This window comes from Pongo abelii, chromosome 16 (assembly GCF_028885655.2).
Source record: "Pongo abelii isolate AG06213 chromosome 16, NHGRI_mPonAbe1-v2.0_pri, whole genome shotgun sequence".
In the NCBI taxonomy this organism is placed as follows: Eukaryota; Metazoa; Chordata; class Mammalia; order Primates; family Hominidae; genus Pongo; species Pongo abelii.
In genome coordinates, this window is record NC_072001.2 from 92,896,811 (window position 1) to 93,012,424 (window position 115,614).

Sequence of the window (115,614 nt, forward strand, 5' to 3'; positions counted from 1 at the left end):
TTGGGAGGCTGAGGCACGAGAATCGCTTGAACCTGGGAGGCGGAGGCTGCAGTGAGCTGAGATCACATGACTGCACTCCAGCCTCGACGACAGAGCGAGACTGTCTCAAAAAAAATAAATAAATTTAGCCTAAGGAAATAGAATATTTATGTGCAAGGCTTTTCACTGCAGTATTACTTATAATACTGGAAAATCAGAAATAGCCTAAATGGGCCAGGCGTGGTGGCTCATGCTTGTAATCCCAGCACTTTGGGAGGCCGAGGCAGGCAGATCACGAGGTCAGGAGTTCGAGACCAGCCTGACCAACACAGTGAAACCCTGTCTCTACTAAAAATACAAAAATTAGCTGGGTGTGGTAGTGGGTGCCTGCAATCCCAGCTACTGGGGAGGTTGAGGCAGGAGAATCGCTTGAACCCGGGAGGCGGAGGTTGCAGTGAGCCGAGATTGTGCCACTACACTCCAGCCTGGGTAACAGGGAGAGAGTTTGTCCCCCCTCCAAAAAAAAAAAAAAAAAAAAAAAATGAAGAGACAGTGCTTGCTCCTGCAAAAAGAAAATTCGTGGGCTCATAAACATGTAAAAAGATGTTCAATAACTCACTTATTAAGATAATGAAAATTATAACTACAAAAGATAGTATTCTTCACTTACCAGATCAGCAAAGATAAAAAAAAGTTTGGTAGGTCAGGCACAGTGGCCCATGTCTGTAATTCCAGCACTTTGGGAGGCTGAGGCAGGAGAATCACTTAAAGCCAGGAGTTCGAGACCAGCCTGGGCCACATGGCAAAACCCTGTCTCTACCAAAAAAAAAAAAAAAATTAGCCGCACGTGGTGGCACATGCCTATAGTCCCAGCTACTTGGAGGGCTGAGGTGGGAGGATTGCTTGAGCCTGAGAAGTCAAGGCTGCAGTGAGCCGTGATCGTGCCACTGCACCCCAGCCGGAGCGATAGAGTGAGTCCCTGTCTCAAAAAAAAAAAAAAAAAAAAAAAGTTTTGTAACACACTATTTGCAAGGGGGGGAGGAAAACTGGCATCCCCCTGCATTGCTGGTTGGTGTGTAGACTGACTCCACCTCAAAAGAGAATATTTGGGCAGTATTTATCAAACATATAAACACATGTCCTGTTTGACTTGGCACTTCTAGAAATTTATCCTACAGATATGCTCACACATAAGTGAAAGGAATACACAAGGCTTTTCACTGCATCACTGCAACATTATAGCCAAAGCCGCAAAGACTTTTGCACCAATCTAATAGCTGGAAACAACCTAAATGTCCACCAATAGAGATGGGATAAATGATTATTGTATGCCCTGCAATGGAATGCATATGGTTGTCAAAAATAACTAGGATTCTCCTTACAGAACGCTCCCCAAGACAGGTTGTTATGTAATAAAACCTAGATGCAGAGCAGTGTTCAAGTTGTTTATCAATTATACTTAAACGGAAAAAGTGCAGAGACACACAATTTGCTTTTATATGCGCATGCGCTGATAACACGAGTTGTTTCCCAGGAAGGAAACGAGCTGAAGAACAGGGTGGGAAATGCATTTTTCAGCATATCCTTTTGTTCTCTTGAATCTTGAACCATGTGAATACTGTGTCTATTCAAAATATAAATAAAATTAAAAGTGAAGACGAAAGACCAGAAGATTAACAGGCTTTATAATATAATTTTTTTTTTGAGATGGAATTTTGCTCTTGTTGCCCAGGCTGGAGTGCAATGGCGCAATCTTGGCTCACCGCAACCTCTGCCTCCTGGGTTCAAGCGATTCTCTTCCCTCAGCCTTCTGAGTAGCTGGAATTACAGGCATGTGCTACCACGCCCACCTAACTTTGTATTTTTAGTAGAGACAGGGTTTCTCCATGTTGGTCAGGCTGGTCTTGAACTCCCAACCTCAAGTGATCCACTTGCCTCGGACTCCCAAAATGTTGGGATTACAGGTGTGAGCCACTGCGCCCGGCTATAATATAAAAATTTGAATGCCAGGTGAGGTGGCTCACAACTGTAATCCCAGCACTTTGGGAGGCCGAGGCAGGGGCATCGATTGAGGCCAGGGCAACATAGCAAGACCCCGCCTTTATTTTAAAAACTTTTTTAAACTTGGCTGGGCGCAGTGGCTCATGCCTGCAATCCCAGCACTTTGGGAGGCCGAGTCAGGTGGATCACCTGAGGTCAGGAGGCCTGGCCAACATGGTGAAAATCTGTCTCTACTAAAAATACAAAAATTAGCCGGGCGTGGTGGCAGGCACCGGTTATCCCAGCTACTCAGGAGGCTGAGGCAGGAGAATCACTTGAACCTAGGAGACAGAGGTTACAGTGAGCTGAGATCACACCACTGCACTCTAGCCTGGGAGACAAGAGCAAAACTCTGTCTCAAAAAAAATAATAATAAAAATTATAAACTTATATTTTTGGATGAAATGATTTGATGTCTCAGGTTTGCTTTGACCTAATCCAGAAGGGGTGGAGAAGTCAGGAGTGCTCAATACAGCATGATTTAAAATAGGGGAAAATCAGAAATAATTAGATGGTCAGTAATGGAGGATTGGTTAAATAAATTATGGGCTTCTATATGAAAAAAGTACTATGCTACCATTTTAAAAATAATAAATCACAGCCAGGTGCGGTGGCTTACGTCTGTAATCCCAGCACTTTGGGAGGCCGAGGCAGGCGGATCACCTCAGGTCGGGAGTTCGAGACCAGCCTGACCAACATGGAAAAACCCCATCTCTACTAAAAATACAAAAATAGCCGGGCATGGTGGCACATGCCTGCAATCCCAGCTACTCAGGAGGCTGAGGCAGGAGAATCGCTAGAACCCAGGAGGCGGAGGCTGCAGTGAGCCGAGATCGTGCCACTGTGCTACAGCCTGGGCAAAAAGAGCGAAACTCTGTCTCAAAATAATAATAATAATAATAATAAATCATATTTTAGAAGTATTGAAAGAGTGTTTTCTGTTTTGTTTTGCTACTAATTGTGGAGGGGGAAGACCTTTTTAGGTATATGAAATCCGTACTCCACGAATGAAAAGACTGCTACAGTTGACTACATAAAAGTAAAAATCTCTGCATTGCACAACCACCACAAGCAAAGTCAAAAAGAACACTCCATACCAGGGGAAAATTAGCTATATGTTGCTAATTGTTGAGTCTCAGAGATGGGTATATTGAGGGTTCATTATTACTGTTATGTTTTAGTGTGTTCAAATTTCCATAACAAAAGGAAAACTTAAATATATACAAACTTCTGTATGGCAAAAGCTAAATATTACTCTGGACAATAATATTTGCAACACATATAAACAACAACAGATTAATATCAATAATGTCCTAAAAAGGTCCTATAAGATGTTTGTAAAAAAAATAAAAACAGGCCAGGCGCAGAGGCTCACGCCTATAATCCCAGCTCTTTGGGAGGTTGAGGCGGGAGGATCACGAGGTCCGGAGATCAACACCATCCTGGCTAACATGGTGAAACCCCGTCTCTACTAAAAAAAAAATAATAATAATAACACAAAAAATTAGCCAGGCGTGGTGGTGGAAGCCTGTTACTCCCAGCTACTTGGGAGGCTGAGACAGGAGAATGGCATGAACCCAGGAGGCGGAGCTTACAGTGAGCCGAGATCACACCACTGCACTCCAGTCTGGGCAACAGAGTGAGACTCCATGTCAAAATAAACAAACAAACAAACAAACAAACATTAGGGCAGAATAGGACTTGGGAAAATAAAATAAAATAAAAACAACACAACTGAAAACTGGGCAAAGGATTAGATCCGAAACTTCACAGAGGAGGAAATTTTAAAAGCCAACTAACAGGTGAAAAGATGTTTAACCTTAGTCGTACTCAGGAAACATAATTTTAAAACAATGAGATGTCAGTTTTCACTCATGATATTGGCCAAGGTCTAGACCAACGGATAACATCTAGAGTTGGCCAGGGTGTGGAGAACTGGGATCCCCCCCACAGTCCTGGGGCACTTGGGAATCTCTATGAATAAAATGGCAAGCCCTATTCACAATTTAACCACAGCTACCCTTTCATCCAGTGATCCTGTTTTGGGGAATTTATCCTAAACCCAGGGAGTAACGAAACTACTGCTTAAACCATTGATGCAGGAGGAGGCTTATTAGAGCATTCCCTGTTCCAGAAGAAAAATAAGCCAAAATGTCTGTAGAGCACCCTTTAAACAAGTGAATAAAGGTCCACAGGAAACACTGTACACAGTCAGAGTGTGTGTGCTAATTCTGTATGTATCAACTTGGAATGATGTCCATTAGTACATTTTTAAGTTCAAAAGCAAGTTCCAAGTAATGCATTTCATCTCACCCTCTATTACAACAGACCCAGGGATTGTCCCCATTTTATAGAGGAAGCCGATGGCTCAGGCATGAGTAACCACCCCAGGCCAGTGCCCAGCTTGTGTCAGACCTTCTGAGGAAGCCACATCTGTCTGACCCAGCAAAGCTGCAGGGTCCTCTCTCTGGGTGCGTCATTCGGGTGTATTGTCATGAGTGCTGGGATGGAATGGAAATGAACTTGCCAAATTATTAATCCACTCTGCCTCAGTGAGGTTGACTTGAGCCAGGGGTGGGATGAGGGAGGGAGACAGGAGAGAGACTATCCATATTTTCCTTATATGCTTGTTTATTCTTTGAATTGTTAGAACAAACGTGAGATTTTCATAGCAACCACCCACCACTACAAAACCATTAAAATGCTGCTTAAAGGGTGAGGTGCAGTGGCTCATACCTATAATTCCAGCACTTTAGGAGGCAGAGGAGGTTGGATTGCTTGAGGCCAGGAGTTCAAGACCAGCCTGGCCAACATGGCAAAACCCTGTTTCTACTAAAAATACAAAAATCAGCCGGGCGTGGTGATATGCACCTGTAATTCCTGCTTTTTGGGAGGCTGAGGCACAAGAGTTGCTTGAACACAACAGGCAGAAGTTGTAGTGAGCTGAGATCGTGCCATTGCACTCCAGCCCGGGCGATAGAGTAATACTCTGTCTCAAAAAAAAAAAAAAAGAAAGAAAAGAAAAGGTGGAAGTGGGAGGGGCAGGCAGGACTCGGAATGATGCCTCCCTGCTCATCCTGCATGGCATCCCTTGCTGCCACCTCCATCTCAGTAACTCAGCCCCACGTGGTGCTCGGAAGAGCCCTCAGGAGAGGGTGCGTGATCTCAGGGTGTGGCAGCTTAGTGGGGGACTTTCCCCAAAGACCCCTTCTCTAGGCTGGAGTCCCTTGGTGAGGACGGGAGTAGCTGCTTCTAAACCTCCCTCTCCCTACAAGCTTAAGCAGCACAGGCTGCCTGCAGGCACTTTGGTCAGCTGTGTGTGTGTGTGGCTCCTACGCACCGAGGATTACTGGTCTACCTGGGCAACAACAGCAGGGATAATAAGCTCCATGGGCGCAGGGTTCCTGCCTGCGCTGTTTTCCACTGTATGCCAGCACTTAGCACAGGACTTGGCACATATAGGGTGAACTAAAGAACCAAAGCAGGGCATGGTGGTGTGCACCTGTCATTCCAGTTTCTCAGGAGGCTGGGGTGGGAGGATCGCTGGAGCCCAGGCCTTTGAAGCCAGCCTGAATAGAATGGTGAGATGACAGAAGCCCCCCACACTGTGACGAGGGAGGGCAGGAAAAGGTGAGTGTCCAAGGGGCACTGTTGAGGAATGAGGTGCATTGCCAGATGGACAGGTGGAGGGAGGGTGTCCGTAGCAGAGGGACCAACATCTGCAAAAGCAGGGGGTCCGGTGCATAGCGAGGGGGAGGCTGGAGTGCTCAGGGAAAGTGGAGCCCTGAATGCCGAGCTAGGGAATTGAGCTCTATTCCTGGGAATCTTGAATCCCTGATGAAGTTGGAGAAAAGACACTGATGGAATTAGATATGCCTTTTAGAGAGAGCCCCTGGGGACAGTTTGGGGACCAGATTGGAAGGGTGCCAGGTAGGAGGCAGGAAGAGCAGTTGGTGGTGGGTGAGGGGGTGGGGTGTCCTCCAGAGACAGAAGGAGAGCAGTTCAGGGATATTCCGGAGGTGGCTTCAGGAGGCCTGGTGACCAGCAGCGGGGGAGGGAGTCAGGGGAAGTGGGCACCAGGGCCACTGCTGGGGCTGGGGAGGGCAGTGCTAGAGTCAGTACTTCCTGGCACTGAGATTTTTTTTCAATTTCTTATTGCTGTTGTTTTCAAGAACTCAGTTTGGATTTTATTATAAAATTGATTAAAAACATATTTTTTGGAAAAAAAAAAAAAGACAAAGAGTAGCTTTTACAATGAACTTTCTTGGGAACTTTCTCAGGAAGTGGGAAAGGGCCTGTTGTTGTCCAGGCTATGGAAGGGATGGAAAGGACCTAGAGCCCACAGAGGTCCCTGAGGTGGCAGCAGGGCAGGGCAGAGTGGGGTTGGGGGAGGAATGGACCAGGCAGGTGGGGACGCAAAGTCCTGCATGGCACCCCTCGGCGGGCTCCCTCCCCAGTGCCCCCTGGGTGCCACAACCAAGCACGGATGTGGCTCCCCCAGGAGTCCCCCAGGGCAGGGCAGGGCAGGGACCTTGCAGAGGAATGCTGGGTAGGAGGCAGCTTTGCGGTCAGACAGACTTGGCTTCCTCAGAGGGTCTGACACAAGCTGGGCACTGGCCTGGGGTGGTTACTCAAGCCTGAGCCATCAGCTTCCTCTATAAAATGGGGACAATCCCTGGGGCTGTTGTAAGAATTAAACGAGAAAAATCCTGTACAGCATTTAGCAACGCCCCGCCCTTAAGAAGCCCTTGGAGAGGAGCCCCCCATGAATTGTCTTAGTGAGTCTTTGACCAGGTGGCATGGCTTCCACCTCCAAGCTGTCCCCTCTACGGAGGGGGTTGGGTGGGGGTGGGAGAGGAGACCTCATGCCTTCCGATCTGTCCTGGGCATGAGGTCTCCTCCATCACGGATGTCCCACCCACTCCCACGGGTTCACCACCTCCCTGGACACCATCCCCCATTTTCATCCACGGCCTAAGACGTCCTGCCCAGCCCAGCCCCCTCCACAGAACCAGCTCCTTGTAGTCATCTGAACCGGGCATCCTGGGGGCTCTCAAATATACCTCCAAACCTGACCCTGCCATCCTGCCCCTACACCTTGGCCAAGGGTGCCACCCCCACCAGGCTCTTTGCCTCCCTGTCCCCTATCCAGTCGGCCTCAATTCTGCTCAATTCTGCAGCCACTGCCCTGTGTCCTGCCTTAGGGGAGGACACGGCAGCGCCTCACTGGCCACTCCAGCCTCCTGGGTGGTCCCCCTGCCCTCACCACAACCTCTGCTCCACTGGCAGCTGGACTGACCTTTTGGAGATGTCACTGTCTCCCTCTCTCTCCCCTAAATTGTTGAAAATCCTTCAGGACTCCACCAATGCCAAGGTCAAACTCCATGCAAAGCATCACACTGCCTACTCTCCCACCATCAATGCATCAGCCTTTCCCTGGACCTGCAGCGGCCCCCTTGCCTCTCTCCCCTGGGAGGGGGACTGGCAGCAGGCTCCCCCACATGGAGTCTGCTCCCTTCTGAGTGTGCCCGGCACCGGCATAAGGCAGACTGCCAGTAAAAGAGGGCTGAGGACGGGCTGGTGGGGCTCAGGGGTTCTGTCACCTGAGCGGTCCCTCAGGTGGCTGCATTCTTGGAATTTCTCTTCTTCCGAGCCCTCAGGAGGCCTTAGCGGTTCCACCCACCCAACTTGGCCCGTATTGCCCCAGGGCACCTGGAGAAAGGACCCGGACTGTCTTGGGAAGAGGCCCACCTGCATTTGGCCTCCCTAGCCCTCAGATCTGCATGAAACGTGGCTCCCAGGACTGGCTGCCTACAGGGGAAGCGGGGCCACAGGCTGAGTGCTCACTGAAACTCACTCCAGGCTTCTGGGGGCTGAGGCCTGCACACAGCTGGAGGTTTCAGGGAAGGGTTAGGCCAGACCCGTTAGGCCAGACCCCCAGACCAACGCTGGTACCTTTGAAGGGGGCAGAGCGTGGCAGTTAAGGATCAGGCTTCATATCTTGGCTGTGACACTTACTAGCTGAGTGGCCCTGGGTAAGTCACTTCTCTGTGCCTCAGTTTCCCCACCAGCAGATGGTAACGATGCTTTGCCTCTCAGGGTGGTAGTGAGGAGTGAGCGAATGCATGAGAAACGTGCCAGGCAGCAGGGCTCCGTGCATCCTGGCCATCTTATACCATCATTCCAGGCAGTCCCGGGCCTCATAGCCTCTGGCTCCATGTGCCCTCCTTCAGCTGCAGTCCCAGGCCTCCTGCTCCCCATGGGGGTGGCCCAAGACCCTAGGGCTCAATGATGTAATGACAAAAGTGTTTAGCAACCGGCAGAGAGTGGGCGCAGGGTACAGGGCGTTGGCCCTGACTTTAGCATTTACCAATTTCCATGGTGTAAATAAATAACCCTGCCCTGTCCAATTTCAAGCTGCTGTGGATGTGGAGCTGGGAACAGATGCCCAGTGGCATACGAGGGTGTGATGTCTCCACCGCACAGATACAAGAGGTGTGGATATCCTCAAAAGCAGAAATGATAGTCAAACGTGTTAACATAATCAGGAAGTGGTAAGTGTGGCATATTACCTTTGCTCTTTTGACATACTTTGTGAGCATATGTAATTTAATTTTTAATGATGGCTATGCTTGACAACTGACCCGTGACATTACTGAAATGTGGACAGCTGGCTCTCCCAAGCAAGTCCAAGCTGGCCCCAGCCCCCTGCGGTGCTGTTCTGTGCCATCTCGCCCAGGGCACCAGGACCTGCTCTGAAACCTCTGTGGGGCCTGGCATCAGCCCGCCTTGTCCTCATCCCAGGTGTCACTCTTTGGAACACCACGTTTAAGCAGGGGCCGTCTCTGGGTTTCTCTGTGTAGCCCGTGTTCAATCCTAGGGACCCTCACTCCTGGCCTCTTGTCTGCTAGTCACCTTCCACCCAAGGTTAAAAAGCACAGGGTTTCTAGCCAGGTGTGGTGGCGTGTGCCTATAGTCCCAGCTACTCAGGAAGCTGAGGCAGGAGAATTGCTTGAACCCAGGAGGCAGAGGTTGCAGTGAGCCAAGATCATGCCACTGCACCCCAGCCTGGGCGACAGAGCGAGACTCTGTCTAAAAAAAAAAAAGCACAGTGTTTGGATTTAGGCACACCTGGCTCCCATTCTGGACCTGACCTTTAACAGCTGTGTGACCATCAGCAAGTAAGTTAATCCCAAAGAGCCTCATTTGTCTCATCTGTATAATAGGGATAATTCACTGACAGGTCATCTCAAAAAAGTTTCCTTGAGTCCCTTGGTCGTCCCTCCCTCCCACCGGTCTCCCCAACTCCATTCCCAGGCAGCCACTCTTCTGCTTTCTGTCACTATAGATTGGTTTGCATTTTGCAGAATTTTTTTTTTTTGAGACAGAGTCTTGCTCTGTTGCCCAGGCTGGAGTGCAGTGGCACGATCTCAGCTCACTGCAACCTCCACCTCCCAGGTTCAAGCGATTCTCTTGCCTCAGCCTCCCAAGTAGCCGGGGTTACAGGCATGCGCCATCACACCTGGCTAATTTTTTTTGTATTTTTAGTAGAGATGGGGTTTCACCATGTTGGTCAGGCTGGTCTTGAACTCCTGACCTCGTGATCTGCCCATGTTGGCCTCCCAAAGTGCTAGGATTACAGGTGTGAGCCACCATGCCAGGTGGAGTTTTGGTTTTGTCTGCAGCCTGGCTAGCTTGAGTCTAGGCTTTCTGCCTTCCCTTTGAGCCTGTGAGAGCTTCCCCACAGCCCTTCAGCGAGTGCCTTTCTGGGTCGGTTCTCTTTGCACTGGGAATGCTGACTGGTGCAAGGGAGCCACTGTGTTCCCATTTCCCAGATGAGGAAACACAACAGAGAGAGGTTAGGTGTATTGCCCAAGGTCACACAGTTGGAAGTGGCGGAGCCAGGATTCAAACCAAGTTCACGTCTCCTTCAGGGCTTTAGGACTATGTATCATAGTAAAGTGCCCTCTCACGCACCATTCCAACCACCTGGAAGTGGGCAGATAAGGGACTGGCTCAGGGTCACACAGTGAGACAGGAAGTCGGTCCTGTGCCCCCACCACACAGTGCTTCCTGCCCTCAAGGCTGAGTACGGCGTGGAGCTTCACGCATGTTGAGAGGGAAATGGAAGGAGTTGAATGCATTCATTGATTCGTTGAGCAATCTCGTACTTACTGACAGCTGAATATGGGTTAGGCACTGTCCCAGGAACCAGCAAGGCAGCAGCAAAACAACAGTGAAAAAGACAGAGTCGACATGGCACACACTGTCATATCGGGTGACAAGCGTCATGGAGGACAAAGTGGGGTGAGGGAATGGGGAGTGAGGGGAGAAGTGGCTGCTTCAGCCAGGTGGGACCGGGAAGTCCTCTGCAGGTGAAGGCTGAGAGAAGCGAGGAGCGAGGGGGACCTGAAGACAGAGGCAGAGGGGATGGCAAGGCAAAGGCCCCGCATGGGAATGAGCCCGGCAGGTTTGAGAAGCATAAAGGCCAGTGTGGCTGGAAGGAGGGAGCCAGGCAGGGGTGCAAGATGAGGACGTGGGGTGGGTGGGGGCAGCTAAGCACAGCCTTGGGTTTCTTTGAGGCTGGTGGGAAGCTTTTGGGAGGCTTTAAAGGCTGCAGGGCAGTGGGGATCTGATGAATGCATGAGGTGGTTCACTCTGGCGGAGCGATGACACGAACCACAAGGAGACAGAGGGGGAGGCAGAGACACTGCTGAGGGGCCTGAGGGGTTGTGGTGGTGTCCGGGCAGGGGCACTGGGGTGGAGGATACAGTGGTGACAAGTGGGCTCCAGGATCACTGACCATCGTGCAGGACCTGGCGCTGGTGGGCAGCGAGTTCCCAGGGAGGGGAGCTCGTGTCAGGGATGAGAAGACAGGGGCTGGGGATGCCGGGGACTGTGGGCCCAGAGCAAAGGGGAGCTGTGACACCCAGAGAAAGGGCCCAGCCTGTGGCCTCTCCAGGGCAGGGGAGCCCAGGGCAGCTGGGCAGGGCTGGGCTGGGGCTGAGCCAGTTGGGCTGACAAGAAGGCTTGGGCGGGACCTGAAAAGGAGGACTTGCTTCAGGGTGTCAACCTGTACCAGGCTCAGGCTGCAAGGCCAGGTAGTGTCACCGTAACCCTCACCTGGTTGACACAGGGTTTGGACCCAGGGATTTCCTTCCAACCCTGTAATATCATCATGTACTTTAAACAGCTACTGGGCTGTTTGACAGTTTCTAGGGCTGAGGCAGGGCCCAAATGGTGGAGACTTCTCCGGCAGCTAGAGGCCGGGAACTCAGAAGACTCTTCCCAGCAGCTAGAGGCCGGGAACTCAGAAGGGGAATCTCAGCAGAAAACACCCCCAAGGAGCTGAGTCCTGCGGGAGCTCCCTCTGCGTGAACTGACGGTGTTGTGGGAGCAGGTCCAGCCACACAAAGGAAGTTCTGGTAGAGCTGGCTTGGCAGTTGACAGTTCAAATCCTGGCTTGCCTCGGTGCTGCTGGCTTCGGTCCACAGCTCCCTCTAGCCAGCACACCCAGCTGGGAGTGGCTGGACAGGGGTCAGGGAAAGGGCGTTCATGTCAAGTGCCCCGGACCAAGAGGCTGGAGAAAACCTTCAGTTCCAGGCTGCCTAGGGCGAAGGTGGTGATCTTTGGCAGCCCAAAGTGTCGTGGGTTTGGGGCTATCCTTTGGCCGCCAGTTTCAGTGCCAGCCTAGGAGTGTCCAGAGAGATGAAGTATGAGATGACTTGTCCCTCCCACCACAGTGCCCAAGTGGGAGGAGGCACGCTGACCCACGCAGCCACACACACAACCCACAGGCCTCATCTCTGCCTCTCCCAGGTAAGCAAAGCAGACTGTAGCAGCCCTCAGATGTGGCTGTTGCCTCAGAAGGAATGTTGCCTCGGAAGGAAGAGGAAGGGATCCTGGTGGAAGGAAGAGGAAGGGATCCTGGCAGCAGAGCCCACATTTGACACCAGTAACCCCCAACCCCTAAATCAGCTACCTCCATCCTGATTGGTCAATGCCTGAGCCATGCTGGTTGGTAAATATTTTGAGCATCACCTCATTCTGCGGGACCAGTGGACTCATTTGTGAAAACTACCTGGAACTCTATCAATTTTAGCTTTGCCTTTCTTTCACGGTGTGCAAGGGGCATTCATTTGCAGCAATGCAGAAGGCAACCTCCAGCTTGTCTCTCCTGAAATTGCAGCCTGGTCCTTGGAGGCTGGGGGAGGGGACACCCCTGTTTCCAAGTGCTCCCTGGAGGCCAGGCTGTCAGAGCTGTACTAAAATGTACGGTTTGCTCTTGAGAAGGCTCAAAGATCCCACTTCTCATGGGAAGCGTGGAGTCCCTGCAGGGGCCCCAACTCTCATCCAGGCCTGCGAGGTCAGAGGCCCTCTCACTGGTCCCCCAGATTCGAGCTTCTGCTGTGCTTGCTGGGACTGCCAGATGTCCCTCCTGACTCCAGGGAAAGGAAGTTCCGGGCTCCTCTCCCCTCTGCCCCCCATACCGTGGGTCCTGCCAGTTGCTAGTTGTTCTTCTATGTCTTCAGACCCTCCCCATCTTAAGATTCACTTTCTGCAGACCTCACCAGCTCCTCAACCATTTTATCTAGCTGTGCCTCTGGATACGGGTGTGGGACCCCACTGACAGGCCAGGCCAGGACCACTGTGCGTCACCATCCCCATGCAGCGCCCTCCTTTAAGGCCCACTTTGGTTTCTGCTGCCCTCATTTCCTCTTCCCCTTCTGCCAGGACCTGAGCTCTTTCTCCTTCCCAGCATCCTTGAACTTATTCCATCTACCTCAACTCCCATTCCCTCTGCAAGTCTCAGTGATAAGAGTAGCCAATGTTGACTGAGTCCTTCATTATCTGCATCAATGATCTCAGTGAATCCACACAGTAACCTACAAGGCAGGAATCATTACCCTCTTTTTCAGATGAGGAAACTGATCTTCTGAAGGTCCAGACTGCACATTGTAGAGCTGGACTGTGACCCACGCTAAGTTTGGACCTGCCCCACCACGAGGCTAGAGCCATCTCTTCACAGTTCTCACTCGGGGGGCTGGGCTGGGGCCAATGGAAGCCTGAGAGAGGCCATCTCTTCCTGGTCCCCCTCCCCACTGAAAGTGCTTCCTTGACTTGAAGTCGCCCACGGTCCAGAGGCTCCTCTCTCCCCTGCCCACAGGCTCAGTCCTCAACCCTCTTGTCCCCCAGTCACAGCGCTCGCCCCCACACCTCCAATCATCATCTCTGGGTGGACACTCATTTCCTCTTCTGCCCACTCAGTTTCCCAGCTGGCTGGTGGACATCTGCCCCCAGAGATGCTTGGACAACCCCAACTGAATGCGTTCCACATCCAAACTCCTGATTGCCACCCTCCCAAACCCCCTCCCTCTCTCGAGAGCCCCATCCTTGTGCCTCCTCGTTACATGGGCTCCACCTGCCAACACCAGCTCTGCCATTCTCCTCTCCCTCAGCCTCCACGAGCCATCATCGGGTCCTTCCTACTTCCTGCTTCCAATACCACTACCCTGGTTCTCCTTCCCAAGTGCTGAGCACAGGGCCCTGGAGAGCACATGCTGAGACTGTTAGAATGAACCGCCATTTGCCTCAACCGTTCACTCATCCAACAGTCATTTATTGAACGCCATGGACCAGGCACCGTGCCCAGCAGCTGGGATGCAGCACTGAACACGAGACAAGCCCCTGCCCTGGAGGGGCTTACACCCCGGCAGGGTAAACAGCCAGTAACTTCAGAAACCAAATATCCAGTACGTCAGAGTGCCATGGGAAAGGTACGCCGAGCAAAGGCAGGCAGTGCCAGGGTTGGGGTGCCACTGTACAGGGCGATGGGGAGGCCCTCCTCCCTGGAGAGGGCGGCATGATCCTAGTGGGCCGAGGTCAACCGCCAGGGTCAAATGGAACACAACTCACTCTCAGGAAGACATCCCTAATACAAATCCAGGGACTTTGTTTCTTAACCTTAAAATTGGAAACACTTCTTGTTACCAGGGATGGGGAGTGGGGCTCAGCGTTTGGGGAAATAGTGCGAGTCTTTTGCTGAACAGACTTTTGTTTTCTTAAGTTTTGAACTACATGAATGTATTTCATTTTTGAAAGGAAAATTGAAATGGGAAAAAATTTTAAGTCTTTTGGAAAGAATTAATCATTTTCATGGAACTACTTCCCTACAGGGGGCCTGTTTTCATATCTGCCAACTTCCACTGAAACACTGCAGATGGAGAACCCTCCAGTGCTCCCGAGAAGGGAGACAGTCTTAACCCAGAGGACAGCATCCACCAGCCTGCAAGCACCGACCCCGTGCTGGTGTGTGGGTGCAGCGCACACTGGGCTAACCATCACCACAGTGAGACTGGCACACTCTGGGGTAGGGTAGACTCAGGAAGGTGAAAATCAGGATGTCTGCCAGGAGCTGACAAATCCCTCTGGGACTCATACTTCAGAGGCTCTCCAGTTTGGCTATTGCTAAACTTGGACTAGCCCCTACTACCAGTCTTAATACCCATGTACCAATCATTGCTGCATCCTATTTAGAAAGCAATGGATAGACAGCCACGCTGAAAGCCCTTACTAAAGACTGGTCCACAAGATCAGATTTAGCTGCCCCTGCTTTGAGCCTTGCTCCCCTGGTGTCTTTTCTGGTGAAGCTGGGCCCAGAGAGGGTTTTACTAAGTGGGCTCCATGGTAGTGGAAGTGGTGGGGACAGAAGCCTGGCTCTATATGTGGCAGAGGCCTGAATAAACAGGGATTTGAGAGGGCTCAAGATATCCTGACTTAATCCTCAATGTGGCAGGCACAGGGCCATGGCCAGGCCTAGAGGAAGGTGGGCTGTTTGGGGTATGGCCCAGCAGGGCATGATGTGATCAGGTGGGGGTAGGGAAATGGGTTACTGTCCTCTAAATATTCCATATATCACAAAGTTACTGACTGCGGTCTCCACAAATTCAGGCTGCCAGTCCGATGCACTACATCCCAACAATCTGAGCACTCTGTCAAAGATGCTCACAGAGGCAACAGGAGCAGACAGAGCCTTGTTTCTCTCTTAATCTTCAGAGCCTAGAACTGAGCTTGGCCCTCACCAGGCACTTAGAAATTGCATAATGAAAGAATTTCAGATTTTTATTAGTGGCAGTGAGCACTGAAAACTCAGTATTTGGCCAGGTCCAGTGGCTCACACCTGTAATCCCAACATGTTTGGGAGGCCAAGTGGGAGGATGGCTTGAGGTAAGGAGTTAGAGACCAGCCTGTGCAACATAGTGAGACCTTATTCTACTAAAAAAATAAAATTAGCCAGGAGTGGTGGTTGCGTGCCTGTGGTTCCAGCTACTTAGGAGGCTGAGGTGAGAGGATCACTTGACCCCGGGGCTTCGAGGCTGCAGTGGGCCATGATCACACCACTGCACTCCAGCCTGAGCCACAGGGTGAGACCCCCAACTCACAAAAAAAAGGAAAGCCTAGTATTCTATACGACCTTAACCTATTTTTTTTTTTTTTTTTTTTTTTTGAGACGGAGTCTTGTTCTGTCGCCCAGGCTGGAGTGTAGTGGTGTGATCTTGGCTCACTGCAAGCTCCGCCTCCCGGGTTCACGCCATTCTCCTGCCTCAGCCTCCCGAGTAGCTGGGACTACAGGTGTCCACCACCACGGCTGGCTAATTTTTTGTATTTTTAGTAGCGATGGGGTTTACTATGTTAGCCAGGATGGTCTCGATCTCCTGACCTCGTGATCCGCCTGCCTTGGCCTCCCAAAGTGCTGGGATTACAGGCATGAGCCACCGCACCTGGCCAACCTTAACCTATTTTTTAAAAAAGATGTCTATGGCTTTGCTGATAGCAGGCTGGAAAGCTAGCTGAATTTGCAGGCAACCTCAAGTAGTTAATGAAAAATTATTGTGGCTTGTCCAAAGGGATTGAGTTTTCCAAATAAAAAAGTGGGCTTCAGTTTTATGCCATTGTAAGAGGCCATGTGAGGGATGTTTGGATGCCCACTTTGAATCTGTAGGACCACTCAATGATTTTTTAAAACCATTGGTTTCTGGCAAGCAAAACATTCAAAATCTAGGCTATCCCAGGAAATCTAGCACAAGGGCTGTCCTGCGGTAATGCATTAAACCACGTAACAAACAAACTCAAGAAGAGGGATGTGGCTCTGGATTTGTGACCCTCAACATAACATGTACCACCTTGGGCTTCGGCTTCAACATCAGTTAAATGGAGGGACACAGACGACTCTCTGGCTCTTATACTCTATGACATGATCACTGGCCACCTTAGAAAATCAAGCCTATTTAGACAATGGTTTGTGAGAAGTCAGACTCTCTGAGGCTCAGTTTCCTTATCTATATAAAAAAAGATGATAACATTGGGAGAAGCCATCTTCAGCAGTGAGGAAAGAAAAGGACAGTGAAGTTAAGTGAGCAGTCTCAGATCTCAGCCCTGTGTAATCTAAGGGAAGGTTACTGGAGCTGGCTCTGCTTTCCTAATCTGCAAAACAGGGATAAGAATGCTGCTGTAAGGACTGTAGAATGATCTTGCTCACGCCGACTTACAGAAGGTACAAAATAAACACTGATCTCCTTTATTCTGATCTCATATTCAGCAAATATGAGAGAAATGTGAACGTACTGAAATGTCTGCCAGAAAAAAGAAAATCCAACCCTTCAAAAGAATGACTTCAGGGGTTTTGACATCTATTCACTTACACTTCCCTCTTCCACAGTAAGCGGCCCACCTTCTGACCCACACTGCCCATCTCTGTGCTTATCATGGAGCTTTCAAGAGTGAGGATTAGAGGCTGTACGGAGCAGTGGGCACAAACCACAGGGAGCGCTGTTCAAAAATGGAAAACGAGCTGGCCCCAACACCGGGTACTGCTGGGCACCCTCTCAGACCTGCCCTGCAACAGCATCAGGAGGCTGAGGGTCCCCAGCCAGAAGGCCCGAGAGGGGCCCAGGCTGGAAACTTTACCGCGAAGCAGCCCTCATCTTAAGGTGGCTCAACACCATGCCTGAGATCTAGCCCATGCGACAGTATGGAAGCAGGAGGCCCTACTCCACCACAGAAAGAACATTTATGGGTGCCTAAGCTCTGGGAGAATGGCACCTGAGGGAACAGGGCGTGCCCACAAGCAGAGCTCGGAGAGGGAGAAGAGGCAGCCCTGCTCCTGGTCGCAGCCAGTGTGCGTCATGTCCAGGCCCCACAAGGGTGACCCTGGCTCAGGTTCTCATGCTCCAGAAGCTGGCCCAGGTGGCAGTGGGTTCCCTATGGAGGCAGCTCATCATTCACAACACAGCAACAAACCTTCTGCTCTCATGAGGAGAATGTATTTTAAACTTGGGAAGAGTCATAATTCTGGGATGTTTCACATGTTGTCAGCTTTAACCTTCTACAGACACAGGGCCTCTCCTCTGTAAGGAGGGACCTCTGGCATGTGTGGGTGTGTGGTGGGTCCCTCTCTCTATTAGCAGAAATGTGTTGGGCATGAGCCAGGTTTATGATTTGGATTGTGTCCTGCACATAACACCTGTGAGAATACAACTGAGACTAGGACAGTGCGGGAACCATATTCTTCATGAGGCGGTAACCAAAAGGCTTGGCTATACAAAAGGATCCTGGTGGCCGGGCACGGTGGCTCACACCTGTAATGCCAGCACTTTGGGAGGCCAAGGCAGGTGGATCACTTGAGGTCCAGGAGTTCGAGACCAGCCTGGCCAACATGGTGAAACCCTGTCTCTACTAAACATACAACAATTAGCTGGGCATGGTGGTGGGCGCCTGTAATCCCAGCTACTGGGGAGGCTGAGACAGGAGAATTGCTTGAACCCGGGAAGCAGAGGTTGCAGTGAGCCGAGACTGCACCACTGCACTCCAGCCTGAGCGACAGAGCAAGACGCCATCTCAAAAAAAAAAAAAAAACACACAAAAACACAAAAGGATTCTGGGTGTAACAATCTCAGTAGAGCCAGCGGGTGATTCTGGTTCTCCTAAAATTCTGCCCTTACTTGCCACCCACCACACCCCCAAATCTGAAGGGCCAGCTCTTTTCTACCTATGACATCTCACCAGCAAGTAAAGGGCACAGGACCTCAGAAGTCTGTGGTGCTAAGGATGAAGACTCTAGTCAGAGAAGGTGCTCAGCCCTAGTGAGGAGGTTCTGGGAAGCAGGTGGGCCTGCTCAATGCAGTCCCTAACCCTTGGGAGCATCCATGTGAGAGGTAAGGGTGCGAGTGACTTGGGCATGCTGACTCCCTGCTGAGGAAGGCAGGGCCCCTCACATCCGCAGTGGCCGTGTGCATCAGGGAACGGCATGGCTGCACGTGTGAGAAATGGGTGCACCCGAGCAGTGTCAATAGGAATCCCTTCCCTATTCCATGCCAAACAGTCTTCCCCAGACACAAAGGTTCCGGGTCCTGAGGCTTGACTCTTCTAAGGCTCAAAATGGGTTCTGTTTCCAGACGTGCTTGTTCTTTGCTTGTCTTAAGGACTCTATTTCAGCCCAATCCTTGACCCTCAGACAAACTGGGACAGGTTGGGAACTTTGATGTTGAGATCGCCAATGTTGATGTTCCGAGGAATCTCTGGCAGGTTGATGTTTTTCACAGCAGACACAGCCCGCGCGGGGGCTGCTGAAAGGCCACCCTGAGAAGAAATGAGAGGCGAGTATGAGACAAATTCTCAGTGTTATCTGCTTAATGCTAAAAAAAAAAAAAAAAGCAAAAACAAAAACAAACAAGCAGGATGGGCACGGTGGCTCACGCCTGTAATCCCAGCACTTTGGGAGGCCAAGGTGGGTGGATCACCTGAGGTCAGGAGTTCGAGACCCGACTGGCCAACATGGTGAAACCCCGTCTCTACCAAAAATACAAAAATTGGCCAGGTGTGGTGGCGGGCCCCTGTAGTCCCAGCTACTAGGGAGGCTGAGGCAGGAAAATTGCTTGAACCCGGGAGGCGGAGGTTGCAGTGAGCTGAGATTGCGCCACTGCACTCCAACCTGGGCAACAGAGTGAGACTCTGTCTCAAACAAACAAACAAACAAAATAACAGGTGAGGGATGCCTAGAAAAATTCCAAACTGAGCACACACAATTGAAGTTTTAACTTTCCCCCCTTATTCCTCAAAAGTAGCCAACAAAACAATCTTGAGGTTAGATGGGGTTTGGCACAGGGATCCAAAGCCTGCAGTCCTACTAGACTACCAGCTCCTCAGAGGCGGGGTGTGGCCTATACAGTTTCACAGCCCCAGCATCTCACAGTGCCTGGCACATGGTGGGTACCCAATAAATGCTGAAATAATCTAAGGTGATTTGTCAGGGGCACTTTTCTGGTTACAAAACAAAACAAAACCCTTTCCTCAAGAGACTAAAGACTCTTACTGAAACGTGCAACGTCACAGGGAAGTTCTTAAAAGGAAAAGGACAGTCACAGCTCTAGGGCAACTGCTTGCCAACTAATAATGTGAGATGAAAAGAGCTGGCTTTGGAAGTGTCATGTGGCAACAAGCTGGGAGAGGGTGGGGGTATCACAGATAAAGAAGGGCTGGTGACAAAACGCAAAGAGTATGCACATCTACAGTGAACCCCCACCTGGCAGGCTCACCCCCATGTGGAGAGAACAGCAAAAGTGGATGAAAACTCCCTCACAATCATTTTTCCCCTATTGCCTTCTTTCCGGATACCAACTCCGATTCTGCCCTCACCCAGCAAGTCTCCATTTCTTCTCATTTCCAACCCTCTTGCCTCTGACTCACTTACTATTCCTGGAATCTTCCCAGCCTACATTTCTAAAAGAACTATAGCTGCCACAATAGCTGTGGTCTGGAAAAGCTTCTTCCGCAGGACTGCCAGTCCTCACAGAAAGAAGAATTCCTGGTTTCGCAAGATCAAGTTCCATTATACAAGGCAAAGAAGCTCTTTAAGACACTCAGATAATTAAAGAGGTAATTTGTTCTGCTATTTCTGCATGTGAAAGTATACGTCTGTAACCTCTGTGCTCTGGTAAGGCTGAGGAAGGGGACGGAGAGACCTCAGATGGATAGGACAGAATTTATGTGAACATTTGTATCAAGCCCAGCACCATGTGGGGGTGGACTGGGGTGTGTTATTTTCAAGCCTAGCCCAAACTCTACTGTAGTTTTTTATAAGGCTAACTGGAAATAAGGAAATTGGCAACTCTGAGGTCTGAAAGACACCACAAGAAATGGCTGCTGGGAGATCAGACTCTTAGAGCACACAAACTAGGAAACCACACTGGACTAGGGAAGAGGGTTCTGGGTCCCTCCAGGGAATGAGTGGCTTTCAAAGGAGGAATTACAAACCACAAACATGGGCCATAACCCCCAAGCCAGAAGCTGTCTGCCTTCCTCTGCCATCTGGCTTTTCTATTTGCTCTTCTACCCTGAAAATCTGAGATTTCAAACCTTGTTACCTGTTTAATTTTCAGGGCTGGTTGACCTTCAAATCCATGAGTTTCAATGGACTCAAGGAAGAAAGAAGATGAGTATCATTTCCTGAGGTTTCACAGCAACACAAACCAACACATGTACACACTCCTGCCTCTGCCCAGGTTTTCTCTACCCAGCCAGGGCTAGAGCACAGCTGCTTACTCACCTCGGATTTCTCCAGCCTGTTTTGAGCTTCAATCTGAGCCACGATTTCATTCATGTTTGTTTCCAACACCATCCCACCCATCACCACCTCCTGGAGGATGTAGTGCACCTAAAGGGGAAGCAAAAATCAGAAGAGTCAGAATACTCTGTGGTGGTCAGAGTGTAACCCACGAGGTTTCCTTTTCCTGCAGTAGCAGTGGTCAGATATGACATGTCCTGACTCACAACTCAGACACTCAAGCCCCCCTGCCCAGTGACACAACGAGGGGTCTCTCCCAGGTCTTGGCACTTAGCAACACGAGTCTCTCCCCTCAGCAGCGAGGTGGTAGCTATGAGCACAGGCTTCAAAGTCTGACAGCTCTTGTTTAAACTCTGGCTCTGCTACTTGCTAGCTGGGTGGCCCTGGGCAAATTACCTTTAAAGTGCTTCAGCTTCCTTCCAGGATTGCAGTGAGGGCTGGATGAGATAAATGTGTGTAAAGCACCAAGCCTGGTGCCCAGGACACACTGGGTTCTAAGTAAGTAATGGTGGCTTTCATTATTAATATTACTATCATCAACACTGACTGTCATTAAGTAGGTCCAGCTATGACAGAATAATCCCTATCCAAGCAACTGAAATGAATGTCTTCCACCTTCTATAAGGCAGATCCTCCAACCTGTGCTCCACTGAAGGGACGTGATCAGAGCAAGACAGAGCCCAATTCCTTTGCACCTCTCCTCACCTCATTTCTTACTGCTTAGATTAGAAAGCAGATTCAGCATAAACACCTTTCTAAGCATAAGGCTCACATTCGGGCTTAGGTTCCATCTAGCCAGCAGTCATCTAAACAAAGCTGAATCTCAGTGTACCTAACTGCTGTGATGGGACGGAGGTGACTCAACTACTGTACCCCTTCGTGGTAGGAAAGCTGTCACAGAAAGCCCTGGGTGGGTCAAAGCAGAGATGCCCACTGTGGTTCATAAGGAATGGTACTCCATATTTCAAACCAAATCCCATCAAATGGCCCTCAAGGTGCTTTCGGTCAAGTTGGGAAGATAGCAAGTACAACCTTCTACTGTTAACTAAGTGCCAAATGATTCGGTTAGTCCTGGGGAAGTCAGAGAAGAAAGGGAACAGTGGCTAGAGAGATCAGAGAGCTTCACAGAGACAGTGGGAGGATGGAAGTTGGGCTCTGACATTAGAGAGGCAGGGGAAAGAATTTCAGGTAGATGTTGGAAGGAGCAATTCAGCTGGTGTATGGGCAGGTATGGGGAGCTCCTGGGTCTGGCTGGGATGGCAACTTTATTTATGCAGGAGAGAGGCTAAGACAAGGCTGAGAAGGTAATTTGGGTCTGGAGCAGGGCTTCTCAGCCTGGGTACTAGTGACATCTGGGGCCAGATAATCCTCTGCTGTGGGGCTGTCCTGTCACTGTGGCCTGTTCTCTAGCATCCCTGGTCTCTACTCCTCCAGCTTGACAATCAGAAATGTCTCCAGAATTGTCATATGTGTTCCAGGGGGCACACTCACCCCAGCTGAGAACCACTGGTCCAGAGCCTAGAGTCAACCACCAGTTTACTCTGTCAGCAATGCAGAGTCAAGAAGAAAGATGTGTCTGCATATCTGGGCACTGTGCACTTCTGACATCTGAAGTTCTCTGGCATTGGCTCCCTGTATTTTGCCCTCAGTAAGTGCAGGGAACTTCTGATCTTGAGGACAGAGTATAATAAATCAAATGTATTCCCTTGCATGTGTGCCCACATTGAGCCTTATTAACCACTGTTCTGTCTACACACACACACTCACGAGGTGTTCTTACATTTTATACAATATGAATTATTCATTAGCTATATGCAAATGAAGATTTAATGGTAAAAGTCTCATATTTAGATAATTTACAAAATGTTAAACAAGACTGGTTTTAAAATTATTCCCTGGGGGAATTCCACTGTTTATACTTCCCCATCAAGAAATAGGCCTCTGCAAACAGTATGGTGGTTCCTCAAAAAGATTAAAAACAGAATTACCATATGGCCCAGCAATTCCACTTTTGGGTATACACTCAAAAGAATTGAAAGTAAAGACTTGAAGAGAATGTGTACACCCATGTTCATAGCAGTATTATTCACAACAGCCAAAAGGTGGAAGCAGCCCAAGTGTCCATGAACAGACGACTGGATCAACAAAATGTGCCACAGAAATACAACAGAATATTATTCAGCCTTAAAAAGGAAAGGAATTCTTCTTTTTTTCATCTGAATTGAGATGCTGTAAAAGGGAAGGGAATTCTGAGACACAGTGTAACACGGATGAAACTTGAAGATACTATAAGTGAAACAACCCACACACAAAAGGATGAGGACTGTGTGATTCCACTCCTGTGAGGTATCCAGAGTAGTCAAATTCAGAGACAGAAACTGGAATGGGGGCTGCCATGAGGCAGAAGGAAGAGGGCAGTGGTGGCTGTTGTTTAATGTGTACAGAGGTGCTGTTTTGCAAGATGAAGAGCTCTGGAGATGGATGGTGGTGGCGACTGCACAACAGTGTGGATATACTTAATGCCACAGAACTGTAAGCTTAAAAATGGTGAAGACAGGAAACTTTATGTTACATATTTTACCACAATTTAATAAAAAAGGAAAGAAATAGTCCTCTATACCTGCACTGTCAGTATTTATTCCTTTTGTTTAGCCAATCCCTGTGTGGGTAGAAAGTAGTAGTTGTTGAGTATCTATTATGAACCAAGTACTTTATGTAACTTACCTTAATTTTACAACACTCATCTAAAGTAGGTAATATAACCTTCACTTTATTATTATTATTACTATTATTATTTGAGGCCGAGTCTCGCTCTGTCACCCAGGCTGGAGTACAGTGGTGTGAACTTGGCTCATTGCAACCTCCGCCTCCTGGGTTCAAGCGATTCTCCCAACTCAGCCTCCTGAGTAGCTGGGATTATAGGCACCCGCCACCATGCCCAGCTAATTTTTATATTTTTAGTAGAGTCGGGGTTTCCTCATGTTGGCCAGGCTGGTCTGGAACTCCTGACCTCAGATGATCCCCCTGCCTTGGCCTCCCAAAGTGCTGAGATTACAGGCATGAGCCACCATGCCTGGCCTGCCTTCACTTTATATATGAAGAAATTGATACATTTGATATATGAGGAAAAGGCAATAAAATGATCCCAATGTCATGTATATTAGTAGCAGAATGGTGTTGATTCCAGAGCTCATGTTCTACCCTTTATATCATACTTCCTCAGAATCCCAAACTGTGTCTTCCACTCTATTCATCCCTGACCCCTAGTCCACATGAAATCATTTAAGACTTGTCTTTGGTGTGTCAAGATCTTGTATTAATTCTTCCATGCTTTATCTCCAAGGCCTAGAACAATGCTCAGAGTAGGCATGCTAAATGAATGAAAGGCTTTCCATATATCTGAGTAGCATATTCCTTGGGCTTTAGGGACTTTGAAGATAGACAAGAGTGTGGTGGGGGGGCTTTCTGGAGAAGGTATAGTAAAAGGCCTAACACATGATGTCGTGGAGACTAGTGGCTGGTTAACAGAAAAAGTCAGTTAAAACTTCTTATTTAACACTGCATCATAAAGTCAGCATTTTCAAATGCTGTTCAAAATATGTTCCAAATGCAAAAAGAAGAAATAAAAATGCAAACTCCATTTTTGTTATAACTACAGGATATCCAAAATTCCAAACCCCCAAACAGGTGAAAAAGCTGTCAAAAGCAGGGAGCTCAGGCAGGGACTCCTTTGCTTCACAGAAGGAAAAGAAGAAAGGATGCTACAGGGAGAGGACAGAGGAGCTGGCAATCTCAGAAAGATCTGCAAAAATATGTACTTCCTGCGGGTAAAGGACACACTCCAGTACCAAATTAATTCCTTGTTTTTGGAAGGCAGGAACTTCCTTGGACCTGAAGTTGAGGCTAAATGAGAAATCACACAAGCTACATTTGCCTCACAGAGGTGGTCTCTGTGGTAGTGGAGAAGACATCCTTTGCATTGTGGAGATGCTAAGAGACGTCTTGCCTATCTCGACTGGCTGGCTAGAGACTAAGGGTAAACAGACTCACCCAGAACTCTAAATCAAGGGAACAACTGTAGCCAGCCCAGAACACAGTTTTGGTAGCTCCCCGAACAAACATCCTGCAAAACAGCTCGTCCCTGAAAAACTTGCCTATTTAAAGATAAGTATACAAAAAATCTAAACAGGATCTATATAAATATACAACAAGAAAAAATTAGGAAAGAAATAGGAAAACCAAATGGCAGACTAAGACCACAGACTGGAAAAGGGCCTCCATGGACTAGATACAATGGTAATAAAATATTTTACACAACGAAAAAAAGAAAACTTGATAAAATAGTTGTCTCTATGAAACGAGAGCTCAAAGCAGAAATACAAGAACTTTAGCAGAGGTAGGGAGACGAGAAGAGAAGACAAGCTGTATATTAGCAGAACTGAGGAAAGAAGTGAAAGGAAAAATACTGTTATAGAAATGAAGGTGAAACTGGAAGAAGCAAAGGGAGAAGAAACTGCTAAAAACACACTAGGAACAAAAGGAGAGAAATGGAAAAAAAAAAAAAGAAACCAAAAAGGGCTAAAAGAAATAGAGAAGAAACAGTTACAAAAGACAGCAAAGGAGATGTAACATTTGCATAAAAGAAAAGTTTAACATGAATGGGAAAAATATGTAAAGATATGTTCATAAAGATAGAATCTAAGATGTTTCTGAACTATAAGAGGATTGGGGTCTACATACTGAAAGGTCACACTGTATCCCAGGGAAAACAAATTCAGAATAGGCAGTACCAAGATACACCTTTAGGTAAGGTTTCTGGATTCCTGCAATCAGGCAAAAAGATCAAATCACTTAAAAGAGAAATAAAATAATGAAAATTTCCACATTAATATTTAATGCTAACAGAAAATGGAACAACACCTACAAAATTCTCAAGGACAGAAGGTGTGACTCAAGGACTTTATTTATTTTTATTTTTGAGACGGAGTCTCGCTCTGTTGCCAGGCTGGAGTGCAGTGGCGCGATCTCGGCTCAGTGCAACCTCCACCTCCTGGGTTCAAGCGATTCTCCTGCCTCAGCCTCCCGAGTAGCTGGGACTACAGGCATGCGCCACCATGCCCAGCTAATTTTTGTATTTTTAGTAGAGACAGGGTTTTACCGTGTTGGCCAGGATGATCTGGATCTCTTGACCTTGTGATCCGCCCACCTTGGCCTCCCAAAGTGCTGGGATTACAGGCATGAGCCACTGTACCCAGAAGACTCAAGGACTTTATACCCAGTCAACTGTCCAGCAAGGGTAACAGAATGGGGACCATTGTTCCCAGGTATTTCTTTTTTTCTTTTTTTTTGAGACAGTTTCACTCTTGTTGTCCAGACTAGAGTGCAATGGCACGATCTCCGCTCACCGCAACCTCTGCCTCCCCAGTTCAAGCGATTCTCTTGCTTCAGCCTCCTGAGTAGCTGGGATTACAGGCATGTGCCACCACGCCTGACTAATTTTGTATTTTTCATAGAGATGGGGTTTCTCCATGTTGGTCAGGCTGGTCTCAAACTCCCAACCTCAGGTGATCCATCCGTCTTGGCCTCCCAAAGTGTTGGGATTACAAGCATGAGCCACCACACCCAGCCAAGTATTTCTTAAGGAATCTACAAAAGGAAGCACGTGTGCCAACTAACAGGTGACTGGAAAAACTATGGCAGGGCCAGGCCTGGTGGCTCATGCCTGTAATCCCAGCACTTTGGGAGGCCAAGGTGGGTGGATCATTTGAGGTCAGGAGTTCAAGACCAGCCTGGCCAACATGGTGAAACCCCATCTCTACTAAAAATACAAAAATTAGCCAGGTGTGGTGGCATGCACCTGTAATCCCAGCTACTCAGGAGGCTGAGGCAGAATCGCTTGAACCCGGGAGGTGGAGGCTGCAGTGAGCTGAGATCGCGCCATTGTACTCCAGCCTGGATGATGGAGCGAGACTCTGTCTCAGAAAAAAACAAACAAACAAATAAAAAAACAAAAGTTAGCTGGGCAGAAGTGGCATGTGCCTGTAATTCCAGCTACTTGGGAGGCTGGGGCAGGAGAATCGCCTGAACCCAGGAGGAGGAGGTTACAGTGAGCCAAGATCGTGCCACTGCACTCCAGCCTGGGCAACAAGAGTGAAACTCCATCTCAAAAACAAAAACAAAACCAAAAACTACGGCAAAAACTTGCGGTGAGCACTGAAAACTACTTAACTGTAGGTCTAAGGCTAAAATAGGATTAGGGTAACAACAGAGCGTCAATACTATATGCTTTGATGATGTATAAAACTCCAGCTAGCAAAAACTAGGAAGAGAAGAGGGGAAAAAGGAGGGAGGTAGAATACGAACACTGATTTCCTCACCCTCAGTAACTGAGAGTCCATGGATAGCATTTAAAACTAAAGTAATAAAGATATGGTTAATCTGACTTTTACTGTGACTTTTCCCGTGAATGTCCAAGCCTACCATCATTGTTATAAATAACAAAATTTTGAAAGCCACTGAACTTTTGGCTAGGGCCAAAAAACCCTTTTTCTTTCTTTCCTTCTTTCTTTTTCTTTCTTTCTTTCTCTCTCTCTTTCTCTCTGTCTTTCTCTTTCTTTCTTCTTTCCTCTCTCTCTCTCTTTCTCTCTTTCTCTTTCTTTCTTTCTTTCTTGACAGGGTCTTGCTCTGTCACCCAGGCTGGAGTGCAGTGCCATGACAATAGTTCACTGCAGCTTTGAACTCCTGGGCTCCTGCAATCCTCCTGCCTCAGTCTCCTGAGTAGCTGGGCCTATAGGCACGTGTCACCATGCCCAGCTTTTTTTTTTTTTTTTTTTTAATTTTTAAGTAGAGATGAGGTCTTGCTATATTGCTCAGGCTGGTCTTGAACTCCTGAGCTCAAGGGATCCTCCTGCCTCAGCCTTCCAAAGTATTGGGATTACAGGTGTGAGCCAATGTGCCCAACCTAGAAGGATCTCTTCTGCTGATTAGAGTGTTTTGCCATTATTGCAAAAAACTCACCCAGAATGCATCATCTACAATTTCCAGTTTCTCTAAAGTTAGAACTCAGACTGCTGTGAAACAGTAAGTACAGAATCCTAGATTTTTAGGATCCTTCCACCTCTACTCTTCCATAGTTATCTTGCCCAAACCTAATTCAGCTTCATTTCCTTTTTAAAGTAACTTGTCCTTCCAAATCATTCCTCTTAGTTTTCACAGAGTAATTTTCTTTTCTTTTTTTTTTGGAAACAGTCTCACTCTGTTGCCCAGCTGGAGTGCAGTGGCACGATCTCGGCTCACTGCAGCCTCTGTCTCCCAGGTTCAAGCGACTCTCTTGCCTCAGCCTCCTGAGTAGCTGGGACTACAGGCGCCCGCCACCACGCCCAGCTTATTTTTTGTATTTTTAGTAGAGACGAGGTTTTACCATGTTGCCCAGGCTGGTCTCGAACTCCTGAGCTCAGGCAATCTGCCTACCTGGGCCTCCCAAAGCGCTAGGATTATAGGCGTGAGCCACCATGCACAGCCAGAATAATTTTCTTTTCTCCCTCTTAATTTAATCTGTATATTATTTAATCAAATTACATAATTACAGTACCAGTTTACTGGCATAAAGAGATCTGGAAACATCACAACTGACCTTTGGTAAGCAAAATGACTCAAGTGTAAGTAAGCAATGGATGAGCGAACAGCTGCCCGTTAGTCCTGCTAGTCAGTTCAGACCTTGTCCACTGAATATGAAGTGACCATGAAAGATGGCTAACATTTCTCTGATTGGAGATAGATGGGACTTGAGAAAGTTGGAGGCTGCCAAGCATGGGTGTGGGAGCAAGCAGTCAAGAATCAATACTGAACTCATGTACCTAAAGAACTGGAGATACAGTCAGGGCACAAAGAAGGGTTCTGTTAAACAACAGAAGTTGGCTGATGGGCTGATCTTGAGGATGCCTGCAGAAATCTAGGTAAATACCTGAGAGAACACTGACAGATAAAGTCACAAACCAACACAGGGAGGCTGGTAGGGAAAGAAAATCTGAGACGTGAGTCATGTAAATGGCATTCGAAACCACAGGAACAGAAAGAAAGAGGCTAAGTCTTCGAGAGGCCTAAACCCAGCTTCACACAGTGTGCACTGAACAAATATGAATTATCAAGTAATAATAATTCAACTTTCTACTCAGCAAGCATGGGAAATAATGACACTAGCAAAATTCATTCAGAAGTGTTTATTAACAGAGTTTAAACAAAAGTGCTACTGATTTTTCAGTACTTGGCAAATCCAATGGTAATTTAACTTAAAAATAATTACAACCAGGATGAGTTTCATCTGACATAAAGATTAGGATAACTCCAATAAACCAACAGGATATCTTGATATAAGGGGAAGGCAATAGAGAAAATGCTTCGGGTGATAAATCTGAAATCTTAAAAGGTAAAATGAGGTATAGATACTGATGCTTTCCAAGATCAAGATACATAAATTTACGACCACATTTTAGTGAGTGAAAGTCGGTGTTTTTAGCTCTGTCCTATTTAAATTTTTCTCTTGGAACCCCTGAAAATAGTCAAGAGTAGGAATGAGTACTGTAGTCAAAATGTCAATTCCTCTAAAGACAATTTAACTTGTTATCGAGTCTCTCCACTCTCCCCCAACACCTCTGGACATCTGTGTCTCTTTATTTTTTTTTTTCTTGAGACATGGTCTCACTCTGTCGCCCAGGATGGAATACAGTGGCACGATCTTGGCTCATTGCAACCTCCACCTCCCAGATTCAAACGATCCTACAGCCTCAACCTCCCCAGTAGCTGGGACTACAGGCCACATGCCACCACACCCAGCTAATTTTTTTTTCTTTTTTTTATGAGACAGAGTCTCGCTCTGTGGCCCAGGCTGGAGTGCAATGGTGCGATCTCAGCTCACTGCAACATCCGCCTCCCAGGTTCAAGCGATTTTCCTGCCTCAGCCTCCCGAGTAGCTGGGACTACAGGCACGTGCCACCATACCTGGCTAATTTTTTGTATTTTTAGTAGAGACAGGGTTTCACCATGTTAGTCAGGATGGTCTTCATCTCCTGACCTCGTGATCCGCCCGCCTCGGCCTCCCAAAGTGCTGGGATTACAGGTGTGAGCGACCACGCCCGGCACACCTGGCTAATTTTTGTATTTTTTGGTAGAAATGGTGTTTCACCATGTTGGCCAGGCTGGTCTCAAACTCCTGACCTCAGGTGATCCACCCACCTCAGCCTCCCAAAGTGCTGGGATTACAGGTGTGAGCCACCTCGCCTGGCCTCATTTTTTCTTTTCTAGGATGCTATCACCTCATCTTCCATCCCTTGAAGGTACTTGCTTCTATAACTGGACCTACTTACTGTCTGCAACACAAAGTTAACCTCTGCAGACAAAAGTACATTAAGACCAGGGATAGCAGCTCATGCCTGTAATCCCAGCATTTTTGGGAGGCCTAGGAAGGAGGATTGCTTGAGCCCAGGAGTTCAAGACCAGCCTGGGCAACATAGTGAGACCTCTGTCTCTCCAAAAAAAAAAAAGTTTAAAAACTAGCTGGGCATAGTGGCACAAGCCTGTAGTTCCAGCTACTCGGTAGGCTGAGGTAAGAGGATCACTTGAGCCTGGAAGTCAAGACTGCAGTGATTGCACCATTGCACTCCAGCCTGGGAGACACAGCGAGACCCTATTACAAAAAAAAAAAAAAAAAAAAAAAGTAGATTAAAATGAGTCTGCTAGTTTCATATCAGAATTGAATCTAAGAAGAAAAATAAAAGTGTTTCTTCAAGGATACAGATGTGCCTCAGAACTACTAGGGGTGGGGACAAGTCAGTTGCAACAACCCTCCGGAAGGACAGAGGATTCCATGCTCTTCAAGGGTTCCATCCCTGGTTGTTTCTCACTGAAATCAAAGAAAGTTCTGAATCTAATCCCATGTCAACAGAGATCACTTAAAAACAGACTGATCTGGTACCTGAAGATAATAAACAAGAAGGCATAAGCAAGGTATTTAAATTACCTTTTACTCTAGTAAAAACAGTCTCCAAACCTTAAATTGGTCATGTTCCAAAAGTTTAAGTATTTAAATTTACAATACATTTTTCTATAAAGGTAATAAGTAAGATTTTCAAGGCTAGCAGCTCATGAAAGCAGACTTAAATCCATAAAGCTACCCAAAATGTGGTACAAGAGAGCACCCCTGACGCTACACCTAATATGAACAATACTGTTTCTATAATAAAATGCAGTTCTGTATTGGGATGGCAGGATCCCATCTAACAGAAAATTTCACAAGCAGAGAGGATAAGTAAAATCTTTTGAGACACTAGCAGCACGTTAATGCACGCCACATCCCAAGCTTAATCGAATCCATAGAAACCTCTAATCTAGATCAATCCCTCTCCAGGTCCGTTGCATTGGAGGGCAAATGCCTGTTGTGCCACAAAAGACAGAGGCTCACGCTCCCACTGTGGAGTCTTTCTCAAAATAACTGTGTTATACACAGAAGACAAAAACACTAATCAAATATAAAAGAGCATGGTCACAGTGCTTATATTAAAACATGAGGATGCCAACGCTGCAACACTCAAGTTTTGAAAAAGAATTGTTAATCACTGACAAGACAACTAGTCTACTATATAAAAAGCTGAGTGCTGATAGCTTTTTCTTTTTTTTTGATACGGAGTCTCACTCTGTTGCCCAGGCTGGAGTGCAGTGGCGTGATCTTGGCTCACTGCAGGCTCCGTCTCCCAGGTTCATGCCACTCTCCTGCCTCAGCCTCCCGAGTAGCTGGGACTACAGGTGCCCGCCACCACGCCCGGCTAATTTTTTGTATTTTTAGTAGAGACAGGGTTTCACCGTGTTAGCCAGGATGGTCTCGATCTCCTGACCTCGTGATCCGCCTGCCTTGGCCTCCAAGGCTGATAGCTTTTTCTACTCCTTCGTGGCACAGCTGGTTTCATTAATTCCTAGGAAAGGGCTTCAGAAAATAAGTAGGGAAGAGATTGTTGAGAGATGGGAAATGCATCATTTTCTTGTCTATACTTGAGGGCATGGTGGCTATTAATGAGCCAAAGGGTAACTCAGCTCTGAGATGACTCAGCACTGACAGGAAGAGAAAATCATCTGAGAGTCATCTTGGCCCAGAGTCAGACTCTAGTTCCCATATTATACATTTTAGAAAGAAATGAAAAGAGGAAGAAGGTATCTTTATGAGTAGTATTGAGGGCCTGGTACATATGCCTTTTTCTCTCTTACTCATACTTTCATTCCAAAGCCCAATGTTTTATCGGTGTTTTAAGACAAGCAAAGGACTGACTATCCTCATTCCCTTGCATCTCTTTTACCTAAAAATGAACATATGGTAATTAGAATCAATGACTGTTGGCTGGATGTCTATGTAGGTGTAACTACAGTGAACAACACGGAGCACATTAACAAGTACCAGGCATACTTGACTTCACTGAAAAATTGACTTCTAGCTAGGGAGACAAAACAATATGCGTGAAAGAGACATTAAATCACCATTAAATCATTTTAACAGAAACCTTCAAAAGTGTATTACACACTCTCATGACTTCTAAAAAAGAATATTCTAAATGTAATTGGGCTTTTTTTGGGGGGAGTGCTTTTTTTGTAGCTCATTGTTAATATCTAAGTAATGAATTGTATTTTTTTTTTTCTTTAGATGGAGTCTCACTCTGTCGCTCAGGCTGGAGTGCAGTGGCACAATCTAGGCTTACTGCAACCTCCGCCTCCCAGGTTCAAGCGATTCTCTTGCCTCAGATTCCTGGGTAGCTGGAACTACAGGCGCCCACCACCATGCCCGGCTAATTTTTTGTATTTTTAGTAGAGACGGGGGTTTCACTGTGTTAGCCAGGATGGTCTCAATCTCCTGACCTAGTGATCTGCCAGCCTTGGCCTCCCAAAGTGCTGGGATTACAGGCATGAGCCACTGCGCCCAGCCTATGAATTGTACTTTTTAAAAAAAATTATTATACTTTAAGTTCTGGGGTACATGTGCAGAACACGCAGGTTTTTACATAGCTATACACGTGCCATGGTGATTTGTTGCACCCATCAGCTGGTCATCTACATTAGGTGTTTCTCCTTACGCTACCCTTCTCCTGGCCCCCTACCCCCCGACAGGTGCTGGTGTGTGATGGTCCCTCCCTGTGCCCATGTGTTCTCATTGTTCAACTGCCATTTATGAGTGAAAACATGTCGTGTTTGGTTTTCTGTTCTTGTGTTAGTTTGCTGAGAATGGTGGTTTCCAGCTTCATCCATGTCCCTGCAAAGGACATGAACTCATCCTTTTTTTATGGCTGCATAGTATTTCATGGTAAATTGTATTTCAATGCTAAGATTCCTTCAGGAACTCTCAGGCACATAGAGCTGTCTGGTCCTAAGCAGCTCTGAAGAAAGCAAGCCAAGAAAGCAACTTTGCTTTGTAAAGTTCTGTTTTTCCCTCTCACCTGCTCTTAGTGTCTTCTGAATCACTTTTATGAACTGTTTGATCTTCAGACTGGACATTTCCATGGTTTTCCCTAGATGTCTTCTTGTCATAAAATTCCACAAGACATTCAATCTCTAACCATTGATTTCTTTCTCTCTTTCACTCACAGGATCATACATTGTTTCAATGGGCAATGAATGAATCCAGTGGAGCCTTGTCTTACACATCAGATGAAGTGGCTGGCTGGTTTAGGGGCCACAGAGATTGAAAATTTGTTTTAAGCATTAGAATCACTCTAAGCACTCTAAGATACACATGAGCACAGGCACATGAGAGCAGAGGCAAAGAAGAGCAGATTCAAATCTTCCATGTCACACTCATTCCAGACATATACTAATTAAGTAGAATTGAGGGCAGATTCGTCCTGTGTTTAGAATTTTTCGTTTCCTTTTTGTTTTTGGACAAATGGATAGAGTTGAACAAGTTAAATGTTTCAGTGAGCCCACTGTACCTACCACATAAAAGGCAGTGTGTTAGGTTCAAGGCATTCACTGATTTTTTTCTTTTTTCTTTTTTTTTGAGACAGGGTCTTGCTCTGTCACTATCATTCAAGCTGCAGAGCAGAGGCGTGATCATGGCTCACTGCAGCCATGGCCTCCCAGGCTCAAGTGATCCCACCTCAGCCTCCAGAGTAGCTGGGACCACAGACCAGCTAATTTTTGTATTTTTTGTAGAGACAGGGTTTCACCATGTTGCCCAGGCTGATCTCAAACTCCTGAGCTCAAGCAATCCTCCTGTTTCAACCTCCCAGAGTGCTGGGATTACAGCACCTGGCCGATTTTTCACTAAAAGAACATAATCTCTAACAATGTCTATTTTCAAATATGCTTAACATCACAGAATGTTAAGAGCTGAAAGAAGGAAATGAAGATAAGATGTGGACCCTGTCCTTAAAGAATTTAGAATCAAGTAAGAAAGATTAAACATGTACAGAATTAACTATAATAAAAGGAAGTCTGTGATAAATACCATGACCCAAGTACAAAGTGCTATGTTATTTCAGAGAAGGGTGGCCTTAAAACTAACTGGCAACTGGAGGAAAAGGCATCCAGGCAGAGGGAATGGCAAAATACCTAGCAACTCATTCATTATTCTTCATGCTCTACTAATTCATCTTCTTTTTTTTTTTTGAGACAGAATCTCGCTCTGTCGTCCAGGCTGGAGTGCAATGGTGCGATCTCAGCTCACTGCAACCTCCGCCTCCTGGGTTCAAGCAATTCTCCTGCCTCAGCCTCCTGAGTAACTAGGATTACAGGCATGCGCCACCACACCTGGCTAATTTTTCTATTTTTAGTAGAGATGGGGTTTCACTATGTTGGCCAGGCTGATCTTGAACTCCTGACCTTGCGATCTGCCCAACTCGGCCTCCCAAAGTGCTGGGATTACAGGCATGAGCCACCGCGCCCAACTCATCTTTTTTAATTAATAAAAGGATCACTCACTCACTGGCTTCATATTTTACGCTCTTTGAATATATATAGTTGACTGCAGTAAAGTATACTCACTACATGTTATTACTTCCTTTTTAAAAAAACCAATTCCTATTATGAGTCAGGGTTCTCTGTGAAATCATTTTTTTTTTTTTTAATGTTCTAGCAGGACTTTTTCTTTCTAACCCAGTGTTTCATCCTCCTTTGGCTACTACCTGTTTGCACTGCTGATCACAAATGCCAAGCACAGTGCTAAGTACAGAAAAAGATCCAGACCTTGTCCTTTTGAATTTCATCCTTCCTTGGTTGCTTACCTGCTAAGAAAACATGACACAAACACATTTCCCCACATTTAGGATGTCACAGCAGGCAGGAATACTACAGGCAGCACCGCAGAGTGTGCAGGAATACTACAGGCAGCACTGCAGAGTGCAGAGGGAGCGGGTCCAGAATCAGAGTCTAGGATCTGAATCTGGCTCTATCACTTACCAGCTGTGTGACCTTGGAGAAACTGAGGTTTCTTACCAATAAACCTCAGTTTCTTCATCTGTAAAATGGGGAGAACCAGAGTTCTTAGCTGCCAGGCTTATTCTAAAGATTAAAAAAGATGATGTAGGAAATAAATGAGACACTGTATATAAAGCACTTAGCTATCTATTATGTGCCTGGTTCTTAGTAAGTACTCGGATGTTGGTTAATTTGGTAGTTACAATCAAAGTCATCTTGACCAACCTCTTTCCCAGTGCAGGATTCTGTTCTTTGGCTCCTTTAACAGTATAGATCCTTCACTCTGGTGACAGATCCTTCGCCTCCATGAAGAGAGCTCACTACAGTTTCCAAGCTGCTCAGTGGGCTGTTGAGCAGCAACAACTGTCAAAGAGTTTTTAACTGTACTGAGCTACAACAAGCATCAAATAATTTCCACCCGCGATCCTACCTGTGTCTTCTGGAGCAACACAGAATAAGTTCCCGCCCTCTACCCTGGGATTCTATCACTCTGCCTAAGGCAACCACATAGGCAGGCAGATAAGTGAAGCACAATTTGGCCATAAAACAAAAAAAGAAAAAAAGTCCAAATGCCACGCCTAGATCCCATTAAACTGTTTCTAAGGAGACCATCTCCATCCCCACAGTTCCTGCTCCTTCTAAATCACTGCCCATGGAACAGCCCTGCGCCCCACTCCACCTGCTCGCCCTTTACATGCTGGATCAAAGACATCCAAAGCTGTAACATCCCTAAACACAAGTTACAAAAATAGTTCAGTATCACTGGAGCGTAAAGTTCAAAGCAAGAGGTGAGGCTAGAGAGGCAGGCTGGGCATGCTCATGGAGGTCTTTGTACATAAGAAAGGGCTGCATCTTCACCCTTTTGGCAGTGGTCCCCAACTTAAAAAAAAAAATTCATGAAAATTCATTTAAATAACACACTTCCCTCAATCACTCAGTGTCACTGAACTATCATAAGGTTTTGAGGAAGGTGGTGGAGGGGAGTGAGGCATGTCCTTCTCCTCAAGAATCACTGCAGCTGGGGGTATACATCAGCAAGGGAGTTAGTAAAAAATACATTTTTAAATATATCATTAGGAAGGTATGTAAAGGATAGTCTTAAGGCACAATATAGGAGGCAGAGAGACTAGTAGGAAAAAAGTAAAAATAAAGACAAATTCACCATTTATTGAACTAAGCAATTATTCACTAATTCCGATCCTCAAATAATTGAATGGTGGATATTACTGTATTATATCAAATCTAGGACTTCACTGATTGTAAAACATACTATTTTATATGCTACTAAAAAAGAAAAATGACATACCATTGATTATAAGAAAAATCTTGATTTGAGATGTTAAAATTATAAATGGTACCCAAAAAGTGAGTCTAAGAATCAATGAAATGTGATATCATCCCTGTTTCACAACTGAAGAAAACTGAGGCACAAAGAGGTCTTTAAGAGGGTTGCATAAATTACACAGTTAGAATCTGGTAGAATCAGAAGCCCACAAAGGCACTTCATGCAGAATCCGACTCGAGGAACACAGGGTTCCTAGTTCCTCCTGAGTGCACCCAGAGGTTATCTCCCAAGGGAGCAAAGGCAAAGTGAAAAGTGAGCCCATCCTGAAACTAGCCAGTATGCATAAGTCATAACCTTCAAAGGCAAGGTCTAATTAGAATCTGGTTTTAAAAAATGGGCCTTGGCTGGGTGCAGTGGCTCACGCCTGTAATCCCAGCACTTTGGGAGGCTGAGGTGGATGGATCACTTGAGGTCAGGAATTCGAGACCAGGTTGGCCAACATGGCGAAACCCTGTCTCTACTAAAAAATACAAAAATTAGGGCCGGGCGCGGTGGCTCATGCCTGTAATCCCAGCACTTTGGGAGGCCGAGGTGGACAGATCATGAGGTCGGAAGTTCAAGACTAGCCTGGCCAAGATGGTGCAACCCCGTCTCTACTAAAAAAATACAAAAAATTAGCCAGACATGGTGGCGCGCACCTGTAATCCCAGCTACTCGGAAGGCTGAGGCAGGAGAATTGCTTGAATCCAGGAGGCAGAGATTGCAGTGAGCCGAGATCGCGCCACTGCACTCCAGCGTGGATGACAGAGTGAGACTCCATCACAAAAAAAAAAAAAAAAAAAATTAGCCAGGCGTGGTGGTGCGCACCTGTAGTCCCAGCTACTCAGGAGGCTGAGGCATGAGAATTGCTTAAACCCGGGAGGCAGAGGTTACAGTGAGCCAAGATTGAGCCACTGCACTCCAGCCTGGGCAACAGAGGAAGACTTCTGTCTCAAAATTTAAAAAAAAAAAAAAAAAAAAAAAAAAAAAAAAAAGGACCTCTAGCAGTGCTAATCAGATAATACACCTGAAAAGTATGCCTTGAAAATAAAAAAACAGGCTGGGTAAGATGGCTCATGCCTGTAATTCCAACACTTTGGGAAGCCGAGATGGGCAGATCACTTGAGCCCAGGAGTCCAAGACCAGCCTGAGCAACACGGAAAAACCTCATTTCTACAAAAAATAAAAAAATTACCCAGGCATGGTGGTGCATGCCTGTAGTCCCAGCTATTTGGAAGGCTGAAGTGGAAGGGGCTCGGAAGCAGAGGTTGCATTGAGCTGAGATCATGCCATTGCACTATAGCCTGGGCAACAGACCAAGACTCTGTCTCAAAAAAAAGAAAAGAAGGCCAGGCACGGTGGCTCATGTCTGTAATCCTTGCACTTTGGGAGGCCAAGGCGGGTGGATCACTTGAGGTCAGGAGTTTGAGACCAGCCTGGACAACATGGTGAAACCCTGTCTCTACTAAAAATAGAAAAATTAGCTGGAAATCACTTGAACCAGGAGGCGGAGGTTGCAGTGAGCCAAGATCATGCCACTGCACTCCAGCCTGGGCAACAGAGTAAGACTTTGTCTAAAAAAAAAAAAAAAAGAAAAGAAAAGAAAAAGAAACCCAAGAAATTGGGACACATATCTATTTCACATCAACTAATCAACTCTGACTGTCCTGTATTGTTTGGATAACCAACAAAGTATTACATACTGACACTATTCCAAAGGCGTTTACAATCTACTAGAAACAATTATAATTAAAAACATGAGAGCATGAGCAAGAAGACAAACAGTTTGGAGAACTACAATACCGAAGTTTAGAGAAAGCTTCATCAAAAGTAAAAACTGGGCTGGGGCTGGGCACAGTGGAGTAGAGACAGGGTTTCACCATGTTGGTCAGGCTGGTCTTGAACTCCTGACCTCAAGTGATCCATCCACCTCGGCCTCCCAAAGTGCTGGGATTACAGGTGTGAGCCACCGTGCCTAGCTTATGAGCTTCTTACAGGTAGAAAATTTGAGTTTTATATCTTTGTATCTCTATATTTAGCGCAGTGTCTTTTTCCTAGTGAATGCTTAATAAATGGTTGTTGTTTGGTAATCAGAGAAAAGACAAAAACACTCTCAACAGACATCAGTACTTCATCAAGGTCAGAGAGCCAAGGTAAAGACAAATGATTTGCAGAAAGCCTCTAAGGAGGGAGGCACTTGCCTCCCACATATAAAAACCATTTATTCTGTTAAGAAATTTTATTTTAAGTCATCTTAAATTCATTTGGGAAGTATAGAAGATATAAATACCCAATAATCAGAGAAACTGAAAAGCTGCTATGTGGGATACCTTTCCTAAGATTCAACCATGTTTCCTTCTTATTAGAGCACTCCTCTATTTTTCTGTTACTAAAATTTCTAGCTTCCCTTCTACAAAGTGATAATAAATCAAACATCAACTTTTCCTCTAAGAAAATCCATCAAAAAACCATGGTCATCATTGGTAATATTCAACTAGTTCAGGTTCTCCTCCCTCTTGGGCACATAATAGGATAATTTCCCCATCCCTTGGGTGGGAGCATGTGACTTATTTTGATCACTGAAATGTGAGTGTGCGGGGATGTGTCACTTCAAGAGCTGGCACACACACATGCCCAGGTAGAAGCATATGTTGAGGAGATTTCCATCAGCTTGGACCTCAGAGGAACTACAGTGAGCAGAGACACCACAATGGCCACATAGCACGAGTGAAAAAATAAACCTTGCTGTCATAAGCCATTGGGATTTTAGAGTAATGTATTACCTAGCCTACCTTGATTGACACAAAAACCAAGCCTGGAAAAGGGTTCTTAGTTAGGAATCAAGAAATTCTGCTTTGCCGGGTGTGGTGGCTCACACCTGTAATCCCAGCACTTTGGGAGGCTGAGACAGGTGGATCACCTGAGGTTGGGAGTTTGAGACCAGCCTGACCAACATAGAGAAACTCCGTCTCTACTAAAAAAAAATACAAAACTAGCCGGGTGTGGTGGCGCATGCCTATAATCCCAGCTACGCAGGAGGCTGATGCAGGAGAATTGCTTGAACCCAGGAAGTGGAGGTTGCAGTGAGCCAAATTCACGTCATTGCACTCCAACCTGGGCAACAAGAGCGAAACTGCATCTCAAAAAAAAAAAAAAAAAAAAAAAAAAGAAAGAAACTCTGCTTCTTATCTTAGATTAGGCCAATCCTCTTCTGCAATATAAGGAATAATAGCAAAGAACAGTAAAATTGAATCTCAATTCCAGCCTTTCAGGGTGCCTATAAATCAGCAACCAAAGCAAAATACAATTTGTTTTATCTGCAACATATCCAAGTAATACCATGGGTAATAAGCTTTGTTTACTGACTACAACCTTGACAAACACTAGGTTTTACTGAAAACAGCTGCATATCAAATGAATATCTCTAAAGGTCAAATTGTGCTGTTTCGTGTACACTGTTATTCTACTAACCAGTAATAAGGAATGACTAACACACCAAACTTGAAGCAGCAGGTAATCAATGAGATTGTGCACTGAGGCAATCCAAAGTTCAAGTAAGGAAAGTGAGTGTGTATATGGCAGCAGATATTAAGTATAGTCTGGAACGATCTTTGCTTTTGTTTTTTTCTTTTTTACTTAAAGAGATGGGGTCTCACTTATTGCTCAGGCTGTTCTCAAACTCCTGGGCTCAAGCGATCCTCTCGCCTCAGCCTCCCAAAGTGCTGGGGATTACAGTCATGAGCCTCCACAACCAGCCCAAGTGTGCATACTTCCTTCCTTCCTTCCTTCCTTCCTTCCTTTCTTCCCTCCCTCCTTCCTTCTTTCTTTCTTTCCCTCCTTCCTTCCCTTTTTTCTTTTCTTTCTTTCCTTTTCTTCCTTCCTTCCTTCCTTTCCTTCCTTCCTTTCCTTCCTTCCTTTCCTTCCTTCCTTTCCTTTCTTTCTTTCTTTTTCTTTTTTTTTGAGATGGAGTCCTGCTCTGTCACCCAGGCTGGTGTGCAGTGGCGCGACCTCGGCTCACTGCAACCTTCACTTCCCAGGTTCAAGCAATTCTCCTGCCTCACGCCTCCCGTGTGGCTGGGATTAAAGGTGCATGCCACCACACCTGGGTAATTTTTGTGTTTTTAGTAGAGGCGGAGTTTCACCATGTTGGCCAGGCTGGTCTCGAACTCCTGACCTCAGGTGATCCACCCGCCTTGACCTCCCAAAGTGCTAGGATTACAGGCTCAAGCCACCGTGCCCAGCCTTTCTTTCTTTTTTTTCTAAACAAATTACAGGGATTTTAGAAATCATTATTGCTGATCTCTTTTTTTTTTTTTTCTTTCTGAGATGGAGTCTCGCTCTGTCGCCCAGGCTGGAGTGCAGTGGCGCGATCTCGGCTCACTGCAAGCTCCACCTCCCGGGTTCATGCCATTCCCCTGCCTCAGCCTCCAGAGTAGCTGGGACTACAGGCACCTGCCACCACGCCCAGTTAATTTTTTGTATTTTTTAGTAGAGACGGGGTTTCACCGTGTTAGCCAGGTTGGTCTCGATATCCTTACCTCGTGATCTGTCCGCCTTGGCCCTCCCAAAGTGCTGGGATTACAGGCATGAGCCATCATGACCAGCCGATCTCTGTCTTTATGTTACCCTGAGGGAATAAGATTTTGGCCTCTGAAAAAAATATCCTACAGCCAACACTAAGAATTGAAGATAACATACGGAAAGTACAGTAGTCCCCCCTTACCTGCCTAGGATATGTCCTAAGACCCCCAGTGGATGCGATATTTCTTCCTATACACACATACCTAAGCTAAAGTCTAATTTGTAAATTAGGCACAGTAAGAGATTAACAATGATAACTAATAATAAAAACAATTATGGCAATATGCCAGCATCATTACTCTTGCACTTTGGGGCCATTATGAAGTAAAATAAAGGTTACGTGAACACAAGCACCATGACACTGTGACAGTCAAGATGGCTGCTAAGTAAGCAATGGGCAGCTAGTGTACGTAGCATGGATACAATGGATGATGGGATGATTCCCATCCTGGAGCAGGACAGAGCAACATTTCATCATGCTGCTCAGAATGGCATGCAATTTAAAACATATTGTTTATTTCTAGAATTTTCTATTTAATATTTTTGGACCATGGTTGACTGTGCATAACTGGAACTACAGAAAGTGAAACTGCAGATAAAACTGCCTGTCTTAACCACGCTTTAACTCTGCCCTACAACTGGCCTTTCTGTATGTAAGATAATAAATTTCCTTATTACTTAAGCCAAAAAAAAAAATTCTGCCACAAAATTCTTACCTATCAAGCATCAGTAAAGAAGGGCTTTATAGATGCAGTGGAACACAAGGCTGGTCTCAGCTCTCTTCTTCTCTCTTAGGCACATCCAGATAGAGAAATAGAGGCAGCCAGGGATAGTCAGGTATGTTAACTCGCACCTTTTACAAGAACTAAAACTCAAACAGAATATCTTATTCTTCTAGACCAAATAGCTCCTCTTTCATCATCAAAAACACAAACTGTTTGTCCCTCACTTGTCCCACCATTCCTGGAGACCTGCAGTCAGGACACCTGCTTCAACGTCACAGGGTGTGGCAGGTAATGAGCTTTGTTATCACAAGCTCTGTTCATAGAAGGGACATCTGGCAAACAAAACCCAATATTACTGTTTATGATCCTTTCATCTTAGTGCTCACGAGTTAATTTTGAACCCGCAGCATTTTTCCATTTTAGCAGCCTATGCTTAGCAGAGATTTAAAATTCCATACTATGAGGTTTTCTTGGGTTCAGCACCATTCAGAAGCATATGTTTCAGTTCTCTTGAGAGGGCCCACTGCAAATTGAAATCTATTTTAAAAAAAATAAAGCGCTGGATAAATTCCCTTGACATAGCCCTTGAATTGTGACTCTGATGACCAAATCTTGAAAGCCCAGTTGAATTCTAAATCTAGCTTTGCTATTAGATACTGGTAGATCAGAATGTTAGGTCACCCACACAGTTTTCTTTGAACAAAATTCAATTCATCATAATTAACACCAACACCCAGCTCAGTCATGATGTTGAGCTATGTTTAGGAATTTCTGAAAGTAAAAGGGAACCAAGTGCCCTAGGCTCTAAATGGCACAGCCAGGAGAGCTGATGGCTACCCCAGAGACTATGAAATTAGACCTTACTCCAGCCTCCAACAGTTTAAATCACGAACAACCTTATGAGACTAGAGTCCTGGGAACTCTTTAGTGACACTCACCTGAAGAACTACCCCAGTCAGTAAAAGGTACCACACTAGATTCAGTGGGGAATACAAAGATAAGGCAGTCTAATCAAGCAGGGAAAACATAGAAAGGTATATAAATTAAGGTCACAGAAGGATAAAAATAATACTATACCTGGTTCAAAGAGATCACAATAGGGTAGACCATGAGGGCAAGCTTTAGGGTGGTAGGATTTAAGCTGCACTCGAATGACAGGCAGTATTTAGTACATGAACAGACAATTCAGGCAGAGAGTTGAGGCAGGAATTACAAAATAAGTAAGAGAGGTCCACTGTGGCTGGAGCAGAAAGCGTCTGGCGAGTAGTTACAAAGTAAAGCCAGGATAGGATGGGGACAAATTGTGGAGAGCCTTGAATGTGTCTGGCCAAGGAGTCAAGGCTAGTCTAAGAAGTACATTAGAAAAACTAATTTCAGTATGTGAGATCAACAAGAAGGAAGAGAGAATAAGGTTAGAAAACCTGCCAGAAACAATCAAGAGACATGATAACTAAAGACAACGTTTGACTCATAACTAAAACTGGGATTTAAAAAAAGATCTAAAGGACATTTCTGGGACAATTGGGAAACGTAAATATGAACTATATATTGGAAAATAATATTTATTAATGTTAAATTTCTCAACTATGTTAATTGTGTTGTATATCATTAGAGAATTACACACAATGTATTATATAAGAATATCCTTGTTCTTAGGAGATATTTATTGACATATTTAGGGATGAAAAGTTATGATGTCTACAACCAATTCTCAAAATCGTTCAGAAAAAAAGTATATATGTATATAGAGATAAGAGCAAGTATGCCAAATGTTAACAGTTGGTGAATCTAAGAACAAGATACAAAGAAGGACATTACAGAAAAAAGCAACAGGTTTAGTGATTGACTGGATCTTGGGAGCAAGGAAGAGGGAGAAAAGGTTTTGAATGTAGATGACAGAGGATGGTAGTAACACTCCTGGAAAAGGGAAGCTGCAGAGAGAAATGGTTTTCAGAAGACATATGCTGAAGCTGGCTCTGGATAAGTGGCAAGAAGAAATTTAGATGTGAGAATGACATTAGGGAGAAATGCCTTCAGGCTGTTGGAAATACAGGAATAGGACTCAAGCCATACATCAAGACTAGAATTACCAATTTGGGAATTACCTACACAGATAATAGTTTGAGCATGAAAATTTTTTTTTAATACCCAAGTTTTGCTTCAAGACCTAGAACATGAGAAATGGATGAGATTTATGCTAGAAATATGAGAGGGAGAAGAGAGAGGTGAGAGATGACTGACAACATAACTTCCTGATAGAGTGGGAAAAGAATAGGAAAAAAATCAGCAGGCTTCTATATGACAGAAAGAAAGGTGGAAAAAGATTAAGAGAGTGCTCCACTGAAGGGTTAACAGTATCAGATACCACAGAAACAATAAAGAAACTGATGACTAGGAAACGGCCACAGGATTTGAAAATTGGGAAATCATCAGTGAATTTTGGGTAGGAGTGAAAACCAGGCTATGGGACTCTAGAAAGAGAACAGAGAAAGTAGAATTAAAGACTGGGTGTAAATCACCCACGAATTCAAGTTCACCTTGCATGAGAACGATGGAAATGGAACTACAGTTAGTGGGGCAGTAGAGCCACGGGAAGGGCTGTACTCGCTCCGAGACCAGGGCATTCTGTGTAGACACAGAAGAACAACACTAATGACACCTTAGAGACCAGTGCAAGAAGCGACATTATGGTGTGTGTCGGGGAGAGACAGAAAGAGAACTTGGCTCTAGAAATGGAATGAAATAAACCCTCCTTTAACACAGGAAGAAAAGGAGAGAGAGGAGGTGAAAAAGAGAGAAGCAGTGATAAAAAGAGTATACAAAAACAACTTAGGAGGTTAAACAAGAAATCACAAGATTAGGAATAAACAACTTGTCAGAGCCGAGGAATTCAGTCATATCTGGTCTTTACACAGGCCTACTACTCCGGCCACATCTGCTGAAGGTGATGGGGCATCTATCCATGACTATCTAATGAAGATCTTAAAGACCTAGGAATTGATGAGAGTTTCTGACCTCAAGGTGAAGAGATTCTTTAGTTAAAAAGAACAGAGTTCAAGGTGATGTTCCTATTGTCTTAGGACAAGGCTTTTGCCTATCTTAGTAAAAAGATCATTTTTCATTATCAACAGAAGAAGCTATACTTGAATTAGCAACTGCTCTCTATGAGGGCAAAGATAAGCTTGAAATCCTATGAAAAGGAAGCTACCTATTGGAAGCCTCAGACATTCTAAAGCTGAATAGGGTAGGATTCTGATTCCTTGCATCACTCATTTTCAAAAATCTCAGGAGATATGAACAGTTATTTCCTAATACCGCATGAACAACAAAAATACATAGTTTCATAAACTGTAAAAGAAATTTGCAGTGGCAGCAAAATACTTTATGGAACTTATCTGAAGATAAGACATATGAGGAAGAACAACATTTTTATGGCCTTTTATTTCCTTCTAAAAGCCACATCCAATAAAATGGCTGGAACTGGAATTACTTTACTGCTTTAGCAGTCATCCTTACAGATGTTTACAAAGCAGTGTTAGAATGATGATGCAAAAAAATCATGATTACCTCAGGAACTGGAAAAAAAACTTTTGATAAATTTTAATATCCTTTTATGATTAAAAATCCTTAGTAGGAAGAGAAAGGAAGAAACATCCTTAACCTGGCAATCTTTACCAAAAAAACCTATAGCAAATGCTCTACTTCATGGTGACAGGATGAAAGCTTCCCTTTGAAACCAGGAATCAGAGCAGATGCCCACTGTCACTACTTCTATTCAATACAACTTCTACCAACACATTTTTTTTTTTGAGACGGAGTCTCGCTCTGTCACCCAGGTTGGAGTGCAGTGGTGTGATCTCAGCTGCCGGGTTCAAGTGATTCTCCTGCCTCAGCCTCTCAAGTAGCTGGGCACACCACCACGCGCAGCTAATTTTTGTATTTTTGGTAGAGACAAGGTTTCACCATGTTGTCCAGGCTGTTCTCAAACTCCTGACCTAAGTTGACCCATTCGCCTCAGCCTCCCAAAGTGCTGGGATTATAGGCATCAGCCACTGTGCCCGGTCCTTACAAATACATTTTTAAATCACAGGCAGACAACCTCGCAGAAGAAAGAACAAAGGCCCTGAATAAACATTTCACTAGAGAGGACCTCCTAATAGCCAATAAACAAGAAAAGATGCTCATCTTCATGAGAAATGCAATTAGAATGACAATGAAATGCCAGTACATACCTACTAGCTCAATAAAAATTAAGTTCTACATCCGTCAGTCAGGACGGGCTTGGTTAAGCCACAGGAACAATTTTAACATTTCATGGCTTAAAGTGACAAGTTTATTTCTCTCACACTATGCACACATCCACTGTGCATCCACCTGGGGGCACTGCTCCACCTCATCCTCAGTTAGGGACCCAGGCCCTGGGAGGCTGTGTCCATGCTTCCACAAATGGAATATATATATATATATTCCATTATTATATATATTAGCACTGGCTCCTAAGTTTCGCCTAGAAGTGACACATGGCACTTCCACTCACACTTCATTGGCTAAAGCAAGTCACATGGCTACACCTAACTTCAGGAAGGCATATTAGTATAATTTTACCATGTGTCCCGAAGGGGAAAGAACTGTAAATATTTAGTTAACAGTTCTAATGATTACCACACTGAGAATATAAACCTTTGGTGAGCATACAGAGCACTGGGAACACTCACCCCCCATTGGTAGAAGTATAAATGGATACAATCACTCTGGAAAGTTTGGCATTATCTAACGAAGTGGCAGATACTATGGCCTACAGTCCAGAGGCCTTGAGCCTCAGACTTCTTTTGCCAGTGCTGCAGCCCTGCTGGTGCTTTTGTGCTTCCCCTGTTTCTTCCTTCTAGAGGCCTCACCTATGACCCAGGAATTGCACTGTTAAGAGAAATAGATGTTTCAAGAAAATGTACAAAAATGTACAATAGCATCCATTTTCAAGAATATTCATGACAACATATTTCATAAAAGCTCCAAACTCAAAACAATCTAATTCCATCAGTCATAGAATGGATAAATTCATATAATGAAATCCTATGCAGCAATGAAATTAAACTACCTAAGGCTACCTGTAACAAAATGGGTGATTCTTACAAATAACACAGAGCAAAGAAGGTAAAACACAAAACAACAAATGTTGACTTTCAAAGTCACCTTGGAGGCTGGGCGCGGTGGCTCACTCACACCTGTAATTCCAGCACTTTGGGAGACTGAGGTGGGTGGATCACCTGAGGTCAGGAGTTGGAGACCAGCCTGACAGATATGGTGAAACCCTGTCTCTACTAAAAATACAAAAATTAGCTGGGCATGGTGGCAGGCACCTCTAGTCCCAGCTACTTGGGAGGCTGAGACAGGAGAATCACTAGAACACGGGAGGCAGAGGTTGCAGCGAGCCGAGATCACACAACTGCACTCCAGCCTGGGCAACAGAGCAAGACTCCGTCTCAAAAAAAAAAAAAAAAAAAAAAGTCACCATGGAGGTATACTCCAGGTTGCCTAGACAATGAACTAGCTTAGACTAGGGGGTTGGGAGGCTACCCCTTCTCCCAGTGAGAGGGGCTGCACCCAAGCACAACTTCCCACAGGACCTACAGCTGTCTTCTCCAGGTGTGTATTATCCCACAGGTCCCTAAGTTTCCAGGTGTTGGGCAGCTGGCATTCCCAGACAACTTCCTCTTTTTTTTTTTTTTTGAGATGGAGTTTTGCTCTTGTTGCCCAGGCTGAAGTGCAATGGCATGATCTCGGCTCCCTGCAACCTCTGCCTCCCGGGTTCAAGTGATTCTCCTGTCTCAGCCTCCTGAGTAGCTGGAATTATAGGCATGCACCACCAAGCCCGGCTAATTTTGCATTTTTTGTAGAGACGGGGTTTCTCCATGTTGGTCAGGCTGGTCTCGAACTCCCGACCTCAGGCCTCCCAAAGTGCTGGGATTACAGGCGTGAGCCACCGCACCCGGCCCCCAGACAACATCTATAAGCAGCTGGCACACAAATACAGATTTCGTGGTGTCTAAGCATTCTGCCTATCTCTCCACTAGTAAAGCTGCTCTCATGGGTGCTTGATAAAAAAGACAGCATTGGAGGAGGGGGGTGATGGGAGCCATTCCAGCAGAGACACCTCAATACACCTCTCCATGGGCTCTTCTCTTGCTTTGAAAACTCCCCCTTTCCTAGTAAAATCTATCCCTGAATCCCTGAATCTACACCTGAGATGTTAAGAAATTCATTTGCAGCCTGGTGAGCAACAGGTGGCATCTTCAAAGAACCCACTTTGCACACCAGGTGGTAACTTTGAAAGTAACACCTTGTATTTAACAATTTGGTTGCTTTTTTTTTTTTTTTTTTGAGACACAGTCTCGCTCTGTCGCCCAGGCTGGAGTGCAGTGGCGCGACCTTGGCTCACTGCAACCTCCGCCTCCCGGGTTCAAGCGATTCTCCTGAATAGCTGGGATTACAGGTGTGCACCATCACACCTGGCTAATTTTTGTACTTTTAGTAGAGACAAGGTTTTGCCATGTTGGCCAGGCTGGTCTTAAACTCCTGACCTGAAGTGATCTGCCTGCCTCGGCCTCCCGAAGTGCTGGGATTACAGGTGTGAGCCACGACGCCTGGCCTGTATTTAACAATATTATTTTAAAATCATAACAATAAGGCCTATAGAAGGCACCTCTCCATTCCCCCTATATTTTCAAGTCTCTTTAATACTTGAAAGGGACTCTAGTCCCTATAGTACAAAAGGGAACTAGATTTGAGCTATGGCTCTCCTTGACAGAAGTTGCAAAACAGCAGATCTTTAACATATGAAAAGTACAAAACAACTCTAAGTGCTTGCAAAGAAAGGGTGCTAACAGATCGCTGAAGTTTCCAAAAAGTATACAACCCTTTCATATGAAAGGGAGGGTGACTCAAAAGCATCAGTAAATACTGGAAGCCCCGTGAGGTTGTCAGGGAGTCCAAAGTTAAGTATCTAAAGAAGGAAAAGGGTTCCATCATGTTTCTGCACTAGGATGCTGATAGAGTCACAGAGCCATGTCAGATGGTGAGAGACAAAACTTTACTCCATTCTAATGTCATCCAAACTCAAGAATGCATTCACTACATTACCCTGGAAAGTGGGGATCTGCCAACCTCAACAGAGTCAACTAAGACTGAAGACCCTACTGAAAAACAACAAGAAAGTCCTTTAGACAGCAATGCTAGCAATGATGGATCTAAAAACTCCTACTTCATCATGATGAAAAGGTTAATAAAGGATCATGGCTTAGCAATGAGCAGCAGTCTCCTAAAAAATCATCTCTCTCCAAGGGCCAGGGCTCATAATGACAACAATCAGTTGAAGAAAAACCAGGACCAAGCAAACCAAAGACGCACCAGTAAACTGCACAGGGGACAGCATGTAATAAGTTGAATAAAATAAACATGGCAATTCGTATCCCCTTGCTGGCTATCGCCCAAGTTTAATTTGGCATATGAGGACATAGGCCATGTCACAGTTATGCTAGCAAAACAAATCTGAGAACACCTACTTGGGGCCATTTTAATTCTGCCTCTGATAGTCTGCCTTCCTACAGAATATCACCTGACCTTGAATTACATTACAGATATCTTAGTCACTATATTACTCTTTAGGAAAGATATAAATTTTACTATCTAAGTCAAAGCCCCTGTGTCATGATTATTCCAAAGTTTCATTGTCACTGGCCTATGAGTAGGAAACTAATTTTATAATCAACATAAAACTATTTATCTCACCTTTGGCCAAGTAGCCAGTGACATCATTCTCCTATATCAAGAAGTCAGTCTGTGAACAGATGAACCACGATATAGGCCTAGTAATAATCTTATGCACATTAAAACTGTTAGTAGATCTTAGCAAAATCAAAACAAAACCCAAACTATTAAATCTATTAAATAAAACAGGTTCTAGGACTATCTTAAGAGTAAAAAAAACAAGAAACAATATGAAGATGTAGAGGTGGCTAGAGATGCCCAAGGCTCTTGGTTTTCTAGTAACCCTAGTTTGGAAGAGAACTGCAAGAGAATGTACCTTATCCATATGGAAGATCAAATCCAATTCACACACATTTTCGAAACACTTATCCAGAGTTTCCACAAAAACCTAGAAAACAAGGAGAAATAGATAAAGAAGAGAAATAGGAACATATTCGCAGCTTTATCAATGTCACATCTGAAAGTAAAACAGGCTGTCACAATACTATTTACTTTATGATAAATCTCAAAAAAAAAAAAACAAAACAAAACACCTACCTTTTGTCTCCAGCATTAGCTGATCACCCTACTTATCTCGATTTAGAGGGAATAATCTGGGACAGGAAAACCTTGTTTTCAGCACAGCAACACAACCAGCAGACACATGTGGCTCTTTCCCCCTTTATAAGATGCCAATTTATGGTGGGGCATGGTGGCTCATACTTACAATCTCAGCACTTTGAGAGGCCAAGGCAGGCGGATCACTTGAGGCCAAGAGTTCAAGACCAGCCTGGCTAACAAGAGGAAAACCCATCTCTACTAAAAATACAAAAATTATCTGGGTGTGGTGGCATGAGCCTGTTACAGTCTTGGGAGGCTGAGGCACAAGAATAGCTTGAACGAGAATCGCTTGAGGTGGAGGTTGCAGTAAGCAGAGATCGCACCACTGCAATACAGCCTGAGTGACAGTGAGAGTCTCTCAAAAAAAAAAAAAAAGAAAAAGAAAAAAGAAAAAAATGACATAAAAGAATAACAAATTAAAAAAACCAACTACTTACAATACTATGTCCTCAATGAATACATGTACAAAAAATTTTTCATTATTACAGGGTTAACATAGTTGTGTTTTAATTTCAGCTAACATTAACTTCAAAACATCTTCCCTTTTTAATTTTTTTGGTCAGTTATTTAGCCTACAAAACACCTTCCCATGAATAAATTTAATTGACGTGTTTACAACTTAAAATTTTTTTTAAAAGCCTTGAGCTTACTTCTCTATAGAACCTTTAACTTTTAATAAAACATAACAGAAAAGTGTACAAATGACAAGGGCACAGTTTAATGAATTTTCAGAAAGAACACACCATGTAACTACAACCTAGGTATCTGTCTATAACTGTTTAATTTCTCTGACAATGACCTCATTTAAACAATCTCATTGTCAGCAGTGTCATGAATTGTTTGGCACTGCATGAAAATGGGTCTTACTTGAGGCCAGCAAGTGACGGAGACCAGGCACACTGTTCCCACTGTAGCACAAGATGAGTGCTCGTAGGCAAACCACCCTGCAGCAGCTGCTGGGGAGACAGACCCACTTGCCATGAGGAACCAATGCACACTATTGGAGCTGATCCTGCTGTCTCTTCTCTATGTAAGTAAAGCTTTATCCAGTGTTTGCACTTTTTCCTTGCCGACTCTGATACCAAGATGCAATGGGCAAAAGTATTTAGATTCCTTTCTTGAGACTGGTAACCAGTGCACTGTATTCTGCCACATACCAACCACTTTGGAAAACTATTTGACATTATGTATGCATGCTCTATGACCTAGTAATTCTCCTCCCAGATAACATATCTAACAGATATATACATGTATGCCAAAAACCACATACAATAATTTCATATTAATGCTATTCATAAATCTTTACTTTTTTAACAGTGCCAGAATATTTCACTATAAGGACACATAGTTAAATGGGTCTATTTCTCAATCACTATGCTGGGTACTTGGTAAGCCCTTATAATCCTGCAGTTCAAGTCCTTCAGTTCTGGGAAATTTTATCAAATTATTTTGCTGAGAATTCCCTCCTTTCCACATTCCTAATCAATCTTTTTGGAGCTGCTTATATTCAAGTATTGGACCTCTGTCTGTCTTCTTTTTTTTTTTTTTTTTTTTTTGAGACAGACTGTCGCTCTGTCGTCTACGCTGGAGTGCAGTGCCATGATCTTGGCTCACTGCAGCCTCTGCCTCCTGGGTTCAAGCAATTCTCCTGCCTCAGCCTCCTGAGTAGCTGGGATTACAGGCATGCACCACCACGCCTGGCTAATTTTTGTATTTTTAGTAGAGACAAGGTTTCACCATGTTGGCCAGGCTGATCTCGAACTCCTGACCTCACGTGATCCCCGTCTCGGCCTACCAGAGTGCTGGGGTTACAGACGTGAGCCACTGTGCCCGGCCTCTGTCTTATTTTCTTATCTTTTCTCTCCCATTTTCCATCTCTGCCCATTCTGAGACAACTGCTTAACTTGATTTTCTAATACTTCAATTGAAGTGGGTTTTTGTTTGTTTCCATTTCCTCTCATTTTTTATTTCTAAGAGACTATTTTGTTCATTTTGTGTGAACAAGGCTGTGAGTGTTTTTGTTTAGCATCCATTTATGTTTGTCTTATTTTATTTCTCTGTGGCTTTTTTTTGAGACAAAGTCTTACTCTGTCACCCAGGCTGAAGTGCTGCGGTTTGATCTCAGAACACTGCAGCCTCAGCCTCCCGGGTTCAGGTGATTCTCCTGCCTCAGCCTCCTGAGTAGCTGGGACTGCAGGTATGTGCCACCATGCCTGGCTAATTTTTGTATTTTTAGTAGAGATAGGGTTTCATCATGTTGGCCAGGCTTTCTCTGTAGCTTAAGAATAGGGTTTTGGGTTTTGTTTTTTTTTTTAACTGTTTTCCTTTCTTTATATGGTGTCCATTTTTAAGTTGCTTTTTATTGTTTGTTCATTTTATCTCCTTCTTCTATGTTAGAGGTTTTCCTCAGATGTCTGATAATCCTTGGTTTTTCATTTGTTACAAGAATAAAAGGCCGATTGAAAGCTCTACAATCATGGATAGTTCTTGCCCACCCCCATGGCTATTTGCTTCCCCAGTGAAATCTGTCTCACGTGTCCATATGAAGAGACCACCAAACAGGCTTTGTGTGAGCAGCAAGGCTGTTTATTTCACCTGGGTGCAGTCTTTCTAGGTATCAAAATTCATTGTAAAGCTCTGTTAACTAAAATAGTATAATACTAAGGCTGGGTGAGGCGGCTCACGCCTATAATCCCAACACTTTGGGCAGCCAAGACAGGAAGATCCCTTGAGCCCAGGAGTTTGAGACCAGCCTGGGCAACATAGCAAAACATCGTCTCTACAAAAAATAAAAAATAAAAAAATTTGCCAGGCATAGTGGCACACCCCTGTAGTCCCAGCTGCTTGGAAGGTTGAGGTGGGAGGATTGCTGGAGTCCAGGAACTCAAGGTTGCAGTGAATTATCATGGCACCACTGCATTCCAGCCTGAGTGACATAGCAAGACCTTGTCTCTAAATACATTTTAAAAATAAAATAAAAGTATAATTCTAAGATGGGAATATAGATCAGTGGGGCAGAATATAAATTACTGAAACATACATGTTTGTAAAATGCAATTTTTAAAATAAGAGTCGTATTTTAAGTTGGTGGGGAAAAGACAAGCTAACTGATAATGTTGGAACAGTTATCCTTTGGGGGAAAAATAAAGTTACATATTTCAATGCAGACATAAAAATATCTAACAGATATTAATGAGCTAAATGTAAAAAAATAAATTAAAAAAGCAACAGCAGATCCCCTGGGTGCCATCCAGGCCCCTGGAAGGAGCTATTCAGTCTGTGGCGAAGCTTTGAGGTGGCTGGTATTGTTAAAAGTGGCAAGTGGAGGTGCCACCCTAGTGGCCTGAGCTCTGAACTGTGGCAGCCAGAGCACATGTGAGGAGAGCCAGACCATAATTTGCAGCAGCACTGTGCCAAAAGGCTGTTTTCATTGAAGATGTTTAATGAAATTAAGACTGAGTTCTCAAGATAGGGTAGTTATCCAAGACCAGATGGACTAGCCCCAGAAAAAGACATCCCCAGATAGTGGGGGAAAAAAAGAACTGTCAGATGCATCTGTTTTTCTTACTCAAAATATTATTATTCAAGATCACAATCAAGGTCAAGAGAAAGAAAACAAGAAAGGAAATGAAGGACGAAAACACAAAGAGCATGCTGATGGGCAAAGAGGCTGAACTGAAGACATTGCAGACTCAGGTAGGAAAATAATAAGCCGATTTCATGATGCGGCAAGAAGATCTACAACAAATCCTCTAAGAAATACACTTCTGAGGAGCATAATGACAAAGAACATTATTCTGATAAAGGAAGACAGGGACTAAATTCATCTGAAAATGGGCTGGGTGCAGTGACTCACATCTGTAGTCCCAGTACTTTGGGAGGCCAAGGTGGGCAAATTGCTTGGGCTCACAAGTTTGAGACCAGCTCGAGCAACATGGCAAAGCCCTGTCTCTATAAAAAACACAAAAGTTAGCCAGGCGTGGTGGTGTGTGCCTGTGATTCCAGCTACTCGGGGGCTGTGGTGAGAAGCTTGAGCCGGGGAGACAGAGGTTACAGTGAGCTGTGATTGTGCTACTGCACTCCAGCCTGGGCAACAGAGTGACATGCTGTCTCAATAAATAAATACAGTCATCTGAAAATGATGAGGACAGACACAAACACAAAGAAAGCCATCAAGAAGCAGAAGTCACTCAAAATACAGGTCTCGTGAAAGGCATCATTGTAGTAGAGGGAAAACAAGTAGTCTCAATCCAGAAGCAGAGAGAAGAACGATCATGATCTAGAAGCAGGAAAAGAAAACCATGGGCTGGACACGGTGCTTCACACCTGTAATCCCAGCACTTTGGGAGGCCCAGTCAGGCAGATCACCTGAGATTCAGGAGTTTGAGACCAACCTGGCCAACATAGCAAAACCCTGTCTCTACTAAAAATACAAAAATTAGCCAGGCGTGGTGGTGCACGTCTGTGGTCCCAGCTACTTGGGAGGCTGAGGCAGGAGAATCACTTGAACCCGGGAGGTGGAGGTTTCAGTGAGCTGAGGTCATACCACTGCACTCCAGCCTGGCCAACAGAGTGAGACGCCATCTCCAAAAAGCAAAGAAAAAAAAAAAAGAAAGAAAACCATGGATCAGATCTTGCTCCTGTTCAAGATAAAAACTACATCTGTGTTGTGTGTGAAAAATACGTAAATAAATAAATATGACATGCATAGGAAAGAAGCAGAAGTCGTACAGGAAGCAGAAAACAAGAGAGAAAGTAGAGCATTGAGAAACTAAGATTTAGCAAAAGTTTAAGCCAGATATCTAGTTCATCTCTCTTCAGAGGCAGAGGTACAGCAATGGATGCATAAGAAGCTTTAGCTGGGAGGTTGGACTAGGCAAAGAAATTACAAGAACAGCAAGAAAAAGAAATAGTTGGGATGGGTTATTGGGGAAAATTTTTTTAAAAGAAAAAGAAATCATTGAAAAACAAAAACAAGAAATAGCTCCAGTTACTAGAGATTTTGTTCTCAATGTTGCTGCCCTGTCGGCATCAGGAATGCCAGTAACTCAGCTATGGCAACTCAAATGGGAGCCCTGCAAGCAACAGCTTTGGCAGAGACAGAACAGCTGTACCTAGGGATTATGACACAGCAGCTGGAAATCCAGTGAAATTTGCTGAACAAGAGGAAAAAAGTCAAGGCCAGAAAAACTGGGCAAACTCCCCGCCTGCTGAACTATGACTTTGGGAAACAAGAACCAAAATGTCATATATATGGAAATTAGTGGGTATTAAGAGTGAAGATGAAGCTGGATGTAGCTCAGTTGATGAAGAAAGTTAGAAGACTTTGAAGCAATAGGAAGTACTATATTTAGCAATTTAGATGCTCAGTATGAAAAGACAAGATCACAAACCCACACACAAAGAGGAACAGGATTGGGTTTCACATCTTCAACGTGAGAAATGGATGCAGTTTGAAAAAGATTATACTTTTAAGGTTTGGGAACTTATAGCCTTCTTGTTCTGATGTTAGGTCCTTGTTCCCAAAGAGCTAGCGTTCCAGTTTGTATGAGTGTTGCACTGGCTTTTCTTCCTTTCTTTTTTTTAAGCTGTGGTAAAATACACATAACATAAATTTACCATCATAGCCATTTTTTAAATGTACAATTCAGTAGCATTCGATAATGTTCATAACGTGCAACCATCACCACCATCCAGGTTCATATCTCTATTTTATAAAGCTGAAACGTGGCCGGGTGCGGTGGCTCATGCCTGTAATCCCAGCACTTTGGGAAGGTGAGGCAGGTGGATCACTTGAGGCCAGGAGTTTGAGACCAGCCTGGCCAACATGGTGAAAACCCCCAGCTACTCAGGTGGCTGAGGCACAAGAATTGCTTGAACCTGGGAGGCGGAGGTCACAGTGAGCCAAGATCATGCCGCTGTACTCCAGTCTGGGCAACAGAGTGAGACTCTGTCTCAAAAAAAATAAAAATAAAAAAAAGAAAAACACCAAAAAACTGAAATGCTATTCCCATTTGCATTGGCTTTAATTTATTGAAAAATAAGATTTTTTTCATAAATATCAGATCAGTGATATAAGTGTTGTAATCACGTTAGACTCACTTTCACTAAACCTGACAGGACTACAGAAGGACAATATTTTTTGGTTCGTGAATTCTACTTTTTGAACATAAAATGCTGTAGGTAGAATGAAATCTCATACATGCATTTTTTTGTGTCTGTTATCTTGCATACTTTTGTACTTAACCTTGTACAGTTATTTTCATCTTTTAAAACATAAAATAAATGTTATGCAGATGTTCGTTAGATCTTGCCACTGGTACATAATCCATCACAAATAAGCTGGGTGGTGATGATAATAAAAATGGTTTTCTCCAAAGGAAAAAAAAAAACAACGGCAAAACTATTGGAGAATATTTTCATACCTTGGGAGCTATGAAGAAAACAACTTCCAGATGTACCTACATAAAGTAAAAAGACCAATGGACTAGGAGAAAATATTTGCAATAAATATAACAAAAAAAGAACATGCATACAATTAGGAAAAAATCTAACTTACAAACAAACAAAACAAATGAGCCATTTGAAAAGTGGACAAATATCGTAGACATTTCCAAATACCAAAGATATGCAGCCTCACCACTATTCAGGGAAACTCTAGTGAAAACAATGAATTTGCATTTTTTCACCCATCAGATTGGCAAACATTTGAAAATATTCTTATCTTATTTTTGAGACAAAAATAAGATCTGTCATGCAGGCTGGAGTGCAGTGGTATAATCATAGCTCACTGCAGCCTTGACCTCCTGGGCTCAAGCAATCCTTCAACCTCAGCCTCCCAAGTAGCTGAGAATCACAGATGCATGCTACCACCCGAGGCTAATTTTTGTTGTTGTTGTTTGTTTGTTTGTTTTGATAAAGGGTCTCGCTCTGTCACCCAGGCTGGAGTGCAGTGGCATGATCTCGGCTCGCTACAACCTCTGCCTCCCAGGTTCAAGTGATTCTCCCGCCTCAGCCTCCTGAGCAGCTGGGATTACAGACGTCTCGCACCATGGCCCAGATAATTTTTGTACTTTTAGTAGAGACGAGGTTTCACCATGTTAGCCAGGCTGCTCCAACCCCTGACCTCAAGTGATCTGCCTGTCTCGGCCTCCCAAAGTGTTGGGATTACGGGTGTGGGCCGCCACACCCAGCCAGGCTAATTTTTTTGTAGAGACAAAGTCTCACTATGCTGCCCAGGCTGGTCTCAAACTCCAGGGCTTAAGCGATCCTCCTGCTTTGGCCTCCCAAAGTATTGGGATTACAGGCGTGAGCCATTGCACCCAGTGTGAAAATATTCTTAATATTCAAAAGTCGGTGAGGTTACGGGTAAACAGATACATTCTTATTACATTCCATTAGTACAAGTATCAAAGGCAAAGCCTTTGTTTGGAGGCAATCCGGCAGTATCTATCCATTTAAAAAACACATACCCTTATTAAAGCAGCAATTCCAATTGAGAAATCTGTACTATGGGAATTAACATATGTTCATATAGATGCACGTGGAAGGATGTCATTGCAGCATCCTTTGCAATAGCAAGAAATTGGGAAAAACATAGATGCCCACAAGTAGCATGATGAATCAAAGATGATGATACATCCATATTATGGAAAATCATACACCATCAAAAAAAATGCATGTGGAAAAAGCTCCAGAACTTAAATGATGAAAAAGAAAGTTTTAGAACTATATATAGAGTATGATTACTTTTAATTTTTATTAATTTGTATTTTTTGGGGTCTCACTCTGTCACCCAGGCTGGAGTGCAGTGGCACAATCTCGGCTCTTTGCAACCTCCACCTCCTGGGTTCAGGTGATTTTCCTGCCTCAGCCTCCTCAGTAGCTGGGACTACAGGCACCCGTCACCACGCCTGGCTAATTTTTTTTGCATTTTTAGTAGAGATAGAGTTTCACCATGTTGGCCAGGCTGGTCTTGAACTCCTAACCTCAAAGTTAGGTTGCAGTGAGCTGAGATCACACTACCGCACTCTGGGCGACAAGAGTGAGACTCCAAATTATATAACAAACTTACATAGTACTGGAGACATTATAAATTAACATACTCTTCATTTTTTTTTTTTTTTGAGATGGCGTCTCACTCTTGTTGACCAGTGTGCAGTGGCATGATCTCAGATTTTAGAGTTATTAGAGTGTGATAAAATGTGCACCTTAGAATATATAACATATGATATTATAAGCCAGGACCTAGACTTCACTGGACTCTGGGTGACAAAGTGAGACTCTGTCTCCAAAAAATAAAAAATAAATAAAAGAAACTTTAATGTAAGATTCAAAAGAAGAAATGAATAAACAAGAGGGAAATGCTAACTGTTAACTCACTTCTAATTATAATTATAATCCAACAGGGACTTTTTGGGACCTTTACAAATTATTCAAGAATATATATGGATGAACAAATAGTTATAAATATCAGAGAATGTATTGAAAAACAACTGCCACAAAGGGGAAATAACTAGTCTTACTACGTATGTGAAACTCTATTGAAACAATAAATAGCCAGGTGCGGTGGCTCACGCCTGTAATCCCAACGCTTTGGGAGGTCAAGGTCAGGAATTTGAGACCAGCCTGGTCAACAGGGTGAAACCCCGACTCTACTAAAAATACAAAAATTAGCCAGGTGCGGTGGTGGGCGCCTATAGTCCCACCTATTCAGGAGGCTGAAGCAGGAGAATCGCTTGAACCCAGGAGGCAGAGGTTGCAGTGAGCCGAGATTGTGCTACTGCACTCCAGCCTGGGCAACAGAGCAAGACTCCGACTCAAAAAAAAAAAAAAAAAAAGAAACAATAAATTAAACAACATAAATGAATGAAAGTAATGCAGAAAGAAAAATGTAACTCAGTGAACTCAAAAGAATAAAATGAAGGAATGAAGAGTAAAAACTAAATCCAATTATGTATTAAATGTTTATTCAACCAATGTTAAAGGTGTGATGACTACATGCTAGGAACATACCATTGTTCCTAGTCAACAAGTCATGTTCTTTTCCAGTTTATATTCTGGGTGTGGGAAGAACAAGGAGGCAAATGAAACAAGATATTTTCTATTGTCCTAAGTGCCCTGAAGGAAGTAAACAGGATGATGTGACGGGGGTTACTTCAGATAGAGTGTTAAGAAAGTCTGTCTAAGGATTAAACTGCGAGCTGAGACATAAATGATAAAAGAAGTCAGTCATTCGAAGAGCTGAAATGAAGGAACCTAGATGAGAGTATTCCAGGGGACAGAACAAGTACAAAGGCCCAGACACAAAAATGTACTTGTGTTTGAAGAACAGCAAGAAGGCTAGAGCATAGTGAAGATGAGCAGGTATATGGTGAGGGGAGAGAGAGGCAAAGGAGCCAGACCATGTTGGGCCTTACAGGCTGTAATAGGGGGCTTGGGTTTCACTCTAAACTTAATACAGTATACAATATTAGAGTTTCTTCAACAAGGGGAGGTAAAAATGGATTATTTACACTTAATATAATAGGTTAGACAATAATTAGTTTAAAACAATAAGTTTTAAAATAAACTCAAAATACGCAGAGATTTACTTTTTTGTTGATGATAAGGCAAACCATTATTTTATCTGCTAACAAAGAAAAAAAAATGCTGTCAATTATAATTGTAAGATGTCACCCACTACAACACATATCCAGATTTTAGAGTTATTGAAGTGTGATACAATGTGCACCTTAGAATATATAAAATATGACATAAGCCAGGATCTAGATTTCACTGGACAAGTGGTTCAATTATATTATAGAAGGCTGACATGGAAAATAAAATTATAAACCCACACATGGAAAAAGGAAGCATGATTAATAAAAATTCAAATGTGTGAGGTACCTCTATCTCTGAGTAGAAATTTAAAATGACACACTTCAGTACTGGAGTTACAAGGAAACAAACTTATATAGTACTGGAGGCATTATAAATTAACATACTCTTCATTTTTTTTTTGAGACGGAGTCTCACTGTTGTTGCCCAGGCTGGAGCACAATGGCACTATCTCAGCTTACTGCAACCTCCACCTCCCGGGTTCAAGCAATTCTCCTGCCTCAGCCCCCCAAGTAGCTGGGATTACAGGTGCATACCACCACGCCCGGCTAACTTTTTGGATTTTTAGTAGAGACACGGTTTCACCATGTTAGCCAGGCTGGTCTTGAACTCCTGACCTCAGGTGATCCGCCCACCTCGGCCTCCCAAAGTGCTGGAATTACAGGTGTGAGCCACTGTGCCTGGCTAACATACTCTTTCTAAATATCTATCTAGCAACATGCATTATGATTAGAAATATTAATTCCCTTTGACCCAGGCATTCTGTTTTTAGCAGAATAGGCACAACAGTTTGCATAAAGACTTACGTAGTTTTATTCATATTAATTAAAAAAAGAAACAAAGTATCCAGTGTCTGTTATCCTAGGTGCTCTGCTACCTGAATCAGCTGAGAACACTCATTTTACCCCCCCACGTTCTGCTTTGACCTACTCTTTTTTTTTTTTTGGAGACGGAGTTTCGCTCTTGTTGCCCACGCCAGAGTACAATCTCAGCCCACCGCAACCCCCACCTCCCGGGTTCAAGAGGTTCTCCTACCTCAGCCTCCTGAGTAGCTAGGATTACAGGCATGTGCCACCACACTCGGCTAATTTTTTGTATTTTTAGTAGAGACACGGTTTCTCCACGTTGGCTACGCTGGTCTCAAAGTCCTGACCTCAAGTGATCTGCCCGCCTCGGCCTCCCAAAGGGCTGGGATTACAGGCGTGACCCACTGCACTTGGCCAAAAGCTACTAATTTCCATATGTTAAACGTATTCAGTCACCTTACAGAACTCTATTATTAGTTCCAATTGTTTCCAACTGATTTGGATTTTCTAGATAATCAATTCATCTGTAACTATTATACATTATGAAACCTAGTAAAGCAAATCTCCCATCACGGTCCGTTTTTCTCTAGAAATATACTTTTGCATTTCTTGGCCACTCCTTTTCCCTGATAAATTTTGCCTTTACTGAGTTCTATAAACTCTCCTGACGGAATTATACTTGGTCTTCCATTTGATGTATTGCTCACCACCTTTGGGACTACTGTCATCTTTGCTTGACTCTTCCCAACAAGGGGAGAGTTTGTAGCTCCATTTGTTCCAACTATTCCTTTGTTTTTCCTTTAAGATTTTGAAATTTTATTGGAATCAATGTCAAGTATTCCATACCAAGTTAATTCCCAAGCACTAACTATCCTTTATTATTACTGTAAATGAGACTTCTTTAATTATGAATTTTCTAGCTGTTTTCTCAGAAACAGGAGATTTAATTTTGTTGGCTTTATCTCATATTCTGTCATTTTGCTCATATCATTTCCTTACTTATAATTCTTTAAAAAGATTTTCTATGTCCATAATCCGGCCACCTTACATTGATAACTTATCTCTCTTTCTTTCTTTACTATGTCACTTCTTCATTTGTTTTTGTATCACTCACTACAAATGTTTGTTAAAATTAGGGTAAACAATAAAAGATAATCCTTTTTTTTTTTTGAGACAGAGTCTCGCTCTGTCACTCAAGCTGGAGTGTAGTGGCGTGAATATGGCTCACTGAAACCTCAACCTCTTGGGCTCAAGCAGTCCTCCTGCTTTAGCCACATGAGTAGCTGGGACCACAGGGGCACATCACCTGATTTTTTATAGAGACTAGGTCTCACTATGTTGCTCAGGCTGGTCTTGAACTCCTGAGCTCAAGTGATCCTCCTGCCTCAGGCTCCCAAAGGGTTGGGATTATAGGTATGAGCCACTGCACCTGGACGAAACACTCAACAAGAGTATTCATAAATGCCTACAGATTTCACCCTCGAGATAACATTGGCTCTGGTTCTTGGCTCTTGGTTTTGAAACTAAAATTGATTGCTTCAACGAAAGTAAACTAGGTGACAAGGGGAAAGAGGAAGAAGGATATTTTTCACTATACAGGTTGAACACTTGAAATCCAAAAATCTGAAATCCAAAACACTGCAAAATCCAAAATTTTTGAGTGCCGACATGATGCTCAAAGGAAATGCTCATTGGTCATTTCAGGTTTTGAACTTTCAGATTTAGGATAAGTGTAATGCAAATAACCCCAAATCTGAAAAAGTCCAAAATCCAAAACACTTCTGGTCCCAAACATTTCAAAGGGATATTCAACCTGTATACTCATAGTGTGCCTCTGAATTCTGAACCACATAACTATATTCATTTCTTCAGAAAGTAAACAGTTATATTAATAAATGTATACTTTTAATAAAAAATGCTTCTTATTCCAGTTTGAGTGTATTTAATATAATTTGGATAATCGCTCCTCTCAGCAACTACTAATTTTTATTATATTAGTTTTTCTTACTGCTATAATAGACTATTAATTTTTCTTTGTTATACTGACTTGCATTCTTGGGATAGATACTATTTGGACACAATGTATAATTCTTCTATTTAATAGTATGCAGTTTTCCTGCTAAAGAAATAACTTTAAGGCTAGAAAAGAATATCTAGTATCTTTGTAGATTAAAAAAAAAAAAAACACTCAACACACAGAAGAGACAAAATACAAAACAAACAAAAACCCTTAAGGCCAATAAAGCCTAGATGATTTGTTTAAGGGCACATTGCTTGTTAATGGGAGAGTCAAAAAGAAAAAAAAGTCAGGTCTCACAATCCCTTGGTTCAACTGATTGTTGGCTAAGATTTTAGTTAGTAATTTTGTACCAGTACTAATCCGCAATATTTGACGAACATCTTCCCTTTTTTTTTTTTTTTGAGATAGAGTCTCACTCTATCACCCAGGCTGGAGTGCAGTGGCGCAATCTTGGCTCACTGCAACCTCCACCTCCCAGGCTCAAGCGATTCTTCTGCCTCAGCCTACCGTGTAGCTGGGACTACAGGCGCATGCCACCACACCCAGCTAATTTTTTTTGTATTTTTAGTAGAGACGGGGTTTCATCATATTGGCCAGGCTGGTCTCGAACTCCTGACCTTGTGATCCTCCCACCTCGGCCTCCCAAAGTGCTGGGATCACAGACGTGAGCCACTGCGCCCGGCCTATCTTCCTTTTTAGAGTCAGGTTTTTGGATGATAACCAATTTAGTCCATAAAATGCGCTTAGGTAGTAGGATTCCTTGTTCTAAGTTTTAAAAAATAACTTAATGTAACATACAGGTTTTAATGTACTTCAACTTTAAAAAATTCTACTGTGACCCCATTAGGGAGTCAGTTCTTTTTTTAACATCTATTATTTCATCCTAATATTATTTCAGTGCCTTTATGTTGACCTCATTTGGGCAGTTTTTTGTTTTTGTTTTTTTTTTGAGATAGAGTCTCGCTCTATTGCCCAGGCTGGAGTGCAATGGTGTGATCTCAGCTCACTGCAACCTCTGCCTCCCAGGTTCAGGTGATTCTCATGCCTCAGCTACCCAAGCAGCCAAGCAGCTGGGATTACAGGCATGCGCCACCATGCCCAGCTAATTTTTCTATTTTTAGTAGAGACGAAGTTTCACCATGTTGGTCAGGCTGGTCTCAAACTCCTGGTCTCAAGTGATCCACCCTCCTTGGCCTCCCAAAGTGCTGGGATTACAGGCATGTGCCACTGCCCCAGGCCAGAGCAGTTATTTTTTGTAGTCAGCTATTTCAAATATATTGGTAGTATAACTATGTATATATCATCCCTTTAAAACAATGTTTTCTATTTCTGACTTCTATCTTCTTTATATCAATTAGGCCAACTATTTATTAATTTTTATTGTCTTTTCAAAGATCAGCTGGGTCCAGTGGTTCACACCTGTAATCCCAGCAATTTGGGAAGCCAAAGTGGGAAGACTGCCTGAGCTGAGATGTTCGAGACCAGCCTGGACAACATGGTGAGACTTCATCTCTAAAAAATTCAAAAAATTAGCCAGATGTGGTGATGCATGCCTGTAGGCCCCATTACTCAGGAGGCTGATGTAGGAGGATGGGTTGAGCCTGGGAGATGGAGGCTGCAGTGAGCTCTGATCACACCACTGCAGAGAGCAAGACCTTGTCTCAAAAAAAAACAAAAACAAAGATCAAACTTTTTAGTTCCTATTATTTTTACATTTTACTTATCTGATCTTACCAAATCCAATGTACACTAAATATTTAATAAATGTCTATTAAATTATAAAGTTAGAGGCCGGGCGCAGTGGTTCACACCTGTAATCCCAGCACTTTGGGAGGCGGAGGCGGGCGGATCACAAGGTCAGGATATCGAGACCATCTTGGCCAACATGGTGAAACCCCGTCTCTACTAAAACTACAAAAATTAGCTGGGCGTGTGCCTGTAATCCCAGCTACTCGAGAGGCTGAGTGAGGCAGGAGAATCGCTTGAACCAGGGAGTCGGAGGTTGTGGTGAGCCGAGATCGCGCCACTGCACTCCAGCCTGGCAATAGAGCAAGACTCCGTCTCAAAAAAAATAAATAAAAAATTTAAAAAAAATTATAAAGTTAGTATTTTTGTACTGTTAATACAAATCTCCAAGGTCCATCTTCTCTAATAACTGTGGCCCAATTTTTTTTTCTCTTTTAAAAAATTTTCTTTATTTTTTATAATATGGAATGCTTCACCAGTTTGCATGTCATCCTTGCATAGTGGCAACGCTAATCTTTTCTGCATTGGTACACTTTTAGAACATATGCTGCTGAGGCAAGCACTCCATCCCAATTTTTAAAATACATTATCACTATATTTCCTTAATTTTCAAATAAACTCGTATTATATACACATTTCTATAGCCTGCTACATACAGTTAACAGTACTATAAAGCACATTCTCACATTTGAATTCTACAACCTAATATCACTTTTCAGATGGTAGATTCATGACTCAAACCCAGATTTTCTGATGCTAGATCTTGAGCTTTTTTTCTTTTTTTGAGACAGGGTCTCACTCTGTTGCCCAGGCTGGAGTGCAGTGGCACGATCTTGGCTCACTGCAACCTCCGCCTCCTGGGTTCAAGCGATTCTCCCACCTCAACCTCCCAAGTAGCTGGGAGTACAGGCATATGCCACCAGGCCCAGCTAATTTTTGGTATTTTTAGTAGAGACACGGTTTCACCATGTTGACCACGCTGGTCTCAAATTTCTGGCCTGAAGTGATCCACCCACCTTGGCCTCCCAAAGTGCTGAGATTACAGGTGTGAGCCACTGAGCCCCGCCTTGAGCTCTTTCTATTATGCTGATTCTCAATGTCCAATCTGACTCAGGTTTTAAGAAAGTATTTAAAAATTATCTCCGAGATGCATCTGTTTTAGATGGGTTCATCTTTATTTATACTTTTATGTATAAGTGAATACGATGTATGAAATTTTTAATTATCCTACAAAACTATATATTCAAAATTTCAATTTATTTGTTCCAAGATATATTTAGCTTTTAAACTTTTATCTTCAGAAAACAAATTTTGTTGTAAGGATTTATTTATTTATTTTTATTTTATTTTATTTTTTATTTTTTTGAGATGGAGTCTCACCCTGTCACCCAGGCTGGAGTGCAGTGGTGCGATCTCGGCTCACTGCAACCTCTGCCTCCCGGGTTCAAGCAAGTCTCCTGCCCCAGCCTCCCAAGTAGCTGGGATTACTGGCACATGCCACTACGCCCAGCTAATTTTTGTATTTTTAGTAGAGACCGGGTTTCACCACATTGGTCAGGCTGGTCTTGAACTCTTGACCCATCCGCCTCGGCCTCCCAAAGTGCTGGAATTACAGGCATGAGCCACTGCACCCAGCCTATTTATTTTTAATTTATTATTTTTTTGAGACGGAGTCTCGCTCTGTTGCCCAGGCTGGAGTGCAGTGGCATGATCTCGGCTCACTGCAACCTCCACATCCCAGGTTCAAACGATTCTCCTGCTTCAGCCACCTGAGTAGCTGGGACTACAGGTGCACACCACCATGCCTGGATAATTTTTGTATTTTTAGTAGAGATAGGTTTTCACCATATTGGCCAGGTTGGTCTCAAAATCCTGACCTCAAGTGATCTGCCCGCCTTGGCCTCCCAAAGTGCTGGGATTATAGGCATGAGCCTATAAGCCCATAGGTGGAAAAGAAGATTCTATAGCTGTAAAATGTAAACATCTGGCCTGTTGCAAGCATTTAAAGTTTACATTTTATAGCTATGGAATTTTCTTTTCCACAATTGTTGTTACTTAAGTTTTCAATGTAGCATCTATTTGAGCGCTTTCTACCTATGGGCTTATTCAAGTACTGAAAAGAAGCTCATCTAGAATCTCACATATAAAATGATGAAATAATGCTAAATGAATAGTTCCCAAGCTAGGGTCCCTACACATCTCAGTTTTCATGAAGGTAATAAAAACAATCTGTAAGCAGATTGTGGGCCACCACACCCGGCCAAAAGTATAAATTTGTAAATGAAAACCAAGGGCAGTGCAAGGGCTAGATAGAAACCAATAAATCTAAAAGTGCTGAGGGTTTCTCAGGAGCTCTCCCAGAGCACCACCTGGTGGACATCTGGCAACTTTTACTAGTATCAGTAAGGAGATGGACACAAGGTTCTACAGGCTGGTTACTCAAAAATCCCGTGGAAACTCTCTAAAGTTGCTGCCATCATTAGCTGACTACACATACCTGGATGAGGTCCAAGATTCCAAGTTCACTCTCTGACGAATCCACACAAAACACAAAGTAGAGGGTAGCATAGTGCCGGTAGATCAGTTTGTAGTCAGAGCCACCAATCAAACTGCAGAAGATGGGAAACGTTTAAATGCCCACAGCTTAATTAAACACATCAAAAAGAAACCTTGTGCCAAAGAATGAGAAAGGACCCACTAGAAAGGAGAAGGCCAAATGCTAGAAGCAGGCCATTCTTACTAGGTGAATGGCAACCAAGTTTGGCAGAGGTACCTAAAGCCACCTTACCTCACCTCTTCTCCTGCCTGTCCTCTCAGGGATCAATCATCTAAATGAGCAATATCAGAAGCACAATAATTGAACTGCGCCCCAAAGAGAATTGTGTCTCTCCCTGAGCAGATCATGGTGAGACCAGTTAAAATTGCATCAAGTACCCACCTGACACTTGAGTACTGCCAGAAGATGCAATAATGAAGGCCACTCACAAGTGGATATATGGGGAGAAAAATGAAACTGACAGTTTACCTTCCACCCTCCAAGAAGTTACAGATGTTGTCATCCCGCTTGAGGACTAGATGGAAAGTCTCTCGAACAATCTGCTGTTGAATTTCTTCTGGCTATGGAACAAAAAGATAAGTGAATCAGTGGGCAAGCCTGAAAAACTACATCCCATCCATGGGGATGGACAAGGGAAGTGTTTCTAAGCTGGGAACATCTAAACATTTAGTACTTGTTTCTAGAAATGATAAAAATGATGAGAAAAAATAAGAGTGAATCTATGAAAAATGGTTGGCAATGCTCTGATACAGGAATTAAGATAGGGTATATTTACCTAAATATCTAAGTCACTAACCATTACTGTCCTATAGGTAAGCTGATATTTAAACAAGAAAGGGAACATTGATAAACTCTCATACAAAGTCAGAGAATAACTAGAAGGCCTGATCCTGAAATATTTTGTCTTCCCCTGGAAAACATCTATGACAAGGATATAATAAATCTCAACAGGTCTAACATTTTAAGAAGGTCAAGATGTCGGCCAGGCACAGTGGCTCACGCCTGAAATTCCAGCACTTTGGGAGGCTGAGGGAGGCGGGGGGGCCGGATCACAAGGTCAGCAGTTCGAGACCAGCCTGACCAATATGGTGAAACCCCATCTCTACTAAAAATACAAAAAAAAAAACAATTAGCTGGGTGTGGTGGCACATGCCTGTCATCCCAGCTACTCGGGAGGCTGAGGCAGGAGAATTGCTTGAACCCAGGAAGCGGAGGTTACAGTGAGTCAAGATCACACCACTGCACTCCAGCCTGAGCGACAGAGTGAGACTCCATCTCAAAAAAAAAAAAAAAAAAAAAAGGTCAAGAATCATATAAATGTTTTAAAAAGTTGTATTGGCAAATATAGCTGCTATCTTTATACTGGTAATATAGATACTACATGTAAGATGCTGTGCTACTCACCAACAAAGTATTATTGAGAAAAACAGATTACAGATTAAAATTTTGAACAGAGAGCTACAAATAAAATATATTATTATTATTATTATTTTTAGACAGAGTCTTGTTCTGTTGCCTAGGCAGTGGTGCAATCACAGCTCATTGCAACCTCCACCTCCGGGTTCAAGCGATTCTCCTGCCTCAGCCTCCCCAGTGGCTGAGATTACAGGTATGTGCCACCATGCCCGGCTAATTTTTGTATTTATAGTAGAGATGGGGTTTCACCACGTTGGTCAGGCTGGTTTTGAACTCCTGACCTCAAGTGATCCACCTGCCTTGGCCTCCCAAAGTGCTGGGATTACAGGTGTGAGCCACTATGTCTGGCCTTATTTTTTCACTTACTATGTGCGTAAGAAAGCTCAACTCTGATGAAATCACTTTGATAACTCTCCTTTGATTTCTAATTATGCATATGAGTTTCAGAAGTATGGTTAAAAAGGGTAAGAGAGGGAGAAACCAGCAATTAAGACAGAAAATAATTTAAAGCTCTAGAGCATTGCTTCTCAAATCTTCATTTGCAATGAATCAGCTGTGAATGCTGTTAAAATACAGATTCGGATTTAGCAGGTATAGGTTAAGTCCTGAGATGCAAGTCTAGTAAGCACCCAGGCAATACCATTTCTGCTGGTCTGGGGACCACACTTTGAGTAACGAAGCATAAGAAAACCTTCAAATTGGACTTGCCCCAAGAGTTAGAAAATAGGTTCAAGTAATTTTAATCCCTTTCTTTCTATAGCCCTGAATTTAGCTTTCAAATGGTTAGTTATTTAAAAGAAACAGAGAGGGGGGAAAAAAAAACAGGGAAAACCTAATTGTGGGGAAATTAATTTGACTCACATGGGTATGGAATGGCTCACAGTATTTACTGAATGAATGAAAACTTGCTAATCATTGGTCACTACAAATTTGAGTAAATCAATCACTATTTTCCTCATTTCCATTTAAAGAACAAACAAATCTCACAGATGACAGGATGCTGGAAGAGACTAACTCTATATACTGCAAAATACAAAACATGCTAAGCATCAGCACTTTTAAAAACTGACAAACACATCTTTTGAACTAAAGCCTTTTATCTGACTCTGGGGGAAGTGGCAGCAGTGGGGAAGTGGTACAAAATGATGAGGCTACCTAATTTCTAGTTCAATAAAAAGCTAAACTACCAATTGCTTACATACCTCAGTGATTTTAATAACCCCTCATATCTTTTTAGTACTCTGTAGTTTTCAAGGTACTTTCATCCATGAGCTCATGAGGTCTTATAAAAATCCTATGATCGCCAAAGATACACAAATGGTCAATAAGCACATGAAAAGATGCTCAACATCATTAGTCATTTTGGAAACTGAAATCAAAACCACAATGAGCGGGGTGCAGTGGCTCACGCCTGTAATCCCAGCACTTTGGGAGGCCAAGACGGGCAGATTACTTGAGGTCAGGAGTTCGAGACCAGCCTGGCCAACATAGTGAAACCCCATCTCTACTAAAAATACAAAAATTAGTCAGGCATGGTGGCGGGCACCTGTAATCCCAGCTACTCGGGAGGCTGAGGCAGGAGAATCACTTGAACCCGGGAGGCAGAGGTTGCAGTGAGCCAAGATTACGCCACTGCAGCCTGGGAGATAGAGCGAGACTCAGTCTCGGGGAAAAAAAAAAAAAAAAAGCCACAATGAGATACCACTTCACACCCACTAAAATGTCTTTAATCAAAAATAAATAAATAAATAACGAATGGCAGGGATGTGAAGAAACTGGAATCCTTATACATTGCTGATGAAAATGTAAAATGGTGCAGCCACTTGGAAAATTTGTCAAATAGTTTGCAGTTTCTCAAAATGTTCACCATAGTTACCATATGACCCAGCAATTCTACTCCTAGGTATATAACCAAGAGAAATGAAGTCGTAAGTCCACACAAAAACTTGCACAAGAATGTTCATAGCAGCATTAGTTAGAAGAGCCAAAAAGCAGAAATATCAACTTATAAATTGACAATCAAAATATGGCATATCCATATAATGGAATATTATTCAGCAATAAAAGAAATGAAGAACATCAGATACATGCTACAACATGGATGAATCTTGAAAACATTATACTACATGAAACATGGCAGACACAAAAAAAACCACTTATTTATGATTCCATTTATATGCAACGGAATAGGCAAATTCCATTTGCCATTCTGGAACTGGCAAATTTAGAGGGAAAGAGAATCTCTGGGGCTGGGAGAGTCATGGAGAAATAGGGAGTGACTGCTAATGGGCAGAGGTTTCTTTTTGGGGTGAGGAAAATGATCTAAAATTGATTGTGGTGATGGTTACACAGCTTCTGTGAACATGCTAAAAAACACTGAATTGTCCCCTTTAAATAGGTAAACTGGGGCCAGACACAGTGGCTCATGCCTGTAATCCCAGCACTTTGGGAGGCTGAGTCGGGTGGATTGCTTGAGCCCAGGAGTTCAAGACCAGCCTGGGCAACATAGAAAGACCCCGTCTCTGTAAGTAAATAACATAAAATAAATAAGTAAACAGTATGGCATGTTAGTTTTATCTCAATAACCCTGTTAGAAAAAAACTAGGGGGGAAATTTGCATACACACAAATGCAAATACAAATTGTTACGTTGAATACTCATATTTTTTTATATAAATATATATTTATATATTTTTATATATTTTATATGTTTATTTTATATATTTTTTATATATTTAAATATATATATTTATATATTTTTATATATTTAAATATATATATTTATATATTTTTTATATATTTAAATATATATATATATTTTTTATATATTTAAATATACAAATATATATTTATATTTTTATTTAAATATATAAATATATATTTATATATTTTTTATATATTTAAATATATAAATATATTTATATTTTTTTATATATTTAAATATATAAATATATTTATATATTTTTTATATATTTAAATATATAAATATATATTTATATATTTTTTATATATTTAAATATATAAATATATATTTATATATTTTTATATATTTAAATATATAAATATATATTTATATTTTTATATATTTAAATATATAAATATATATTTATATATATATTTAAATATATAAATATATATTTATATATTTAAATATATAAATATATATTTATATATATAAATATATATTTATATATATTTAAATATATATAAATATATATTTATTTATATATTTATATATATTTAAATATATAAATATATAAATATATATTTATATATTTATATTTTTTAATATATAAATATATATTTATATATTTTTATATAAATATATATTTATATTTTTTATATAAATATATATTTATATTTTTTAATATATATATATATATATATTTTTTGAGATGGAGTCTCGCTCTTTCGCCCAGGCCGGAGTGCAGTGGTGCTATCTTGGCTCACTGCAAGCTCCGCCTCCCGGGCTCACGCCATTCTCCTGCCTCAGCCTCCTGAGCAGCTGGGACTTGCAGGTGCCCGCCACCGCGCCCGGCTAATTTTTTGTATTTTTAGTAGAGACGGGGTTTCACCGTGTTAGCCAGGATGGTCTCGATCTCCTGACGTCGTGATCCGCCCGCCTCGGCCTCCCAAAGTGCTGGGATTACAGGCGTGAGCCACCGCGCCCGGCCTGAATACTCATATTTTTACCTCGATGTAATCCACTTAATAAAATATAATCTAGCTTTAAAAATCTTATGAAGGAGTAAAATTATTTTTTCATTTCTAATTGACAAAAGACAGAATAAAAGTCTGAAAAGGGTTTATTAACTTGTCAATAGACGCAAGAGTAGAAAAGGTGAAGCTGAAGCCTGAACACGTTTTCTGGCTCTTTCCCCTCTTCAGTTTCACCAGTCCCCCAATTATGTAACATTTTGAAACCCCGCCATGAAGAAATACAATCTTGGAAGACAGGAAGCAAATACTGATGTTTATGTGTTTGCAAAGGAACGTGTTGGGAAAATTCAAATTTACGTAATCACTTATTGAGCCCTTATGCGGCAGCACTTATAATTTCTTATCATTTTACCACTTTCAAACTGATTTTCTTCAACCCTACAGAGTGAAGGGTATCTAGTCTCTGGAAAGTCCCAGCCAACACTGAAGCAAAATAATTCCAAAAAAAAGAACTTTTCCAGACCCTCTGGCTATAACAAAAACTTCCAGAAACTTAATATTTCTTCCTCATGAAACTGTGGTCAACAACCAAAAAGATGACAGAATGTGACTTCAATCACTCAAGTTCTCATCGAGGCACACTCCCCACTGTCGCTTCTATCTCGTTCCCAGAGACCCAAGGGAAAATGTCACAAAATGGCACAGAAATGCCAGGATCAAGAAAAGGGTCAGAGAGAGCGGGGGCAGTAGGGCGGGAAACAGAAGGCCTGGTACCAGCCTGCGCCTAGGTTAAGTGCTTAAGTAGGGCGAGGGTCATGCTCGGTGCAGGAGCCCCAGGTGACCAAGGAGCGGTGCCCCCGGGCGCCGAGAGGCCAAAGAGGAGGGAAGAGATAGTGGGCGCCCTGAAGGGGGGTGGTGAAGCCGGGCCGCACTCACGAAACGCTGGTAGAAGCGGACTAGCCGCGGCTTCCCATGGTTGTTGAAAACCAGAATCGCCTGAATCATCTTTGCCAGCCACGGTTCTCTCAGCACCGGCTACTCCCAGAAAGCTCCTCCTTCCGCCACAACACGGTCACTTCCGGTTGGTGCGCTGCTGAGAGCGGCACTCGGAAACTTGGCCCCGGCGCTGAGGAGCCCTAGCACCCAAGGGTCCGGCCTCTCTGACGCCCTGGAGAGGGCTGCGGGGGTCCCCTGCGGAGGGCAGGTGCGGATGCCGAGGAACGTCGTCACCTCGGCCAGCGTCGGTTGGCCGGTCAGGATGCGAATCCGGATCTGTGTCCCTCGCCCAGACCGACGGCTGGCCCCAGAAGCCGAAACCTGACCAACAGCCGGGTTGCCAAAACGGAGAGGCGGCGGGAGCTTGCTGTTCTCACCGCCCGCTCTAAATCATGCACTCCCGCCATCCCCTTAGCGCTCGCAGAATGTTCCGCGGAGTGGAGACGCCGGTCATTCGGCCGTTCCTCGGTTAAGGAACATTTCGTTCATTTTTTTCAGTATTACAATGCTGCAGTGAATTACGTAGCTGTCTCTCCGTGCAGATGGGCTGTTCCTCCATGGTAGACGGTGAATGGTGGAATTAAGGAATTTTTAGTGCATTTCCATTTAAAATCCCAAATCGATCAAGTTCTTATTTTTGTTTGTTCTTTTAATGACCCAGTGTGGGTGAAGTGGAGCACGTCCGTATACGGCACATGGAGCAGCGGATACAGCTGCAAATCGATCCAGAGGACTGTTTGGCGATATGGATCAGAAGCCTTTAAAATATATAACAGTCCGGGCGCGGTGGCTCACGCCTGTAATCCCAACACTTTGGGAGGCCGAGGCGGGTGGCTCACTTGAGGTCAGGAGTTCGAGACCAGTCTGGCCAACATGGTGAAACCCCGCCTCTACTAAAATTACAAAAATTAGCCGGGTGTGGTGGCGCGCCTCTGTAGTCCCAGATACTTGGGAGACTGAGGCAGGAGAATGGCTTGAACCCAGGAGGCGGAAGTTGCGGTGAGCTGAGATCGCACCACTGCACTCCAGCCTGGGTGACAGATTAGACTCAGCGTTTCCAGCTCTAGAATTTATGATAAAATGATTGTGGATGTGTGAAAAGATTTACCCTCAGGAACATACATTTCTGCCAGAGTATCTTCAGAACAGTAAAAAAAATGAAGAAAAAAATATATATCTCAGCAGTGTTATTACAGGGGAAAATGGGAAGAAAATTATTAGAAAAATGAGAAATTGGTTAAGTGCATTGTTCTACATGAATATGAGAAATATTAAATACATAATAAAAATCATGCTGGGAAAGAAGTGTTCATGACATCTGTTAAGCTAAAAGATTACACGAAGTATGTACAGGGACAACCCACTTTGCACAAGATTGGAGGCAAATACACCAAAATATGAATAATGTATCTGACGGAATGGCAGAGTCAGGGTGTTTGATCTGTACAGGACCCTGGAACCACACTGCCCTGATTCAAAGCATGGTTCTGCAGACTGCCTGGGCACCCTGGGCAAGTTTCCCCATCTGTAGAAAAGGTGTAATATCAGTTTCCTAAACTGTAAAACTGGAAAATGAGTCTACTGACTGCAGACAGTTGTTATAAACACAAAGGGAGTTAGTATAATATTTGTAAGCACTTGGAACAGTGCATGGCACATAACTGAGTACCACATAAGTGATTTAAAAACATCTTTGGGTGGTAGGATTATCAAGTTTTCCTTTTCTTTCCTTCAAAGAAATATGTACTACTTTTGCAGCCAGAGTTTTGGGGTTTGCTTGTTTGTTTTTCAGAGACAGGGTCTTACCCAGGCTGGAGTGCAGTGGCACAGTCATACCTCACTGTAACCTCAAACTGCTGGCCTCAGGGGATCCTCCAGCCTCAGCCTCCCAAACCGCCACCATGCCTAGTCCAGTTTTTTTGTTTTTTGTTTTTTTGGTTTTTTTTTTGAGATGGAGTCTCACTCTGTTGCCCAGGCTGGAGTGCAGTGGCACGATCTTGGCTCACTGCAGCCTCCATCTCCTGGGTTCAAACAACTCTCCGGCTTCAGCCTCCCCAGTAGCTGGGATTACAGGCACCCGCCACCACACCTAGCTAATTTTTGTATTTTTAGTAGAGATGGGGTTTCACCACATTGGCCAGTCTGGTCTCAAACTCCTGACCTCAAGTGATTCACCCGTCTCAGCCTCCCGAAGTGCTGGGATTACAGGCGTGAGCCACTGCGCCCAGCACGGTCCAGTTTTTAAATAAATAAAAACCCAAAGTCAATTGCACTGAAACTTGACAAAATGTTTAAAATGTTGAGGAAGAATATTAAAGAAAATTCTGAAACAGAAGTATGAAGAAGAACTAGCTCTGCCAACTATGAAAACCTACTTTGATGGTTCAAATTGTAATTATAGGAAGACTAACTGAAATATTATAAATAATTTAGGCACAAAATAATTTTAATATGTGATGTAGGAATGGGAAGGAATTCAGTAAATACTATTAGGATAACTGGTTAGCAATTTGAAAATAAGTAGTTAAGTATAAAACCAGATAATAACCTAAATAGAAGAAAACGAAATTAAATAATATCCAAAAATCTGTATTAGCTTAGAAGCAATAAAAATCACAAAACATCAACAGATATATAAAGTTTTTTTATAAAAAGAATTATTTAATGGAAAAATCGTTAAAATATGGCAAATGGTTATATTTAAAATACAAATAACTGATAAACTAAAAAGATAACACTCCCCATCTCCCCAGTAGATAAATGGACAAAAGAATGAATAACAAAAGGAGAAATACAGCTAGGAAAAGGAAAAAATGTTTAAGCTCACTATAAGCGGGGGAAAGGCAAATTAAAATATATTAAAATATTATTTTCACCTCATCAAAAATCATTTTAAAAATGTTTTCATACCCAATTCTGACAAGGGCAGCATAAAAATGGTTCTCCCCTACATTGCTGGTGAAATTATGGTTTAGAACAACGCTTTTGGGAAGCAATCTGGCAATATAACAAGAACTTTACAAAAGATTTCTAGATTCTCAGTAATATGACTCCTGGGCATCTGTTCCTAAAGAAATAACCCAAAAATATAGTTAGAGGTGGGGAATTAAGGGAACTATATAATTTTCAACATTTTTGGAAACATTAATTCTGTTAGCCACACAGGGATCAATTTTAAATATCCAAAAGTTGGACCATGAAAGAACTATCCAATGGTAACAATCTTAAAAATAATGGTTACAGGTGGGCATGGTGGCTCACGCCTGTAATCCCAACATTTTGGGAGGCTGAGGCGGGAGGATCACTTGAGATCAGGAGTTCAAGAAAAGCCTGGCTGACATGGTGAAACCCCGTCACTACTAAAAATACAAAAACTAGCCGGGCATGGTGGCGTGTGCCTGTAATCCCAGCTACTCGGGAGGCTAAGGCAGCAGAATAGCTTGAACCCGGGAGGCAGAGGTTGCAGTAAGCCAAGATCGCGCCATTGTACTCCAGCTTGGGCAACAAGAGCAAAACTCCATCTCAAAAAAAGGAAGAAAGAAAAATGGTTACAAAGACTATGCAGCAATATGGAAAGTGATTATGTGTGGGCATAGTGTTACAACAACTACGTACAAAGCATTACAGATGTTTCAGAATTTGTCTAGCAGGTTTTCCAGTTTGTACCAGAAAACCCCATGCAAGTTTACAAAAACCAAAACTATGTACACAAATTACATGCTAAAAAACCCAAACACTAAAAATTATGAACATGACTGAGTGAAACTATGAGTCTTTTTTTCCCCTTTAAATATATTTCCTAAATGCATTGCTATTTGTGGAGATTAGTTTAGTCCCTCAAAAAATTTTCCCATAATGTCCAGCACTGTGGCTCATGCCTGTAATCCCAGCACTTTGGGAGGCTGAGGAGGGTGGATCACCTGAGGTCAGGAGTTCGAGACCAGCCTAGCCAACATGGTGAAATCCCATCTCTACTAAAAATACAAAATTAGCTAGGCATGGTGGCACAGGCCTGTAATCCCAGCTACTTGGGATTACAGTAATCCTCCTGCTGAGGCAGGAGAATCTCTTGAACCTGGGAGGTGGAGGTTGCAGTGAGCCGAGATTGAGCCATTGCTCTCCAGCCTGGGCAACAAGAGCGAAATTCCACCTCAAAAAAAAAAAAAAAAGAAAGAAAAAAATTTCCCATATGAATGAAGCTCAGAGGATTTTCTTGGTTCTGTTTGAAGATACAAAATAACTATCAGTTTCCATCATTAGGCCCATGGTGAAAGGCAAGCTGGACACTGGTGGAAGAAAAGAAATTCAGATGGATAGAGGAAAGGGACCTCCCCACAAGAAAAGAGTCCAGGCAAGGCAATGGAAGTGGGGGAGTGGCCTGCTCCGGGAACAGCCAGCCCCTCCATGGGACCAACACCACCCTTCCCAAACTGTTTCTCACAACAGCTGTCCCATGAAATGCTCCTCACAAAAACGGGTTCTATGACCAAAGAAATGTGGGAAATACGTAATCATACCCTGTCCTGAAGAGTTACAGTAAATGTTAGTATAGTTAAAGCTCCAAGAAATCCTACAGAAATGTTTGAGTTTAACGTTACGTTTGTTCCAACAAATTAGATCATAGAAACACCACCACTTTTTGTTTCTAGCCCTATTAACAACCTATGGAAGATCCCTCGGGCTGGTCTGAAAGGATCACCCCAGAGCTCTTAAGGAGGAAGCGAGCCGAGAAAGGAGGGTTGTGACACTGTGATGAGCTCTGAGTTGTATTAAGGAATTTGAGCTTTTCGTCTGGGGAGTAATAGGATCCAGTCTAGCTTCTGAAAGCTGCCCCTGCCAGCCACATGGGGGCCCCTGAAAGCAGGGTTTGAGCCCTGCTGTAGTTCCTCAACTCCCCACAGGTGTATGTAAGAAGGCTCCTGCCCTGGCTGGGCCTGCCCTAATGCCTGAACCAGTCCTGACCAGGGCAGGAGGTATGGCAAAATCAGGGGCTTTGGCCTCACCATCTGCCCACGCAGATGCCTATGCCACAGCAGCTTCCTATTTTCTCCCTTCCTAGTCCCTAGTCCTAGGGAATAGGATTTTGCCTCAGTTTCCCTAGCTGCTGAGCCTGAGACCCTATTCTTTTTTTTTTTTTTTTTTTTTGAGACAGGGTCTCACTCTGTCACCCAGGCTGGAGTGCAGTGGCAATCTCAGCTCACTGCAACCTCCACCTCCTGGGTTCAAGAAATTCTCATGCCTCAGCCTCCCAAGGAGCCGGAACTACAGGCATGTGCCACCATGTCCGGCTAATTTTTGTATTTTTTAGTAGAGACGGGGTTTCACTGTGTTGATCAGGCTGATTTCAAACTCCTGACCTCAAGTGATCCGCCCACCTCGGCCTCCCAAAGTGCTAAGATTACAGGCGTGAGCTACTGCACCCGGCCCTGGGGCCCTGTTCTTATCCTCAGCCCACTTGATTTTCCCATCCCTAGGGAGCTAGTTTCAGTTCTTTATACTTCTTAGCCACAGGCTGGGCTCCTGCTAAACAGCAGGTCACTCAGAAACATAACATCACTACTTGTGCACCACAGCACTGCCACTCACCCAGAATCTGGGCATCATTCTTGATCCCTTCGTCTCCCCCCAGGTCCTATTGATTTTGCCCCCGGAATGCTCCTCAAATCATTCTCTTCTTTCCATCTCCCCTGCCACTGCTATAGACCAAACTCCTCTAGCCTCTCACCCAGGCAACTGCAGCAGTCTCCTAAAGGAGCTCCTCGCCTCCAGTTGCTCTGCAGTCAAGTGACCTTTGAAACACAGATCAGATCTTCTCACTCTCCATGGGATCACTGGCTTCCAGGATGTTAAGGATAAAGTCCCCAATTCCTTAACATGCATGAGGATGCCATGCCCAATCTCCAGCCTCATCTCAAACACCAGCCCCCATTCTCTGAGCTCCAGACACAATGGTCTTTCCCTTCCTGAAGCCCCTCCAAGACACCCCACCCTTTTTGTTGCTTTAGGACCTCTCCTATTGACACACTGGGCCTCCTTGTTTGGAATGGTGACCTGTCCATATAAGTTTGCCATACCCTTTGGGCACAGTGCTTTAGGCAGCAGGATGTCTAAAGACACTGGGTGACTCTACCCCCAGTCAGTGTCCCCAGCTATCCTTCTGCTCAACCACCTCCCCGGCCACTCCCATGGCTGAGGTCCCAGCATGGCCTGCCTTTGAGAAAGTCCCATTCAGACACAGAACACCAGTGAAGTGGCTACCACATCCTCTGGCCCATTTCCAAGACCTTTCTGAAGGGCAAGGAAGCAGGGGACAGTGGAAGGAACATAAGGTTTGCTTTTGACAGCTCTGGGTTTGAATCCTGATTCTGCTACTCATTAGCTGTGTGACTCTGGGCAGGTTGCCTAACCTCTCTGAGACCCTTTTCCTGCTCTATAATATGAATAGTCTGGTAGTTAAGAATGTGGGCTTTGAAATCTGAGTATTTGGGTATAAATTCCTCTTGCCACTGTTTACTATCCTAGAGCTCTGAGCTTTAGCCTCATGAAAAAAATGGGGATAATAATCAGTACCTCATGGACTGTTGTGACAAGTAAGATATCACAAGTGCTTAGCACAAGTATGAGTAATTGTTATCATGGAAATCATCTAGCATTGTGTTTCACACATTAGGGGGACTCCATAATTATTAGTTCACCACCACCCTCTCTTTCCCCAAGTCAAGCAAGATCGACATGCCACCAAGTCCTGACGACATGGAGACTTCAACTCCAGGTCTCTTCACAGATCTGGGTGTGGGTATACTACCCAAAAGGCAGTGTCCATGACCCAAGAGAAATGGCTTCCTTCTCATAGGAACATTGCTCAGCTGAAAGGCCATTTACACCTAACAATAACCCAGTAAGGGTGGAGGAATTCCTTTCTGAAGATTTACTCATTCATAAAAAGTTCTCCAGGTACAAAACAACAATAAAAAAGGTATTCTCAAAACTGTAGCCTGGCAGAATGAGTCTGAGAGATGCGGACGAGCCAGCCACACTGTTGGCCTCTCTGGGAATGGCATCTACCAGGAAAGCAGCCAGGGATGTCAGATGACAGGAACCCCCAAGGTGGCATGGGATCATTGGGGGAGTAAAGAACTGGCAACTCGAGGTGGGGGGAAGGTACAAGGGACATGGAGGCTTGAAGCAGGATAGTACAGGCTACAACACAGAGTGCTGAGGAGGGGGCAGGTGGGGAAGGAAAGCAGGAAACAATGAGAACAGAGGAAGAGCCCCGCCAACTTCTCTCAGCCGCTCTGCATTTAGACAAGGGATATTCCCCATTCTGCACCAATACCAGGCCCAGTTACTCTCAGGCTGTCCTAGGGTCTCTCCCACCACCTGCCTCCAAAAACAAGGCTGCTATCCAGGGCCAGGGTCAACATGAGGCCGGGTGTGGTGGCTCATGCCTGTAATCCCAACACCTTGGGAGGTGGAGGTGGGTGGATCGCTTGAGTCCAGGAGTTTGAGAGCAGCCTGGGCAACAGAGTGAGACCTCCATCTCTAATTTTTTTTTTAAAGGGTCATCATGTAATGTCTAGGAAGGCTAGACTCACATGCAGGGAGGGGCCCTCCATGAGCCACAGCATGGGGCCCCACCACCAACACAGTGGTCATGGGTTTGGTTTTAGCAGAGCTTGTTCAAAGAGTATTCCAAGGTGGCTACGGGGAAGAACCAGGTAAGACTTGGCAGACTGTTCTCTCCAGCTCCAGAGTAGAAGTTCATGGAGGAAATTTTCCACAATGCTACAGAAGGTGCTGGTGCCCCCGGAGACAGCCACGTCCCTCAGTCATCCTAGAGAAATCCAAGGGGTAAAGAGATGTGGAGACAGCACATGTCATAAACATCACTGCAAGTTATCAGACAAACAAGGGTTCAATTGCGTGGTGTCTGTGGGGCCCATGAGTGCTTGCCTGGGCCTCACCTCATTAGAGCTGGCCCGGCAGCTCCAACAGCTCTTGGACTGTTTTTCAGTCCAAGACTCGCTTTATGAAGACAAAAAGGAATCCAGACACTCTCATCTGCATGCCCCTGCTTTCTCTGGCAAAAGACATCATCTCCATCACCTAGATAAATAGTGCATTTTTCTGTGACTTCTTTGCTTTAAATGTTCATTTTGAGGCCAGGTGCGGTGGCTCAAGCCTGTAATCCCAGCACTTTGGGAGCCTGAGGCAGGTGGATCACCTGAGATTGGGAATTCGAGACCAGCCAGACCAACATGGAGAAACCTCATCTCTACTAAAAATACAAAATTAGTCAGGCATGGTGGCGCATGCCTGTAATCCCAGCACTTTGGGAGGCTGAGGCAGGACAATCGCTTGAACCCGGGAGGCGAAGGTTGTGGTGACCTGAGATGGCGCCATTGCACTCCAGCCTGGGCAATAAGAGTGAAACTCCGTCTCAAAAAAATAAAATAAAATAAAATAATAAATGTTCATTTTGGGGCCTTTTGACATCAATTCAAGTCTTTGGGTAAAATATACTTCAGAAAAACAACTGTGAACCTGGGCAACATGGCAAAACCTCATCTCTACAAAAAATAAAAAAATTAGCCAGGCGTGGTGATGCATGCCTATAGTCCCAGCTGCTTGGGAGGCTGAGGTGGGAGGATCATTTGAGCCCAGGAGTTCGAGGCTGCAGTGAGCCATGATCGTGCCACTGCACTCCAGCCTGGGCAACAGAATGAGACTCCGTCTCCAAAAAAAAAAGAAAAGAAATGAAAAGAAAAGCAACTGTGAATAGGCTGAGGATCAACGAGGGGACTGACTCTCAGCAAAAGAAAAATCAGTAAGGACCAGGTCAGCCATTCTCCAGACACTTCATGCAAGGAGCCCAAACCAAAGGGAGGAAAAACTACGCATTCAGTTGTTCAACTGCCTCAGCATGGTTAATGTATTCACCTGAAGTAGAAATGTTTTGAGACTTAATGACCATCATTAATATCCCTCTGCACCCCCTCCTTCCTACCACTTGGGAATCTTTGGGGAATAGTTAGGTTCAGAGCCACCTAAAAGAAAGGTCCCAGGTTGTCATTCTTCATACCTTAGAGGAATTTTCCTGATGCTAACACATTCCCAGGTGTTTCACAGAATTCCGCTAAAGCTGGAGGGTAAGATTCATCCTGTCATCTTCTCATCCTACCCACAACCTCAACCAGTATGTACCATGCTCCTGCCAGGAGATACAACCGCACCAACACCAGGTGGTTCCCCGTTGACCTACCCACTCCTCGTCCTCTGCCCCGTCCCCCTGCTCTCGGATCTCTGCTGCAGCCCCCTCCGAACACTTTTGAGCCATGATGTTGTCTGTCCAGGATGCCCCTGTCTTTCCATCACCAGCGAAATTACACTTGGTCACTGTTCCAGCCTCAAGTTTGGCCAATGAATCTGAAAGAAGAGATGAAGTTGAATGTCCTCTGTCCCTGTGGCGGAAACATAGTGGGGGCTGGGCCCATTATGGTGGGGTCCCCCAGGCCTGGGTTAAACCACTGTTTTCTCCAGGCCTAGATGTGGTCAGTGAGTCCCTGGGTGGGACCCCCAAGGTATGGTGGGGAGAGTCGCTCACAGGAACCATGGGATTGGGTGGCACCCGGGGATCCAGGCTGTCGAGCCTAATGGCCCTAGGGCACTTGTGCAGGGATTTAGGAGTAAATCTCAAGGGCTTGGTCGTGTCCCCATGGAGGCCAGCCTTTGCCTGCTCCCATGAGCTCTAGGCAGAAGGGAGGCCAAGAGCCCCCATGGGCCACAGGAACGGTGGGGGCCAGTGAGGGTTGCACTGCTCACCCAGGAAGGGACCATCGCCCCGAGTCTTCAGCCGTACCCCGGCCCCCAGCTCGAGCTCCATCGCCTCCATCTCTGACTCGGGCATCCAGAACGCCACTGTGTGGTCGGGGGTGAGGCTCTCTGTCAGCGCCAGCAGCTCTGGCTTGTTGACCAGCCCCTTCAGCGCCTCGGGCGTGAGCCTGTCAGTGTCCCCCTTGGCTTCCACCTCTGCAGGCACAGAGCGCAGGAGGGTCATTATCACTGTGGCAGCAAGCACTTCCGGAGGGCCTCTCAGGAGCCAGGTGAGGGCTGAGTGTCACCCGGAGGCTGGGACTCAGTGCCCATTCTGCAAGTCCTCATCGAGGAACTCCACAGCAGAGGCGGACAGGCATGGGTTGGGGACAGGCAGCCTGCTGCAGATCTGGGCTCCACAATAACTTAGGCAAGTCACATCACCTCGCTGTACCCGAAAAATGGGATAAAATCAGAACCTACCTAACAGGACTGACATGACGTATAAAGGAAATAAAGCATGTAGCACAGCGCCGGGCACATGGACCCCTTGGTGAGCGTTCATGTTTTCACTATTCCTATCTTACAGATGAGAAAACTAAGGCTTAGAGAAGTTCAGTAATTAGCTCAAGGTCACACAGTAGTAGAGGAGGCAGGATTCAAAGCACCCCAATGCATTCCATCTTGAGACCCCGGTGGCCAGGCAGGGTTCTCTCCAGGCTCTCAGGGTCTACCTGGCTGGGGTGAGGTCTACTGGAACCAGGAGTAAACTCTGGTAGTCCGCCTCCTCTCTCCTGGCCCTGGCAGAGTTCATGGGCTAAGGGAGGAGTCCTAAATCCAGGTGCTGCATTAGGGAAGGGGCACTCCCGGACTGTGAAGTGGGCCCAGCCTTCCAGGGCTGGGTGTTCACAAGGCCACACCCCAGCACAGCAACCCCGGAGCTTGTCCCACAGGCTGCCTGCGCCACGCAAAGCCTAGGTGGCTGCACTTTGCTGGAGAACATCCCAGCCAACCCATGAACACATTTCATGGAACACATTCCATTCATGGTGTACGACCTCAGCCAAGCTCTGTCAGGGATGCCTTTTGGGACTGCACAGGTGGCTGCTCCCACAGGACTGCTCCATTCTCCTCAGCCCTCTGCCCCGACACCCTCTAGACAGAGCATCTCACCTTCTTTGCAAGGTAACAGAAGCCATCAAGTCGGGCCCCCCACTTCCCTGACCATTCACCTGTCAACTTTTTTTTTTTTTTTTTTTTTTTTTTTTTTTGAGATGGAGTCTCGCTTTGTCACCCAGGCTGGAGTGCAGTGGTGCAATCTCGGCTCATTGCAACCTCCACCTCCTGGGTTTGAGCAATTCTCCTGCCTCAGCCTCCTGAGTAGATAGGATTACAGGCGTGTGCCACTACACCCGGCTAATTTTTGTATTTTTGGTAGAAATGGGGTTTCACCATGTTGGCCAGGCTGGTCTCAAACTCCTGACCTCAGGTGATCCACCCACCTCAGCCTCCCTAAATGCTGGGATTACAGGTGTGAGCCACCACGCCCAGCCGTCAACTCACTTCTGACCACACAAAACATCTCCTCTTTCCTTCTGTCTCAAAGGATAGGAGGCCTCTCCTCCTGCCTCAAGCCAGCTCCTCCATCTGGACTGCAGACAGACCCCTTCCCACCTCCTGAGGACCTGTCTCTCTCTCCCCACTCCTTGACCTTTCCTCAAGGCCTTCCTGCATTCTGGCTTTGACACCTACTGCTCCAGACACCGTGTACCCCCACCAGAGTCACCAGTGAGCTCTTAACCTGCAAACCTCTTGGATGCTCCATATCTCAGACCTAACTAACCTGTGGGCAGTGCCTGACCCCATTGCTAGCTCCTCACGCCTGTTCGCCTTGGCTTCGTGGGGCTTTAGAGACATGACACCTTCCCCATCCCTCGGACCTTTCATTGGCTCCATCTCCTGCTCTTCCTTCTCCATCCACCTCCTATTGTTGCTGTTTCCCAAGACAACCTCCCGGGCCCACTTCTTTTTTCCTCCTGGGTAACTTGGTCCACTTCCGTAGCTTCAGTATTCTCAATGTGCTGCAGCCCAGTTCTCTCCCCAAGTTCTAGAACTTTCCTCCAAGGCCTCAGTGGACCTCTACCCAGCAGTGCTCCTGGCAACTCAAACTCAGTGTGTTCCAAACAGACCTCCTCCCCACAAACCTCTCACCCCTCCATTTTCCCGAGCCTGGCACCCATGCCCAACACCTGGCGTCATCATGACTCCTTCCTCTTCTTCCCCAATAGCCAAGCCAACACTGAGGCCACTGTGCCTCCCCTAGCTTGAGCTGCTCCAGTCTCTGCACCCTCACTGACAGGTCCTTAATCCTGGCCTTCTTATCTCTGTCCTAGGTGACCCTAACAGCTTTTTCACAGGCCTCGCTGGGCTCCAGTCTATTTGCCTCCCTGGAGATTTTCAAACACAGACCTGATCACATCACCTGCCTACTTAAAACCACTCACTACAGGGCTGCCCTGCACCCTCAGTTAGAGTTGAGCTCCTCAGTGCCCGCCCCTCCTGCTGCCTGCCCTGCATGGCTTCTCATACCTGGGTCAGGAACTCTTCAACTTCCAGGCATTGGGCACCCTCTGCCTCTCCGAAACACCTTGCAAATCCCTGGCACCTGGCTGACCTCTGCTTATCTTTCAGGATTCAGTCCTGTTATTCCCTGCTTCAGGGCGTCCCCAGCCATGCCTGCCTGGGCTCAGCACCCTTCACGGGATCCGGGCCCGGGCCTGTCCATCTCCTCTACTGGACTGAGAACATTTCAAGTATACGACTGGGTCTTGTTCATCCCTGGACCCCTCAGCGTGTGGCACAAGGGCTGGCACATGATATAGATGGTCCCTAATGTTCAGAGAGTCAATGAGTAACTGAAGGTATGAATGAATAAAGTGATAGAGTCCCACTCAACCTCAAAACCTTCTCACCCAGGGGCAGACAGCAAAGAGGCTCTACCAGAGACAAAATTAGGAAGAAGAACAAGATCATATAGGGCCTGCTATGGTTGGAATGTATCCCCCAAAATTCGTATGTTGACAGGAAGCTGAGGCAGGAGAATCGCTTGAGCCCGGGAGGCGGAGGTTGCAGTGAGCCAAGATCGAGCCACTGCGCTCCGGCCTGGGGGACAGAGCCAGACTTTGTCTCAGACAGAAAAAGAAAAGGAAAAAAAAAAAAAGTCAAACTCAGCTGCCTTTCCTCCACTGATGGAGTATGGACATAATGCCTAGAAGTAAAGTGGCCATCGAAAAGTATTATTATTATTATTACTATTTTTTTTTGAGACACAGTCTTACTCTGTCGCCTAGGCTGGAGTGCAGTGGTGCAATCTCGGCTCACTGCACCTCCGCCTCCTGGGGTTCAAGTGATTCTCCTGCCTCAGCCTCCCAAATAGCTGGTATTACAGGTGCACGCTACCACACCCAGCTAATTTTTGTATTTTTAGTAGAGATGGGGTTTCACCATGTTCACCAGGCTGGTCTTGAACTCCTGACCTCAAGTGATCCACCCACCTCGGCCTCCCAAAGTGCTGGGATTACAGGCGTCAGCCACCGCACTCACCCTAAAATTTTTTTAAAAAAGAAAAAAATCATATGTTGAAACTTAATCACCAATGTGATAGCATTAAGAGGTGGGACCTTTAGGAGGTGAGTAAGTCATGGCATACGAGTGGGATGAGTGCTTTACAGAAGAGGTTGAAGAGACAGTCGCCTTGCCTTCTGCCATGTGAGGACTCAGCAAGAAGGCGCCGTCTCTGAAGCACAAAGCAAGCCCTCACCAGACACCAAATCTGCTGGCACCTTGGCCTTGGACTTCCCCGCCTCCAGAACTGTAAGCCAGATATTTTTGTTCTTAAGCAGGTGCAGTGGCACACACCTACAGTCCCAGCTATTCTGGAGGCTGAGGAGGGAGGATCATTTGAAGACTGTAGTGCGCCATGATCGCACCTGAGAATAGCCACTACACTCCAGCCTGGGCTACACAGCAAAACCCAGCCACTAAAAATGCACAAAGAATCAAAAATTTTAAAAATTAAAAATAAAATAAACAAACACATTTCTATTGTTAATAAATCACCCAGCCTAAGGTATTTTGTTATATAGCACGCATGGACTAAGATCCCAGAACCAAATGAGGATTTGGGCAGTAAAACAGAGACCGCCTAGGGCCTGGCCTGGGCTCTGCACAAAGGCAGTTAGAGCCCAAAGCCAGGTTTGTGGATGATTCTGCCAGATACAGGAAACGTCAGGAGGTGGGAAGGCCAGCCTGGGCCCTGGGATGGAGGGGAGGGAACGGAGATCCTCTGAGTAAACGGGAGGCAAGGCCAGGGGTGGGTGTGGAAGCCTCAGGCCACTCACAGGGCTTCAACGTCAAGCAGGCTGAAAAGACACTTTCCAGGGGCTAAGAGGCTCAGAAGACAAAGGCCGCCACACTGCAGGAGGGTCCTGAGGGAGGGAGGGAGGGAGGGCAGAGGATACCTACTGTAGGACGACATGAGGAAGCCCGTGTTCACCCTCCTGGTGGCACTGAAGTTGGGCTCGATTTCATTTCCCTTGGCGTCGAATTTACGGCGATGGATGTGACTGGGCAGGATATACAGCACATAGTAGCGCTCCTGGGGCCAGGCAGACAGAGAGTGAGGGAGGCAGCCTCATCCCACAACACACACACTCTGGGCTCTGGCTGCAGCCCCGCCAACCTCACATCTACCCCAGAAGCCCACCTCAGCTCCAGAAGACGTTCAAGCTAGGCAGATGCTCCCCCCGCCCCCAAATATTTATTCATTCATAGGTTCACAAGAGCACCCGCCACACATAATGAGCCCTACTAGAAGTTCCTAACAGGGCAAGCCCAGGGCTTCCACACAGCCAAAGACAAAAAGTATATATAGAAAACCATAACTTGGGCTGGGCGCAGTGGCTCACGCCTGTAATCCCAGCACTTTGGGAGGCAGTGGCGGGTGGATCACGAGGTCAGGAGTTCAAGACCAGCCTGACCAGCATGGTGAAACCCCATCTCTACTAAAACTACAAAAAATTAGCCGGGCGTGGTGGCAGGTGCCTGTAATTCCAGCTACTCAGGAGGCTGAGGCAGGAGAATCACTTGAACCCAGGAGGCGGAGGTTGCAGTGAGCCGAGATCGTGCCATTGCACTCCAGCCTGGGCAACAGAGCGAGATTCCATCTCAAAAGAAAGAAAGAAAGAAAACTATAACTCGGCCAGGCAAGGTGGCTCACGTCTGTCATCCCAGCACTCTGGGAGGCCGAGGTGGGTGGGTCACTTGAGGTCAGGAGTTCGAGACCAGCCTGGCCAGCATGGTGAAACCCTGTCTCCATCAAAAATATAAAAAATTAGCCAGGTGTGGTGGGGTGTGCCTGTAATCCCAGCTACTCAGGAGGCTAAGGCAGGAGAATCACTTGAGCCCAGGAGGCGGAGGTTGCTGTAAGCCGAGATCCTGCCACTGTACTCCAGCTGGGGAGACAGAATGAGACTCCATCTCAAAAAAACAAAACAAAACAAAACAAAACAAAACCATAACCCAAGCCCGAGGACCCCAAATACCATGGAGCAGGAATGGGCGCTGCCAAGGTGCAATGGAAAGGGCACTGAAAAGGAGCCCTGAGTGAGGGCAGCCACTCTGCCCCTTCCAACAGCCTGGGACAAACCACTCAGTTTCCCCATCACATGGGGATAATGTGATGTCTGTGTTTAAGAATATTATGAGGGTTAAATGAGATAACAGAGGGGCAAGCACAGTGCCAAGCGTGAAGTGTGCTGTAAATGCTGTTTGCCAGTTGTTCAAGGCAGGTGGGTAAAATGCTCCCAGGGCCTGAAGAATAGGAGGCCACTTCCTGGTAGAATCAAGAAAGATGAAGTCTTGGAGGGTAGGGAGGTCTGCCAACTGTGGGAATAAGAAGCTGTAGGAAGAACATTAAAAGCCTGGGACAGTATAGGAAATAAAAGCCAAGAGGCCCTTGTGCATGTTTGAGCCACACAGGGCACCTGGAGGCCTTCTGGGAGCCCATGCTGGGAAAGCAAGTGGGCTTGGTTCAGGACAGGCCTTGAGTTGGCATTTGGAGTTTGGATTTTATCTGATGGACAAGGAATCCTGAAAGGTTTCTGAGCAGCAGTGAGAGAAACCTCAGAGATGTATTTCTGGAAAGACATTTGTCCTGTTGGCAGCAGGGCAGGGATGAGCTCTGGGGACAGCCAGAATGCAGGGGGACAGGTGCAAGGTTTTATCAGGACAGGCTGAGGGTCCATCTGAGGTAAGCAGCCATGGCAAGAGGAAGCGAAGGCAGGGGAGGGGGAGGAATGGGCAAGGGAGGAGCCCAGCAGGGCCTGGCATTGCTTACCTGGGGAGGGGACAGTGAGGGTTCGCAGCCTGGTGGCTGGGAGGGCAACTGCACCATCACCAGGAATGGAAGTCAGAGGCGGCAAGTTTTAAGAGGGGCTAGGAGAAGGCCCTGCCTGAGGGCAGCTGAGGCAAACAAGCCCCACATCAGCATGGAGACACTGCTGGGCTCTCCTGGGCAGGCTGGCTAGGGGCTCTGATGGGTGTTCCCACCTGCCGACTGTGTGCTAAGGAGGGGAGGGTGCAGCAAAATACCGCCTGACATGAAAATAGTGCTGAGCTGTTCTTGTGGGGTACAGGAGGGACATGCAGGCTCCATGTAGCACCAGACCTCTGGCCCTACTGGAGGGGGCATTTTTAGAGACCAGGCTCAGTTGTAAAGACCAAGGAGATAAGGTGGTCAGCACATCTAGGTGGGGCTATTTGAAGGGGGAGTGGAAAGTCAGAACTAGCACTCAGAAAAAAGACACAGGCTAGTACTGGATGGTAAATGCCAGGTGTACTCACAGACACCTGAGATGGGGTGGTGATACAGGGCATGACCCCAGGAGGCTGAGAGGGCAAAGGCAGCCAGGACATCAACATGGGAACTGAAGGCCTAGACACTGTCAGAGTTTACATTCAGGCAAGACTGGGGTTTAGTGCCTGGTCGGCCTTCTCAGCCATGACCCAGGCTCTTCTGGCAAGAACACAGGCCCCCCCACCTGTCTGCTGCCCAACACAGCCTTAAACTATTCTTCCAGCTGGTGGTCCCATTTGGCTGTAAATCTCCTGACCTACTTCCCACTTGCTTTCTAAGCCCATCAAGAATCCCAACTCATGGCACTGGAAGGACCCAGCACAAGGAGATGCCACAGTGGGTGACGACCATGAAGTCAGTGCCCTCTAACTAGCACCGAGGAAGCATCCTCACCTTCCTGCCATGAGCGTCCAAGATGCTGTGCCGAGATACATCGATCAGTTCTCCCTCCAGCAGGACACCATTTCCCCTGGGGATGAAAGGGAAAGAAAGGATAGCCGGTTCTGTCAGTCCTCAGCAAATCTCACCCATGTCTCCTATTTACCCAGCCCTGAGCAGGCTGGGTACCGAGCAGCTCCTTTCCCCGTGCTTCCTACATAAGGGTCTCCAACACTGCAAGGGTCCCAAAGGTTGGGGCATTGCCCAGATGCCAGGAGGAACCGTGTCAGGCTGCCCTAAGATCAAGCTATGGACCCCTCCTACAAGACCACTGGGAGTTACTGGAACCAGAGCCTCAGTCTTATCTACAAAACGGGGAGGAAAACAGCTGCCTCACTCTGCTCCTCTGATGTTGACACAAGATCATGTGTGTGGTGTTTTGTAAGCTATTAAGTGATTACTAAATATAAAAGATTTTACTTTTTTATTGGGCCAAATGTGGGGGTAGGTATCTAAGCTGCAATAAACTATTTTCCCTTTCCACCTGTTTTTAAACACTCTCATCTTCCTCTTCTCATTCATATCCAGGTGGTCATTAACCCGAGGAAATGGTTATTACTGAGAGGTGAAGAAACCAAAACTCAGAAGTCTGAGACTAGTCCAAGATCACACGGTCCTTCACTGAGGGGAAGTGGACCCCTGGCTTCTCGACTCTGGTTTTAATAAAAGCAGAACCTGGAGGCTTCCTTTTTTGCATCCACAGAAATGGAGAAGCGTGGGGACAGCTGAAGATGACAGTGGAAGAGGGATGAGAGTGGGAAGTGAAAACTCTACCTAGCTTGTCTCTATCCAATCCATCCCCATCCCCCGCAATTATTTTTCTAAATATTTAACTGACAACAGACTATATATATTCAAAGTGCACAACGTGATGATTTAAGTACACACTATGTAATGATCACCACAAATTAATGAACACACCCACCAGACCCCATGCTGTACATTAGATCCCCAGAAATTGTTTATTCTATACCTTAAAGTTTGTACCTTTGATCATTACCCCATCCCCATCCACTATCCCCTGGCAATCACTGTTCACTGTTCTACTGTTTCTTTTCTTTTGACACAGTCTTGCTCTGTCGCCCAGGCTGGAGTGCAGTGGCACACTGCAACCTCCACCTCCTGGGTTCAAGCGATTCTCATGCCTCAGCCTCCCATATAGCTGGGATTACAGGTACCTGCCACCACGCCCGACTAATTTTTGTATTTTTAGTAGAGACAGGGTTTCACCATCAGGCGGGTTTCACCATCAGGCTGGTCTCAAACTCCTAGCTTCAAGTGATCCACCCGCCTCGGCCTCCCAAAGTGCTGGGATTACAGGCGTGAACCAGAGCGCCCGGACTGTTCTGCTGTTTCTATGGTTCAGCGCTTTTATAGATTTCATATACGAGATCACACAGTATTTGTCTTTCTGTGTCTGGCTTATTTCACTTAGCACAATTCTTCTGTGCAATTGTAAATGGAATGGTCCGTTCGGCCTCATAACCCTGTGACGACAGGGCCTGGCCCTCCAAATCCTCCTCACCCAGGCAGGCCCTGCTCTGGACCAGCCCGCCCGCTGTTCCCGCCACAGCACGGCCACTGTCCCTTATGGGGCAGGGCATGAGCCTGTGCAAAAGCAGCGCGGCAAGTGGCTGGAGTTTATAGTTATGGGGGTGGGGTGGGGCCTGAGGTCGGCGTGAGGCGAAGGACAGCCTTCGGAGACCTGTCTGGGGGTCCGGACCCTCTCTCGAGGGCAGGCGGACAGGCGTGGAGCTTTAAGCCGATCTGTGTCATGGGGTCGCTGGGCGGGCGCGGCGGCAGGGGCGCCGGGAGGGGCGGACTGGAGGGGCGGACTGAAGGCGGAGAGACGGCTTTGGCCACCCCAGTTTTCCTCCACCCGCATCCCACCCCCCGATCCTGGAGCGGGGTTCGAGCCGGGGCAGGGGAGGCCGACCCGAGGCCGTGCGCCCAAGGCCTACCCCTGGTGGGCGGCGGGGTCCCAGGCCCCTGGCAGCCGGACGCTCTGCACCGCCTTGTTCCGGAGCGCGCCGTCGTGGTAGATGCGGCTCATTCTCCCGACCGCCCGGGCACCCCCGCACAGAGCCGGCGCACTGGGCTGGGGGCGCGGCGCGGGAAGCGCTGCGGGACGCGCGGGGACCCGCGATTCCCAGCCGGCGGATCCGGGAATGGCGCGGCCCGGCCCTCAGGCGTTCCTCGGCGGGATTTAAAGGGACCGAGCTCCATTCCTGCACGCCAGGCCGCGCGCGGCAGGGGTTGGGCTTCCGGGAGGACCCTGGCTGGGGACTTAGCACAGTGGGGCAGAAAGGCCATGCTTTTCTCTTGTCTCTCTCTCTTCCTCATTCCTAGAGGAAGATCCCTGCCCCAGCACACGCACAAAAGGGAAATTGAGGCCCCAAGATCCTATTATAGAAGATCCTTTGTAGGATCAGCCCGGGAAGGATGGGTTTCTGGGAAGCAGGAATGGAGAACAGCCACTGGGGAGGATTGGGTGGTCAGCTTAGAAGCTGTCCATTATGCCTCGCCCGCGGTCCTACAATGGCTGAGTCAGGCATCCCAGGGATCTGTGACGAGGGAGTTGGGGCATGAGTGTCAGATCAAAGACACCTAAGTTTGAATCCCAGCTGTGAGCTTGGGCAAGCTCCTCAACCTCTCTGAGCCCATGCTTCTTCCTCTGTAAAATGGGGTCAGTATCAGGGGGATTGTAAAGTTTAACGAGCTCACCCTTTCTACAACAAAGCATTGCCCTCCATCCTTCTTCCCGCACAGCTCCTGAACTCCTCCCTGGCCCCACAATGCCCTTTGCCCAACTATGTCATAGTCCACAGTTGCATTTTCCAAGCCTGGTACAGAAGATTCTTCTGACCCTGGGATTGTTGAGGAATCTTTGTTCTTTTGTTTGGCTTCTTCGTGCCAGGCCTCGGGGCAGGTGGGCCCATTCAGGGAGGCCAGGTGTACCCCCGGGGGGGGTGGCATTTAAAGGGGGTGGTGGCCAGGCAGATGCCTAGGAGTCCAGCATGAGCTGTCAATGTTGGAAGAAGCAAGCACCCTCTCCCTTCCCTGCTATACACACACACACACACACACACACACACACACACACAATGACTTTCTTGGGTCCTAGGCACTTTTGTTTTCAAGGAACCCTTTCTCCTTAAACATTTTTTTAAAAATAATATCTTACCACTGGGTTGGCATAAAGATGAATATATGAATTTTATATATTTTATTAATTTTTTTTTGAGACAGAGTCTTGCTATGTTGCCCAGGCTGGAGTGCAGTGGTGCAATCTTGGCTCACTGTAATCTCTGCCTCCCAGGTTCTAGTGATTCTCCTGCCTCAGCCTCCTGAGTAGCTGGGATTACAGGCACTCACCACCACACCCGACTAATTTTTGTATTTTTAGTAGAGACGGGGTTTCACCATGTTGGCCAGGCTGGTCTCAAACTCCTGACTTCATGTGATCCACCTGCCTCTACCTCCCAAAGTGCTAGGATTACAGGCCTGAGCCACTGCTCCCGGTCTAAAGTATTTTCTTCAACCTAAACATATATATATTTTTTCTACATCCAATCATCCATTACTAAACATATTTTTAGGAAAAAAAAGCACCTGTAGTCCCAGCTACTCAGGAGGCTGAAGTGGGAGGATCACTTGAGCCCAGGAGTTTGAGTCCAGCCTAGGCAACATAGCGAAACCCTGTCTATTAAAAAAAGTTAATGAAATTAATTTTAAATTTCAAAAGAATAAAAACATTTTGTGGACCGCTAAAGGTATGATGGGCCCAATGGATGAGTCAGCCCCACTCCTATCTGGCCTACCTGGCTGCCCGGTATATGTCTGAGAAGGAAAAATATAGAAAAGCCCTACTGGAAAGCCCCTCTGGCTAGAACTGTCCTTTGGCCCTCTCTGCTCAAAACCCTCCAGCTGCTCACAGCCACCTGGCTGGCATGTCCTCCTCCTCTTTCCCTTTTCTGTGTCATGTTCCCCCTCAGTGTGGCTCCAACTCTGCACAGCCATCTATGGTAGCCACTAGCCACATGTGGCTACTTAAATTTAGATTTTAACTGATTAAACCTAAATTAAATGTAAAACTCAATTCCTCACTTTCACTAGCCACATTTTTAAGTGCTCAATAGCAACGTGTATTTAGCAACTACAAGACACAGAACATTTCTTCGTTGCAGAAAGTTCTATTGGATAGGGCTGCTCTAAATCCTCTCAGGAAGAGTCATCTGCTTATTAGGCTCTGCAACTTCACCCCAGCAGCACAATCTGCAGGCCAGGCACCAGCAAGACGGAGGAACCCAAAAGAACAAAAGGAAAATTTTTGGAAATGTTTTGACATTTATTTCCTAAAAAGCATCAGTCATCACAGGAAAAAACCCCAGAATTTTGTTGGACTTTCTTACATGTATTTTGCAGTTTAATCATGTCTCTATAAATTATAAACCACAAGGTACCATGGAGACGGTATCAAGTTATCTTCGATTAACACCATTCAACATTTGATTCCTACACTAACTCCCCTTGCTTTGTGTTCCGCCTCATCATCAAACTTTCCAAAATGTCCAGTTTTTTGTTGTTGTTTGTTTTCTTGAGGCAGAGTCTCACTCTGTCACCCAGGCTAGAGTGCAGTGGTGCAATCTTGGTTCACTGCAACCTCTGCAATTCTCCCACCTCAGCCTCCCAAGTAGCTGGGATTGCAAGCGTGCACCACCACGCACAGCTAATTTTTTTTTTTTTTTTTTTTTTTTTTGAGATGGAGTCTTGCTCTGTCACCAGGCTGGAATGCAATGGCGCAATCTCAGCTCACTGCAACCTCCGCCTCCTGGGTTCAAGCTATTCTCGTGCCTCAGCCTCTCGAGTAGCTGGGATTACAGGGATGTGCCTCCATGCCCTGCTAATTTTTGTATTTTTAGTAGAGACGAGGTTTCACCACGTTGGCCAGGATGGTCTCGATCTCCTGACCTCAGGTGATCCGCCTGCCTCAGTCTCCCAAAGTGCTGGGATTACAGGCATGAGCCGGGGTGCCCGGCCCTCTTTTTTTTTTGATTGTTAGGAGAAGCAAATTTACAGCTATAGACACCAAAGCTTTGGGCCTCTCAGTTCCATGAGCCTCTATTGAGGCCAGTGTTGGAAGGCTCTCATAATGTGTTCACATGGGCATCTGCTTTTGTAAAATTTTCATAGATATGGCAATTTTGCTTCAAGCAGAGACTACTTTTTTGCTCAGAATTCTCTTTTGCCTCATGTCAAGTGATGGTGGTGTAAAACATGAATGAGGGGAAGCTGACATGGAATACATTTAGTTTGGGTTTAGTGGAATACATTTATGTGGTCTGTACTCTTCTCCACCTATAATTAAATTATAGCCAGCCATCCTGGTGTAGAAATATCCTACCTCCCTCTGTGCCAACTCATCTGGCACAGAGCACAAAGTGTGTGACATGAAGGAGCAGGGCCAGAGGTCACATCACAGTAGAAATGTGCCCTACAGTGCCTGGCACTGAGACTTTGTGGGTGCTGGAGAAGGAACAAAGTGTGAATCATAATGTGCCAGAAGCTGGTGTGTAGAAAATTCTTTGGGCCGGGCACAGTGGCTCACGCCTGTAATCCCAGCACTTTTGGGAGGTCGAGGTGGGCGGATCACTTGAGGTTGGGAGTTCGAGACCAGCCTGCCCAACATGGTGAAACCCTGTCTCTACTAAAAATACAAAAATTAGCCAGATGTCATGGTACACACCTGTAATCCCAGCTACTCAGGAGGCTGAGGCACGAGAATCGTTGAACCTGGGGAGACAGAGGTTGCAGTAAGCTGAGATCGCACCCTGCACTCCAGCCTGGGGCACAGAGCGAGTCTCTGTCTCAAAAAAAAAAAGAAAAGAAAATTCTTCCAGTTATCAGACAGATGAAATTATAAGGAGAAGATTCTCCTTAACTGCAGTCAAAATCAAAGTTCTCTCAGGAATGTCTTCCCTAAAGCTGTGCATGTAATTATAAACATACCAACCATTTTTCTCCGTCTTTTGATGGGCATCGGGCAAAATCGAATTTATCAGGATTCCTGTGTAGGACACAAATGTCTAGCAGTAAAACAAACAGAAAGTGCATTTGTGTGTGGAGTCTTAGATTGTATGCATCAGATCACATCTTAGCATATCTGACACATCTTGTCCTGACAAAGTCTGGTGGTTCCAGAAGAAATAGCATGCCAAATTGCCACCAAGGCAGTGAAAAAAAAGCCTGAAGAAATTACATACACACCACAGAGCGAAAGAAAAACAAAGAAATCGCTCAAGAGAGAAAGCATAACATGATGCCAGAATGAAGACCAAACCTATCCATCACATCACATCAATAAATGCAAATGGAGTAAGCCTAGTTTGGAAAGAAAATCTATGATATGCCTTTAGATCAGACATGTATTGTATTTTTCTTTTCTTTTTTTTTTTGAGACAGAGTATTGCTCGGTCGCCCAGGCTGGAGGGCAGTGGTGTGATCTCAGCTCACTGCAACCTCCACCTCCCAGGTTCAAGCAATTCTCCTGCCTCAGCCTCCCAAGCAGCTAGGATTACAGGCGTGCATCACTGCACCCAGCTGATTTTTGTATTTTTAGTAGGGACAGGGTTTCACCATGTTGGCCAGGCTGGTCTCAAACTCCTGACCTCAGGTGATCCACCCGCCTCAGCCTCTCAAAGTGCTGGGATTACAGGCATGAGCCACCATGCCTGGCCTAGATCAAACATCTCTTAATGCCACATCAGAGCCTCTTGGCCTCACGTTCTTCCCAGGCCTTTGACCTATTCTGTCCTCACCTCTCTGTAGTGATCAATTCTGCCTAGGGCCCCACTGATTTCACATGGAAACAATCCCTCATGACAGCAATATGGACGTTGTTGCTAGTGGTAAGTGGTTCATGATAACCCTTGGCATGAAGTGGCATCAAAATTATTAAGGTTTTCACCTGTAGTTAATTGGGGGTGAGCTGTAGGTGGAGAGTGAAATTGGGCAGGTAAACGGGGCATCTGTGGCATTTGATTGGTATGGAGCAACGATCATTATAAGAAATGTGGAGGAGGCTAGCTTTGATTGGGCCAGGTGTGGTGACTCACGCCTGTAATCCCAGTGCTTTGGGAGGTCAAGGAGGCAGGATCACTTGAGGCCAGGAATTCAAGACCAACCCACGCAACATAGTAAGACCCTGTCTCTACAAAATTTATTTATTATTTATTTATTTAACCATGCAACAAAAACCTTTATTAACATTTTGAACACTTTTAGCTATTATTGAAACTGGTAATTTTACAAAAAAAATTTTTTTTAATTAGCTGTGTATGGTGAAATATGCCTGTAGTTCTAGCTCCTCAGGAGGCTGAGGTGGGTTTCGAAACCATTTTAGCCCAGGAGTTTGAGGGTGCAGTAAGCTATGATTGCACTATGGCACTCCAGTCTGGGCAACAGAGCGAGACTCTGTATCAAAAAAATAAAGAAAAGAAATGTAGGGTAGACCAGCTTTTATTAACAGCATTGAAACCTTACAAAAAAGAAAATGATAGTCTCAGGATTGCTAACAGCCAACTTTAGATATGTACAAGCCATGGGGAGGCTGGGTGTGGGGACAGGATACAATCATTTTAGAAAACTTTTTTTTTTTTTTTTTGCGGGAGATCAGAGCCTTGTTATTTATTACTCAAATCAGTTTCTAGAAAACTATTTTGGTATCTATGAAAACTGAACATAGGCAAACCTTATGACCTGGCTATTCCACTCCCAGGTATACAACCAATAGAAACATTTACATATGTACACCAAGAGATATAGACAAGGCCAGGTGCAGTGGCTCACACCTGTAATCCCAACACTTTGGGAGGCTGAGGTGGGAGAATCCTTTGAGCTCAGAAGTTTGAGACTAGCCTGGGGAACATAGTGAAATCTAGTCTCTACTAAAAATAAAAGAAATTGGCTGGGCCTGGTAGATTATCCCTGTAGTCCCACCTACTTAGGAGGCTGGGACAGGAGGACCCCGAGCCCATGAAATGGAGGCTGCAGTGAGCTCTGGTTGCATCACTACATGCCTGTCTGGGTGACAGAGCAAGACCAAATCTCAAAAAAAAGGAGGAGGATCACTTGAGGTCAGGAGTTCGAGACCATCCTGGCCAACATGGTAAAACCCTGTCTCTACCAAAAATATAAAAAATTAGCCGGGCATGGTGGCACACGCCTGTAAACCCAGCTACTCAGTAGGCTGAGGCAGGAGAATCACTTGAACCTGGGAGGTGGAGGTTGCAGTGAGCCGAGATTGCGCCATTGCACTCCAGCCTGGGCGGACAGAGCGAGACTCCACCTCAAAAAAAAAATTAAAAAAAGATACATACAAGAAAATTTATAGAGGCTGGGTGCAGTGGCTCACATCTGTAATCCCAGCACTTTGGGAGGCTGACACAGGAGGATCACAAGGTCAAGAGATGGAGACCATCCTGGCCAACATGGTGAAACCCTGTCTCTACTAAAAATACAAAAATTAGCTGGGCATGGTGGCGCTTGCCTGTAGTCCCAGCTACTCAAGAGGCTGAGGCAGGAGAATCGCTTGAACATGGGAGGCAGAGGTTGCAGTGAGCACCACTGCACTCCAGCCTGGCGACAGAGTGAGTCTCTGTCTCAAAAAAAAAAAAAAGAAAGAAAGAAAGAAAATTTATAGCAACACTTTTCATAATAGTTCAAAACTGGAAATAATTCAAATGTCTAGAGAAGGTAGAATTTATAAATAAATTGGGGTGTAGTCCCTATGATGGAATATGATACAGCCATAAAAATGAATGACTGATTGCAACTCACAACATGAGGACTGTCATAAATAGAATGTTGTAGTAAAGAAGACAGTCACTAAAGAATTCATAGAGCTGTAGATTATATTGTTTCATTTATGCAATGTTAAAAAGTTAGGTAAGACTAAACTATATTGTTTGGAAATAAAAGCTTGGGTGGTTAAATTCTAAAAGAAAAGCAAGGAAGTTATCTTTGCGGAAGGAGAAGTAGTGATTAAGAGAGCCCAGAGGGGCCGGGCGTGGTGTTGATCATGCCTGGAATCCCAGCACTTTGGGAGGCTGATGCAGGAGGCTTGCTTGAGCCCAGGTGTTCAAGACTAGCCTGGGCAACATAGCAAGATTTCACATCTACTAAAATTAAAAAACCCGTGGTTCCCAGCTATTTCGGGGACTGAGGTGGAGGATCAGTTGAGCCTGGGATGTAGAGGCTGCAGTGAGCCCTGATTATCCCACTGCACCTTTGCCTGGATGAGAAAGCAAGACCTTGTCTCAAAACAAAAAAGCCATGGGGAGCTTTGTGGCAGTTTTTAAGGAGACTCTCATTTCCTGAAGCTTCAGGGACAACTGCTAAAAATCGGGTTCAGTATCTGATGACGACAGAGCTGCCAAAGAAGCCTGAGTGTGCAGCCTTGATAGGTCTCCTGTCAAATCACAGCCCCTCTAGGAAAAGAGTGAGACCCTGGGCTGGGGACGTGGGGTGGATGAGCCTGAAAACCTTGAAAAGCCTGAACTGGAAAACTTGAATATGAAACTTGCACACAACAATTAGGTGGAGATGCCAGAACTTCCTTGACAGTATTGAAGAAGAGGTTATGAGACTCAGGGAGAGAGCAATGTTAGAATGGATTTACTGTCTAGGACCTGAGGACCCACCATCTGACTATGCCAGGCAGCCCAGAGGCAACAAGGTAAGTCAGGTATCTTTGAGATGCCCTGTGGGGTTGATAGAATAGATACTACCATGGAACTAGACTCCCAAGTAAAAGGAGATGATGGGATTTGGGAACGGCAGGGGCCTGGTGGCCACACTTACCTACCAGGCAAGGTAGATGTAATTGTCAGAAGGAGCAGCCAGGCTACAGTTGGCAATTAGGATGCCTGGACAAGCTTTATGGTACTAGGGTCAAGATAGATGGACTGCCTCTAAGCATGATGTTCAATTTGTATTAAAAAACAAAAACAGGCTGGGCACAGTGGCTCATGCCTGTAATCCCAGCACTTTGGGAGGCCGAGGCGGGCAGATCATCTGAGGTCATGTGTTTGAGACAGCCTGGCCAATGTGATGAAACCCCGTCTCTACTAAAAATATAAAAATTACCCGGGTGTGGTGGCACACGCCTGTAGTCCCAGCTACTCAGGAGGCTGAGGCACGAGAATCACTTGAACCCAGGAGGCAGAGGTTGCAGTGAGCTGAGATCATGCCACTGTGCTACAGCCTGGGCAATAAAGTGAGACTCGGTCTCAATAAAAATAAAAACAAAAACTAGACCTGATGGGTAAAAGACTGATGCTCACTACAATAGAAAATTACACTCCCTCATCCATTTCCAGGCCTGAGTCAGTTTTCAGACAGAGTCCATTGATTGAAGGAAAGGCTGTGCCCCTTCGAGGAACACCATCACATGTATATTTGTAATAGTCCTCACTGGGCGTGGTGGCTCACGTCTGTAATCCCAGCACTTTGGGAGGCAGAGGCGGGTGGATTACCTGAGCTCAGGAGTTCGAGACCAGCCTGGGCAACACAGTGAAACCCTGTCTCTACTAAAATACAAAAAATTAGCTGGGTGTGGCAGCATGCATCTGTAGTCCCAGCTACTTGGGAGGCTGAGGCAGGAGAATTGCTTGAACCCAGCAGGCGGAGGTTGCAGTGAGCTGAGATTGCGCCATTGCACTCCAGCCTGGATGACAGAGACTTGTCTCCAAAAAAACAAACAAAAAAAATAGTTCTCTAGACTTGCCCCTAGAGGGATCGTGGTCATTTAATCAAATAACTGCACAAGGGAAAAGAGACTACCCAGAATTTTATTTATTTTATTATTAATTTTTTAAATAGAGACAAGGTCTTACTATGTTGTTCAGGCTGGTCTTGAACTCCTGAGCTCAGCAATCGTCTTGGCTTGGCCTCCCATAAAGTTCTGAAACTACAGGCATGAGTCACCAGCCCAATGTTTTTTTTCAAAAAAATTGTTTTTTTTTTTTTTTGGAGACAGGGTCTCACTCTGTCACCCAGGCTGCAGTGCAGTGGCATAATCATAGCTCACTGCAGCATCAACCTCCTAGGCTCGGGTGATCCCCCCACCTCAGCCTCCCAAGTAGCTGGGACTACAGGCGCATGCCGCCACACCCAGCTAATTTTTTTGTATTTTTTGTAGAGATGAGGTTTCGCCATGTTGCCCAAGCGGGTCTCAAACTTCTGGACTGAAGTGATCTGACTGGTTGGCCTCCCTAAGTGCTGGAATTACAGGCTGAGACACTGCGCCTGGCCCATAATTTTAAAGGATTGTTAAATATGGGTCTGAGCTGATGCTGATACCAGGAAACCTGAAATGCCATCATGGCATTCTTAATAAAGGAATATGGAAGTTAAGCAGTGAATGGAGTTTTGATCCAATTCTATTTCAGTTGGTCCAAAATGTATCAGGATGACTGACTTGCAAATAGATAACTGATACAAATTTAAAAGAACTGTAAAAATACTAAAAAAAAAAAAAAAAAAAAAAAAGAAAGAAAGAAAAAAGTTTAATAATATCATTGTGGATGGCTTTTCCTTTTTTCTTTCTTTCCTTATATTTTATCTTTATTTTTATTTTTTTGAGATGGTGTCTCATTCTCTCATCCAGGCTGGAGTGCAGTGGCGTGATCTCAGCTCACTGCAACCTCTACCTCCCAGCTTCAAGCGATTCTCGTGCCTCAGCCCCCCAGGTAGCTGGGATTACAGACATGTGCCACCACGCCTGGCTAATTTTTGTATTTTTAGTAGAGATGGGGGTTTCACCATGTTGGCCAGGCTGGTCTCGAACTCCTGACCTCAAGTGATCTGCCCGCCTCAGCCTCCCAAAGTGCTGGGATTACAGGCATGAGCCACTGTGCCTGGCCTTTTTTTTTTTTTTGACAGGATCTCACGCTGGAGTAACTCACTGCAGCCTTGAATTCCTGGGCTCAAGTCTCAGCCTCCCTAGTAATGGTGGTGTGCACACCACCATTTCCAGGTAATGTTTAAATTTTTTGTAGCGCCACTGTGCCAGGCCTGGGATGGCTGTTGTAAACAAAACTTAAAGTTTCAGCTATTTAAAAAAAAAAAAAAGGGCCAGCACGGTGACTCACACCTGTAATTCCAGCACTTTGAGAAGCCGAGGTGGGAGGATCGCCCTAGCCCAGGAGTTTGAGACAAGTCTGGGCAACATAGTTCAACCCCATCTCTACAAATAATTAATAATTAGCCAGGCGTGGTGACGTGTGCCCGTAGTCCCAGCTACTCAGGAGGCTAAGGTGGGAGGATTGCTTGAGCCCTGGAGATTGAAGCTGATTGTGCCACTGTACTCCAGCCTGGGTGACAGAGCAAGACCTTGTTTCAAAAATTAATTAATTTGGCCGGGTGCGGTGGCTCATGCCTGTAATCTCGGTACTTTGGGAGGCTGAAGCAGGTGGATCACTTCAGGTCAGAAGTTCAAGACTAGCCTGGTCAACATGGTGAAACCCCGTCTCTACTAAAAATACAAAAATTAGCCAGGCATGGTGGCACACGCTTGTAATCCTAGCTACTCGGTAGGCTGAGGCAGGAGAATTGCTCGAACCCAGGAGGCGGAGGTTGCAGTGAGCCAAGATTGTGCCACTGCACTCTAGTCTGGGTGACAGAGTGGGATTCTGGCTCAAAAAAATAAAAAATAAAAATAATTAATTTAATTATTTAAAAAAGAAATATTTGAATGTGAAATGACACATATGTGAGTATTGTTTAAAATAGCAAAATACTAGAAACAACTTAAATGTCCATCAATGGGGGACTGGCTAAATAAATAATGAAATATCAATTCAAAGAGATGCTATGCAACCATAAAAAAGAATGAAGCATGTGCATACATGGCATACTGTATGTATGTGTGTGCACGCACAATATTAAATGATTTCACTTACTGTTAAGTGAAAGCAGCAAAGTACAGTACGGTGTACTCAGCAGCCACTCATTTAATTTATATTGGCCTGGCGCAGAGGCTCATGCCTGTAATCCCAAAACTTTGGGAGGCTGAGGTGGGCGGATCATCTGAGGTCAGGAGTTCAAGACCAGCCTTGCCAATATGGTGAAACCCCATACTAAATATACAAAAATTAGCTGGGAGTGGGGACATGCACCTGTAATCCCAGCTACTCGGGAGGCTGAGGCAGGAGAATTGCTTGAACCTGGGAGGTTCAAGTTGCAGTGAACCGAGATCGCACCAGTGCAGTCCAACCTGGGCAACAAGAGTGAAACTCCATCTCAAAAAAAAAAAAGATATTAACGGAGGACTTCCTCTCTACTGAGAACTGTCCTAGGTGCTGGAGATACAGAGGTGAACCGAACAGATCAGATCCAAGCTGTCATGAGGCAGACATCCTGGTAGCGGAGAGGGGCAATGAACAAATAAAGCAACCCAGAAACGAGAGAGGTTCAGGCAGTGGTAGATGCTATGAAGAAAACTCAACAAAGGGATGGGGAAGGGAGAGACTGGGTGCACTTGGGGTGGTCAGGAGACAGGTAGCCAGGGAAGACTTCTCTAGAAGGTGCCTTTTGAGTTGAGGCACTGGGACCTGCAAGAACAAAAGCCAGGGGGCAAAAGAGAATGTAGAGTGTTGAGGGCACAAAGAAATAAGGCTGATGGAGCGCAGTGACTCTTAGGGAGTCCAGCATAGATGAGGTCTGAGTGGTAGGCAGGGCTCAGAATTTGTATTTTATTCTAAAAACACGTTCTCAGCGCATAAAAAACTGTATATATATGTACATAAATGCATTTACTCTTGCATGTATGCTTCTTTTTTTTTTTTTTTTTTTTTGAGATGGAGTCTTGCACTCCAGGCTGGAGTGCAGTGGCGCGATCTCAGCTCACTACAACCTCTGCCTCCCGGGTTCAAGCTATTCTCCTGCCTCAGCCTCCCAAGTAGCTGGGATTAGAGGCATGTGCCACCATGACGGCTAATTTTTTGTATCTTTCTTAGAGATGGGGTTTCAACATGTTGGCCAGGCTGGTCTCGAACTCCTGACCTCATGATCCGCCTGCCTTGGCCTCCCAAAGTGCTGGGATTACAGCTGTGAGCTACCATGCCTGGCCTGCCTCTTTATGTACATAATATTTCTGGAGGGAGAAACAAGAAACTGATTATGGTGGCTGCCTCTGGGGGACTGGGGCTCCAGGGCGGGAAGGAGACTTATGTTTCGTAGTGTACTTTTTTATGCTGTTTGATATTTTTAACATGTACATAAATTACTTCTTCGATTAAAAACTAGTTAATTTTTAAACTGTGAAAACATCTTAATATTCAATCTCAGTTGTAATCAGATAAATGCAAATTAAAACATCAGGGAAATAAGATTTTTCAGGAAGGATTTAAAAACTCATAAAGCTCATCGTTGATAAGGATATGAGAAAACGGACTCTTGTTGTTTGTATATTTTATTTGTCAGAATAAGTATTGGCAAACCTTTCCTAAGGATCACTTGACTATTTTGGTATCAAAGGCCTTAATTTTTTTAGTATATCCTTGCCTTAACTATTGCATGCCCATGAATTTCCCCAAAGAATCAGGAACAGATGCAAAGATCAAGCTACAAAGATATTCATTCCAGCAGGTTTATAATAGGGAAATTATAGAAACAATTTAAATTTTAACACTAGTCATTTATTTAAATAAACTATGGTATATTCATGTAATAGAATTGTATGACTATATTTTAAACGCTGTCAAAGAATATTAATGGCATACAAAAATGTTATCAATTTGCTGTTGGATGAAAAACACAGTTACAAAAGAGAATGTTCCGTATTCCAATTTTAGCACACACACATATGAAGACTACGAAAAGCCCGGGCATGGTGGTTTGCATCTGTAATCCCAATATTTTGGGAGGCCAAGGCAGGAGGATTGCTTGAGCCCAGGGGTTTAAGACGGCCTGGGCAACAATGAGATCCCATCTCCACTTTAAAAAAAAAAGACTGCAAAAATATTAGCAAGAGCTAATAAATCATGGGTGATTTATGGTCTCTTTATTATCACACATTTTATAAATGACTTTTACTTTTTGAGCCTCAAGTGTATGTAATTAATAGACTGTAGGTCGGGTGCGGTGGCTCATTCCTATAATCCTAACACTTTGGGAGGCCGAGGTAAGCGGATCACCTGAGGTCAGAAACTCGAGACTAGCCTGGCCAACATGGTGAAACCCTGTCTCTACTAAAAATACAAAAATTGGTCAGGCATGGTGGCGGGAGCCTGTAATCCCAGCTACTAGCTACTTGCAAGGCTGAGGCAGAAGAATTGCTTGAACCCAGGAGGCAGAGGTTGCAGTGAGCCAAGACTGGGCCACTGCACTCCAGCCTGGGTGACAGGGCAAGACTGTCTCAAAAAAAAAAAAAGACTGTAATTCTTAATTAAGAACACATTATAGGCTGGGTGCAGTGGTGAATGCCTGAAATCCTAACACTCTGGGAGGTGAAGGTGGGAGGGAAGCCAAGTAGGTCAAGGCTGTAGTGAGCAATGATCGTGCCATTGCACTCCAGCCTGGGCAATAGAGTGAGACCCTGCCTAAAAAAAAATATTAAATTAAAAAAGAATTTTTAGAACTTAAAGTATAATTTTTTAAAAATTGAAAAAAAAAAATTTTTAAAGAGCCCACTATCATTATTTGCCCCATATATGGTTGGGTATTTTTGTAATAGTAATAAATAATAATAATACTTTTTATAATAAACTCTCCACCACCCAACTACAACATTGCCAATAACTATTGCCAATAACTACCCATGGCTTCTTGCCTTCTCCATCCCCATCCTCCCCCAACTAAAAGTAACCACCATCCTAATTTTGTGTTTATCTGTCCCTTGCTTTTTTTTTATTTTTTATTGTTTATTTTTATTTATTTATTTTTTTGAGACAGAGTCTTGCTCTGTCGCCCAGGCTGGAGTGCAGTGGCACAGTCTTGGCTCACTGCAAACTCCGCCTCCCAGGTTCACGCCATTCTCCTGCCTCAGCCTCCTGAGTAGCTGGGACTACATGTGCCTGCCACCACACCCGGAAAATTTTTTTTTTTTTCTATTTTTAGTAGAGACGGGGTTTCACCATGTTAGCCAGGATGGTCTCGATCTCCTGACCTCGTGATCCGCCCACCTTGGCCTCCCGAAGTGCTGGGATTATAGGCGTTAGCCACCGCGCCGGGCCAATTTTTTATTTTTTCAATTGTGGTAAAAGATGCATAACAAAATTTACCATCTTTACTATCTTTAAGTGTACATTTATGTGGCATTGAGGCATTCACATTTTAAATTTTTTTTTTTTTAGACACAGGGTCTCATTCTGTCACCCAGGCTGGAGTGCAGTGGTGTGATCATAGCTCACTATAATCCCGTATCCCGGGCTCAAGCAATCCTCCTGCTTCAGCCTCCCGAGTAGCTAGGACAATAGGTGTGCACCACCATTCCTGGCTAATTTTTTAATTATTTAATTAAATTAATTAATTTATTTTTGAGACAGAGTCTTGCTCTGTTGCCCAGGTTGGAGGGCAATGGCATGATCTCGGCTCACTGCAACCTCCATCTCCCGGATTCAAGCGATTCTCCTGACTCAGCCTCCCAAGTAGCTGGGATTACAGGCACCTGCCACCACGCCCGGCTAATTTTTGTATTTTTAGCAGAGGCAGGGTTTCACCAAGTTGGCCAGGCTGGTCTCGACTCCTGACCTCAGGTCATCCACCTGCCTCAGCCTCCCAAAGTGCTGGGATTACAGGCATGAGCCACTGAGCCCAGCCAATTTTTTAAATTTTTGAGACAGTGTCTTGCTCTCCTCCAGGCTAGAGTGCAGTGGCATGATCATGGCTCACTGCAGCATCGACTTCCTCGGGCTCAAGCAATCCTCCTGTCTCAGCCTCCTGAATAGCTAGGACTACAGGCACACGCCACCACGTTCAGCTAATTTTTTCTACTTTTTGTAGAGATGAGGATTCACTATGTTGCCCAGGCTGGTCTGGAACCCCTGGGCTCAAGTGATCCTCCCACCTCAGCCTCCCAGACTGGAGTACAGTGGCACCATCTCAGCTCACTGCAACCTCCACCTCCTGAGTTCAAGAGATTCTCCCACCTCAGCTTCCCAAGTAGCTGAGACTACAGGTGCCTGCCACCATGCCTGGTTAGTTTTTGTGTTTTTAGTAGAGATGGGGTTTCACCATGTCAGCCAGGCTGGTCTTGAACTTCTGACCTCAGGTGATTCACCAGCCTCGGCCTCCCAAAGTGCTGGGATTTCAGGTGTGAGCCACCCCGCCCAACCAACATAATTTCATATAGCAAATGGTACAAATGGATTCTGAAGACCCTTACTCTTCCCAGTCAACATAACCTGACTGCAACAGGATGTGGATGACTTGGCTGAGGGAAAGAATGTGGGAAATGATTACTTCTTCCTGATCCCTGATATTTGGTGTAAGTATGACAGTTTGCACGGTAATGTTGACAGGATACCTCCCTAACGCTAGCCCTCAAAGCAGAAATACCAGGGTAGAGTTTCCCCAAGATGGTTCCCATTTAGCAATGCCTGTTTCTTTATGAACATTGAGGAATTATTCATTTAGATCAATATTTGCAGTGGAAGCTCTAGGAGAAACCCCTGATTCTGACATTCTAATCCTCAGAGATAAGACAAATAAATATTTAAATACCATCAAAATGTGACCAGATGTCCAAGCAGACAGCCTGTCTGTCTGATCAGGCAGAACGATATCCAGTAATTAGAGCAGAGGAGCCGGGAGAAGGTCCCTGAATCAATGCCCACAGAAATCACACCGGCCACACTGCTCTGTCAAAGGGTTTCCCTTACAGTCAGCCTTAAAACGTTTCCAACTTTGACTACAGAGAGCATTATTTTCTAAAACTCTGTCTTGCAGATAGCTTCGGGGATAAAGAACAAAATGTAATACCGGCAGACGGGAGTCTCAGGCACCTCTGAAACCACAGCTACCCACTGACAGACCTGCGCCCAGTATGGAGACCTCTAGTCAAAGGGAAAAGAAGGTTTAATTCGTCCCTGGAAACAGGGAAGTTTTTCAGGTGCTCTGGTCCAATGAGCCGCATTGGGTGGAGCAGCAGTAGAGATGCACTGAAAGAGGGCACTTGGCTGGGTGCTGTGGCTCACGCCTATAATCCCAAGTGCCAAGAGGGCACTTGGCTGAGGTGGGTGGATCATTAAGGTCAGGAGTTCCAGACCAGCCTGGCCAACATGGTGAAACACTGTCTCTACTAAAAATACAAAAGTTACCCATGTGTGGTGGCGCACACCTGTAATCCCAGCTACTTGGGAGGCTGAGGCAGGACAATTGCTTGAACCCAGGAGGTGGAGGTTGCAGTGAGCCGAGATCATGCCACTGCACTCCAGCCTGGGTGACAGAGTGAGACTCCATCTCAAAAAAAAAAAAAAAAAAAAAAAAAAAAAAAAAGAGGGCCAAGTCAGTCTGGCATAATGGGAATAATTTAGGGGAAGTTATCATCACTGACTGTGATTACCATGGAGGTTCCTGCTGGGCAGAGAGAGACCTGCCTGGGAGGCCCAGCATCATTATGTCCTAAGCCCTGACAATTGATTGTCACTCCAGGGGCTCTAATCGTTCTAGAATAGATACACCTAGAAAAACAAGTGCAGCAGGAAAATTCAAGTTCAGATTGACAGACAGGACTCACAAAGGGGAACTTGCCGTGTTGGTTATTACATTATCTCATAAAACTAAAAAAATTTAAACCATGGCATTACATGTACACATCAGTGGACCAGTATAAAAAGCCAAGAGGCTGCTCTGTCTATGGAGTGGCCATTCTTTTATTCTTTTACTTTCCTAATAAACTTGCTTTTACTTAAAAATAAAATAAAATAAAAAACCAAGAAATATTTGCAAGTAGAGTATCCATATCTTGGCTGGGCGTGGTGGTTCATGCCTGTAATCCCAGCTACTCGGGAGGCTGAGGCAGAAGAATCGCTTGAACCCGGGAGGCAGAGGTTGCGGTGAGCCCAAATTGCACCATTGCACTCCAGCCTGGGCAACAAGAGCGAAACTCCATCTCAAAAAAAAAAAAAAAAAAAAAGAGTATCCATATCTTTTTTTAAAAGGATATTACAAAGATGACATTTCAAATAAACTTTCAGGGTTGTATTTAGTTCGGAATATAATGAAAAATTGGGAAATATGAGAAGCTGTTATTGATTAATAAGAGAAAGATCAATGCATCGACACAAAAATGGCTTTGCAGTTACCCACAGGCACTTCGTGGAGTGTCTGAGTCAAGGTAGACCTGCCCAGGCGCATGGGGTCCCTGAAATCCTTGTGCCCTCTGACCCTGCTACTGTATCCTGTCTGCCAGCATCTTCCTTAGACATGATGATTTTCTTTCAGAGCATCATTGTCTTTCCTGACTGTAGTTCATCAGACAAGTTTGTATATATCAGTCTTCAAGTCTGAATGTGGAGAAATTGAAACCCTTGTGCACTGTTGGTGGGAATGTAAAATGGTACAGCTACTATAGAAAACAGTATGGCAGTTTCTCAAAAATTAAAAATAGAACCACCATATGTCCAGCAATTCTACTTTTGGGTATATATCCAAAAGAACTGGAAGTAGGGGCTCGAAGAGGTATTTGTCTATGCACGTTCATAGTGGGCATTATTTGCAATAGCCAAAACACAGAAGCAACCCAAGTATCCATTGACAGATGATTGAATAAACAAAAGGTGGTATACACAACAGAATGGAATATCATTCAGCTTTACAAAGGAAATTCTGACACATATTACAACATGGATGAACCTAGAGGACATTATGCAAAGTGATTTTAAAAAGCCAGTTGCAAAAGGATAAATACTCTATGATTCCACTTACATAAGGTACTTAGGGTAGTCAAATTTATAGAAACAGAGAGCAGGATAGTGGTTGCCAGGGCAGAGGGAAGAGGAAGGGAGGATGTTGTTTAACAGGCACAGAGTTTCTGTTTTGCAAAATGAAATGAGTTCCATGGATGGATGGTGGTGATGGTTGTACAACAACGTGAATAGGCCAGGCATGGTGGCTTACGCCTATAATCCCGACACTTTGGGAGGCCGAGGCGGGTGGATCACTTGAGGCCAGTAGTTCGAGACCAGCCTGGCCAACATGGTGAAATTCTGTCTCTACTAAAAATATAAAAATTAACCGGGCATGGTGACGTGAGAATATAATCCCAGCTATATTGGGAAGCTGAGGCATAAGAATTGCTTGAACCTGGGAGGCGGAGTTTACTGTGAGCCGAGATCATGCCACTGCACCCCAGCCTGGGTGACAGAGCAAGACTCCATCTCAAAAAAAAAAAAAAAAGAAATTACGTTTTAGGCTGGGCGTGGTGGATCATGCTTATAATCCTAACAGTTTGGGAGGCCAAGGCAGGAGGACGATTTTAGCCTACAAGTTTGAGACCAGTCTGGGCAACATAGCAAGACCTCATTTCTTTAAAAAAAAAAAGGTTTACAGTTTAATACAGTTGACCCCTGAACAATGCGGGGGAGCTGGGGAATTGACATCCCCCTTCCCCAATGCAGTAAAATATCTGCGTATAACTCTTCACTCTCCAGATACTTAACTACTCTCTCTCTTTTTCTTTTTCTTTCTTTCTTTCTTTCTTTCTTTCTTTCTTTCTTTCTTTCTTTCTTTCTTTCTTTCTCTTTTTATTGTAACAGCAGAAATTACTTTACTACTAATAGCCTGCTGTTGACTGGAAGCCTTAGCAATGGCATAAACATTTTACTTATTTTATATGTTATATGTATTATATGATGTATTCTTACAATAATGTAAGCTAGAGAAAAGAAAATGTTTTAGGAAAATCATAAGGAAGAGAAAATATATTTACTATTTATTAAGTAAATCATCATAAAGTTCTTCATCCTTGTCATCTTCACATTGATTAGGCCGAGGAGGAGGAAGAGGAGGGTTGGTCTTGCTGTCTCAGGGGTGGCAGAGGCAGAAGAGGTGGAAGGGGAGGCAGGACAGGCAGGCACACTCAGTGCAACTTGCAGAAATACATCAGAATTTTGGTCTGACTTTTTTGGTTTTTTATTTCTCTAAAAAATGTTCCTATATGGTCCCAATCCTTCTTCCACCATTCGCTTTAGTTTCAGTGCCTGTGTCATAGAAGGGTCCATGTCATAAAAGAAGTGAAGGCAGTCTTAAAAAATCGAAACCCTTCTGCCAGATTGTCTAATGTCAATTTGTTTTCTGGCATTGCTGCTTCAATGTCGTCTTCCTCATCGTCTGGGAGCACTCACCTCCATCAAGATGTCTTGAATCAGTAGCTTATGTTTTTAGCTTTTTCTTGCTCCTAAGTGTTGGTGGTCTTCCAGAGCACTACCCTACCCTCTGAGCTCAAGTGCCCACCCTGCTACTCCTGACTGCAGGCAGAGGCCTCTGCTATCCTGTTTAGTGCAAGCAGGGGAGGAAAGCAGGGAGCCAGACCCTTATTCCTACTGTGATGCCTGAATTAACCACCTTCACGGTGTCCCAGAGCTTCCTTCTGTTCCCTGTACCTACCATCTCCGAGCTCAGAGCCCACAGCCTTGTTTTAACATTCATGTCATCGACATTTTTTCCACAGTCCAGGCTAGTGGTCTTGTAGAAGGACTCTATCTTTTTGATCCTCAAGGACGGCTCGAGGCCAGAAGTTCAAGATCAGTCTTGGCAGCATAGCTAGACCCTGTCTCTACAAAATATTTTAAAAATTAGCCGGGGCTGGGTGTGGTGGCTCACGCCTGTAATCCCAGCACTATGGGAGGCAGAGGTGGGAGGATCACTTGAGACCAGGAGTTTGAGACCAGCCTGGCCAACATGGTGAAACCCCGTCTGTACTAAAAATACAAAAAATAGCCGGGCATGGTGGTGGGCGTCTGTAGTCCCAGCTACTTGGGAGGCTGAGACATAAGAATTGCTTGAACCCGGGAGTTCAAGGCTATGGTGAGCTGTGATTGTGCCATCACACTCCAGCCTGAGCAACAGAGGGAGACATACATGTCTCTAAAATCTAAAAAAAACCCCAAAAAATTAAATTAAATTAAATAATTTAGTTTTTAAAATAAATTAAATTAAATAATTTAGTTTTTTAAAAAATTAAATTAAATTCAAAATTAAAAAAACATAATTTTAATAACTGTGTAAAAATCCATTTTATGCATGTGTAGTAACTTGTTAAATCATTCTCCTATCACAACATATTTGTTTCCACACTTTCATTTTTCTAAATGTAGCAGGGTCTTAAAATGCAGCTCAACTATATCTGGGATGTAAAGAAAAAAATGTAGTTCTTTTATTTTTTCTACTTCCCAAGTTCTCTTCTCTGGTTAGTGTGGGGGGAAAAAGTTACCTTGAAAACTTAGTCCTATCCAATAATCCTTATACACAGGTCTCAGTCTCTCTAAGAAAAGCAGTCCATCTTCGGCTCCTGTCCCAAGTGGCAGCTGGGGAGTATTAGGGACAGGACTGTGGCTGCTGAGATCCCAGGGGCAGGAGTGGGAGGGAGGCCGAGGGGTCTTTGGCTGTGGGTTTGCTTAAGCCTCTTCTGAATCCAGGGTGATCCCCTCCGGCAACTTCACAGCCCACCCTAGTGACATCAGGATCCCATTCACCCCACGGGGGCTGCACAGAAGTTCAGGAAGGCTGAAGCTCAGATCCTTGCTCTGCCTGCTCAAACTGTGCCTTAATTGATGAGACTGTGCCTCCGAGAGTTACAGGGCTTCCTCTGAGGCAGCCTCCTTCAGGGGCTCTAAGCAGAAGAGAGGCAAAGCCCCCCTCACCATGGGTATCGCTGAGTTACTGACTTCTCTAACTCTGGTTGCATTTCTGCCTGAATCCCTCTCCTCCTTTGCTGCCTTTTTTTGTTGTTGCTTTGTTGTTGAGACGGAGTCTTGCTCTGTCACCCAGGCTGGAGTACAGTGGTGCAATCTCAGCTCACTGTAACCTTTGCCTCTTGGGTTCAAGCCATTCTCATGCCTCAGCCTCCCAAGTAGCTGGGATTACAGATATGCACCACCATGCCCAGCTAATTTTTGTATTTTTAGCAGAGACGGGATTTCACCATGTTGGCCAGGCTAGTCTCGAACTCCTGACCTCAAGTGATCCACCCACCTTGGGCTCCCAAAGTGCTGGGAGTGAGCCACCGAACCCAGCCCTTCACTGCTTTCTTCTTTCCACTTTCCCCATGGCCTCAAACAGGCAGGCTTCCACCTTGCTCTGCCACACACATCCCTCCAGCGAAGCAGCAAGCCTTGAGGCCCACAATCTAGGCTGAAAGCGCTCTCTTTTCCACTTAGGGGACAACTCTACAGGCTGAGTCCTCTGGTCTTGGTTGTTGAAATGCTAAAGGATATCTGTGCATAGGATCGGAAGAAAATAATTTAGAAGATCTCTTAAGACAAACACCTATTTTGCAAGGCTAATGTCTTGCTGCATAATCTATTTTGAATGTCAGAACTGGATATTAATTCCTTCTTCTCTCCTCATACTTTCTATAATTTTGCATTTCACCACAACTAGCACCATCAGTTGTAAGATGCACTGTTATTTTAGGTACTCCTAAGAAAGAAAAACAAACTGCCAATTAAATTGTGAACAATGCGTTCTTATTTAGAATTTTGGTTTACACTCATTCAAAAAGCTCTTTTTAGACTTATTTAGACATATATTTTTATATATCATCTTGTGTATATGTAAAAAGGAAAATCTAAGTGAAATAGTTGAAAGGTATTTCTATAACTTCTTTATAGAAGAGACCGATGTAGACATTGATTCTTCTGAACCCCTTTTCATATCAAAGTCGATAATGACCGTGTCTTTCTATACAGCATTGCTGCCTGTGCATTGAGAGAGTTGTTGATACAGGATCTCTTCATCCAGTGCTCCACCACTGCCTATGGGATTGCCTTCCCAACTGTTGACACTCATTCTGCAAGTTTTTTTGTTTTTCATTTTTTGAGAAAGAATCTTGCTCTGTCACCCAGGCTGGAGTGCAGTGTGTACAATCTCAGCTCACTGCAACCTCTGCCTCCCAGGTTCAAGCGATTCTCCTGACTCAGCCTCCTGAGTAGCTGGGATTACAGGCGCCCGCCACCATACCTGGCTAATTTTTTGTATTTTTAGTAGAGATAGGGTTTCACCATGTTGGCCAGACTGGTCTTGAACTCCTGACCTCAAGTGATCCACCCACCTCGGCCTCCCAAAGTGCTGGGATTACAGGAGTGAGCCACTGCTCCCAGCCTCATTCTGCAGGTTTTTATGCTGCACCTCCTGTCCTTTTTTCTTCTTTTAATCTTATAGAAGGTGTTAATAGAAGGTTTTCAGGCCAAGTTTTCATATATGCAGACAATGACAACCATATTGAAACTACTGCCTGGCCAACAGCTATTGTCAGCAAACATTGATTATAGGGACACGTATCAATTTCAAAGAAATAATGAATTCTAGTAAACCTTAATACTTTTACCTCCCACACCTCTTCTCCTGCCTCTAGGCAGGCTGGATGCTTCAAGCCACACAGAGAGAAGGTTCTGTACTTGGAAAGGCTCTTTGATACTTTGTAAGATATTAATCCTATTACACAAATACTGCTGGAAAGGAAATCTTTGAATATAAAACTTTGACTACAATTCTGCTATTTCTTCAGCTAGAGTCCTAGAAGAGAGAGTTTAGATATTTAAAAATAAGGCTGACTATTCTTTCTTTCTTTTTTTTTTTTGGAGACAGGGCCTGGCTCTGTTGCCCAGACTGGGGTGCAGTGGCATGATCTCAGCTCACTGCAACCTTTACCTCCCAGGCTCAAGCAATCCTCCCGTGCTCAAGCAATCCTCCCTCCTCAGCCTCCCAAGTACCTGGACTACAGGCACACACCACCACGTCTGGCTAATATTCGTATTTTTTTGCAGAGATGGGTTTTGCCATGTTGGCCAAGCTAGTCTCGAACTCCTGAGCTCAAGCGATTTATCTGCCTCTGCCTCCCAAAGTGCTCCGATTACAGACATGAGCCACTGCCCCCGGCCTATTCTTTTCATGAATACAAATCACAGTTTTTGGATCAGATGTGAAGTAGGCACATAGATACACACAGACACACAGACACACAGACACACACAGTGGCAACACTGGAAAACAGAGTGCTCTCAGTAGACCATAAATGATCGGAACCTCTGAAAGGCAGAAGGAGAATGAGGCTAGACTACAGCAGGAAACCACAGCCTAAACCACATGCAAGAAAACATTGCTCTACAAGTCAAGAGCATCTTAGGGGCTCTAAGCTTGGAGACGGTAGATACGGGGAAGAGAAGGAAGCTCTGGGGCACCATGAAGGTGGTTAATTCAGGCATCACAGTAGGAACAAGGGTCTGGCTCCCTGCTTTCCTCCGCCGCTTGTACCAGAGGGCAGCCGAGGCCTCTGCCTGCAGTCAGGAGTAGCAGGGTGACAGGGACAAGCTGAGATAAATTCAGTTTATCTCCCAGGCCC

At 44.9% G+C, this 115,614-nt stretch overlaps 2 protein-coding genes and 2 non-coding genes across 5 annotated transcripts; 1 reads left to right on the top strand and 3 right to left on the bottom strand.

Annotated features, from left to right (window-relative positions):
• Positions 1-16,564: 16,564 nt before the first annotated feature.
• AP3S2 (adaptor related protein complex 3 subunit sigma 2) lies at positions 16,565-73,666 on the bottom strand. Of its 2 annotated transcripts, NM_001131540.1 has the most exon segments (6): positions 17,324-18,657; positions 20,624-20,731; positions 49,800-49,871; positions 66,753-66,864; positions 67,281-67,372; positions 72,824-72,922. In NM_001131540.1, coding segments are annotated over 6 exon segments (582 nt in total). In that variant the 5' UTR covers positions 72,893-72,922; the 3' UTR covers positions 17,324-18,528.
• Positions 64,712-64,818, bottom strand: LOC112129147 (U6 spliceosomal RNA). The gene has a single exon (XR_002911570.2). It is a non-coding gene; the product is annotated as a U6 spliceosomal RNA (small nuclear RNA).
• Positions 73,667-76,499: 2,833 nt separating the features above from the next.
• Positions 76,500-76,561, top strand: LOC112129156 (U7 small nuclear RNA). The gene has a single exon (XR_002911576.1). It is a non-coding gene; the product is annotated as a U7 small nuclear RNA (small nuclear RNA).
• Positions 76,562-78,004: 1,443 nt separating this feature from the next.
• Positions 78,005-92,289, bottom strand: ARPIN (actin related protein 2/3 complex inhibitor). The gene is made up of 6 exons (XM_024232335.3): positions 92,012-92,289; positions 90,006-90,081; positions 87,221-87,353; positions 82,706-82,912; positions 82,146-82,309; positions 78,005-80,717 (listed from the first exon to the last, which is right to left on the bottom strand). Exons 1-6 carry the CDS (start codon positions 92,101-92,103, stop codon positions 80,709-80,711), a joined length of 681 nt encoding a protein of 226 aa, XP_024088103.2. The 5' UTR covers positions 92,104-92,289; the 3' UTR covers positions 78,005-80,708.
• Between the last annotated feature and the right edge of the window lie 23,325 nt (positions 92,290-115,614).

Bases quoted from the DNA above. Each gene is read 5' to 3' on its own strand.
- ARPIN (XM_024232335.3), bottom strand. From the start codon at position 92,103: ATGAGCCGCATCTACCACGACGGCGCGCTCCGGAACAAGGCGGTGCAG. The intron at 87,354-90,005 runs GTGAGGATGCTT...GCCTGGCCCCAG, and splicing joins TGGACGCTCATGGCAGGAAG to GAGCGCTACTATGTGCTGTA. The intron at 82,310-82,705 runs GTGAGCAGTGCA...CTCTTCTTTCAG, and splicing joins GGGCGATGGTCCCTTCCTGG to ATTCATTGGCCAAACTTGAG.
- AP3S2 (XM_054531059.2), bottom strand. From the start codon at position 72,892: ATGATTCAGGCGATTCTGGTTTTCAACAACCATGGGAAGCCGCGGCTA. The intron at 66,865-67,280 runs GTAAACTGTCAG...CATCTTCTGCAG, and splicing joins AACTTCTTGGAGGGTGGAAG to TTTGATTGGTGGCTCTGACT. The intron at 18,658-20,623 runs GTGAGTAAGCAG...ATTTCTTCTCAG, and splicing joins ACAGGCTGGAGAAATCCGAG to GGTGGCCTTTCAGCAGCCCC.